General features: G+C 38.8%; 1 protein-coding gene across 1 annotated transcript; it reads right to left on the reverse strand.

The window, feature by feature from the left end:
- Positions 1–35251: 35251 nt before the first annotated feature.
- On the reverse strand, positions 35252–104876 carry Acp3 (acid phosphatase 3). The gene is made up of 13 exons (XM_076867078.2): positions 104527–104876; positions 86183–86253; positions 85621–85811; positions 72492–72587; positions 69573–69659; positions 68721–68873; positions 63938–64036; positions 58965–59057; positions 56182–56314; positions 52039–52121; positions 50095–50198; positions 46004–46173; positions 35252–35465 (listed from the first exon to the last, which is right to left on the reverse strand). The coding sequence occupies exons 1-13, from the start codon at positions 104874–104876 to the stop codon at positions 35347–35349; spliced, it is 1749 nt and encodes a 582-aa protein (XP_076723193.2). The 3' UTR covers positions 35252–35346.
- Positions 104877–144179: the final 39303 nt, after the last annotated feature.

Consider the following 144179-nt stretch of genomic DNA (forward strand, 5'->3'; position numbering starts at 1 on the left):
ACTCCTGAATTTAAATCTCTGCAAACAACCAAATTGGGATTCTTTTCCCCAAGTAATCACATTACCAATTGTTCTAAAAATACCAATAAACTCGGGTTTAGCAAAAATGTCTCTGGTGAATAATACAGTGAGAATCTGTAATAGACAACGCTCCATGGTGCCTTATCTTAACAATGAAACTTGGTCAATCCTTATTATTGAGCACCTTCCAATAAAATAAGTTACTAATTTATTATTAAGGTTTTCTATACTGCCTCATGTAACCAAGGAAAAGATATTAAGAATCCAAAATGCTGGTTAATTTCAGACTCATTTCAAAAGAAATATATGTATATATAATCCTATCACTTAGCAGTTACTTTGTGCCAGGTACTATGAGACGGACTTTAATAAATCACTGTATTTAATTGTTCTAACACAGAGGTAGTACTTTAGTTTTTATAACACATAATTGCTATCCATATTTTTTTATTGGGACCCCAGAGGAGGTATTTCACTTTCTCAATTTCCCACCACTGGAAAGGAGTAGAGAGCCATTTGCAACCAGGTCTCTTGGATCTCAAGGTCCATGCACTACATCACTATGGTCCATTTAATACACAAGTCTGATAGCCGTGATTTCCTCTTTATTGATCATTCAGGAATTATTGCTGGATATTATCTTACTAAAAATTCATGTGAGAGATTTTTAAATGAAGGGAAAAACAATAGTGCATTTCTTTCATTCTTAGCTCATGCCTAGAACTACTTGTATTTTATTCCTATCAACATCAATTTTATAATATTATTTTTATTAAAATTTAGCCTATAGACTTATCCGTATCTTTAGTCTTCCTAGTTCTGGCCCATCTGTAGCCTAAATTAGGAGTAAAAGAAATGGAAAGTAAATTGTCCATTTCTAGTGAAATCAAATAGATGACAAAGGGGAAGTGAAATTGCAAAAATAATCTAAAATCTACTGAAATTAAACCATGTGGAATTGAAGCTGGTGAAGGGTTTTCCTGTTTCTTTCTTACTATTTTTTTAAAGTAAAATGGTTGTGTCTTGGTGATTGAGTTAATTTATTACATTATCAGTTGAGGTGAACCAGGAGCCTGAGTCTGTGTGGCATCATGAAGACTAAAGTATCAGATCCTATAAGCTGCTGACTCTTTCTTTTATTTTCCTTAATTTCACCCTTTCCTCACTTACCTCTTCCTCATTTGGTAAATGATATCTTGGGAAAAAGGAAAACACTAGATCAACATTGGGAACAATCTCCCAACATTTTAAGAAGGGAACAGGTGTATATTTTACTACATGTGCAATTAAAAGTGGTGATAACCTATACAAAGCATGGACAGGTTTTGCTGGGTTTATCTCCAAAAATGTTTAATTGGTATCTTTCTTTTTACTTTTCCTCCAGCTTTAGTTTTTTTTTTTTTTCTTTTAACTTTCTTTTTGCCTCATTGTTATGGACTCCCCATCTCACTCAAAGGAGCTTTGCTTAGAAAATGAACAAGAGCATCCATCCATCAACAGAACTAAAGAGACCTCCTGGACAATCAGTTCATCACTCATTCAATGTTTATTACAAAACACCCTACTTAATGTTGTTCTTAAAAATCTGCTGGCTTTAGTGGCATTTCAGTTACAGAATGTCTGATTATTAGAGTGGTATTCATTGAGAAAGGCCCAGCCATTCCTTGATATCTCTTCATAATTATGCTCTTCAACATCTTTCACTACAGGTTTTTTGGGAAATGGTGAATTCAGCACCACAAATCAGATGGGGAGGGAGTAATAATGACTTGAGTGTCCCAAAAGACAGCCTGACTCCCTCTGCATGGTTCACCACTGGCCAGCTGGGAATACTCTGACCATTATTACAGGTCATACTTGTAGTCCTAGGGTCTTACTTAGACTGTGAAGGCTGAACTTTAGTCCTGTCCGTTGGGCGGTAGGGCAGGGGCAGGCAGAGTGAACTGCATAGCCCCCCAGCCCTTAATGAGGGGGCTATGCAGTTCACCTTCTGAACCAGAAGCTGCTTATCATATTTTGCATCAATACCTGGATTGCACTTATCGATTAGGGTTACTACAATTTTTATAATCAGTAAATCAAAATTTCCAGAAAAATTCTGAAGATTACAGAAGGATTTGTTGAGAACAGTTGAAAGCACTCTGCTGAGTAAGAGGGATGGGGATTTTAGAAAGCATGAATTTTTACTATAACACACGAAATAACTACGAAATATATTTAGCAGGAAGCTAATGATTCCAGTTCTGCCTCCTGGAGGAGCTGATTGAATGCCAGCCTACATAGCCTTCAAAGTGCTAATCTAGTTTCTTCTGTTCCATCTTGCTTTCTGTTAACCCTCTTGCTTCCCTGTGACCCAGTATATGAACAGAAACTGTGTGGCGTCAATAAAGCAAGCTGTTACAGAAGCTGACCTGTCAATTTAGCATTTGGCAGGAGAATAGAAGACTGTTTAGTGAAAGCCTTGATTTCATTTTTGTTAGGCCAGCAAACAATAGCAGCATGCTGGATTTGAGGCTATAAAAGAACAAAACAAATGAATACCTTTTGCTGCCATTTCTATTTCTACTCCAAAAAGGGAGGTGTCTCCTCCTTTCCCCCCTCTTCTCTGGCATCAAGGAGTCTTAAGTAGCCACACTGAAAACTGGTCTATATTTCTGATAATGAAAGCCTAAAACCAATATCCAAACAGACAGATGGATGGATAAGTAAGTAGGTTAGTAGGTGGGTGTGTGGATGAATGGATGACTGATACTTGTCATTCTCCCAGCCATTGATTCCCATTTTTTTTCTGCTCTGACTCTCTTATCTTCCTGTTCTCCTCCACATTGCTATCTGCTCAATACAGTTATTCTCTTTATAAATCAGCCTGTTTAGAGAGGACAAAGACTTACTAGTCTAACCTTCATGTTGCCATCAGCAGTTTCCTGGTTCATAGCAGTTTTCTGTCATGGAGTTGACAATGCTGAGAAAAAGCCTTCCAGAAGCATCTCATTGCTCTTTCACAGTATAGTCTACCATTTTCTTGCTGGGCTAAAGTATAGTGCTACATTTTTCATAAGTCCCCTTTTCTTTTAGAGAATTGGACAAAAATCAAAGGACAAAAGTCTTCCTGTGCTTGTGTACCATTTATGGGCCAGCCTCTAATGCCCTAGCAGGAGGATTGTTCTAGAGGTTAAGGGATTGTCAATTTGATTTCTTGGGGTAAAATTTTCAGAACTATGCCTGTTCTGAGACATTCCAATGTTAAGGAAAATGCTTGTCTGGGATAGATTTTTCTCTATAACGTGTCAGTGAGAGTTCTTATTGTTTGTTTCTTTTGACATCTTTTTCTGTTTCTTCAATTACTCCTTATCATCTCTGATGTCTTCATGTCCTCTATTAGTATCTGTGCTACAATTTTCCTTTGGAAATCTCTTTAGACATCTTTGAAATGGGAATTGGCTTTTCTAAATTTCACAAGATCCATAGGGACTTGTCTTGTACAAAATTATCAGTCAGTTAAATAGTAATATCAGGATTTTAAAGACCTTGTCTACCTTCCTTTTAGAACCACTGAATGTTGTGATTTTTTCTTATTAGATGTTAACACGTTTCACATGTATTCACATCTCATTACTCATTAATACTGTCTGAAGTAGGATAAAGCAGGTATTTTAAGTGCTACATTTAGTCTAAGTGACCAAAGAATTTATCTTGTCAAGGTTCAGCCCGAAATCAGAACAGAACTTTGATGACAAAAATGGTACTGGCTGTCATGCTCCTTTGAAGAGCAAAGAACTCAAGTTACAGTCCACACTTCACTTAAGAGAGAGAGCTAGGCAAGTTATCCTATTTGTGTTTCAATTTCCTCATTTTAAAATGAATAAAAGTATTGCATATTTCATAAGTTTATGATGTAGGTTTTTATGCATATGTGAAGTGTACAAAAAAGCACCCAAATATAGTAAGAACTCAGTAAATGCTGATAATATTTCTAGTACTACTATTCTAATTGTTTGAGGTACCAATGAGATTAAACTTGGTTCCCTAAAAAAAGATGTGACATTGAAAGATATGATATTACTTAAAATTTTCCTTATGTTTTTTTTTAAATCCCAGGTATTCTTGAATGCTGCAAGAATTAGAACTAGAAAGCATCAACTATTTTATGTGTCAATGTATCTTATATGCATTTATAAATACATATGCATGCATAATGGAAATTTGTGTGTTTACACATAGGTGAACGTAATATAGAATTGATGTTTTACACAAATGATAACAAACTACATTCATGCATCATTATTTTCTATTTTCCATGAACATATTTTCAAAATTGGTGTATATAATTTGTTTCACTACTTGTGAAGGCTGAAAATTATTCCATTGTACATATGAACCATAATGTAACTTCTTTTCTACTGATGGGTATGTAGGCTGCCTCCAATTTCTGCTTTTACAAATAAGGCTCTTGAAATGAGCATCCTTAGAGACAGGTTGTTTTAAATACTGTGGAAGAATGTCTTGATTTTTTTATTATTCAACTTGGAAGAGTATCCCTATATTTATTTTAATTTTGTGATGTGTATACAATATATTTAATAAATGTAACATGTCATATATCACATATATCAAGCATACAGCAGAAATAAACATTATTAATGTCTGTAAAAATTTCCTGTAAGCAATGAACCTCAATTTTGGTGTTGTTTTAAGTTTTAATCCTCTGATGTAAGGGTCTTATCCTAGATTTTCAGGTTATCTTGGAGTTAGACTTATGGGCTATATTCCTTGATCATCTCTCATATTTTATTGTTTGTATCTACAGAAATGAAGATTTATTTTTCTTATTAGCTCTCTTTAAATACAAGGAAGTTATTCTAAGCATTTGGAACCAAGGAATTTCTCACAGCAGTAAAGCATTATATTTTTCAAAAATATCCACTTTTGAAAAAGACAAATTTAAACTCATAGGAAAAAAGATTACATTGAATTTCATTGGAAAAAAAAAAAGCATGAAATGGGCTGAGAAACACCGTTCATTTGTTCATGAGTGTGGTAGTCAGCTTTCCAACCTTGTGACAAATACCCAAGATAAAATAAACTTATAAGGAGGAAGGATTTATTTTCTCATGTTTCAGAGGTGTCAGTCCATGGTCAGTTAGCTTTGGGTCTGGGGTGAGGCAGAATGTCACAGTGAAGAACATGTGGTAGACCAAATCCGCTCACTTCAAGGAGGCGAGGAGGGAGGGGGAGTCCTAACATCCCAATAAAAGGCACGTCCCCACCAAAACCTCACCTTCTGCCTCTGGGCCCCATCTCCTAAAAGTTGTACCACCTCTCAACAGCGCCACAGACTGGTGACTTTTGAGGGACGTTTAAGATCCAAACCATAATAGTGAGCATTGAATTGCATTGCTAAGACTGGATTTTATACCTTACTATCAAAAATCTCAAATAAAAATTGTGGCTGATACTTATTAAGTACCAGCTTTTGTCAGCCCTGCTAATAACACTCTGCATGCATTACACTATTTAACACAGTAACTTCATGAGAGAAATAGTATTATTATTTTACAAAAAGGAAACTTGCTTCAAATCATATAGGTTCAAATCATACAGATTTCAAATCATACATATAGATTCATATGGAATACAAATAATAGTCTCTTTCAGTACTTCTAATGACTTCGCTTTACAAAGAAAATACATTCTTTTAAAGTTTATAAATTTGACACTCTGATTTTTTTTTTTTTTACTTCCTTATTTCTTTAATTTTGAATGGACCTGTTTCTGAACTCAACAATCAGAGGTGGTGGGGAACCAACTGAAGCACATGAGGTTCAAAGTGATTTCTAATGCTGAGAGTCCACGCTTTTATGGAAACTCTTCTTATTAGTTTTATTATTTGATAGGCATTTCTAGTTTGGGGTGATTATGAAAAATGCTGTCATGGACATTCATGTACAAATATTTGGTTGGACATTTTTTTTATTGTCTTGGGTAGATAACTGAATGTGGAATTGCTCAGTTTTATGGCAAAGTGTTAAAATTTATGTTAAAATCAATCTTAATTATACTTTACCTGTAATCTACCACATCTTACAGTTGGTAAGAGAAGTTTGAGTACTATCTAGTCAGGATCTAGAAACTTTGGTCCGGCTAGACTGGATTAAGTAGGGAAACAGCCACAGGGGCAATTTATTTCCTTCTCAAACGTATTCCAGTTCCTAAAAGCAAAAGAATCTGCCTCAGCTGAGTACTAGTTAAGTAAAAAGTCTCAGACTTTTTGGTAGATCTACCAAATGAGAGTCTCTGTGGCTGGGGTCCAGCAATCTGTTATAAGAAATTTGCCAGGTGATTCTGATGCACATTTGACTTTGGTAACTAGTACTGAAACATCACAGTTCAGTATAGACTGAACTTTGGAATCAGAATACAGAGATTTGAATCCCATTTCTATAGTTCACTGATTTTTTTAAGAATGCCAAATTTAGGCAAGTCATTACAACTCTGTGCTCAGTTTTCCTCTTTTGTGAAAGAAAGCTAGTAATGATATCTTTTTCGAATGCTTAAGACTAAATCAGTTATTTGTGAAGCACTTAGGACAGTGTCTGGCATATGGCAAGTATTTCCTATTATTATTCTCCTAAGAGTAAAGCAATGTCCTACTAAATGTTTCTCAATCTACAAATACCATGCATCTCATATCAAATAAATATGACATCATTCACCTATACATTTATTCATCAAATATCTATTGAAAATTTAATTTTAAGCCATGTTCTTCACATTTTTAGGTACTAACTCACAACCTTTTTTTTTTTTTTTGGTACTGGAAATTGAACCCAGGGGCATTTAACCACTGAGCTATTGCCCCAGCCCCACTTTTTGTTTTTTATTTACAGACAGGGCCTCTCTATGTTGATGAGGCTGGCTTTAAACTTGCCATTCTCCTGTCTCAGGCTTCTGAGCTGCTGGGATTACAGGTGTGCACCACTGTGCCTGGCTTTTTTGTTTTTTCCATTTCTACCTACTCACATTAATATTCTGATTGACATGTTTGAATTTAGATTGATAATATTGCACTTTCTAGGGTTCTCCTCTAACCTGTTTGCTGCTGTTTATTTTTCAGGGTCTTTAAGTAATCATTGTAGCATCCCATACAAATTTGATGGTTATATTCAGCAGGAGATCAAGTATGAAATAGGCTTTCTCCATCTCACCTGCAACTGGAACTCTGGGCATAATTATATTAGAAGTCTCCTTAATTCTGGGGACAAGAGTCCAAGTTTCTGATTGTAATGTTAATGTTCCTATCAGATCACAGAATTTTAAGTTTATTATTATTTTTCAACATATTTAACAATCATTTTCCTTCAACAATCAAAAAGTACTCTCAAGGTACTTTTTGGTCAGCATAGGCTTCTCGGAAAATTCTTCCCAACTCACTGCCTCAGTTCCCCACAGACCCTCACAGTTCCAAGATGCTTGAGGTCAGTGCTCCTGTTGTAGAATTTTATAACAAAGTAAACCAAATCTCTAGGGTAGGAGATGGCTGATGTCATCAAATAATTTTATCTATTGATTTTTCAGCAAATATTTCTAAAGCCCTTATCAGGGGTTAGGTCCTGTTCTAAGTACTGGGGATGTACCAATGAATAAGAAACATGCCTTCACCTCAGGCTGGGGAGTCGGGGAAGGGAAGAAACAACAATAAACAGGCTGATAAGTGAATTAAATACTTTCAGTTTCTGATAATTGCTATGAATAAATGAAAACAGATGGCATCGGGAAAGGCAGAGTGGCTACCTTACCCAGGTGACTGGGGAAAGTCTTTCCAGCAGGTGATATCTTGAGTAGAGATCTGGATTTCAAAATGGAGGGAATCTGCCCATCTTGGTGGCGCATGCCTGTAATTCCAGGGGCTCAGGAGGCTGAGGCAGGAGGATCGCAAGTTCAAAGCCAGCCTCAGCAAAAGCAAGGTGCTAAGCAACTCAGTGAGATCCTGTCTCTAAGTAAAATTCAAAATAGGGCTGGGCTTGTGCCCCTGAGTTCAATCCCCATTAACCACACCCTTCCCCTACTTCCCCGCCCCGCGCCCCCCCCAAAAAAAGCATTTGGGAAAGATGTGGGGCAGGGGAAGAGAAAATATTACAGGAAAAAAGAAATAAAATTGCAAAGAACTGTTCTACTCCTCTTCTACCTTTCCTTCTGTAGTTCTCACCATAGAATTAAAAACGGGATGAGGAAAAGATTCCCTCCATCATGCCCCAGCAACTGGGCATCTTAACTGAACCTCAAACTATTACAGGTAAGTAGTAAGCTATCCCAGAATTAGACTGATATAACCTACTCCCCCAATAACATTTCTTTTTATTTTAATTAATTAATTAATTTTGGTACTGGGGGGTTGAACCCAGGGGCACTTTACCACTGAGCCGCATCCCTAGCCCTTTTAATTTTATTTGTTTAAAAGTTTGAGACAAAGTCTCACCAAGTTGTTTTGGGACTTGTTAAGTTGTAGAGGCTGGCTTTGAATTTCTTGAAATTGTGTTCCTCCTACCTCAGCCTACCTAGTTGCTGGGATTATACTGTGCCCAGGTCAATAATATTTCTTTCTGGATATCAATGAAAGCCCAAATTCTGGCCCAGTAGTAAGGGAATTTAAAGTGGTAATGGAGGCAGGTCATCTGACTGAATAAGAAATTCAGATTTTTCTGTTCTATTCACTCATAAGAAGCATAAACATACTGAGTAGAAAGGGTGGAGATGGTTAAAAAAAACTACATTAAAAAAGAGTATGTATTTTTATTTAAAAAATACATATTTGTATTTTGAATCATATTTTTAAATAGCCATGAAAGCAAACGTACAAAGGACCATTTATGGACAATAGATGGCAGACTATACCTACAAACTAGTGGTTGAAACTTGGGAGCAGTCTCACAGTCATGGATAGCTTAATGACAGGGATCATTCTGAGAAATGCATCATTAGGTGGTTTAGTCGTTGTGTAAACATCATATAGTGCACTGACATAAACTTGGATGGCAGTCTACTACACACCTAGGTATATGGTGTGGCCTATCATTCCTGGGCTATACACCTGCACAGCAGGTTACCACACTGAATATTGTAAACAACTGTAATATAATGGTAAATATTTGTGTAACCAGACATATCTGAACATGCACATGCTAGAGTAAAAATATAGTATAAAAGGTCATAAATGGTGCACCTGAACAGACAGTATGAATGGAACTTGCAGAACTGGAAATTGTTCTGGGTGAATCAGCAAGTGTATGGTAAGAGAATGTGAAGGCCTAGGACATTGATGGACTTTAGAAATGCTGCATGCTGAGGCCATACTAAATTTACATAAAGTATTTTTCTCTAGTATATATGAGGTCTTGGGTTCAATCCCTAGCACAACCAAAAAAGAAAAAAAAACTGTCAATAATAAATTAACCATAACTTACTGAAGCTTTTTGAGTTTATCAACTTTAAAATTTTTAAAACTTTGACTGTTTTGTGCGCACACACACACACTCACCCACATACACATATATTTTCTCTCTTCACATACTTATTCTATGTGCTTTTTAAGCTTCAAATATTTTTTTACTTATTAATTTTTTGTTGTTGTTAAAACTAAGATACAGCCAGGCACATTGATGCATGCCTGTAATCCCAGCAATTTAGGAAGCTGAGGCAGGAGAATCTCAATTACAATGCCAGCCTCAGCAATTTAGCAAGGCCTAAGGGACTTAAAAAGGTCCTGCCTCAAAATAATAAATAAAAAGGGCTGGAGATGTGGCTCAGTAATTAAATATTCCTGAGTTAAATCCCCATTACCAAATAAAATAAGACACAAACACACACATTAGCCTAGAACTACACAAGTTCAGGATCATCAGTATCATTGTCTTCCACCTCCACATCTTGTCCCACTGGAAAGTCTTAAGGGCAGTAACGTGCATGAAACTGTCTTCTCCTCCAGAAACAGTAAAATCTGGAATCTTTACTGAAGGACCTGCCTGAAGCTCTTCTTGAGGAGGTGTTGCTCTTTTCAGAAGTATCTCCATGTGGTTTGCCTGAAATTTTTCTTTTGTTCTTCATGGATTTGCTTGTAAGCCAATAATACATCATGAACATTCTTCTGCATTAATGTAAATATTTTGGTGACAGGGTCCATGTTTTCAAATGTTTTTAAGGAACTAGGTGAGGTTTGTATGAACTTCTGCTAAACCCTTTTCTGTGAGTTTTCTGGGGGGTCCTTCTACTCCCCTGTAGTTTTTCTCTTGCCTCTTCTTCAGCCACACATTTTTGTTCTAGTTCCAATAACTCAGGAACCACCTCTAGGGGTTCTTCAGTGTCATCCTCCTCATGTACACCCAGGTAAAAGTTGTTTGCCATCCCAACCACAGCCTTATTGAATTTTGCAACCTCCTTATCCATGCCAAATCCTTTCAAGTTAAGGATAAACCTTTTGAGTGTTTTCTTTCAAATGTTATTCATACATTCCTTGGTGACATTATTCTAAGCCTATACTAAGTTCTCGATGCAGACACTAATGTTGTAATCCTTCCAGAATTGCATCAGTGTCATCTCAGAGTCTTTCTTGTTTGCAACAGTCGCCTGGGCAAAGATCCTCCTCTGGTAGTAGGTTAGAGAACTGCTATAATTTCTCAAACCATTGGTTGGAACCCAAACTGTGATATTTGGAGAAAGAAACATCACTTTGACATTGGGATGAAGATCACCATTAAAAGGAAGATCTGTGACAGCATTATCAACAATAAGCAAAATCTTGACAGGTGTGTTGTTCTCCAAGCAGTACTTCTCCAGTCTGACGGCATAGTATTTCAGGGGGACATCTTGGAAGAAGAGCCAGGTTCTCCATGACTTCTCATGGCTCCTGGTGTACACGAGCAGTATGTGTTTATTGATATGCTTGAAAGCCTTGGGGTTCTTATTGTACTAGATCACAAAGGGTGTCAATTTGTAGCCTGCAACATTGCCCAATTCTACCCCTGCTCTAAGCAAGACTGATACCCTGTCCATAAAAGCCTTGAAATCTGTTACTGACTTGGTTTCCTTAGGGATGAAAAGCCCTTTCAGACATCCATTTCCAGAATATGGAGGTTTCATCCATACTGACAATTTGATACAGCAAGTAATTTTCTTCCACAATCAATTTATCTGGAGTTTCCAAAAACCCTTCAACTATCTTAGCACCACTAACTTTCATATTATGTAATGAATGGTGTGACTTGAATTGTTTTAACCACCCAGCACTAAGAAGTAAATTCAACATTGGAGTTGAGTCCACCTTTTTTTTTTTTTTTTCACCTTGTAGACAAACTTTTTGCTTTGGCTATGACCGACACAGTCTGCTGTTCTTCAATCCAGGTCATTAGAAGTTTCTCTACATCTGTAAAGCAGATCTCTTTACAGTTCCTGTCACTTTGTTCTGTTTTCAAGATCATGGCTAGCGGGGAATAGGACACGCCTAACTGAGGTGGTAGGAGGGTCAACCATCACTGATTTTTTTACCTTACTTACCCTTGATCACTTTGAATTTAATTTCTGGGTCAGTCACTCAATGTATCCTCATGGCAATATTAGCAGTGGATTTTGTGTGCTTTTGAAGTCATGAGGAACAAATCAACAGGAGATTAAATCAAGCACAGGAGAAAATGTGCAATCAAGAGATGCAGTAAACATGAGACAGCGAGACTGCTTCCAGGGTAACATGGCAAACAGTTATACAGTATGCTTTTTAAAAAATAAGTAGGAGTGCATGCTAAAATAACAATAAAAAATTTAGAATGGTAAAGACATAAACCAGTTACATCATTGTTTATTATCATTGTTAAGTATCATATATTGGAGAGTATGACATAATCATGTGTGCTCTGTCCTTTTATATGACTGACAGCGCAGTAGGTTTGTTTACATCAGCTTTACCACAAGCAAATGAGTAATGCAGTTTATTGTGATGGGTATGATAGCTTCCATGTCACTAAGTGATGGGAACTTTTCAGCTCTGTTGGAATCTGATGGTCCATTGGAATCTTGTGGGACCACCATTGGGTATATGGTCCATTGTTGACTGAAACATCATTAAGCAACTGATGATTATATTTTAGAAAACAGGTCCATCAATCTTGCATAATAATAATTAGATCATCAAAAGGGTATAATAAAGATATGTTCTTGGAATAATCAGAAGCTTCTATATACTGATATCACTGAAGTTGCCCCTTCATAGTAGCTAGATATTAAAGAGGCTCTCGTCCCTTAGAAATAATATTTTAGTGAGCAACATACCCCAGGCTCAATTCTGTCTGATGAAAGCTATCATATGTGGGTCTTTTAGACATTGACATTTGACTGTTATTGAGATTATTGAAGAAAACTGGGTAGAGTGAGGGTCTTTGATGTCTTTAATATTTTGTAGATTAAGAGACAATATCTGGTGCACTCAAGCAGTATAATAAAAAAGACAGTAAAACCATCAAAATGGCATTTTTATGAATGGAACAATTTTGTAGAATCTGCTATCTGCTAGCCTAGAGACTTGGTTTGGTTAGAAAATCTACAATGTCATGAAAGTTGACCTCAAGAGTCTGAACTGTGGGTAACTTCTGACTTGAGCAGAGAGAGCTAGGAAGAGCTTCTGAGCAGCTTTTCCTGGCAATTTTTGAGACTGTCTTTTTTTTTCTTTTTTAATCACTGAAGAAATATAATTATGTAAGCAAATTGGAATAATAACAAATCTGAGATTCTATGATATGAAAGGAATATTAACATGAATATTAACATAATCTAGTCTGATCCCTAGATTTAAGGAGAGCTTTATTATATTGTACCCAGTGTTCCACTTGAAGGGAGATGGCCTGCTTCACACCTTGTTTCTAACTGAAGATAAGCATCAAACCTGGAGAGAATGCAAGAACAGCTACTCAAAGGCTCTGAAAAGTAAACAGCAACAGACAGATTGGAGAAGAACACCAGAATTCAAAGTAGCATCAACCTAAATTTATCAATCCGGAAGTTTAAACCCCAGCAGGGCAACTAGTGTAGTCAGCAAGATATCATGCGGATAAGAGATGCCTGTCAAGTAGAGTTGGTGGACTTGGGAAAGCAATTTAGACAGAGGCTGTGAGAGCCCCTGTCAACTTTGTTGTTACTCCTGTGAGATTTAGGACGAGATGGCATTATGTGTAGTGGCCAAAATTGGACAGGTTAGCACCTCTCCTTATGGCAGAGGTGGATGCAACCCCTTGACACAGCAGCAGATTGACTACATCAGCCTTCTATTTAGTTACAAGGGCCACATTCACCTTGATGGCAATGGGTACACCCACAGGCTTGTTGTTTGCCTGGCCTAGTGACCAAACAAATCAAGATACTATAATTCATACTCTGACAGTGTTAACAGTCTTGTAAGGTCTGCCCATCACAAGGCCCTCATTTCATGGGTCAGGATGTGTGGCAATGGGCAACTCAGTTACAGATTCAATGGAAGCTGCACATTCCATATAATCCATAGGCTGCAGGCATGATAGAAAGATATAATGGCCTTTGTAAGCAGGGTTTTAAAACTGCAGTCAACCTAACTTCTGTGAAGGGGCAGGCACAGTGTCAGTGGGCAGTTGTGAGAGCTCTGAATGAGCATGCCCAATGAGGGGGTCCAGTTCCTATGGAGGCTTTGCTGCACTGCACAGTGGCCTCAATACAGATCCAGGTGACCACAAAGGATGAGGTACTTGAGCCTGGGTTTGCATAGCAAGGAAATGTTCTCTTGCCTGCTCCCAATGGAGTAGATTGGACACGTCCCTGTTGGCCCCATTGGGGAGAAGTTTGGAATATGATCTCCTTGTGACACCGTAGGTGACCATGAATGCCCCCCGCCATATGTTACTTGGCCAGGTCTCACAGCTGGGATACAGATTTTAAAGGACACTTCTGTCATTTCCCTTTGGCCAATTGTGAATTTCCTGATGCTGGTATGCATGAGCCTGCTGAGGTGTAGGACCAAGCTGTACAAGTGTGATATCACTGCTTAGGGAAGCCACTGCAGGTGGTGACCATGCTTTCCTGGGACTCAAAGCTGAGCATGAATTCTCCTGGATGGATGTCATTTACCTTTACTAGTGCCTGTTACTGCTTTTATACTTTCATCTGTAAGTATGTCCTTACCAACACCATCACGGACTGGGAACACACCTATGCCAGAGTAGCAAACACCTCTACCTGCTGGGTATGCATTACAGTGTCTGTGAGTTCTGCTGCTGAATGACCCTGACAAATACAGCCTATGTCCCTTGACAATTGAACATGACTGGAAAGGACTTTCACTGCCACATCAATACAAGATGAAACTGGCAATGGTTTTTAGTACTCCTAGGTGGTGGGGCTTGTCTTCTTCTTGTATGTTGCTGCAACTGGTACTGCTGTTGTAAACTGTGGATGCATGGTTCTGCCCTCTTTGCTAAGGGATCATTACAGAAGATATCAGTCTCATAGACTGTACAGTGAAGAACCTTAAAAGAGTGGAGTGTGGCTGAGATTGTGGCTCAGTGGTGGAGCGCTTGCCTAGCATGGGCAGAACCTAGGGCCCCCCACACATGCTAAGCGAGCGCTCTACTGCTAAGCCAAAACTCCAGCCCCAATACCCTTATATTTTAAATAATAAATAATGTTGGGTATGCTGACACATGCCTGTACTCCCAGTGAGTTGGGAGACTGAAGCAAGAGGATCACAAGTGCAAAGCCAGCCTCAACAAATTAGCAAGGCCCTGAGCAATTTACTGAGACCCTGTCTCAAAATAAAAAATAAAAAGGGCTGGGGATGTGGCTCAGTGGTAAAGCAACCCTGAGTTCAATTCTCAGTGCCCAATAAATAAAATAATAATGATAAAATCAAAATAAGTGCTGTTTGTTGAGATATGAATCAGTATTTACCCGTTTCATTGTATAATTGGGACCATGAACTAGATCTACCATGTGAAAATGAAAAGCTGTAATTGTGATGCTGCAAAAAACTTAATTAACAAGTTAATTTAATAATGAACAGCTTAATTAATGGACCCAAAATTAGTATTCACATAACTTGTGTTCTCCCAATCCACTTTAATCTGTAACTAAATTTCACTGACATTAGTTGCAATTCAATAGTCTTGCTCTTTATAAGCTTCCATTAGTGCATCATATATCAAGATGATAAGACTGACAAATGTAAAAATTTTGAGTCGAGTCTTCCTATCTTATAGTAGTCATTGAATTTCTCTAAAATTATTCAAATTTTGAAAATTAAAATTACTCATTTTGTTTTATTCATTGTATTTAATATATTTTCTGTTGCCTGCAAACCTGAAAACTAATTTATCTTTGGCCATATTCATTTAGAGAGTTTTTTAAAAATGCAATTTGTATTGTTCAGCATGAACTAAATTAATTGTTGAAAGTAAGGAAACAGTTGCAAAAGGACTTCCTATCACAAAATTGTGACATGATTTAGCAACTCTCTTGGAGTGTTTTCCAGTATCCTGTCTTGCAAATGAAAATACGGAATGTGATTACTTACTTCCTCTCTGCTCTCAAGAGTAAACAACAAGGTGAATTATACTAAATATAATACTAGAGATACTACTGCACTATTCTATTTACATATGTTGTCTTACTAAATAATCACAACATATTTATAAAACAGATATCAAAATTAGAAATGTCAACTACTAGAAACTTGAAATTCTGCAACTAAAGTTCAGTTCTGATAACCTAGACACTGTGACCTTGTAAAACCCAGGATCCTCACCCCTGCTCTGCTCCAAGCAAGTTTGCCTTGCTGATAGCTGCCCTCTCTGTGTCGCCTGTTGACCTCTCTAATGATGTCAATGGTTTGTCTCAGTTCCTGCCATTATCCTGTAGACCTTGGATGGTGTTGTGGATGATTTATCCAAAATATGATTAATTCAACTCCAATGACTTTATTTTAACTCCTATTCAGTTATCCACATATTGGGTCACACTTTGTAATCAGGAGTTTGATCCATATTAGAAATCAAAATCTAACATTCCAGTTACTGAGCAAAACTTCTATTTCTTTAGGTCTTTCATGTCCAAATTCCATTTAATTGTATCAAGACCTCTAATCTCCTTGATCTTCCCATATTCTCCTTTTTGCAGCTCCACATGGCTACCATCATTGTTTTCCTTATGCAGCCTGAAGCTCAAAGTTAATCACTTGACTTTCTTAATATTGACCCCATGTTTTTATATCTTGAATTCTTTCTTGGGTTGGGTTTGTTATTTCTTTACTAGGTGACCACTAGCCTTGTCCAGTTCCCTCCTGCTTGTTCCTCTTTGTCATTACTTTCTTTGGTCATTAGTTCACATATTATTTGGATTTGAAATGTCTCCCAGGGCTGGGGATGTGGCTCAAGTGGTGGCACGCTCACCTGGTGTACATGTGGCCTGGGTTCGATCCTCAGCACCACACAAACAAAGATGTTGGGTCTGCCGAAAACTAAAAAATAAATATTAAAATTCTCTCTCTCTCTCTTAAAAAAAATTATATATATATAAAATAAAAAAAGAAAGAAAAAGAAATGTCTCCCAAAAGTTTGTGTGTTGAAAGCATTGTCCCCAAAAGTTTGTGTGTTGAAAGCATGGTCCCCAATGCAGCAAGGTTCAGAGGTGAAGATTTTAGGCAATGATTGGATCATGAGGTTTATGACCTCCTCAGTAGATTAATAAACTTGAAGGATCAATCCATTGATAGCTGGGTAGATTACTAGGAGATATGACCCAGTTGGAGGAAGGATCTAGTTGGAGGAAATAGGTCACTGGGGGAATGCTCTGGAAGGGTTTATCTTCTCTCTGGCCCCTTCCTTCTCTCTCCCTGCTTACTCTCTGCTTCACTGCCATAAGTTAAGCAGCTTTCTTCCACCTTCTCTTCCGCCATGATGTTCTGCTTCCCCTCAGGCCCGAAACAATGGAACCAGCTGACCATGAACTGAATTCTATGAAACCATGAACCAAAACAAATTTTCCATTCTCAAAATTGTTCTTGTCAGATATTTTAGTCACAGGGACACGAAGCTGATTAACACAGTTCATAATCTCACTGATTCTTGCTTCATCTTTCTAAACCACTAAAAGTTCTTTCAGGAGAATTATCAATGTGATTTCAATGGCCAGCTCTAACACATTCCCAAAATGCTTAACTATACAGATAGTTCTGTATTTCAAATGAGATCATTCAGGAAGGCTTCCAATCAGAAATGATTTGTATTTTCTTTTGTGTACTATTTCCTGTGCTGGTTTTTCTATTGAATTGTTGACTTTTTTCTTCATTCCTAACAGCAAAAGAGCCCACTGTCATATGTGTTGCCATTTTTTCCCTGGTATGTCATTTGTCTGTTAACTTTGTTTATGGTATTTTGTTTCATGCTCCATTTTTTAAAAATACATATTAGTTTCATTTATTAATCTCATCAACTACAAATTTTAAGTTTAAAAAGCTTGGGAAAAGTTTTATCTATTCTAAAATTATACAGATATACAACATAATATATTATTGATTTATATTATTACTAAAATAAGTAAATTTTATACTTCCTTTTCCACTCTCTTACCTGTTATTCTTTCCCTCAGGCATACAACTTTCGGCATCTTTCATCACCTTTCTTTTTTGAAAAAAATTTTATTTGTTCTTTTTAGTTATACATGGCAGTATGCCTATTTTGACATATTTATACAAACATGGAGTATGTCATATTCTAATCAGGATTCTCATCCTCTTTTCTGTAACCATAATTAATCCTTGCATATTTTGCCCATTGGTTGAATCTAACATCAATAATATTTATTCCCACAATTTTGAGCGTGTTAACATTGTTCATTATCCTATGATTTCAAAGTATTTTTATTTTATTTTTACTATGGGACTTCATCAAGTCACTAAGATTGTTTATCTTCTGTACACATATTCCATCCATGGTCGGGATGTGACGTAATCATTGAAGACAGGTTACTCAGAAACATGGGACTTCTTATTGCTTATGGACTACCTGCTCTCTGGGCAAGATGCCAAGCTGTCATCCTGATTTTCTTCTACCCTGCTCCTGGCCTGGAGCCAGTGTTATTGGATCACAAGTCTTCACCTTGCTTGAATTTTATTCTTGTTTTGACTGGAGAACATCTTCAAGTAATTTCTTGAAAGGGTGCATGAGAAATAAACTTTCAGAATTTTTACACATCTGAAATTGGCTTTATTTTCCCCTCTCACTTGACTGACATTTTCATTGAGTAGAGAATGTTAAGTTTATAGTTACTTTGCTCATGAAGTTGAAGTTGTGGTATCAGGGATTCTATTAAGACATTCTATCTTTTTTCCTTTGTAGGACATATTTCCCCCCTCTGAAATCTTTTAGGATGTGCTCCCATTTCTTTTTCTTTTTTTTTTTTTTTAGGATGTGCTCCCATTTCTAATGTGTTCTGAAATTTCTTGAAGATGTTCCGCTGTTTGAGAGTCTGACTTTCTTTCTCTTTCTTTTTTTCTTTCTTTCTTTCTTCCTTCCTTCCTTCCTTCCTTCCTTTCTTTCTTCCTTTCTTTCTTTCTTTTTTTTTGAATTTCCTTTTGTGGCCATGGCTACATGAGTATATACAACTGTCAAAAGTCAGAAAATTGTCACATTGATTCAAATTGAGCCATCAGGAAGAAAAAATCCTGCAGTGCTTAAAGTCTGTGCCATACAGCATTCAACCTTAGATCATAACATTATGTGTGGTTTCTCTATTTTTTTATGTGTCTAAGTGTTTAACATTTTGATTTTCATCCAAAGCAAGAACTATTTTGGGCCATGAAAATATCTGGCTTTTTTATGCTGTCTATAAATCCCCTTTCCAGAGTAGCATTTTTAAATGTTTAAAATAAAATATACAGGAATATAAAGGAAGCCAGTTAAATTGAAATATCATCATCAAAATGTTAAAAAAAATAATTGTAATAGAGTAATACATTGTCTCTTCATTAACATTTTAAAAAATAAGATCCAGTGAAGGGTTTATAGCTACTATAATTTCAAAGTAGTGATGAGTATAAATGATATTTTGAGATATTTGTAACCACCAAATATGCTTTGCAAATACCTGATTTTTACTGGTCACAAAATCACAAGTGTTGTTAAAACCACGGTAGTGGGCTGGGGATGTGGCTCAAGCGGTGGCGTGCTCGCCTGGCAAGCGTGCGGCCCAGGTTCGATCCTCAGCACCACATACAAACAAGGATGTTGTGTCTGCTGAGAACTAAAAAATAAATATTAAAAAAAAATTCTCTCTCTCTCTCTCTCTCTCTCTCTCTTTATCTATCTTAAAAAAAAAAAACCACGGTAGTTTGTGTCCTCATTAAAAATGAACAAATGCTAAAGTTCAATCAAAAATTAGAGAGAATACAAATATATTTTCCTTTTAGGTTCACAGATCTGAATTTTATCCATGAACTCTCATCTGCAAACTCCTGACTTAGAGTAGAAACTGTTTGAGAAGTGGCAGACTAGACGCTGCAAAGATGGAAGCAACCATATCTCCCACCCTTATATGCTCTTTCCCAGTATGACCCTGACCCTCCTCCATCAAGAGATGGAGTCAGTTTCTCTTCCCCCTTGAAGTGGCTGGGCCTGTGATTGCTTTGGCCAAGAGGACATATGTTGGACCAACAGGACCAACAGCCAGTCCTAAGCATAGCCTTTAACTGATTTGTCAACTTCTGATTTGTTCCTCATAGAAACAAAAGCTCACACAAGAAGAGCTGTTACCCTGAGACCACCATGCTTTAAAAAGAATGAGCCAAATAAAAGGCCCTGGGCCCATGTGAAGAGCAAAGGAGCTTAAGGAGCATGGGGCCCCAGTCACCTGAGTGAAGAAGTCATTTTGGAAGTGGATCCTTTAGTCCTGGCTGCCCTAGCTAATGCCATGTAGACCATGTAGATCACAGGTGAGCTGCCCTTCCTACCTCTTCTGAGCCATAAAATTGCAAGCAAGTTGAAATGCTTATTTGAAGCAACTGAATTCTAGGGTAGTTAACAGGATGCTGTAGGTAGGACAGAGGACAATGGCCATGTTCTGCATGTCTTTTGTATCCTTCACATTAATTAGCAATTTGACATAAAAGTCTCAGGAATTGTTGATATTCAGGCTTGGATAGCTTTTTGGTTTCAGTAAAAAACCACAGGGAGTCACCTTACAGGATCAAAGTGTATTTTGTAATAGTTGGCTTATGGTTATAAGGCAGACCTGCCTGCTTTCCAAGACTTGAGATTAGTCCCAGGATCCTCCCCAAATGCTGATTCTTGGAGGGGTTCCCAAAGAGTCTCAGAGGTTACACTCTCCCCAAGAAGGAGTATGAGAAGTTTATGGAAGAAGATGTGGAAATGTGAATTAAAATGCTGTAATTGTACTGAAAGCAATTTTTGTGCTTATGAATTCTTAGACTGAGTCAGGAGACAGACCCAGTGGGACACTGATGTATCATGGTTATGAGCACAGGCTCTGATTGAAATTTAGCTCAGATACAATGTCTGCTGTGTGACTAGGACCTGTGACTTAATATCTTTGTGCCTCAGTTTCCAAATTTGTAAAATGAGAATAAAATGGCAACCTTCTTGAATTACTATAGTGAGGTTTAAATGAGTTAATACCTGTAGAATATTGCCTGTATTGGGAACATGTATTTCCCATTGAAGAAAAAATAAATGGCTCTATTTTGAATTATTTTCATATTATTCCTCTTCCTCCTCCTCGTCCTTCTTTTTTTCTTTTTTCTTTTTTTTTTTTTTTTTTGATACTAGGAACTGAACTCGGGAGCACATTGCCACTGAACTATACCCCCATCCCTTTTTGATTTTTATTTTGAGACAGGGTCTCACTTAGTTGCCCAGGCTGGGCTCCAACTTGTGATCCTCAACCTCCCAAATTGTTGGGGTTATGGGCATGAACCACTGTGCCTGGACTCATTAATTCTTTAATTATTTAGGTGATTCCTGAAATACATGTGTGCCTCACATGATTTCAGATGGTGCACATGTAAACTTTATATAATCATAGTAGTTTTAGTTTAATGTGTATTATAAAACGTATAACCAACATTTCTAAGTTCACACAAAAATAGGGAATAATTTTAAAAGGGGTTATAAGGTATAAATGATATATTAATTATATATTATGGTTAAATTCTAAGAAATACTAAGCCTTAAATAATAGAGCGAGGCTCAAATGATGAAGGTGAAACAAAAAAACTTGAACGTGGCATTTAGGAGTTGCGAATGTAGAGGTTTGCAAAAGAAGAGATGAATAGAGAAATTAATGTCATTTATTCATGTTCACAGAACCAGCATCAAATTCTAGCAGGTCTTCATTGCAATGCATTTTATTTAACATAAGACCATACTTAAATGGATAATACTATTTAAAATCTATGTCTGCCTTCCAAAAGGGCACCGTGTCTTTAATGGGGCAAGCTGTGAATTTTCATTTCAGCATGTTTTGCTGGGAAGGATCATTAACTGTGATGTGCAAAACACTGATCTGAAAACAGTTGTGTTAATTTGGTAAAAGTAAGTTTTCTTTAGATTGAGTGCATTTATTGCCATGTGCTCTGGTTTCTGAAACTTTGTCCTTTTTATTTTATTTTAAGGTTGAAGCATCTTTTGAGGAGCTTATAATGGGTTTTCCATACTGTTTGGTTATGATTATAATATTTGGCAGTGACTTTGCTGCACTCCAGTGAGGGAGGATCTGGCAACACTGTAGGAGGTTCAGTGCTGAGGGAGAACATGAATCTTTAACTGATTACTTTATCAGCATATTAGATTGTTAATTGGGGTAGTTTAGCTGCAAAAATGTCATTCACATTAATTATGGGGGTATCACATTCTTACATTCACATCCTATTACATCTACGTTAAAATCACAATCTTGAGCTTATGTCTATGTAATCATGGCAGCCCTAATTTCATCAAGAGAATTAGATGCTTCATGCATATAGAGTTACTTACTGATCCTTCAGCGACATATGACTTTGGAATGGCCAAAGAGGAATGCTGTTTACCTGGGTGAAGTACAGAAACCAATTCACTTTTGATAAGAGGCATCAAGCTTGAAATTACCAATATAAAATAATACTCCATTGGATGGGAATCCTATCATCTCAGTGGTTGTCTCCTTTCAAGGAATTACCATCATACCAGTGAGAGACATTTCAGATAGAAAAAAAAATCAACAAAATAAAATGAGAATAAGATGTGATTTTCTAACTGTGAGAATCTTTTTCAAAGTCATTTACCTCAAAGGAAGGCAGAGTGGTTTAGTGGTTTAACACTGTAGCCTTTAGAAGACAGCTTCGGGTCAGATTCCATTCCTGTCACATTGTAGCTATGTGGCTGCACCCAAATTACTTAGCCTCAGTCTTCCCATCTGTAAAACAGAAATGTTCTTTCTAACTGGCTAACAGGATTAACACATACTAAAAGTGCCATGTAAGTGTTTGTTAAAAAAAAAAACACCCAAAATATGCAAAATGTATCTGTGAACCATAGGAATTTTTCATTATTTTTCTTAATCAAATAAGGTTGTTCTGAGTTCCTATATTCCTATCCACATGGGTGCTTTTCCACATTTTGATGTGGAGATACTTCTGAGAAATTATGTGTATGCAAAATAATTAAATCATGAAAATAAAAGTTTCTTATTTAGGAAAATAATAGTTTCTTAATATCTCTTTTGCTTTGGAACCCCATTTCATTAAAATCATTATAAATTTGTTTCTTATCTCAGTGTGTCTCTATCGATCTTTCAGAGGACCAAGGGAGATAATTTTGTACATTATGAATGCCCTGAACTGCATGGCACCCTTGGGAGGCCAGATGATTTGTTTAGGAAAGAGAGAGGAGGTAAACAAAGTGACTGTTTTTGGAACTCAAAAAAATTCTTACTGAGAAGTGTCTGTTCAGCTCCTTAGCCCATATAATTGATTGGGTTGTATGTTTTTTGGGTGTTAAGTTTTTTCAGTTCTTTATATATCCCAGAAATTAGTGCTCTATCTGATGTGCATGTGTGTGGCAAAAATTTGCTCCCAAAATGTAGGCTCTTTCTTCACCTCATTGATTGTTTCTTTTGCTAAGAAGAAGCTTTTTAGTTTGAGTCCCTCCCATTTATTAATTCTTGATTTTATTTCTTGTGCTTTACGAGTCTTGTTAAGGAAGTCAGGGTCAAATCCAACGTGATGAAAATTTAGGCCTACTTTTTCCTCTATTAGGTGCAGGGTCTCTGGACTAATTCCTAGGTCCTTGATCTACTTTGCATTGAATTTTGTGCATGGTGAGAGATAGGGGCTTATTTTCATTTTGCTGCATATGGATTTCCAGTTCTCCCAGCACCATTTGTTGAAGAGGCTATTTTTTCTCCAATGTATGTTTTTGGCACCTTTGTCTAGTATGAGATAACGGTATTTACGTGATTTTGTCTCTGTGTCTTCTATTCTGCACCATTGGTCTACAAGTCTATTTCAGTGCCAATACCATGCTGTTTTTTGTTACTATAGCTTTGTAGTAGAGTTTAAGGTCTACTGTTGTGATGCCTCCTGCTTTACTCTTCTTGCTAAGGATTGCTGTGGCTATTCTGGGTCTCTCATTTTTCCAAATGAATTTCATGATTGCTTTTCTATTTATATAAGGAATCATGATGGGATTGTAATTGGAATTGCATTGAATCTGTATAGTGCTTTGGGTAGTATGGCCATTTTGACTGCAATTGTGTACAATGAATCAAAATGCATTCTGATGTCATATACACCTAATTAAAATAAATTATTTAATTAATGAAAAAGATTTATAGCCTACTGTACTCTGGATTCATGTGCTCTGAGAAAGGGCAATTCATGAATAGCTGCTGGCTTGTGGGAGGGAGAATGCATGAGTCCCTTCCTGGAAAAACTGCTATATATTCTGACCTCACATGGATGGCCAGACAGTGTTTAAAATCACCCAGTTACTGAAGGGCACCTCACCAGCACCAGTTCTGTTTTGGAAACAGTGCTATGCCAGCTTCATTGAGACCAGTGAAGCCTAGGCCCAGGGGCAGCAACTTACTTCTATTATTATAAGAAACAAGCTGAGATATAGCAGGAGACTAAAGAAACTGGGAAAGATATCTATCATTTATTTACATTCAATATTTTTCTAATTGATTTTTTTCGTTTTCTCATTAACAAGATAACAAATCTTTATAAAACCAATACTTTGCTTTTTTATTCTTTCTGTAGCATCTATATCCATATTAACAAGGTAATAACTTAAGGCTTTTCCACTGTAGACTCTCAATTTTAGTGATTCATATTTTTAAGCATCCGATGACAGTTGACCTTGTGTTGAAATCCAGTTGCTCTGTTTTTATTTTTAGGAAAATGTCAAGAATATTATGTTCTCTCAGAAACAAATTCTCAGTCAAAGCAACAGCTTTAATAAGATCTCATCTTCCTGTTGCTCCACCAAATGAAACTTCCATCATTTTAATAATAGTTGCCATTTCACGATTTAGTATGAGAACATTGAAAAAAAAAAAAACCTCCACACTTCGCAGAGTATACAGAGAGCCATGAAAAATGACATCTCATGTTTGTTTCTTTTAACAGTAAAATTCAGAATAATAATGCTTTTGGCTAAAAATGATACATTTCTGCCTTTTCTTCACTCAATATTATATTTAACAGATAGTTATATGGTGTTTAGTGTGGGCTAGGCACCACCTCTGACACTTTACAGATATTAATTCATTTATTTCTCATGATAAGATTCTGAGGTAAATATTATTATCCACATTTTTACAGATAACTGGGGAATAAAGAAATTAAGTAACTTGTCAACGGCTATTTGGCTGGTAAGTAGCTAAGCTGGGATTTGAACCTAGGCACTTTGTTCCACCAACTTTTTCTTGTCTGTTCTGCATGTATGACTGTCTTGGTTGACTTTCTGTTGCTGTAACAAAATACCTGAGGTAGAGTAATTTATAAAAGAGTTTATTTAGCCTACATTTCTGAAGGTCTAGGAACAATATCTGTTCTACTTCTGGTGAGGGTCTCATGATAGAGGAAGAGCAGGCACGCATGGAAAAGCCTGTGTGTGTGTGTGTGTGTGTGTGTGTGTGTGTGTGTATGGTGGAGGAGAGAACCAGCTTTATAACAACCCATTGTCATGGTAACCAATCCAGTCCTGCAATAGTGAGAACTCACTCTCAAGAGAAAAAGCATTAATTTCTTTTCACCGATCTAATCATCTCTTACAGGCTCCAATGCCTGTTAGCACAGTTAGTTTGGGAATCAAGCCTCAACATGAGTTTTGGTGAGGGACCAAATCACATTCAAATTATAACAATGACAACAGTTAATGACCCAAACAGAGATAATGGTGTTGAATAAAATTCTCCATCTGTCACTTCATTAAAAAGTTCATGCTAACCCAGAAACACTTAACAAAAATTTACCTTAAAAGATTTGGCCCCTCTTTAAAAATTTTTAAAATTTAACAATAGGTGAACCAGACACAAATGAAAAAAAGCTACTCAAAGTGGGGCGGGATCCCCAAACCACATTTTTAAAGACTAAAGGAGAGATATACAAGCTTTATTCCCCGATTCGTTGTATTTATTTCAAGTATGATTTACTCTGTACAGATTTTGTAAGAGAGAGCGGGGAAATAGAAGAAGTGGTGATAACAATAGTTGGGAAGATGTAACAACAGAGGGTCCCGTATTAAAGTTTGGCTTTAAATTTTCTGTGGCATGACAAAGATACTATTGACCCTAGCTTTTGGGGACAGTTATTGTTTCAAATATTTCATTACATGGCAAGTTAATTTTTCTTATGTTTGGGCTTGGAAAACAGAACCACAGGAAGCATATTTCTATTTGTTGATAATAAAATGAGTTGTTTGGGGAACCAACGTTATGAATGGTTGATCTAGTTGAAAAGTTATTGCTCTTTGTTTTCAAAAACCATTTTACCAGGATTTCATTCTTTTCTTCAAGTAAGATTTATTAAAAGTACAGTGTAGGATTGGAGCTCATTTCCGACTTCTTTGTGAAAAACAAAACCCATCCTAATGCCTACATAATCAAGGTAGCTTTAAACCTCTGAGCTACTTCACAGAATCTTGAGGAAGTGGGCAAACCTGCATGCTCTACTCACCAAGGGTTATCACATGGTTTCTTGCAGGATTTCTCAAAACAAGGTCAGAGATCTGCAGCAGAACCCATGTGATTCCTGTAAGCAAAAATAACCAACACGGTTTCGGCACCATAATGAAAATACAAATAGGATGGAAACAGACCTCAAACAGATCAGCAGGCTCTCCTTTATTCCATCAATCAATCAGGCACGGGAGGGCTCATTTTCTGGGTATGGAAATGGCCCACAGATTATACAGAAGGAGTCTGAGTTTAATAGTTTACAGTGAAGGTGAATTAATCATTGGAGACTGCAGACATGTCATTTGAACAGTCAGGGACTTGGTTGTGCAGATTAAAATTTTGACTCAGCAAGGAAATTGTAAAAAGCTTGGAACTCATTGTCACTGGGAAAGCTCACAACTTGGTGTACACTGCTTGTCTTCCTTCCTCTGGGATCCACTGTTACCTAGAGCTTCACTATTTGCTTTTCTCCTTTCAGGACTCTTCTGAGATGGGAAAGGGTAAAAATCCAGGGCTCAAAGTTTCAGTATTTGCCTCCTCCCTTCAAGATCCACTGGAGTGGGGAAGGGGTGAACATTTGCTTTTGGTGGAGTTGCTTGGGATGAACCCAGGAAGAGATGAAAGTTTGCTTTTTTTTCTCAGGGTCCATTATTACTGGTAAGAAATGTACAGGGAGAGGCTTAATGTTTGGCTAATTTCTCTCCCTCTTTCAAAGCCACAATGTCCCTCTGTTTTCCCCCAGGGGCTGTCTTGTAGAAATATTATTTTCCGTTACCCTTCAAGCCCTGTTAGAAAGGCAAGATCCTTGACCTACTCTAGGCTCACTGAGTTAGGATTTCTGGTATTGAGGCCTGAGAATCTGAATCTGAACTTGAGAATCTCCAGGCATCCCAGGACATTCTTCTGTATACTTGAATTTAGTTACAACTAAACTGCTGACTTAGCTATAACTTCTGGTACAGTCTCTATAACTAATGAATTCAAGGTGGAGCTTCCAAATGAAAACTACCCCAGCTTGATGTGGCTCAAGCGGTAGAGCACTCGCCTGGCATGCGTGCAGCCTGGGTTCGATCCTCAGCACCACATACAGACAAAGATGTTGTGTCCGCCAAATACTAAAAAATAAATATTAAAATTCTCTCTCTCTCTCTCTCTCTCTCTCTCTCTCCTCTCTTTCACTCTTTCTTTAAAAAAAAGGAAAAAAAGAAAAAGAAAACTACCCCAGCTTTAAACTACCCAAAGCTGATATGGTTTACAACAGTTCTATTAGTCAGGTTCACCAACAGGTAACTATTGAGAGCCTATTTGAATTTTCCCAAAGACCACATACTCTTAAGAGTATGTGCAAAATAAACTGGAAAAAGGGATATCATGTGATTTAAAACCAGAAATGTGGTATTGATAAATAAAATTGGGTGATAATTACAGAGAAGAAGGTTCAAATCCTTAAAGATATATACACACACATATATATATATATATATGTGTGTGTGTGTGTGTGTGTGTGTGTGTGTGTGTTTGTGTATGAAAAATGAAGACCTAAGTTAAGGAGATTTAGTTGTGACAACTATAAAGGCAGGGGCTATAAGTAATTCAGTATTGTACTCCCTGTACCAAATAATGGCACTTTTCTTGAATTAATATTCTCTTTGAAAAATATGATAGAATATATAATAGTGGGAATCATGCCATATTTGCAAAGGCACATAATATGATCAATCTCATTCCCCAGTACCTGGCCTGTCCCTCCTTGCTTCTCTTCCATTGGCCTGTCTACACTCCCTCCTATTATTATTATTTTCATTAGTGCTTCATAATTAAATATATGTAAGTGGGATTCATTGTGGTATATTCATACATGACATACATATACATTGTAGATTTCAAGTTTCCTGTGTCCTTCCCTCTTCTCTCCCTCTCTATACCCTTCCTCTCCCTCTCAATCCCCTTCCTCGGCTTTATCAGTTTCCCTTCTATTAAAAATTATTATTGGGACTGGGGTTGTGGCTCAGTGGTAGAGCACTTGCCTAGCATGTGTGAGGCACTGGGTTTGATTCTCAGCACTGCATATAAATAAATAAAATAAAGGTCTATTGACAACTAAAATAAGATAAAAGAATAAAAAAATTATTATTAACAATGCTATAGTGAATGTTTTGTGTGGCCAAGTCCTTTTGTATGTTCATGGTTATATTTAAAGATGCTTTTCTGTAAATGAAACTGCTAACTCAAAGGGGATATGCATTCAAAACTTTGAAATTGCCAAACTTTACTGGAGTGTGTGAGAATTCCCATTTCCTAATGACCCGTGCTCTGTTCATCACTCTTCCTCATCTTTCAGTCTGAGGAAAGAATTTTATCTCCTGATTATTTTCAGCTGTATTTTTAATTACTGATGTAATTATATATATTTTTAAGTTGCCCACTTTTCTTTCTCTTATTGAATAGAAAATAACCCTTAATGTTAAGGGAAAAAAAAAAGATGATAGAAACAGTAGATCCTGCCAAAGGCTAAAGGCAGGAACTAAACTGATGCGTGTGAGAAAAAGTTAAATTGTTTACACAGTATTATGTCTGTTTCTCTCCCTTTGCCAAATAGCTTGGCTGTTTTTCTTAACTTTGACAAATGCAATTACAGACTCAATTGGTAGAAAAATAAATTCTAGGTTTCCAGTTTAGAGGAAAAAGATCTATTGCACTTCACTTCCATTCTTCCCAATGTTTTACTGAAATAATAGGAAAGATGTTCAAAATAAGAATGAAATGGCAATGCTAGAAAAGTAACACATTTTGAGGAATTCTTCAAAAGACAAGCAGATATGATTGAACTCTTGAAAAAGTCACGATAGTGGAATGACAGTCAAACCTACCAAAGATTAATGTGGCTCTTCCTAGCGTGCAGATTGGCTTAGCATACACAGTATTAGGGAACTAGAGAGTATATTTCAGGATAACTAAATAGAGAATGCATCTATTAGTCTGCCATCCCACTCCTATCTCCATATGCAAAGGGGATGACTCTCAGATCAAATGCTCTCTGTGGAAAAGAGGTGTTTTTTGGTGAGGACTCCTAATGTGGTTGTGGTTTCCGAGGGAGAAACGGATGGAGGGAAACAATTTTAAGGCCATTCCACTAACTGTACATACATACAGAGACACTCATACCAGCTGTTTTGGTGAGACAATGCAAGAATGTTCGAAAGCTGCGAAATGATTTGATTATGAGAATTGTAACCTAATCAGAGATTAACCCACTAACGGATTAAGTGGATGGTAACTGCAGGGTGTGATTGGAGGAAGTCGGGCACTGGGGGGTATCACTTTAGGGTTTATATTTTGTTCCAGTGAGTAGCATGCTCTCTCTGGTTTCCTGGATGTCATGAACTGAGTAGCTTTCCTGCACCCCACCCTTCTGATATGATGTTCTCCCTTACCTGGGCCCAGAGCTATACAGATGGCCAATGGTGGACTGAACCTCTGAAACTGTGAGCCAAAATAAACTTTTCTTCCTCTGTGTTGTTCTTGTCAGTTCCTTTGGTCACAGTGACACAAAGTTGACTAAAATGCCAGCCAAGAAAAATTCATTTAATTTTTTAATGTGTCCCCAGCTGACACACTACTCCCTCCTGTCACACTACTGGGCATATGCTGCCATAACTCCAACTCTACACAGAACACCAAAGCTGCCCTTCTTATTCCTGTTAAAGAACCCACTTTTGATAATGGTTTCATACTTTCTTCACAGTAGTTGTTCCATAGATAACAAATATGCCCTCTGGGTAAAATATAAAATACAACTAGTGGAAGGCACTTGGGAGCAATCAAAATTGGATACTGGAGGAAGTCCACGTTTGGAAAAAGGAAATAACACTGTTTTATTTTTTTATGTCCTGAGCATGGGGGCAGGCTCTAGTCTTGGCCATGCAGAGGCAGAGGGTAGGTGGATAGCTAAAATCTAGATAAAATAATTTTATAATATTGCTTGATAGAAATATCAGAGGACAGAGTTTGGGCATCCATAGTCTCTGATAGTGAGAAGGAAATCCTCAACAACAGAAATCCAAAGAAGGAAAACTCCAAACTCTGTATATAAACTCTGCCCCAACATTCTGTGGCTGACTCTAAGGAGAACTAACCAAGAGAATGAAGGCTAAAAAAACACTGAAGTGAGTTTGAACTATTGCTTATCACTGGGGAGAGTTTTCAGACATTTTAACTGGCTTCTTAAACAAAATAATAACTTTGTTGGAGAGACACAATAGAACCCAGTCTCCATACCATATCACCCACAATGTCTAAAACACAACCCAGACTTTCTCTACATAAAAAGAAACAGAAAAATAACCCATCCTGTTCAGAAAAGCTAATCAATGAGGATTGGGCTAAAATGACTAAGATGTTGCAATTGGCACATGAGGGTTTTAAACCAGTTATTGAAGAAGACATTTGTTACAGAAATACACATATATGACTTAAAAGGAAACTAACACCAACCATCTCAATTAATACTTGAAGCTCTTCATTTCACAAGAACTCAAGAAAAATCTAGAGCATGAAAGAGAAAGTCCAAGATTAATAAACTCATGCAAATGTGCCTAGAGGAAAAATAATTTAGGAAGTAGAAGAGAATTTGAAAAATATTTTTAGTGTCCTTAAAGATATTCAAGAGGAGATTGTATTAATAAAATAACATCAAGACACTATTGAAAAGGAATAATTAGTGAATAGTAAGAATTTATTGGAAATAAAAAAATAATAAAGTATTTTTCTAAAGACCAAGTTGATGTTTGGGGAAAGTAAAATTTCCTAGCATGTAGAGAAATAAAATAAAAAGGTAGGAAATATGATAGAAAAGTTGAGATATGGAGGATAGTTCCAGGAAATTGAAGTTTCAGAACATTATCTCCCTGAGTTGAGGTTAAAAGGACACATGTAAGCCATATAAAATTAAACAGAGAACTGACAAACACTCAATACCCATGTATTACGGTTTGGATGTGAGGGGTCCCCCCCAAAACTCACGTGTGAGACAATGCAAGCAATGATTGGGCTGTGAGAGTCTTAACCCAATCAGTGAATTAATCTCCTGGTAGAAGGCAGGTGGGGTGTGTCTGGAGGAGGTGTGGCATTGGGGGCGTGGCTTCAGGGTTTATATTTGCATCTGACAAGTGGACTCTCTCTCTGCTTCCTGATCCTGCAGGAGCTGCTTCCCCAGCTACAGTCTTCCACCATGATGTCCTGCCTCACCTGGAGCCATGAGAAACAGAGCTGGCCTTCTATGGACTAAGACCTCTGAAACGGTGAGTACTCAAATAAACTTTTCCTCTTCTAAAATTGTTCTGGTTAAATTCTTTTAGTCACAGCAGCAAAAAAAAAGCTGATGAAAACACCATGCTTAAATATATTCTGGTGAAATTTCAGAACTCCAAATATAAAAGGCATATCTTAAAAGATTCAGGAGAAGCAAAATAAAACAGATTACTTACATTGGAATGAGAATCAGACTGTTAGGAGTCTTCTCAGAAATCCTGAATGCTACAACCCAACAAAATACTGCTTTAAAGTTTTGGGAGGGAAATGAAAATTTAGGCCTACTTTTTCCTCTATTAGGTGCAGGGTCTCTGGACTAATTCCTAGGTCCTTGATCTACTTTGCATTGAATTTTGTGCATGGTGAGAGATACGGGCTTATTTTCATTTTGCTGCACATGGATTTCCAGTTCTCCCAGCACCATTTGTTGAAGAGGCTATTTTTTCTCCAATGTATGTTTTTGGCACCTTTGTCTAGTATGAGATAACGGTATTTATGTGATTTTGTCTCTGTGTCTTCTATTCTGTACCATTGGTCTACAAGTCTATTTCAGTGCCAATACCATGCTATTTTGTATTTTTATACTTTTTTAATTATGTGAATTCATCTTTCTTTTGATTATAGATTACTCACAATCAAAAATTTAATTAAGCTTTTAAAAGGAATCCCCTCAAAATATAGCAATTTTTATTTACTGATTTCAAATTCTTTCTTAAAATATTTAACAAGAAAAAAAATTAATAAAAAGAAATTAGGTTTAGGATAATTTTGGAAGAGGTTTGGGCTACTACTGTTGTCAGGTTTACTGATAAAATATTTCAGAAAAATCTTTAATCAGTTTAGCCATGCACAAAAATAAGATGACACATAATAAAGATGGTTTTATTTTTTTCACAATAATCTAAAGGTGGATTTTACAAAATAAACAGAGATTACAGTTTATCTTCTTTAAAAATTTCATCATTTAATTGTCTTAAGCAGAACTATTCAATATGGTAGCCACTAGCCACATGTGTCTTGAGGCTTGAAATGTAGCCTAGTCCAAATTGAGATGTGCTCCAAGGGTGAAATGCATATCAGACTTTAAATACTTAGTATAATGGTGGTACATGCTGTAATATTGAGTGACTTGAGAGGTTGAAGCAGGAGGATCACAAGTTGGAGCCCAGCTTGGGCAATTTACTGAGACCCTGTCTCAAAATAAGATGAAAAGATCTGGGAATATAGTTCAGAGGCAAAGCATCGTTGAGTTCAAATCCCCAGTACCAGAAAACAACAACAACAACATTAAATATCCCTTTAAAATTTTTTAAGTACCAATTTCATGTTGAAATGCTATTTTAGAGATATTGAATTAAATAAATTTTATTGCTAGAATTTATTTCATCTTTTTAATTTTACTGATCTTATCTGATCTGTATGAAAGAGTAACTTTTACCAGTTGAAAGAGTTACAACCTCTCTTGAAGTTTCTTGAGAAACTTTTCAGTACATTCGGGTTCTTTATTGCTATAGGTCATCTGTCACTTATGATTTTTCATTCTGACATGAAGTATGGAAAACAAATAGAGTATTTATGAAAAGAGTAGGGGAAACAACTAAGTTGAGCCTGAGAGGTTTCTTTACAGTAATCTAAAGAGATGGTAGAAGGAAAAGAAATGGAGGATGTGGAAAAATCCCTTGGAACCAATGGAAAGTAGAAGCCATGGAAATTTTAATTTTAGCCATGGAAAGTATTATAAGATGATATGTGGAAAAGGTTGTAAAAGCTTTTATGTTCCACCAGTTCTAAATGAAATGGTCATTGGAGCCAAATATCCTAGTAATCCAATCTGAATAGACAATTTATCTAGGTTCGTGAATATGAGTTCCTCCATCAATGTTTGTTGAATGATTGAGAAAAATCTATGACTTGTGTTTTTATTTCTGTTTTTACAGTCTCATTACTTATTAGCATAAGGTATTATGACTTCTTACTGACAGAGCTGGCTGCTCTAGCAAGACAGCAAGTTCTTTGTTCCTGTTGATACAGATGTTTTTCTCTTTCCCAAGCAAAGATGAAGCCAGAATTTATTTTCTTTTTTCCTTTTCTTGGTGGCCTCTGTGTTGCAGCAGGAATCAGAAGTTGTCAGGTAAGAGAAAACAGCTCCTGGGGCTCGGATTGTGGCTCAGTATTAGAGCAGTTGGTCTAGGCAGTCCCAGGATGTGAACTCCAAGAGTGTAGTGATGGGAGCCATGATAAAAATGTCCTCCAACTACCCTCAGAAGACCACTGTCCATGTGGACAGTGAACTTACTGGAGACCAGTGTGGACAGAGTTGTAGTAGACCCTTTGACTTCTCCCATTACTCTCTGGGATCTTTAGTCAAACCTGAAGAGGTGGAGGACCCTACTAAGGAATGAGCTTGGATTTCCCATCAACTGAATGGTTGGGTATTCAGAGCAAAATAAAATTGTTCAGAGTAAATTTTGCTACTCTGCTAAATTTTAAATTTCATCATAGTAACTTAACAGTGATACTATCCATGGAAGTGCTTGTTTTGGCAACGACCCATCCATAGCATAAAATGAAAAAGAAATTGCTCACAGAACACAAGAAGGAGATGCCACTTCTATCATCCTTTGCTCCAGATTTTTCCTTTGAAGATTAAGAAACTGAGGCTTAAGGTATGAAAGAACTTGTTCCTGATTGTTGACCCAAAGCTAGTGCAGAGTTGAGGCAGTTGTTTGTTAACCCTCAGCCCACTTTTCTTTCCACCTCACCACTTGTAAAATTCAGATAGGACTGGGGATGTAGCTTAGAGGTAGAGTGTTTGTCTTGCATGTGTGAGGCCCTGGATTCAATCCCCAACACTGAAAAAAATTATATATATTGTGGCAATTAAAACATATTATCATTTCATCATTGTCATTAGTAACTCTTATCCATGTAAGATCTCATAATTTTAAAGTGAAATAAAGAAATTATAAAAAAAAGAAAGAAATTCAAAACTATAAAATATCCAGCTCTGATATTGGAGGTTAAAAAAAGAATACTGGGGACTGGGGCTGTAGCTCAATGGTAAAGCACTTACCTGGAATGTGTGCAGCCCTGGGTTTAATGTCTAAAACAAACAAACAAACAAAAGCTTGGCCACATGGATTTTCACGTTACTTTGATATTATAGTTTCTGAGAAATAACTCTTCCAAAGACATTTAAAATATAAATATACATATGCATGTATGTTAGGCAAACAGGCAGAAGTCGGTTAGCCATAAAACACTGTATAGGAATTGCTTCTTAGTGGGGTGTGTGTGTGTGTGTGTGTGTGTGCACGTAGCCCACCTTGATAAAGAAAATGTTTATAATTCTTACTGTGTTTTTTTCTTAGGAATCATCTTGTATAACACTATGACTAGTCTAACACTCCCATTATCAAGTCTTGTCTAATCTATGTCTTTGTCTCACTTTGCTCTTGGCAGATGGAAGGCTGATTGGAATTTGACTCCTTGCTTTTCCTCTGGACATCTGTGTCAGAGAATACAACTGTCCCCTACAGAAGAGCCTCTTTTTAGCTACATGAGCAGCCTGCACTGCTGCTCAGAGCTGAGTCCTAAGTAACCTGTCAGTCAAGCAGCTGTCCCTGGGTGGCTGTGAGTTCAGACCATGATCTGGGCAGGTTCAAGAGGAAGGGTGTGGGCAGCACAATGCCCACACGACAAATGCCTATCCTTGGAATGCTGTCAGGGCTGTATCCCAGGAACTGGGATCTGCTTGTCTCCTCTTGTTCCGCAGTCTGTTCAGATGTTCCGATAGGCGTCTCTCTGCCAACAGGGCCCGTGGCGGATGAGCGTGAAGAGTAGCACCACTAGGATGCCAGACACCAGGCAAAAGGCAATGGCAAGGATGACCCTTAGAACTGTGGGAAAATAGGAAGAGCATTAATGTAAAATTGATGTCTTAAGAAAATGTAAAGACTAGGTATCAGTGTTGATTTCTGCCTTTATTGTAAATTTGAAGCAGCACGGAAGTCAGCAGATTGTGGTTACAGAGGGCACAGGACAAGAAGTCTGGAGACCTAGGTTCCAGTTCTAGCATGACCTTTGACCTTTGGGCTTCAGCTCTCTGTTGTAAAGGGAGGGTCATCAACTGAAATATTTCTAAGGTCCTCTTATATTACTAACTTTGGGCATTTTTCTACAGTTAAATGACTAATTGTTCTGGTCACAAAGTCAAAGGAAATTCTGAATACTCAACTGCAACCAATTGAATCTAAAGGAAATGGAATTTTTTAATTTTTCAATTTGATGTTCAGGTAAATATATTTTAAAGAAGAAACTCTGAATATATATTAACTATACAATTGTCCATCTATACATATATATGGCACTAATTTATTATTATGTTCAGACAGTTAGTCTCCTCTAAATACATGCTAGTCCACTATAGTGTACGCATCACAAATCAGTTTGTCTCCTCTCTAAATGTATGTCTTATCGTTGTAAAAATATGGGGTTACTTTGTGACTTAGGCAATGGAGAGCAAACTTCTCAGATCCAGATGAGTCTTCCTTTCTTTCTTTTTTGTCAGTAAGTGATATTTGATGATGATGATGATGATGATGATGATGATGATGATGATTGGTACCAAGGATTGAACCCAGGGATGTTTAACCACTCAGTCATATCCCTATCCTTTTTAAAATTTTTCTTTTATTTTGAGACAAGTTCTTATAAATTTCTTAGGGCCTCACTAAGTTGCTGAGGCTGGCTTTGGACTCCTGCCTTAGCTTTCTGAGTTGCTGGGATTATAGGTGAGTGCCACCATGCCTGGTTGATTATATATATATATTAGTTGTAGACAGACACAATATCTTTAATTAATTAATTAATTAATTAATTAATTTATGTGGTGCTGAGATTGAACCCAGTGCCTCATACATGTGAGGCAAGCGCTCAACCACTGAGCTATAACACCACCCCTGATTATTTTTTAATCTGCTTTCACATCATTAAAAAAATCTTTAAATTAAATTAGATTTAGCAGGGTTTAATTGAGTAAAGAATTCATGAATTGGACAACAGTCAGGATCCAAATGGGTCTTTCTATGGAACCCTAGAGCCCCATGGAACACAGATAAAATCACTGATTTAGTCTATCTTTATACAGAGCAGAAAAATAAGAAACACAGAGATTAGATAATACAGTTAAGGTTAAGCATATAATTTAATTTGGCTTGGATACATGGGATGGTATCAGTCTCATGATTTAAAAAACCATCTGTACACTTGTGACTTCAAAATTTAAATCTGTAGCTCTGACCTCTCTTTCAAACTCAAGACTCTATGTACAATGTATACTTGGCATATAGTAGTTCCCCCTTATCCAGGATTTGACTTTCTGTGCTTTTAGTTTCCCATGGTGGTCAACCATTGTCTGAAAAGATTAAATGGCCAATTTGAGAAGTAAAGAATTCATGAGAAGTAAAAATTACAAGAAGTAAATAATTCATGCCCTGTACTGAGTAGTATGATGAAACCTCATGCCATCCACTCCACACCACCTAAGATGTGAGTCATCCCTTTGTCTAGTTCATCCACGTTGTATATGCTACTTGCCCATTAGTCATGTAATACCCATGTTGGTTGTGAGATTGTCTGTTGAAATATCACAGTGCTTATGCGCAACTAACCCTGATTTTTCTTAATAATGGTCCCCAGAATGCCAGTGTAGTGATGCGGACATGAGAATGAATGTGTGAGTAAACAACAGCACATTCATATAACTTTTATTGTAGTACACTATTATAATTGTCCTATTATTTTATTAGTTATTGTTGTTAATCTTCTATGCCTAATTTATAAATTAAACTTTATCATAGCTAAATACATACAGGAAACACATAGTATACATAGGGCTCTGTACTATCAATGTTTTCACGCATTCACTGGTGATCTGGGAACATACCCCCATGGTTAAAGGGGACTATTGTATTTCTTGGACATCTAATGGACATTTCAATCTCAACAAATCCAAAACTGAACCTCCATTTTCCTTCTTACACCAAAACTGCTCTATCCACAGTCTTCCTCATCTCAGTTGATAGAAACTCCCTTCTTCTATTGCCTCAGGACAAAACTCTTAGAGTCTTCCTTGAATCTTTTCTCTCACTTCTTGTACCTGATCTGCTAGGAAATCCGGTTGCTTCTACTAAAAAATATATCCAGAAACCAGTGACTTCTCCCCTTCTCCCTGTTTTGAACCACTATCATTTGCTGGGATCACTACAGTGGCTTCTGACTTGCTCCATAGCCTCTGTCCTCTCTTCTTCACAGTCTGTTTTAAACATAGCCATCAAATGGTTTCAAGTCATACCATGCCACTCCGAACCTTACAACAAAGTCCACAATGGGTGGTCATCTATATCAGAGGACAAGCTAAGGTCCTGATGGTAACAGTTCATGAGACTACATCATCTGGCCCCTAAGATTTTCTCTCTTGTCATTTTCCCCCCACTTACTCTCTTCTGGCCACACAGACCTTTCTGCTATTCTTCAAACACATATGTGCATTCCCCCTTAGTGTCTCTGCTCTAACTGACACTATTGCTTGAATGCTCTTCCCACAGGTCCCTGGATTGGGCCACTCTTTTACCTTCTTTATTTAAATTTCATCTCATAGAGACCTTCCCATTTACAAGTATAATTTATTCAATCTTCTCTACTCCCTCCGCCAATGTGGCACTTATGATCCACAGCTAACAAAATACTTATTTATTATGTTTATTATTTATTATCTGCCCCTCTCCTAATTGAATATAAACTTCAAGGAGGCAGGAACCTTTGTATTTTTTGTTCACAGATATATGCAGGCACTTAGTGTATAAGAGAGATATAACATAGTCCTTAGTCCATGCTAATACATATTTGTAGAAAAAATTAACAACCTGGCATTCATAGTTTGCCAACTCTCTATCCAGTGTTTTTCTCATGATACCAGGATGCTTTGTAATATCCTTAAAAGGTACATATTAATAAAGTTAGACCCCCAAAGAACAGTGTCATTAGAAATTCAAAAGTTGCTAATATAAAGTTGAAGGGAACTACATGGAACTGAAGAAGGAAAGATGGGACTACATGAAAATAAGGGAGGGAGACAGATACTAGTCATTCTTCAAAATTTATTTTCATGGCTGACTTTATCTACTTAAAATTTTTATTTTTAGTTATTTTTATTGGCTGTAATGGCAGTCCTATGGAATATGCCTCCCTACTCTTTATCCTTCTTTCATTCCTTCCTAGACATGCAGTGAGTACATATCACACACCAGGCAGGCTGTGTTGAGTGCTGTGTTGAGTGCTCCATAACTTTTGCTCTTGAGGAGCTCAATGTGTAGTGAAAGAACCAGATAGACAATTCTAAGATAATGTGACAAATACTGAAATGGAGGTGTAAGAGGTCATTGGAACAGGGAGCAAGTTGCAAACCAAGAGAGTATATTTTATTTGACAGGGAAAGAGTTTGGAAAGTCTTCTGAGATTTAAGCTAGCCTGTGAGATGAATAGGACTTTGCCATGAGGCAGAAGGAGTTGCACACGATATGTCTGGGAAATAATGAACAGTTACTGGAGTTTATTATTAGTGACTGGAGCACGGGCTTCAGGGAGGGTAGACCACACATGTAGGTCAGGGCCCAGTTATAGGTGTCTGGTTTCAGGGGGCAAATGGAAGTGATTGGTGATTATTATACATGGAGGTAACATGGCCCATTCTGTGTTTTTCAAAAATAAATACATAAACTAATGGAAAGGATAGGTTGGAAGAGATATGGTAGGCTTGGCAGGGAGCTACTGAGATATCTTTGATAAGAGAGCAGAGGCTCAGAACTGAAGTGGTGGACCTGGGAACACAGATGAAGGGGTTCAGAGATACTCCTGCAGTAGAATGGGCAGACATTGGTGAAGCCATTGGTGACAAATTAAATATAATGGTAAATGAGAAATTGTGGGTAAGACCATCTCCTAGGTTCTTGCTTGAGTGACTGATCAGATGACGAAGCTGTGAATTGAGACAGAGACCACAAAAAAGGGTTGATTTGGAGTAAAGGAGGTAATAGATTTTGTTTTCATGTCACACTGAGATGGGTAATTATCCTGACAGTGATGATCAGTAGGTAGTTTGCAAAACAAACAAACAAACAACACCAAAAAAACAGAATTCTCCACTTAGAAGTAGAAATAAGGATGGCAAGTATAGAAGACAGAGGTCTGAGCATACTGCCTCTTAGTGAGTGTGGAATGAGGAAATAACATACTGGATCCTGGGACACCATCTCTTAGTGGTTGGTAGAAAGTATCTATCTCAGAGCAACTGGCCAAGGAGCCTGAGAAGAAAGAAAAGACTCAGGAGAGCTGGTGTTCTCTCCTTCTCTGATTTGTTCTTATTCATTTTAAAACTATGTGCTTCTTTCTACTACCAAAGATTTTAGGATTTTGGCAGAGTGATGTTCTAGAAGCTGCAAAAAGAGAGAGTGATCATTTGTCACTTACTGCAAAGCGGTCCAGTGCAAACAGTGACTGAGAAGAAATTCCTTTATACCAGGAAAAACACACACTGCTGAATGCAGTGTGAATTGCTGAAACCTTTTTGAAATGTGTGGAAAGCTTCTTCCTCTTCCATTCATCCTCAAGTCCTGTCTGCCCTACTTCTTTTCACCCTTTGGATAAGTCTGCCTTTCTCTTCAGCTTCCTGTTTCTCCTGACCTCCTCTCCAATCCATTCTCTCCCTGAAACCAGAGTCTTCCTGAAATAAGAATGTAGTCACAGCATCTTTCCTCTGCCTAAAACCTTTCAATGATGAGGACTACTCAAGGTGACCTAGAAAGCACTTAACACCCATCTCTCCAGCCTCAGCTCTCCACGTACTCACCAGACTTTTTCCAGTCCCTAAAATGCCCATGTTATCTTTAGCCTCCTGGTCTTCTCTCTTTTCTCTGTAACATCCTCCTTTTTCCTCACCTCTATTCACCTAGCTATGTCCTTTTCTCTTTCAGGTTTCCATTTAAACATCACCCCTCTGAGAAGCCTTCTCTTAGGTTGGCCAATTTCTCTTAGATAGATACCTTCTACCAACTTAACCCATATACTTAGGTTCACTGCCTCTGCCGTATGTTCTCATGATACCTATATGTTTTTCATCAGAGGGCTCATGGTCCCTTACCTGTAGAGATTTAATTTTTTTTTTATCTCCCTGTCCTTCCTTGTCCTTCCATCCTTGTCTCCAGAGGTCTACCAACCACATGGGGAGAATCTGCTTCTCTACAATCTGTATCCTCAGCAAACTTAATGCCTGGTACCTGGGTACATGTTGATGAATAAGAGGTACTCAATAAATATCTATTGTTTATTAAATATTCATATATCTTGATCCACCATCCAATTTAGGAAATTGCCCTAGAGCAATAGTATATAAGAGAGATAGAAAGGGACATGCTAGAGTAGAAAGAAGGTATCAAAGAATGTTAGGTTTGACTCCTGACCTTACTACTTGTGGCATGTTATTCTCTGAGCTTTCTAGTTTTCTTCTCTGTAAAACAGGCAAGGAAAAGAGACTGCTGAATTGGGCACTGATGGTTTTCAAAAGGGAAGTTTAGAAAAAGAGATGATGGGAGAATAGACATAATTGTACAGAGTAATTAAGAATTGAGGAGATAAGGAATAGCTGGAGAGGGCAAATCATTAGTTTAAGAAAATTAGGACTGAAGAAGAAAATGGAGCAGACACTTGAGGTGTTTGACAAGAAGATACTTGGCCATTTTCATAGTAGGAGAGAAGGAGCCAGGGCAGAGGATGAAAAAGAGGCTGAATAAATAATTCATTGAAGTCCTAAGAAGTCTGTCGAATGGATCCTACACAGAGTGAGAAGTCAAGTCTCTTTAAGGAGGAGCCAGTTTACCTGAGGAACAGCTGAAGAGGAAGCTTAAAGCTATTGACATATTTTAAGGTTATTAGAAGAGAACTTAAAAGGGTTATCCAGAGATTATCTTATTAAGATAAAGAAAAATAATGAAATCTGGAGTTTGGGAAAAATGAAAAGGCTTTCCTAAAGAGAGTAGAGAAGGGTTCAGAAAGGAGGAATACATTTTCCAAGCAGTGTCAAAAGACCAGGGATTGGACTAGAAATTTCAACATTCATAGTTTGAGAGTCACAAGAGACAGCCTTTTGTTTTCTTTAGCTCTCCTGGGGAGATCCCAGTGAAAAAAATCGCATGATGACTTTGATGTGGGTTGGGTATTGGTGTGATGGGCAGGGTATGAGCTGAGTCATGATTATGACTGTCAGAGTGGCCTAGGACGAGAGCAGGAGTGGGAGTGGGGAGTGAATCAATGCAGACCAAGGCAATGTCTTTAATGAGTGATGAAATTTGTCCTGGAAAACAGAAGACAATGGCAACAGGGGTGAGAAAAAGGTTTTTAATAAGATGGCCTCATCTTTAAGGGAGGAATGATGCTAGAAGGAATATCATTGATCAGGGGCTCTTAACAGCAAAGGGGGAACAAGAGAATGTCAAGGGACTCTATTGAAAATAGATGTCCAGTAACACAGACATATTGGCCATTGAGTCTTTACAGATCAGTCACTTTGCAGGCTCATTCATAGCTCTCTTTCCTATTTATTGTTCCAGACTTCTGCGATCTGGACCTAGCCATGAGAAAGTTAGTCTAAGTATGGAGAGATGAATATATATTTCATTAGCAAATCTTGATTTGAAGGTGCCACGTTCTACTGACTAAAGATTTGAAGAGGAAAAAGGTATGGCTCTCCCTTTTAAGAAGCTCACGATGGAATCCTGGGCATGTGAATATGTACTGTAGATTGTCGGTTTTACAAAGATAATGAGGGGGAAACTGGAATTCCTCACCAGTAAATCCCCCTCCTATAAAACAACTGAAGCAGGATACTAAGGTAGGAGGTGGGAGAGTGCTAACACAGAAAGTGGTGATCATTAATAAAACTTTGGAATTAAAAGGCATTTTTAAAAAGAATTTTATTGTATTCAAGTAATGCAGTATGGAACTTACACTTGTCATGGATTTTCTTGCAAAGACTCTGGTTGATTTAACTGGTACAATCTGGTTAACTGGATCTGCTAGAACTACCTAAAACCACTGCTTATCGTTTAGGTAGCACTTCATGGGTAGAAATCCCTTAAGAAGCAGAGTTGCAAGGCATCTCCCATATACAGGATCTGTTCTGTATTGGATGATTTTGTCTTGCCTTCTGCATTGGCTTTCTCAGAACAACCGAAATGTCCTGTATTCTACTTTTTTTTTTTTCAATGAATTACAACAGTTCATCTATTTGTTGTAGCTATGAGAGCTATTTGTCAAATGTATCTGAGACTCCTGTACTTTTATGAAGTTTGTGACCCTACTAGGAAGTTATTTTTTTTAAGAGAGAGAGAGAGAGAGAGAGAGAGAGAGAGAGAGAGAGAGAATTTTTTTAATATTTATTTTTTAGTTTTCGGCGGACACAACATCTTTGTTTGTATGTGGTGCTGAGGATCGAACCCGGGCCACACGCATGCCAGGCGAGCGCGCTACCACTTGAGCCACATTCCCAGCCCACTAGGAAGTTATTCTTTCACCCCTACTACTCTCTACACTTCGGCCTGCTCTGTAGAGCCTATGTCAAGGCAAGCTCATCCAGGCCAATGGTCAGGTCCTCTCTCAGGAATTTCCCAACAGAGAATGACAATCTGTCTTCCTGAAATTTTTACCAGCTGCCCTTATCATCACCTTGGAAGACTGTATTGAACAAATCTATTCCATTTTCCTGAAAGAATTTCAAATATGAAACTCACTTTGTTGGAGACCATCTCAGACCATAGACTTTTCCCAAGCTTTCTGTGAACTATATCTAGTGATGTGCTAGTAATATGAATTAAAAAGCAACAACAAAAAAGCTCTAATGTAGCGCTTGTTGATTTCTATGGTGAAGATGCTTCTGCCATGACCAACTTTAAGATATCCAAGTGAAACTGCTGAACTCAGAGTTAGGAAGAGCTGCACATATATTCTACTCTTGAGACTTGTTAAGATATGACTGCAGTACAATGACACCCATGTTTTCTTTTTGCTAATTAATCATATTTTACTTTACTTGGATAATGAATTGTTAGTATTGGTGTTTTGAGGAAAGGAATTCTACAAACATACTACAGGTAGGTTGACAAGAGGAGGTGAGGAGAGCCTAGGTAATGAAGGAGAGTGTGGGATAAAAATAATTCCTAGGGGGTAGGAATGAATCTTAGGTTGCTAGTATTGCTGTTAATCAAGATAGTGGGTGGAGCTTCAGGGAGGAAAGGTAACTAATTTACACAATAATTGAGCAAATATTTATTGAGTACAAACTGATGCCTGACACAGGAAATTCTAGGTATTGAGAAGACACAGTAGAGCACACAGCAGATAAAATCCGTGTTCTTGTGGAATTGATAGCTTATCAGAAATAGCCTCTTGAATGCAACCTGTGGGAATCTCTTTGAAGCCTGAATCTTCTCCTGAGTACACCCCTATCCTTTTCAGTTTGAAGCTACCAAGACATTTAATAAATACCTTTCTGGTACCTTGTAGCACACCAGTATAAACTTACGTTCAACCTGACTTCATATGGCGCAGTTGATCCCTCTTGCAGAAAGCCTTCCCTAGACTTACATGTCTCCCTTCAATTCTGGGTAACTCTTAGTTCCGTGTAATGTGCACCCCTTTACTTCCTTACTACATTGTGAACTTTCTGAGGTTGTTTTCTTAGCAAGTTCCATCTTAAATAGTTGAAGCAGGACCACAGATTAGCTTTTATGTGAAGTACTAAAGTTTATACTATATTGTCCATGTAAAATATTCTTTTAAGACATTCCAGTCATTCATATTAATCCAGTTCCTTTTGTGACATCAAAACAAAATCCCCAAACAACAACAACAAAGAGCTCCTGAAATCTGCCTGCAGAATTTTATTCTAATTAAATACAACACACAAGCTTTTTGAAGTTCATTATAAAAGTAATGCTTTTGGACTTCCTCATAATGACTTTATTCACTATTGTACATTTGGCTCACTGCTAGAAGAAAGTTACAAGGATAGATGGTGGCCCCAACAACAGATATTTACTTGAGAAAGAAGTTACACAAGGAAACATAGCAACTCGATGTCTTGCGTCAGTTACTTTGTGACCAACCAGGAGAGGGAATGGCTTTGCTCTAGATGCTGGCACCCAGCAGGAACTGTCTCATCTCTATCCATGGTGGAAATACAGCATGGTGTTCTCTAGACGTGTTGCATCTGCTACATGGCAAATCTAAGGGACTCTAAAGAGTATCATTAGAACATAATTTCTTTTTCTAGAGCAAGCAGTCTCAACAGAAACTGTGAGTTTGCTTAGGTTTTCTGAAGATACCAGAATCAAAGCCTTGATCATTTTGTCCCCTGAATGGATTTCATGACCATACTCTTGAATATTTCAACAAGTTTTCAACATGGAGGACTTAGAACATTCTCACATTTCTAATTTGTTCCAGCTTCATATGTGTCATCATTCTCTCTGAAATCAACTTTAGATTCAACATCCCCTGCCATTGGGACTTCCAGAGACCCTCCATGCAGTGTCTCAACTTTGAAATGTTGTGCTGAATAGCTTGCTCTTATCACATGGCTTAACTGCTGTGATGCAGATATTCCAAGGGTTGCTGCATGTATTACACAACTCAAAGGTATTTGGAAAGCTTAATTCCAACTTCTTCAAAGGGAACATGAATGTTCCAGGGCCAAAGGACACAAGTAAACTTTTATTTTTCAGTTCTGCCACCTGGTATTATTTAACATAAATATAAAACCAGACAGGTTCCCTATATAGAAAATTTTTCCAGTTATTGTCCTTGTATCTCATCTCTTTGCCTTTCCTAGAAAGAAGACTGGAATTGATGGGTAAGCTTCCCCATTAGCCTCAGATTAAAGTCTTCCCTTCCTGGTTCTCATATTAAATTGCGGGTTTTATTTGAAATCTGTTCCACTTCAGAAATTTCAAGCACAGTTTCATCTAATCATGATCAAACAAAACCTAGAAGCCTTTAAACAGAAGAAAGTACCGTGTGGCTGATACTGTAGCTCATGGCATCCCTATGAACTATTACCTGAGTTTTATACCTGATTATATTTGGGCACTGATAGCCTTTTATAGTAATACTGAAAAATAAATAAATTAAAGTTTATGGCAGGACTAGATTGAGAGAAAGTTGCATAAAGTTGGGGGTCCCTGAAATGTACAGCTATCACCCAAAGCCCATTTCCCTCTAAGCGGGGTTAATGGCCAAAGTACATTTTCAAAACAACATCTGCTTTGAGAATGAGCGCTCTGCTCTTTCTGCACAACTCTGTGTGCACACTAATTTTTCTCAGTACCTTGGTGGTTGTTTGTTATCATACACTCCGTGGACCAGTCTTGGGGGATCACAGGGGCAACCAGCTCAGCAAACTTCTCCAGAGGACAGCTGGGGGTGCAGCCTGGCAGTATTAGGGTGTAAGCCTCATGCTGGGTCTCGTTCCGATAGTACATCTCCACGAAGTACTCCCTTGGTGGGGAAAGGCAGAGGAGAGAGCTCTGTTAGTTCTGCCATATTGAATTGCAACTGAACCTCTTTCCACCTGGTTGGTAACATGCTAATTGGAGGGCCCATGGAAGAGCTTAAGGGAATGAGATTTTGGCCAATTTTTATGTGGGAATGAGAAGACTGGGGAAGGCAAGACAGATTTGGAGGTGGGATTGGGAGGGCTGGTTTGTTAGGTAAAGAGAAGCATAGGAGGTGGGAACCAGGATGCTTAATCAGAGAACTGAAAGGAGATGGTTGGGGAGATGGTGCCACTTTGATGAGTCTTAGAATGAGAAATGAAGGGCCTGTGGGGGTGATGGGTCACCCCTTTTGTATTCTATTCTTCTCATTTGTGTCTTCCTCTGTTCTTTTTTCCTCTCTTAATGTTTATCTCAGTCTTTACCCTGAATGTATCTTTCCTTTTCCTTAACTAGGCCATAAATATGAACCTGAATAATATGTAACATATGTACTTGAATATATGCAAGTTTTTATAAAATCTCAGAGGTGTTTGATGTAGATTCAACTCCTGTGACATATTAGAGAAGACGCTCTTAAAACTTTATTTTAAAAAACAAAGTGTCTTATGTCCGCAACCAGTCTCAGTAAAACCAATATGAATTGCCTATGAAAGATACTTCCCAACCAAAGAGGCAGGAGAGAAATTTAAATAGGATTTAGTGATCTTTCCTGGTGCAGTGAATTCACAATTTCAACTTTTGCATGTTGTTATAAACAAGCTTTTAAAAACATCACTGAAAAAGTCATATAGGCACAGTAACTGCAAATATCATTTATAGGATATTTATATTTTAAATTTCTCTAATATTATATGAACAAGCATATACATGTTGGGATAACTTTTCCAGTGGCAACATCTTTTATCTCAGAATGATATAGCATAGATGACCAATAGTTCATCCCAAAACCATGATTTTCTGTCCACTGAATAGAGTCACCGATCAGAAATGACTATATTCTCAGGTTCTCTTGCATCTCAGTGGCACCAAGTGATCCATCTTAGCCAGTAGAATGTGGGCAGAAATGATAAGTGCTTCTTTGGGGCTGAGGTAGTTGATAAGCAGGTTGTCTTTCTATCCTCTCTGTCCTTTCTACAAGCTGCTGACAGGTGACACAGCTCTCTTGAAACTGTAGAACCCTAGGTGCCTGACCACCATGTGGGAACACACCACAGAACACCTGCATTGACCTATTGTTATGACTTAGATCTGAGGTGTCCCCCCCAAAGCTAATGTGTGAGGTAATGCGAGAAAGTGTAGAGGTGAAATGATTGGGTTATGAGAGTTTTAACCTAATTAGGGTATTAATCCTCTGATAGGGATTAACTGGGTGGTAACTGTAGGCAGAAAGGGTGTGATTGGAGGAGGTAGGCCATTGAGCATGCGTTTGGGGTATGTATTTTGTCCTCAATTAAAAATGGAGCTGTCTCTCTCTGCTTCCTGGTGGTCACTACCTGAGCTTTTTTCTCTTCCATGCTCTTCCGCCATGAAATTCTGCCTGAGCTCAGGCTCAGTGCAATGAAGTTGGCTTCTATGGATGGAAACCTCTGAAACCATGAGCAACAAATAAACTTTTCCTCCTCTAAATTGTTCTTGTCAGGATTTTTGTTTTCAGCACTGAGAAAGCTGACTAAAACACCTGTTGACCAGCAACACCTGCACTGGGCTTTTGGATAAGGGAGAGATTAATTTCCATTAATTTTCATTAATTTCCACTAATTCTTAGGTTAAGCCCCTAAGAATTTTAGATTTCATTTGTACAGAAGGCAGAATTACCCTTCTTAATTAATATATCTAATATTTCAAAAGCACTCATCAGGGGACTCAAAATTGGAGTCTCTAGTGGAGAAGACACATGCTAAAGACACATAAAAAAGAATTGATAAGAAACTATTCCATAAAAAGTAAAAATGGAAAAAAGTAGTATTTTCAACTTAATGAATAATTTTACATAGCTTATGATTTTAAATGTATGCATTTATTTAAAATTAAATCTTTTAAATATTTATTTAACTACGTTTTCTACAACCTTAACATTTTGTGTATTTAAGATAGCTAGACAAATAAAACACTCTCCCTGTCTCTCTCCTTATCTTATAGGGAAAATGTGAAATGACTTAGTCAAGATGGCTGTATAAGCAGGCATCTATAGTATTTGTTAGCTTAGATTCTCCTTGTTCCTAACTAAAAGGCAATCAAGTCTAATCTTCAATCCTTCTATGGAGTGCCAGTAAGAAAATCCTAGTAAAACAACAACCTTGACCTGTGCATGGCTCTTGGTTAATTTTTTTTTTATTATTCTGTGTCCAGATCGCTCAGTTGAAAAAATAACTCACCCTTGTCTAATAGCACAGGTTTTCTCAAGATGGTGAAAGAAAGTGATTCAGATAAAGAAAGTACTATGGCTCCCTAACAAAGCAAGCTCAGGCCCCTGCGGTGCAGAAACCACAGAAGAGAGAGGCCTGAGAAGAGTCAATAGCTTCTCTTGTCTTATCCCTGAAGAAATAGTGCCTGTGCTTAGAGCTGATCCTGGAATTTTGTCTGGATTTATTAACTATGTGTCCAGAGGTGGTCTTCAAAGGGTCAGATGTGTGCAAGGTTTATTACTAAGACAGATTTTTATGTTTTCAGTCTTCTCTTTCTCATGTTCTACTGTTTGCTAGTCTCCATTACTAGTCTCCATTTGCTTCTCTCTGCTCAGACCCAAGATACTTGAGAGCAAATCAGCTAAGACCACATTATAGTTTGACTTCATCATGGTGTCACCCAATCAAAGGTTCGATAAAGAAAACATCTACCCTTCCCTAACTGTGTGGGACTCACTTTCTTCATAAGGAGTGAAGGTATTGGTTGAGAATTAGGTCTTTATACTGTGACTTTCCTGTTCTACATATTCGGGGGACCAAAAACATGTATCTAAAACTACAAAGTGAGAAGAATTAAGTTCATAGCCTTTTGTTCCAAGATTATGGAGAATTTCAAGATGGCAGCAATAGAATGTCAAGACAAGCATGAGCTTTTCTGAGAGTGGGGCCTGGTGTCAGGCTGGTCCTGCCTGTAGTTGCTGAGAATATCTTGAAAGGAAGGCACAATTCATCTCCCCAACCAACCTTGGAACACAGCTCTGGGGTCACTGCCTTAACTTGGCCCCTTCTTTTCCTTTATTCCTTCAATAATATCCCATGAGTTCTGGTGACTTGCCAAAAAACAACTCCTCTCGCAAATGATACAAAGTTTTGGTGTGACCTTGTCTATGGTAACCAACTCTTCCTGGTTTATCCCAACTTGACCCATTTTAACAATAAAAGTCACCTATTCTGGGAGCTCCCTCAGTTTTGGGTAAAATATGACATTTGGTCTCTCAAAATCTAACCTTCCTACTAGGTTTAAACAAGGGCTTGGTCACCTGGGAAAGGCCACACCAGGTAAACACCAGCCAGAAGAATCTTTACTGGTGAATATGACTCCCCAGGAGCTGCATGGGTGTGTTCAAAGTCTTTTAATTGAAGTACTTTTGTTGTTTAAGCACCAAGCACCTTCATTTTTCTCATGGCGTCTTCTATCAGGCTGTTTTTACCAAGAGAACTATGTAATGTCAGCAAACTTAGAATACCTTAATTTTAAAAAATTTAATTTCTGCTATTTAGGATGGTTCTCTAAAATTTTTCCATCTACTGTGTTATGTACATTATTTTCAAATAAAAGACTTCATGACAACAAAAAAAAAGAGCCCTGACTCACAGATACTATTATCACCATTTTTCCCTTCAAATATAAAAGCAAACCAAAGACAGACACAACCACCCTTATGCCAACAATAGCAATAATAACAAAGCGGGGGGCCAGTGACGCTGAATTTCAAAAGCACTCATCAGGCACTTACCCTTTGTCAAGGTACAATTCCACTAAGTGGCAAGAAGCATAAGGAGGAAGGATTCCGTTGAAAACATCTAGCGCCATCTGTAGGCCACTCACAGTAGTGTCATGCTACAGAAATTCGGAACAAATCATTTTCAATCATTTTACTGCTGGTTCAGATTTGCATTCAATAGATATGCATTTGTAGAGCACCACTAGGATTTCCCATTCAATTCAATTTCCCTTACTCCCAATGTCTTAATAAGTACTAAGGACTAAGTATAATAAGTAATTGGGAAAGAGCTAATTTTACTTTAGCATCTGTTGTGTGCTAGATAGTAAGATTTACATACATATTCCCATTTGAAAAATGAAGAAACTGAGATCCAGAGACATTAAGTAACTTGCTTATCATCAAATAAGCATAGAATAAAGTAAACTTGAATCAAGTCTTCTCAGTTCTGTGCCTTTTTCCAGTAAAGCAAATCTCTGCTTTTGCTTGTTCCATTGATTTTTTCATTAAAATTTAAGATATTTTAGAACATATTAATGCTAAATTATATTTTTCTATAGATTAGTATCATTGTACTTTAAAGTTGTGGAAGAGTATATGAGGCCATAAATGTTTTAGGGAGGTTAAAATATAAGGAAGTTTAAACATAATTGTAGCTTAAACATAATTATAGCAGGGTACAGTGGTGCACATGAGTAATCCCAGTGACTTGGGAGGCTGAGGCAGGAGGATCTCAAGTTTGAAGCCAGCCTCAGTAATTTAGTGAGGTCCTAAGCAAGTCAGCAAGACCCTGTCTCAAAATAAAACAAACTAACTAACAAAAGGGCTGGGGATGTAACTCAATGGTAAAGTGCCCCTGGATTCAATCCCCTTAACCCCTGCCCCCCCCCAAAAAAAAAAATTAAAGTTGAATGTTTGCTCAGAGTGGCTGAAAGGTATACAGGATGATTTCCAATCCTGGCATTGATGAGCTATCTAGTGTTAGGTAATTCTCAACTTCCACATCTATAAAGTGGGGACAACATTTCACTGCCCAAACTGTATGACAGTGTACACATATTCAAAAGCGGTGAAGACCAATCTAAAAAAAAAAAAAAGAAAGAAAGAAAAAGAAACAGAGCAACAGAATTTGATAGAAGTCACACAACAAGTTAGAAAAAGAAACCAGATTAGAAGCGAAAAAAAGCACAGAATCAGCTCATTCCAGGCCCACTTCTCTCCAACTCCCTCTGTGGGCTGTTTCTCTAGCCTATTACGTATGGAGGATAATATAATAATCAAGCTTCCCTGTATCTTCAGCCATGAATGAAAACATGGCTTTCTCCAGTCAAAATCATAGTTTCCCTTATAACCGAGCAAATCCCTTTTCCTGTCCTCTTGCTGCCCTGGTTTTAGACCTCTCCATTTTTCTAGATATTACATAAGCTTTCTAACTAGGTGCTAGTCCCAGATTCCAGTCTTTCTACAAGATAATTAATTTCTGAAATGCTGTCCCCATCCTGTCCTCCCTGCCCTGACCTCCCTGAGCAAACCCCTTCCGGGGTGGAGGGAGTCTCCCCTGCTTCCTTTCTCTCCTTACCCTAAGAAGCATGATCTTCAAGCTGCCTTCCAGCTCAAACATTCTGAGACTCTATCAAAGTTGCCTGAGTCTACCTGCTTATCTACCTGCCTATCTCTCCCATCTCCTGCAACAGAGAGGTGGCCGCCCTTTAGGAGGCCCCAAAGCCCTTGCTTGAATGGTATTTCCACACTGCTTTGGTGTTTGTCTTCTTGTTAGCACTACCATTAAATTGTAAATTCCTCAAGGGCCAGAATGACCCATTTAATCTTCACATCTTTGTGCAGATGCCTACCATTCCCTGGGTAATGGGGAAGTAATCAGGATCCAGATGAGGTTCCTCTAAGAGATCACACACTTAAAACAAATGGGTGTTAAATGAAGACAGTAATACTTACCGCAGAATACATGACAAATTTTTTGTAGTTTTGGGATTGAGTTGCACTCTTCAGGTGATTGAGAATTTCACCGACCAGGACACCTTAAGGAGATAGATCAATAATGGAGCTGAACCAAACAAGGCTTATATTTTAGTTTTCAAACTTATTCATAAATGGGGATGTTCTCTGATGATTTATCAAGAGAGGCAAAGACCTAACTTTGGTTGAGCCTCAGCTATGTGCTGGGTAGCATAACTGACACACATTTTTTTTAAACTGATGTTTCAGTCTTGTCCCTCATTTATAGCTAAGAAAGCTGAAGCTCGGAGACATTAAGGGACTCACCCAGCTGGGAAAGGAGACCTAGACTGGTGCATTCTAGAACTCTCCTGTAATGGGTTCTGTTAAATTTCAGTTTAGGAGGCTGATAACTTGGAAGTTATTTCAGATTTTTTTCTTTCCAGATCTTACAAGACAGTTGTCAGCCAATGACCATCTCCTGAGCAGAACTGAAATGACTGCAGGGTATGTACTTCTGTCTTCACCTCCTTTTTCACTCTCCAACAGTCAGGCTTTTGGGAAGCCTTGGGAGAAAGCAATTCTCCAGATGTGTGCACAGATCATGGGCTGTTTGTGGACCATTTCTTCAGATTATCCTGGGGGTCACTATTGGGGAGCAGCCAGAATCTGTAGCTCTCACTATCTGTCATCAGTAGAGGGGCGCTTTCTGCCCTTCACATCCAAACACCTAACTCTTGTTGCTCCTGAGGTGACAAAAGGCAGATGCACAAAGCACAGTCTCTATGCTGTTTGCAGATGCTGAAAGCTGTGGGGTACCTCCCAGTGCCAGATTCTGCTTGAGGAACACGTTGCTTCAGAGACTTCCATGACCAACTATGTTGGGGAGTCACAAAAGAGACTTCTGTGTTTTGGTTGGTTGCTCTACTGTGTATGTGTTCTCCTGGCTTACGAATGACCAATGGTGTGTGTTTGCTTTTGGCAATGAGCAGGCATTGACATTAATAGACTATAATCCCAGACTCTCTAGTTGGCTCAGCAAGTTAACCCTGAGCAGCTATTCTGGCTCAGACACTGTGCTAGGTGAATCAGAGCAGTGTTATGAAATACTAGGAAGATATAGGCCTGTACACCAATTAGCACAATACAGGGTTAATCAAGGAGGTAGGTGATCAGTTCTTTCTGCAGATGCTGGCATTTACCATGAATGAAAGAAACTGGATGCTGTTTTTCTAACAAGTCTCAATTTCTCTGGAATACTTTAGGGACTTACACTTGATCTTCATGCCACATTGGTACTAAACTCTGTCGCCAAGTTTCTGGAAGTCATGACAATCATCTGCCAAAAGTGGCTTGCCCTTTGTCAACCTGTGCCTTTTTGGGCAGGCTGCAGCCTTGGTCACAAGGTATCAGGTCTTAGTTCTGGTGATTATTCCCTAGTCCCAGGAGTAACTAGGGGTGACTATCAAATTATCTCTGGGCTCTGGCATGCCAATATTCCATTTTATAGGTGGGATGGCAGAGGCTCAGAAAGGCTCAGTAACTTGCCCAAGATTGTGTGACTTGTAAGCAGAAAGCCTGGGTTTTGAACCCAGTATGTCAAAAATCCCTGTTCACATAAAGCAAACTTCTAAATTCCCTGTGGCATCCTTTCTTAAATCTGCATGAACCAGACAAAACATTATTGATCAGAAAACACAAACTTCACTTCTTTTACTCCTGGGCTACAGAAAAAGTTGGCACATTTTTTTCCTGTAAAAGGTCACATGGTAAATGTTTTAGGCTTTGTGGGCCATTAGATCTGTTGCAACTTTTCAACTCTGCAGTGGTAGCATGAAAACTGCCAGAGACATTGCATAAATGAACAAGTGGCTGCTTCAGTAAAACTCTATTTACAAAAACAGGCAGTGAGCTGGATTTAGCTGTATACTCTAGTGTAAGAGTGGATGTTTGAAAAAAAAGAGTGGGTGTGTGTTCCAAAACTAGTCTTAGGAGTTTTGGGGTGTGTGTATGTGTGCACATCACCAGATGTTGTCACCTCTGAAAGCAATTGGTGGAACAAAAGTTCTGGTCAACGTCAGAAGATACTGGTCACAGTACTGATGTTCTTGTATTCTGTGTCAGCAGGGCAATGTATGTTTTCTGTGCATGGCTGTGTTCAGCCGCTTCATCATTCAATGAGCATGTCGTTGACAAATCTTTCATGCTTAGTCAGATAGGAACAATAGGGCGGAGCTCCTGTTTTGGAAGAACCACGCAGGAAACAATTTTCTGGCTTATCAGTGGCACTGAACTTCCTCTAGGAAGTAGGGCAGGAGGGTTCCCACAAGTGCCAACCTATATAATCCATGACCAGAGAATACCTGAGGGAAGGACACTTACAGACAGAGTCTAGTTCGATCCACTTATCAGATGGGGAAACTGACGCCCAGAGAGAGGAAGTGGCTTCCCCCAGTATAACCCTCCAGTAGACAAAGAGGGTGAGGGGGGAGGGAGGAGGAAAGATGAACACGTTGCTAGGGTAAACCCCATTTCATTCATATATACCTGCACAGCATTAGATTACTGTTCATTCCTTTCTGTCATTGGAATTTTACTAAACTGTGGATTCTAATTCAACAGTTTTCAAGTGGGGCCTGAGCTTCTTTATTTCCAGCCAGCTGTTAGGTAAGGGGATATTGCAGGCCAATAGGCTGCACTTGGAGTAGTGAAGGGTCAGATTCTTGAATTCATCACAGTGAGGCTGAGGGGAAATAAAACTTGATTCTGGTGCACCAGAAATGAGGCCTGGTGCTTATGTAGCCAGTGAGACCCTCGGTGTCTTTTGTTGTAAAGGATGAGCTTCTTCCTGGGTTCTGCTCCTACACACAGTCTGTACCTTGCCTGGTAATCTTTCTGACATGCTAGGTTTCATCTAAGACTCCTCTCTGGATGTGCTGTCTTCCTCAAGGGCTGGGCTTGTTACTTGTGCCATTCTTAACGTGGAGCAAAGACCTGAACATTTCCGTTGGGTCTGATTCTGTACCATGCTATGGGCACTTTGTCACAGCAGCTTTGCAACACCCTCATGTCATTAGGGACCACTGTCCGGCATTATTAGCTCCAACCTCACACTCATTTCAGATGAATTTGCTCCTAATCATCCTGGTTTCATGTCTTATTAGCTCTTCTCTTGGTTACAGCTTGTCTCACTCTATACCTAAGGTGTAGCCCTGCTTTTCTAGCTATAATTGACTCCATAACTGACTTCTAGCTCTAATTGTCAGAATTCTCTGCTGCTATGCATTCTCTTGGGATTCTAATGGACCTGTCCTTATCAGGTGAATAGCATTTGGCAGGAATCCTGATGTGATTATACCAGTTTCCTCAAAATGTCTAAAATAGGCATGTCCTCACATTAACCACCTCTGAGCCTGACACCCTACTTGGTGTTTTGGCACGTCCACCTAGCTGCCCTCACAGGCCGCAGCCTCTGTCTCTAACCTACCTGGTCCTGGCTTCTTTCCTCTACTCACCTGTCCTCATCACAGGGGCCCAGAATCTTCCTGCTTGGGTCTACCTTCAGGATGGCAGGGTCTCCTGTGCTGGGAAAAGCCAATTCTATCCAAGAAGAGGCATCACTGACAAATAAGTCTCAATACCTTTCAACACCAGTGAAACAATTCCAGCTGTGTCATAAACTTATCAATTGTAATAAATAAAATCTATAGATCCTGCAAAATATGTTCTATTAATTTCTAACGATGGCTTATAGGCCCCCAGGCACAAGTGATTTTCTTCGGACTCAGATATGAATCCTCGGTTATTTCATCTGGATAAAGAGATCTGGACAGAAAGGACCATTTATTTAGTGTTAGCTCAAAGCTTTCATTTTCCAGATGAGAAAATTAAGGTCCAGAGTGTGTAATATTGATGATTACAGTAACACAATGTTTGCTGACAGTGTATTATGTACCAGCTGCTGTTTGTTCTAAATCCTTTGAATACATACATTCATTTTAACCCTGTCTATGAAGCAGGTGTTATTGTTACAGTTTTAAGAGATCTGTCTGAGGTCACTCTGTGGGTCAGTGATAGGACTGTGACTCAGACTCAGACCACAACCACAAATCCAAAACACATCTCATTTTCAAAAATACTTACCTCCCTGGAGTCTACTTTTCTCTTTCTGCTTATGAATTCCAAAAAGGGAGAGAATGGATAATTCTGATAATTCTTTCAACTTAGCCATGGTGTCCTTAGTGGCCCAGGAGGGTAAAGTGAAATTGTGGACAGCCTGTATTAAAGAAAAAGGAAGAAAACATTTGTGCATTTTGTTTTTATTAATGACTATCCTCTTTGTTGATTTTTTAAAATCTTCTTTGGCCCCACAAGAACCACTGAGGCCGGCCTTTCTTGTCCTACCACTTCTTTTAAAGACTTTATATCACAATAGAGAGTGATATTAATTTTCAGAAGAAAAAAACACAGAAACTCAATGTCTTCTTTCTACCACGTTTATAGTTTTTGACTTAACTCTGGATAAACGTGTGATTCATATTTTGCAGAACAAGAGGGCAGTAGGGCAAGGATGTGGCTCATTCCTTTATGTAAGGGTTGGAAATCTTCTATGAATCTGTGGGGGAAGGTATAAGCTTACAGGGTAAGATGGTATTTTCTCTGAAGCTGAATGAGCTGTCTGAGAGGCCTGTTAGGATAGGAAATGTATTTCTCTGGAGCCTTCAATAATAGACACCCACCCCTGGGAACTTGAAAGTTTGTGCCTGAGGCCCAGTAGAGACTGGGTAGATGTTTGTTAAGCATGAACAAGCTTCAGGTAGTGTAGGTAGAGACCTAGTGTCATTATTTATTACCCATTAGAAAAAAGCTGATTAGGAGTCCCCTAGTTTGAGAGAGAGAAAGAGAGAGAGAGAGAGAGAGAGAGACAGACAGACAGACAGACACTGATCATGAAGGAGCAGAACAAAGTGACACAGAAGTAAGCAAGAGAGACATGAGGAAGATGCCACATAACATGGTCTCATTATGGAATAGATCAGTTAAAAATGAAGTATGGAGTTAGCCTACTTTAGGCCTTGAGTTTAATCCCCAAAACAAGTACCCACCAACAAAAAACAAGAGTGAGGAAGAAAAACAAATGAAGACTAGAACTAAAACAGTGGGTTCTTGTCTCCATTGAAAATGTCTTCGAGGCTAACAAATTTCATTGAAACGGATGCTGATGATAAAGTGAAAATATTGAAAGAGTAGCTTGCAGTTGGGCTAATGAACTACCAAAGAGGAGGCACATGGTGTCATCTGTTACTGAGATGGAACTATAAAAGTAATTGCTGCCCCTAACTCCCCCATCATGAACTCAAAATCAGAAGTGGATGGTCAGGTGAATGGTCAGAACTGTGCTAACTGTGCTGGGAAAACAGGAAAACACTCCTTTTGCTAGCGATGATGAACATTTTTTTCATATATTTGCTGATTGATTGTATATCATCATCTGAGAAGTGTCTGTTCAGGTCCCTGCAATTAGAGAAATGCAAATCAAAACCACTCTAAGATTTCATCTCACTCCAGTCAGAATGGCAGCTACTATGAAGACAAATAACGATAAGTGTTGGCAAGGATGTGGGGAAAAAGGTACACTCATACACTGCTGGTTGGACTGCAAATTGGTGCAGCCAATATGGAAAGAGGTATGGAGATTTCTTGGAAAAATTGGGAATGGAACCACCATTTGACCCAGCTATCCCTCTCCTCTATACCCAAAGGACTTAATAACAGCATACTACAGGGACACAGCCACATCAATGTTTAGAGCAGCACAATTCACAATAGATAAATTGTGGAACCAACCTAGATGCCCTTCAGTAGATGAATTAATTAAAAAATGTGGCATATATACACAATGGAATATTACTCAGCAATAAAAGAGAATAAAATCATGGCATTTGCAGGTAAATGGATAGAGTTAGAGAAGATAATGCTAAGTGAAGTTAGCCAATCCCACCCCCCCCAAAAAATGCTAAATGTTTTCTCTGATATAAGGTGACTGACTCATAGTGAGGTAGGGAGGGGGAACAAGGGAGGAATAGATGAACTCTAGACAGGGGAGAGGGGTGGGAGGGGAAGAGAAGGGGCAGGAGGTTAGCAATGATGGTGGAATGTGATGGACATTATTATCTAAAGTACATGTGTGAAGACATAAATTGGTGTGAATATACTTTGTATATAACCAGAGACATGAAAAATTGTGCTCTATATGTGTAATAAGAATTGTAATGCATTCTGCTGTCATGTATAAATAAAAAGAGAAAACACTCCTTTTGGCCAGAAGGTGGAGCCTGGTGAGTGAAAAATACCGGGAACCTTGAAAAACACAGCCCTAGTTTATCTAGCTACAAAGATTAATTCAAATGCATCACACAGTAAAGAAGTTCTCTCCTGACAAGTCAATTTTGATAGCCTGGCTTACAGTTGGCTTGTGTATTAGAGACGAAGCAAGTTTTCTCCCTTCTTTCTGTGTAACAAACATTTCGTTTTTCATTAAAATGCTTGATGGGAATCCAGCATTCCTCAATGACTGCAAAGTAAATAAGCGTCACTGTACAGAAGAAAAACAATTCTGTTTGCAGTTTTCCAAAGGGTAAAACCATAAAATAATGCAGAGAAAAGAGAAGTCAGAATTTTCAAGCTAATATAAGAAAAACCTGAAATTATGTTTCAATATGAAAGGGAGTAACAAGTAAAAATTTGTAAGAAAAAAATGCAAGGGTACTCGTCTATTTCAAAATAGGCATAAAGCATAAAACTGGATAGCAAATATATTAAAATATATTTATATAAATATATATATTTATATAAATATATATATTTATACATATATATATATATATATATATATGTATGTATATAGATATATTTTTTTCTTTTACCTCACAATATAAAGGGTCGTAGACTTTACTCCAAATTCCAAAAAGGTCCTGGCCATGGAATCCTGAAAGTTCTGGCAAGGTTGCTATAAAATCCTGGAACACAAGCAGAGAGAAAATATTTCTAAATCAGGGTTTCTCATCTTTGGCATAATTTGATACTTTGGGTGGTGGGAGGCTCTCCTGTGCATTCGGAGGCTGGTTAGCAGGATCCTGGCCTCTCCCCACTACATGTCAGCAGCACTCCTCATCTTCCAGTTGTGACAGCCCAAAATGTCTCCAGACATTGCCAAGTGTTCCCTGTGAGGCAAATCTGCTCCCCTGAGAACCTCTGTTCTTCACAGAAGACTGCACCAGTAACACTGGCTATGGTATATGCCAACCAAATAATTTTATACACAGTAATTTACTGTTTCTCATTAACACATTAAAATTGCAGACGAATGCTGGCTTTCTGCCACCTGATGCAGGTTTGTGCTGGGATGGAATTGAAGTGCTCTGCTTCAGATTCTCTTTGGAGGTAGGCCAAGTGCAACTCACATGTAAAGGAATGTCTGAGGTGAGAGTGACAGAAGAAAGTGGATCTCAGGCCAAAGCATCCCAGGAAAGCATGACAGAGGCAAAACCTGGTCTCTGGCTATAACCATGAAATCTGGATGAAATGCAGACATTTCCTTAGGGTCTGTTCTATTCTTGGATTGTCATAATGAGACCCATATTCAGCGACCTGCTGAAATGGGCAGCAGTTTCTAGGAAGTCTTTTGAAAGACATCATTGATTGAACACATTTTCTAGGAAACCATAATTTGCCAATATTAATTCCAACATATTTCCATAAAATAAATAGAAATCATTGTTAAAGACCCCACTACCTCCACTCCGAAAGTAAAAGATCCAGGGTCAGATGATTTCAGGGAGGGATTCTACCAAACTTTTTGAGAATAAATGATTCCAATGCTACTTTAACTGTTCCAAAACAAAGAAAAAGAGAGCTTTCAAAAGGCATTTTATGAGTTAGGGTAACATCAATACTGACAAAGACTGCCCAGAAAATAAAACTCTAATTCAATGTCACTTGTATTTACAATGCAAAAGACCTAAGTAAGATATTAGCAAAGAATTCAATGTCACGTTAAAAGAAAGGAAATATATTTGAGAAATGTAAAGATGGCTCAGCATTAGTAAATCTAGGAATATAATTAATCATAGTAATTGATTCAAGGGAAAATAACTGGATTATATTTAAAATGTTAAAAAGATCGTTCAAAAGATTAAACAATCAAAATAGATTTTTAAAAGACACTCAAGAAAATAAGAAAGATGGATGGATGCTTGCTTAACACGATAAAAATGTGTCTACTGTATTTTGATTCAAAAGTCAGCATACTTAATAGGAGGAAACACAGCCACATCAATGTTTATAGCAGCACAATTCACAATAGCTAAACTGTGGAAGCAACCTAGATGCCCTTCAGTAGGTGAATGAATAAAAAGATGTGGCATATCTTATATATATACACATATACACACAATGGAATATTACTCAGCAATGAAAGAGAATAAAATCATGGAATTTGCAGGTAAATGGATGGAGTTAGAGAAGATAATTCTAAGTGAAGTTAGCCAATCCCAAAAAAACAAATGCTGAATGTTTTCTCTGATATAAGGAGGCTGATTCATAATGGGGTAAGAACAGGGAGCATGGGAGGAATAGACAAACTCTAGATAGGGCAGAGGGATGGGAGGGGAAGGGAGCGAGCATGGGATTAGAAATGATGGTGGAATGTGGTGGACATGATTATCCAAAGTACATGTGTGAAGACATGAATTGGTGTGAATGTACTGTGCTGTATATTGTGAAAACAATGTGCTCTATATTATGTAATAAGAATTGTAATGCATTCTGCTGTCATATATAAATAAAAAAAAATAATAACAAAAAGAAAACTAGAGGCAAGCCATTGTCATTTTTAGATATTGCCAATTTTATGATAAATTTACCAGAAACGTGTAAAGCCATATATTAAGAAAATCCTAAAATAATCTTTAAGATAAGAACAGGAAGAATTATGTATCATATTCTTCTTTTTAATTTTTTTTAAATTCTAGGTGGACACAATGTCTTTATTTTACTTTATGTGGTGCTGGGGATTGAACCCAGTACCTCATACGTGCTAGGTGAGCTGGGTGCCGTGGCACATGCCTGCAATCTCAGCAGCTCGGGAGGCTGAGATGGGAACATGGTGAGTTCAAAGCCAGCCTCGGCTATCTCAAGTTGCTCAACAATTCAGTGAGACCCTCTCTCTAAATAAAATACGAAAGAAGGGCTGAGAATGTGGCTCAGTGTTTGAATACCCCTGAGTTTAATCCCCAGTACCAAAACAAAAAGAAAAAGAAAGACTTAACATTGAAAAGTTGCAAATTCTCCTTAAGTTAACTTATAAAGTTAATATTATGTCAGTAAAAACACTAAAAAGTTAAACAAGCTGATTCTAAAGTTCAGAAAGAAATAAAAAGAGAAAACACTCCTTTTGGACAATTGTCAAGAATACAAGTAACAATAAATGTTGGTGAGGATATGGGGAGAAGCATGCACTCCTACATTGCTGATGAGACTGCAAATTGGTGCAACCACTCGGGAAAGCAGTATGGAGATTTATAAAAAAAAAAAACTAGAAATCGAACCTCCAATTGACCTAGGTATCCTACTCCTCAAAGGATTTAAAATCAGCATACTACAGTGCTGTAGCCACACCAATATTTATAGCTGTATAATTCATAACAGCCAAGCTAGGGAACCAACCTAGGTGCCCTTCAACAGATGAATGAATAAAGAAAATGTGGTATATCACAATGGAATAGTTCCCAGCCATAAAGAAGAATGACTTCATGGCATTTGCCAATAAATGGATGGAATTGGAGGCTATCGGGCTAAGTGAAAGAAGCCAGTCTCCAAAAGTCAAGGGTTGAATATTTTCTCTAATATGTGGAAGCTAAGCCAAAATAAGGTGTGCAGGGGGAAAGAATAGAAGAAAGATCAGTGGAGGAGATAAAGGGGAATGAAAGGAAGGGAGAAGAGATGGGATGGGGAAAGATAGTGAAACGAATCTGCCCTAACATTTCTATGTACATATATGAATATATCACAGTGACCCTCACCATCATGCACACACACAAGACACTAATTAAAAATAAAACTACAAGTAAATTGCAGAAAGACCAATGGAGTAGAGGGAAGGGAACAGGAGAAAGGAGGAAGGAAAGAAAAGGGGAAATACTGGGGACTGAACAAATGATATTTCATGGCTTTATAATTATGTCAAAATAAATTCTATTGTCATGTATGACTAAAAAGAACCAATAAAAATACAACCATGAAAACTCAGAAAACAGATCAATGAGGGTGAGCAGCACTTTAGGTATTAAAGTACATTATAAAGTCTCAGTAATTAAAACCATGTTTTTTTTGGGGGGGGGGCTCATAAGAACAATGGAATAGAATACAAATTCCAGAAATCGTCTCCATGTATACAGGAATTTCAATATATAATATCTCAAATTAGTGGGAAAAGAGAAACCATTCAATAAATAGGGATGGGGAAATTAGATACTCTAACAGAAAAAAAAACTTAGGCAGGATGGATATCTAATACCACTATAAACTGTAAATGGGTGCAATATACAAATGCAGAAATAAAGCTGTAGTGAAATTAGAAGAAAGCATTCTAGACTCGCTTAATAATCCAGAACCGAGGAAGCCTTTCCAAAATATAACTGAAAACGTAGAAGATACGTATGAATACATGGATTCACTTACAATCTACATGGCAAAGACACGAAGAACCAAGTCAGGAGACAAACAACGATATAATAAACACCCGTCATGTCACAGACAGAACTATTAAAACAGAGAGAAAAATCCTAAAACTTTGAAGAAAAAAGGAAAACCACTAGTCCAACAAAAAAAATAGTCAAGTGAAAAGATTAGGAAAGAGAGACACATGGCATTTGACTGGATGGAGATGCTTGAGCTGACTCATAGTAGAAGTTCTCGAGCACAGGCTCATGTAATGTGATGAGGGTGAGCTTCCTTGTCTTGCTCCTCATCGCAGAGAGGATGTGTCTAATGGTTCCATTTTCCCCTCATCAGATTGGATATTGTTATGAAATTATTTAGATGCCCAAGGTGTTCACACAGATGGTAAAAGAAAAAGAGTGGAGATGACCCCCCGATTCCATCAATAGGAAAAGGATTAAAATAAATGCTGGTATGTCCATAGATTCAGACACTGCACATTTGTACACAAAACAAAACCAAAACAAAAAAAAAAAGAAAGAATGAAAAGAATAAGGAAAATTTTATGTGCAGATATAAGGTATTTCCAAGATATTTTATTCAATGAAAAAACAGGAACAAAAAAAACCAAAGTGCCCAGCCCTGTGAATAGTACATACTTTTTGTGGAATCAAAGGAGAAACTACCAGAATATACATGTATTAGTTGGTATAAGGGTAAAAAACCTGAAAGACTACATTATAAAAGAATGCTTTTGATTATTGGAGGGGTTTTTAGAGACTTTCCACTGTATTCCTTTGGAAGATTATTTTTGAAATACAAAGCATTCCATCTTCTACCTTATGTGCCATCCTGAAATGGGGGTGACCTTCATAAAACAAAAAAAGGCCTGTCCCTTGTGTAGGAAGACAGGCCCCAGTCACTTGGCCTTAGAAAGCACATGATTTTAGACTTCAGTTAGTCTCATCCAGCTGCTCATGTGCACCTGGCTCTTGCCAGGGACATGGGTACAGGATTTGGCTTCTCTACTGGTTGTGGCTCCCACATAGGGAAGGGGATCAGGTAGAGATGACTTTCCTCATTAAACATTCTAACCCATTGCTGTCACCAGCCACCTGCAGACACATTCATCCCACCCTTTAAAGAAGTCAAAACTTCATTCAATAACCCCACTGTAAACCTTGTAAGGATGAAGCCTCTTCTGGAATTCCTCAGATTTCAAAGTCTCACGCTCAAGTTCTTGAAAACGAGGGCAGTTCCTGGAAGGCAGGTGGAGCAACTGGGGACAAAAGAAAGAGCACAAAGACCTTGATTGGCCAGAAGCACCTTGCCAAGGGAGCTGCGCCATTATTTTAAGCCTTGTTTGGTTAAAGGCAACCTTAGTAAATTAAGATTCAAATGTGCTAGACATGCGCTCAATGCTAAAATAGGAGAAAACAAAACAAGTGGTCTAAGGTCTGAAAACCACAGCATCTGTAACCAGATCCCCCCACCCCCCCAAAAAAAATTCTTTATGATGATTTTTTTTTCTTCCATGAACTTGCCTAAATAGGAATGTGCTGTTTGTAAATGTTCACGCTTGCTGTGAATTACTGTTATCTTGCTTCTTCCTCCTCCCCTTTCATTTCTAGCACTAGGTGCCCATTGGTTATATACCCTCTCCCCCAGGAATATGGAAAATAAATTAGAGGTCGGGAAAGAATCTTAAAGAGATCAACAAACCATTCATTGACTTCGGTTCTTGCAAATTTGCAGACTGTTAAAATAAGGGTACATATTAAATGTATGGGAAAATATAATTTAAAACCTATTAGGAGGACAAAATGATCATCCTAAAATGAGTTTACATCTGATGATCTCTTGGGGTTTTAACTATGCTCCACAGGTGGGTGACACCCAAGTTCATTTTGTTGCTCTTGCTTTCCTGTATTTGTCCTGTATTTCTGGACAACACTATTTGTATATTTCTCCTTGACTTTTGAAGACCTCTAAGGTAACATGTACAGAGCCAAAGTGGACTTCCTCACTTTAAGCCATTTCTTGATAATTTCTCCACTTTTGCCAGTGGCAAAATGTACAACCCGGCTTCATAGACTAATCACTTTTTGGAGGTCTATTTTCAAAATAGATCTGAAATAGGCCCTTGACCTTTAAACCACTTTTGTTTGTTGGCTTTCAAAATACACCCAACAGACTCCTTTCTTTATCTTCATTGTCCCCTACCAGTCCCTGCCAAGGTCATCTGTGTTTCAAATACTGTGAGTGCCTCCTATTTGGCCAATCAAAATCCTTTTCTTCTGCCTTCACAATTCATTCTCCACACAGTAGCTACACTATTGCTTTTTATTTTTATCTTTTAAAGCATTCATCAGATCAGGTTATTTCGTGGTTCCCAACCTTCCTTAACTTTTCATTTGACCTGGAATAAAATCCACACTCAGCATGTTTTCAAAGAGTGTACAGGAAGGTGGCCCCTAATAAACACTCTGCCAATCCTCTCCTGTCCAGCAACACTGTGGGCCTTCTTGCTGTCTCTAAACACACAGGTTGAGGGTCTCTGCATTAACTCCTCCCTGCCTGGAACACATCCCCCACTGATGCTCACCTGGGCTCCTGAAGCCAGCCTGCACGTTAATGTGTTTACTTCTCTCAAAACACTTATCACCATCTGAAATTATTTTATTTACTTCTGTATTTTCTTATCCTATCAAATATAGACCCCCCAGGTGCTGCGGTTGTGGCTCAGTGGTAGAGCGCTTGCCTAGCATGTGTGAGGAACTGGGTTTGATCCTCAGCACCACATGAAAATAAATAAAATAAAGGTATTGTGTCCATCTACAACTGAAAAAAAATTTAAAACAGAATATAGACCCTCAAAAGACCTAGCATCTTGTTTGACTGGTTCACTGCTATAGTGTTAACTCCTAGAACAGAGCTGGTGTGTTAGTGGCTGCTCAGAAAATGTTTCTAAGTTGCTTCCTGCCTGTCATTTCTGCTCCTGTTGGTGACCTTGTCTGGCTTTCCTTCCTCTGACATCTTTTATCATGTAACTTCAGGCCTTCATTTCCTCTTTGCTGAATTGCATCAATAAGTATTCTCTGAGGCTCCAGTGTCTGTTCCTTCTAAATTATTGTCATATGATACTGAAGAGTGTATGCATGCACCCCTCACCTTTCCTACCTCTGAGGTCTGGTTCAAGTCCTTACTCTAGGCAGATTTGAATCACTTCCCTGTGGGAGTTGCATGCAGGTTTTATTCTCTGAACTCGTCCAGCGTGTATAGCTTGTTTTTGACGTCATGTTCTACCATTTTGTTCTGCATGCTTTACTCATGATCATTTTCTTTCATCAAACAGATCATAAGTTAGGGAAGAAACTTGGCCTCGTGTTTTTCTTATATTTCTCTATAACACCCAGCATAGGTCTGGGAGTAACCTTGTGTTGATTGATGATGGATTTGTTAGACTTCATAACTGACAGGAGAGCTTTGTTTGCTTTAGTGAGCAGGTAGCTGGAAGCCAACAGTAGATAATCTTGCTTGTTTCTCTCTCCCTCTCCCTCTTTTTTCCTCTTCTAATAGTACCTGGATTCTCTTTCTTTCTTTCTTTTTTTAAAAATATTTATTCTCAAGTTTTCGGTGGACACAATATCTTTATTTTACATTTATGTGGCGCTGAGGATTGAACCTAGTGCCTTGTGCATGCTAGGTGAGTGCTCTATCACTGAACCACAACCCCAGCCCCTGGATTCTCTTTCTATGTAATTTAATTACTGTCTTTCTGGATTACAGATTAAATAGCTATCCAAGTTTGTGTTGGCTAAATCTGGTGCTCCTATTCAGTCTTTATCTCTGCAGAAAAGCCTATGGGAAAAATTATTTTTTTTCTCTTTGGAAGAAAATTTCCACAAAATTTTGAGAACATGGATAATATAATACTTCACTCCTGATTCTATAAAGGAAGACGGTATATATAAACCATTCTGACTTTTCAGGACATACCATAGAAGTGGTCAATTTAGAATAGATTTATCTTGAGTGGGGTCAGCAGGGGACAGCTGTTTCTACAAAGCACTTGGGGAAAATTCTTAAGCCACTAGGTGCAGCAATTAAGTCAAATCTCTAGAATTACTGGCAGGACAAAGAGGACAGCAACATATCATGGAAGTCACTGTTAAGTGTGTGTGTGGAAGGGTCCACACTAAGCCTCAGGCATAGAGAGATAAGGTAGTGCTATGATTTGAAAATGTCCCCCAGTATTCCTGTGTTGGAGACACTGTCCCCAAATCAGTGGTGTTGAGAGGTGTGACCTTTGGTAGGTGACTGGTCCAAGAGGGCTCTGCCCTCATAAGTGGATCAATGGGTTATTATTATAGGAGCGGCTTTTTAAATTCCTTTTTGTACAGGGGTTGAACCCAGGGGTGCTTAACCAGTGAGCCACATCCCCAGCCCCCTTTATATATATATATATATATATATATATATATATATATATATATATATATATATATATTTTATTAGAGACAAGGTCTCACTAAGTTGCTTAGGGCCTTGCTAAGTTACTGGGGCTGGCTTTGAACTCATGATTCTCCTGCCTCCATCTCCTGAGCCACTGGGATTACAGATGTGCACCATCGCACCGGGCTAGCTTTTTTTTTTTTTTAATAAAATCAAGTACTTTTTGCTTTATCTTGCCATGTGATACCTTCTGCCATGTCATGACCCAGCAAGGAAGCCCTCTTCAGAAGCTAAGCAGATGCTGGTGCCACATTCCTGGCTTTCAGGCCTCAGAGCTACAAGCTAAATGAGCCTCCTTTTTTTTTTTTTTTTTTTCATAAGTTACCTAGTCTGTGCTGCTCACCTGTAGAAATGGAAAGTGATCTAAGATAGATCCTACCCATGATGTAACTATAGGGAAATCAGGAAAGAACCGCTTGTCCCAAACCATTTCCTACATATACACTGGAAGATTAGTTACATATATTTATTACTGTTTTTTTAAAATATCAAGTGTTCTGAAAAGGCTAGAGTTCTTGGTCAGTCCCACCCTGGGTAAATAAGTTTGAGCGTTTCTCTCAAACAGTCCAAGAGAGGTAGCTTGGTTTACAGTTCTCAAGCCTGGCTGCCAATGGGATCATCTAGGTATACTATTTCTAAAATACTGATGCCTGGAGACTCTGGTTTGTTATGAGGAGTGCCCTGGCCATTAGGAGTTTTGAAAATTCCCCAAGAGATTCGAATAGACAAACTAAGTTTGAGAATCACTATTTTACAGGTAACAAAACTAGACAGGTCTAGTTTGGGTGATAGGAGTACTGTTTACCAGCTTTGTGGCTTTGGACCAATTTTGTTATTTTACCTCTCTGAGCAGTCTTTCTCCTTGCGATCAAAGAACAATAGTATTGTCCATCTCAGGTTGTCATGAAAGGCAAATATGAGGGCATATATATAAAGTGTGGGGAGCAATTATGAACTCAGCTCTTTCTTTTTTTCCCTACCCAGGAATGTAGATTTTCTCTGGGGAAGGAGTGTTTGGTAAGTAGGGAGATCTGTGCCCAAATTGTGTTGGGCACCCAAAGCCTAGAAACTGAAAGCAGCCCACTGGAAGGGAGGGAGACAGAGAGACAGGGAGGAGGTCAAGAGGGACAAACTGGCAGAAGTTGAAATGGTGGCAAAACAAAGTGGATGGTAGAGATCTAAAGAAATATTCAGTTCCTACTCCTTCTGCCTAGGGCTTTCCATGTCCTACTATGACTGTCCCTTGAATTCTTTAATTCCTTCCTTCCTTCCTTCCTTCCTTCCTTCCTTCCTTCCTTCCTTCCTTCCTTCCTTTCTTTCTCTCTTTCTAGAAGTAAAACTCTACAGCCCAAAGTACATTCAGACTCCCAAATCCACAGTTCTGAGAAGCCCACGAAATCCTCCTTCCAGGGCCACGTGATATCTCCTGGACCTCTCCGTATACTGACCCGATCTTCAGAGATAGCAACAGTGTGGACTGGGATGGGCTGCCAGGGTAGGCTGGGGTTCCAGATGCTGGTGCCCTCTGGGGGAAACAGGGCTGCTAGGTTTGTCATAGCACTCATCAAAGTCCGGTCAACATCCGTGCTTCGAACATAAACCTAGAATGGAAAAATCAAAGTAGAAGATTGTTTTTTGTTTTTTTTTGTACTGGGGATTGAACCCAGGGGCGTTTTACCATTGAGCCACATCCTCCCCAGCCCTTTATATTTTTTACTTTGAAACAGGGTATTGCTTAAGTTGTTTAGGGTTTCACTAAGTTGCTGGGGCCGGCCTCAAACTTGTAATCCTCCTGCCTCAGCCTCCTGAGTTGCTGAGATTACAGGTGTATGCCACCATGCCTCAAAACAGAAGCCAATTGAGAAAAAACATGAAGGTCCCCTGCAGCCCTACTGTGGAGCTGGCCGGGTACTAGAGAAAGTGCAGGACAGTCATACTGGACTATTAGCAGACATTGTAGTAACTTCATAAACATAATATGTTACAAAATGAGTAATATTCTGAGCATACCATGGGATAAAGCCACTTAGAAGGACAATAGTTGAATTGACAAATGACACCAATTAAGCAATGTCTACTTGCCAAGCCAAAGTATTTACACAAGCATCCATAAAAATTTGAACTTACTCATATTTATACAGTTTTAGGAAAAAATAATCCTATAAAGACAAGTACATTTGTAAACAAGATCTCTGACTAATATAAGTACCTTGGAAAATAAAACAGGTAAAACACTTATACATATTCATAATTAATTTTTTTCAAGGGTCAAGGTTCCTGCCGTTAGCACCCCAACTTGCCTGTTCATGTTTATAGGACTTATTCAAGAATTTATCATATCTTTTCCTTAAATATTGTCCAAGTTCATAATGCTGTTCCATGCCTCTCTGTGGGAAAAAAATAAAAGCAAAAATTAGTGAAAGAAAGTGAAATTGTCTCTTCTCTTCTAATTGTAACTGTGGAATGAATAAGGTATGATTCAATAGTTGCAAAATAACAACACATAGATACATAAAAATAAAAACAGTTGCAATCTTTAGTCAGAACTCTCGGACCCCCTGAGAAGACTAATTCACCTTTATTAGCACGTAACATAGGAACTTGCACCTCATATGTGTTTAGTTGATAGTTGGTGATTGATCTAATTAAAATAAATGACTCATCTCTGGTTTGGTAGTAGGATCCTTGATGGTAGGGTATTGAAAGGGACTGGTTGACCACTAGGTGGGGATTTTGTGAATGAAATCCAACTATGTGATGAAGGTGGGCTTGATGAATCTGAAGGTGCCTTTCAACCTTCGGATGCAATGAATGACTTATTATCCGTACAGTTTATTTATGACTGATTCATAAAGAACTAAAACTTATTAATCAAAGTGTAATCTGTGAATCAGAAATATTATCATCACTTGAGGTCACATTCGAAATACAATTCTGGAGCCCCACTCTTGACCGCTCAGTGAGAATCTTAGGGGGTTGAGCTTAGGAATATGTTTTCAGCAAGCTCTCTGAGACCTTTTAAGGGACAGCAAATACTGAGATGCATTGCATTAGCTCAGTGGTCCTCAAGTATTACTGAGCATCAGGAATAAAACTACATAGAAGTGCTGTTGAAATACAGATTCCTTAGGAGCTCCCCCCAAATTCTAGCTTATTGTATCCTGGGGGGAGGGGGTCATGGAATTGGCATTTTAACAAGTACTCCAACTGATTCAGATGCAGGAAGTAGAGCACTGTGCTTTGAGAACACTGCTGCAGATTTGTCTTGAATCCAGAGCCTCATCAGATTTCAAGAGCTAGAGAGGATGTGGCCGCCTGGTTGCTGCTTGGCTGCACCTGCTCATTAGCTTGTCACTGTTGAGCACCACTATTATCACCTTCCATGGGGACGAATGTGGGGAAAGAATGACGTGGGGACCACGATTGGGTACCTGATGAAGCAGGGATTTGGGGTCTTGTTGTGTTCTTATGGCTAACTTTTGGGGAAACAGTCATCTCTTGTACAAAGCAATGGTTTTCACATTTTAGCATGGCACATAGAATGACCTGGGGGACTTATTAAAACATAGATTTCTAGGCTTTAGCATTAAAATCTCTATCTCACTGTTTTAGAGCAGGGCCAGGGAATTTACATTAAACAAGGTGCTAGGCAATGGTGAGGCTGCTGGTCCAGGGCCCATACTTGCAGAGCCATTGATCTAGAGATTCATCATCCCATCATTATGCCAATTAGACGTTCCTGGCCAAAAGCAGAAATTGGAGCTCTAAACCTTTACCACTTAAGGAGTGTGCCATATACTAGTACCACTGGCATCATCTGGAAGTCTGCCAGACATGCAGAATCTCAGGCCTCACATCAGACCTGCTGAATTAGAATCTGCATTTTTAACAAAACATTTGCACACAAAAGCTTGAGACTCAATCCCAATGCATCCAGCTGGCTAAACATCAAATTCTAATGTCATCACTTCAGAGGAATCACATGAAACAGCACCCCCACCCCCACCAAAGGCAATGCACCCAGGGACCTTAACTTTGGCTTATTAGCTATTAAGAGCATGATGGTGTCTTCCCCTAGCCTCTCACTCACTCTCAGTCTTACCAACTTCAGAAAACAGCTGCCATCATGAAAGCCAGGATCCCCCCGCCATGATTCTCCAAAAACAAACAACATAAAGGACAATGCTGTTGAGAAGTCACCCAAATAGCAAATTCTCAGGACCCTTAATTTTTTTCTCCCATAATTTGTATTTTTTTCTACCCCCACCTATGAATTTCCCTATAGTTTCAGTGACTCACTCTTATCACAAAGCAAAAGGGTGATACAGGGAGAGATGCAGCCTTTGGCTCCAGACTGCCTGCCTGCCCCAAGGCTGAAGTGCTTGCAAGGGGCCCACAAGGAAAGCACCTTAGAGGATCTCACAAAAACAGAAGAGAGGCCAGCAGAGGAAGGGGATGGAGAGAGAGAGGGAGGAGGGAAGAACTGGGGAACGAAATCTACCAATTTGTTCTATGTCCATGTATGAATATACCACAACGAATCCCGTTTTATAATGTATGTGTATTATATATAACACGCTAATTAAATTAACAACAATAATAATAATTATCAAAGAGAGATCAGAAGAGTAAGTGGATGGAGAGGAAGAAGGGGGGAAGAAGGGAAGGTCCTGGGGAACGAGACTGATCGAGTTATGCTATGTTCATGAATATGCCATAGTGGATTCCATTATTATGTATAATTAATTATAATGCACCAATAAAAATAAATAATAAAAGAAAACATTTCAGAAATTGTTCCCAGAGCCCACTAAAATTCCTAGACTTTAGCCCACCCCTGCGACCCTTACAGACTTAACAACTAGCTCCCTTTTTTTGTTCTGAGAGCCAGCCGGGTCAATGCTGTGTCTCCTTTCTGCTCCAGCAAGAGGTGCCAATAAAAAAATTCTCGTCTCTGACACAGTTGTCCCTTAATCTGATTCTTCTGATGGAGAATATGAGGACACACAGAGCCAAGTACATATTCAGTGTATTGATTAGAAGATTTTTTTTTCCCTCTCTCTCTGTTCAACATTTCTAAATTCACAGATTCTGTAGTTCATATATAGCTCCTGTGTTTGGGTAAAGCCAAAAAGGTAAAAAGCATCAAAACAGTGACAATTCTACACTCATTTACCCTGGAGACTCATCCACAACCTTCAGCTGGGCATCCAACCAACCTGGGTGAGCTGACCAAATCCTTGGGGCCAGGAGGATTCCTTAATGGGGTCGTTAGGAAATGTCTCAATGGGACTTCGGTCTCCATGCCGAAATACCTGAAAAGACACATGAGACAGTAGTTTTACAAACTTTACTTGGTTATTTTGCTTCTGTTTGTCATAATAGTTTCTTCTAAACCTCTGGTTCTCAACCTTGGAGTCCCACTGTAATTGCCTGGGAAGTTCTAGAAAATTCGGAGGACTAATTAAACCAAAAGTATCTCCAGTGATTTTGGTTTAATTAGTCTGGAGTTTTAGCTAGGGCTTCAGAATTTTTTTTTTTTTAAACATCTTTCCAAGTAAACCTCAGGTTAAGAATCACTATTCATCCTGTTAGAATCAGGATGATTAGCCAATGGGAGGTGGATGATACATGCATGGAGACAGTCCTTTCTATATGTCAGATAGGGTAGGAAGGAACACAAAGCTTGCAGAACCACTTTATTGCAGACAGACACTGGTGAGAAATTCTTCCCTTAATTATGATTACTGAAATGGTGGTGTTAAATTTTTACATTTAATAAAAATAGTTATTTTAAGCAACACATTCCATTTGTGGATATTTTGAGTCAATGATTTATTAGCTGTAGGAGGTTAAGGATAAAGGAATTACAGATAGGGAGATGTGGAAGGCTGATTCTCAATACTCTATAATAACACACTTCTGGATTTGTGTGCACATCCTACAATTTTCACTGAACATTTCTTTTTGGAAAGAGTGTGGACTTTTGGAACCTTGGTACTTTGATTATAATATGCTTTCAGAATAGCATATCCCACCAAAACCAAAGCTATTTGATAAGTAAAAAGTAAAAAAAGAAAAAGAAAAATACTCAAGAAGTATAAGAAAAAGTCTACACTGATGTCAGCAAATATTTTTGATATAGAGGAAGCTGTGTCTGCATAATGCTGTGCTTTATCTGAGATCACCTGTACTTGTTGCTTATACTCCCTGGCTAGGATGTTCCATTGAAGAGTAAGCCAAGAGGTTGCTCTTTTGAAACCTTGTAAAACAGCTCAATAGACACAGAATAAGCAGCACTCTCAAACTTTAGTTATCTTTGAGAAGGAATTCCAGGACAGGGCAGGGGGCTTCTTTGAAGACCTGGATTGTCTCTCTGGTATTGAAGAAAGCCATTGGCCCCCTAAACCAGTGAGAATTGAAAACTTCCATGGAATAGACTACAAGAAACAAAGGAACAGTTGTATAGTGGATTGTAACAAACTGTTGGGGTCAGTTAAGGAAATAAGGTCATGAAAGGCCGGTCACCTTCCAGCAGGAGGAAAAGCTGCATTTTGTCTTGTGAGCACCTACTGCTACTTACTGGTTTCTAAGGGTGACTCAGTCACCATCGGGAACTATTAGTGCTTCTCTTTTAACAATCCAAACACACCTTAGACTTTTTAGATCCCAAATAATTGGCCATCGTACATTCCCAGATCTGGGTAATTAAAGTTGTCCTACGGTGTCAATAGATTCTTAGCTGTGTATTGGGCGTTTCCCAGGGTTTCTCAACCTCAGCGCTGTTGATGTTTTAGGCTGGGTAATTCTCTGCTGTGGGGCTGTCTTGCATATTGTAGGAGGTTTAGCAGAACGTGGCCTCTGTCCACTAGATAAAAGCAATGTTCCTCTACTGCGACAATCCAAAAACCGAAATCACCCCCAGCTGAGAGCCCGAGTCAGCTAAGGAGAAGTCAGATGAGACAGCTTGTACTGAAATGATTCAATGCAATTCAATAACACGACAGCAGCTCCTCACCCTTTCACTTGCTTTGTCCCGGAAACATGCCAGGTGCTACCCCTACATTTAATCCTCCCATCAATTCTACAAAGCAGTTGTTATTATTATTATTTCCATTTCATATATGAGGAAATTGGCTTTAAGTAAGGGAGCTGCCCAAGCTTGCTCAGCATGTAAGCGGTAGTGCTCATCTGATGCAGCCCGTGTGCCTCCACACCACAAGCTTTCCCACTGCTGAGGGAGGATCACAGCTCCAGGTTTACTCCTCAGACTTCCCACAGATAACCAGGATGATCTGGGACTTGGAGAATTTTTTATAGACTCTACTAAATGTACGTTTTTTCCTCTAAGACTGGGATGTATACATGTGCATGAGTGTGTGTGTGTGTGTGTGTGTGTTGCGTCAGAAACAAAACAAATCCCAAAGAAACAATCCCAAAGGCACCATGAATTATGCGCATGACTTTGAGAATGAAACCGAGAGTTGGGTACGGTGGCATATGAGTGTCATCCCCACGGCTTGGGAGGCTGAGGCAGGAGGATCATAAGTTCAAAGCCAGCCTCAGCAACTTAGCAAGGCGCTAAGCAACTTCGTGAGATTTGTACCTTAAAATGAACTAAAAGGAATGGGGATGTGGCTCAGTGGTTAAGCACCCCTGGATTCAAATCCCAGTAATAAAAAAAAAAATTTTTTTTTCTTGGAAACTTAAAAAAGGGTTAGGGGTATCTAGCTCAGTGGAAGAGTGCTTGTCTAGCCAGCACCACAATAAATACATAAATCCATCTGAGGTTATGCATCCAAATGGCAGAATGACCTGAGACCAAAAAACGAGTGTGGTTGTCAGAGCAGGGTGTGTGTTGAAAAGCAGAGCACTAGAACGTAATCACGAGACTTGAGCAAGCTTCCTCACTCTGACCTATGTTCAGGATCAAGGGCACTGCCCTCTGATTCAGTGAGATTTGAGAGTTACTGAGGTAGTGGCTCAAATGTGCTGTGAACTCTTTGCAGGGGATTCCTATAGAAATGCTTACTAAACCATCCCCCACCTCTGGGCTGGGAATCAAAAAGCCTGCGTATGTGTGTGTGAGAGAAAGTGTGTGTATGTGCCTGTGTAAATGCTTCCATGTGTGCAGATGGTGTTCTTTGAGCTTCTGGAGTTCCACAAGCCAACTGGAGTTCTTGAAGTATTTCTAGACATCCCTTTTTTTTTTTTTTTTTTTTTTTTTGGTACCAGGGATTGAACCCAGGGGCTTTTAACCACTGAGTCACATCCCAAGCTCTTTTTATCTATTTATTTTTTATTTTGAGACAGGGTCTTGCTAAGTTGGCTAGAGCCTCACTAAATTTCTGAGGCTGGCCTTGAGCTTGTGATCCTCTTACCTCAGCCTCCCCAAACCACTGGGATTACAAGTATGTGCCACTACACCTGGCTGTCTAGGCATTTTTTTTTTTTTTTTTTTTTTTGGTACCAGGGATTGAACTCAGGGGCACTTAAGCACTGAGCGACATCCCCAACCCTTTTTTTTTGTATTTTATTTAGAGGCAGGTTCTCACTGAGTTGCTTAGGGCCTCACTAAGTTGCTGAGGCCAGCTTTGAACTCACAATCTCCTGCCTCAACCTCCGGAGCCACTGGGATTACAGGCATTCTTAAGGTTGTAGTAGGACAGTGTTCTTAACTGCTGCTTTACCAGATTCATTATCTCTGTTTCAGTCTAACAATCCTACTCTGTGAAATCCTTTAGTAATTTAAAAATATATTATTAGGGGCTGGGGATATAGCTCAGCTGGTAGAGTGCTTGCCTTTCATGCACAAAACCCTGGGTTCAAGCCCCAGTACCACAAAAACAAAACAAAACAACAACAACAACCCCTACATTATTAGCAGTCAATTTTTGCAGTATTAGTAGTAATCCCAATAGGAAGCTGTCCAAGATAATAACAACACCTTATATTTGCACAAACCTTCATGCTTTGTAGAATCCTTCCCTTGCTATTTATTAATTCCTGAATAAGGGCAGGAATAAGGGCACTCAGCAAACCAGGAAACTGAGGCTCAAGGCAATTGAATGAGTTGTCCAGATCATGAGTGCTTGGTCATAGTTTTCCCACTGCATTGCATTCATTTTACCTTTGCAAAATTATAGGAAATCTTAAAAAACCAAAAGTTCATCTCCCATGACGGGCCCTGCTGCATGGAATCTGCTAAACAGATTTGTTGTGTGGCTTAGGATATGGGGACACTGGTGAGTATGGTCAAGACAAGTCCAGTTCTTCTGTCCACGAGCAGTCACATGTTCCTTTATAAAATGTCAATCGGAATGCCACTTGACTGATTAGGATGCCCTCACGTTCTCTCATTGTATTAAATGTTCTTTCATGGAGAACTTTAAAGAGGTATATGAAAGTCGAGATTTTCATGATGAGCTCCTGTAAGCCCACCACTGACTCCAACGATTTTCAACTTGTGTGTCCTTAGGCTTGTTTCATTCAGATCCTCATCATCCTAAGACATTGTGTTCTACTTCTCTTTGCATAGGATTTAAAGTTCTTACAAGGACCCACAAAACCCTACCTATGTGGCCTCTTCTAATCTCATGTCCTCACCTCACATTCTTGCTAAGTCTGCTTAGCCACAAGGGTCCTTCTGTCCTTCCAGTCCTAATGGCTTTGCCTCGGATGTTCTGTTGGCTTTGAATGTCCTACTTCTACTTCTGCTGGCACACACACTCACTAAATTCAGGTCTGTCCTGGAAAACATGGTCGCTGGAGAGAGGCCTTCCTGGACTATTCATTATAGAGAAAGTCCTGCTCAATCTCAAGCTCATCTCACTGTTTCGTTTTCATCCTTGACATTTTCTCGGTTTTTTAAAAAAAATTTATTTATTAAAAATTGAAATCATGTATTTAAAAAAATCAATAAAACTAAAACTAAAACAAAACAAAACAAAACAAAAAAACAATTGGCTCCCTTTCTTCCTATGAACTCCTTGAAAGCTGCCAGAAGCTCTCTATATCTCCAAATGGTGCCTGGAACATATTAATACACACACATAGAGACATGCACAGGCCTGTTTGGATCCTAGATTGGCTCTAGTTCCCCAGGCACCTGGCGGCTTTCTTTCTAGCCTTTCCATTTCATAAGGGTTTTTGATTTTCATCCTCACTCATCAGCAAAGTGTGCCATGTATACTCCTCTCTTTCTTTTCCTTCCCTCATCTTTCCCTTTTTTCTTCTTAATTTGTATCTTTGATCCTCAAACAGTGAGTGTGTCCCTAGATTAGCCTGGAGTCTCATAAAACATCTTGCCATCATGTCGGGCTGCGAACTCATGACACTCCACAAACTGGGGGATGACTCTGGAAATCCTGAAAGGGACTTTGGCTCTTGATATCAAATTCTTCTCCCTATTCTTTTTTTTAAGGCACATTCTAAATCTTAAAAAATCTTTTGATGCCCAAAGATTTCCATTCAAAAGAGTCCATTTTATTTTCTTTTCTTCAGGAACCGAGAAATAAATCCATTGGTAAAGAGGATCAGAAAAAATAAAATATTTTGGGCAAAAATGACGATTCATGTAAACGAATGCCACTCCAGAAGACAAGCTGACTGGCTAGGAAAGGAATCAGCATGAGAGACATCCTGCGTTCCCCTTGAGACAGGACTAGCAGGACTTTTATCCAGGACCCAGGAAGAACTAGAGACACGCAAGAAAGGGAAGCGGTGAAATCTGCGGATTACATTGTGTTGCAAGCTTTGTAATAATACAGCAAAGAGTTCGGACTTTCCAGTCATTTAGGCCAGGTGTCAAACCCTTGCTGTTGTGTTTTGAATCTATAATTGTCACGTATTAGGCAACACAGCCATGTTCAGAGGTGAAAAGATTGGATCCTGAGAGCTATAGCCTCATAATCTATTTGATTAATAATTTGAATGGATTATTGGGTTGGAACTGTAGGGAGATGAAGCATGACTGCAGGAAACAGGTCATTAGGAACATACCCTGGGGTACTATATCTTCTTGTCCTTGACTGGTCATATGCTCGTTCTCTCTCTCTCTCTCTCTCTCTCTCTCTCTCTCTCTCTCTCTCTCTCTCTCTCTCTCCCCCAGCTGCTATTCACAGAGTTTCTCCACAACATCTTTCCACCATGATGTTCTACTTCACTTCAAACACAGAGAAAATGCAATTGGCCACCCATGGTCTCAAACCTCTGAGCCCCAAATAAGCTTTGTCTCCTTCAAGTCGTTTTTGACAGTTATTTTGGTCACAGGGACAAAAAGCTGGCTAACATACTTGTCTTGTCAACTAGCTGAGAGACCCTGGGAAAATGATTTAACTTACCGTTCTGTGTGCCTCAATTTCCTTTTCTGTATGACAAGAAAATCATTATCTAACAAGCAGGAACAGCATGAGAATTAAATGTGTATTATATGTGAGGTTATCTGCATAGTACTGAGCACACGGGAGGCATTCAATATATGGGATTTATTATTACATTTGTTGCTATTTTTTGTTATTGTAGTACATATTTAACCTAGTTATCCTGTATATTTTCTTTCCTGCTGGCAATATTTTGTAGCATAGAGGACAAATGAGAAGTACCTATTGAGCAAAGAGAAACAGTCTTCTCCTTTAGGAAATACCTCTGTTGATTTCTAATCCTCTCTCCTCTGCTTGCATTTACCTAAGAGCAGTAGTTAATTATTCCTTTGGATTTAGGACATTTTGAAATCTTAAAGTGCCCACAGTGGCACCCTGGTTGGCTGAAATGTCTTGGGCTAAACACAATTTACCTGATGAATTCACTATCCCGAAAATCTGCAAAACACTTGGGCCTAAAACTTTGCTTACAAATTCCTGTAAGCAAACTGAACTACCTCCTCTCTGGCCCAACCCCAACACTCAGAGCACAGTGGTGTCCTCAGCAATCCTCTCTGAAGAACCTGCAGGGTTCCAAAGACAATGTGCTGTTCCTTGGTTCCAATGACAAGGGAGTCACACGTCAGAAAAAAGACACTGTAGGGTTATTTGTGAAGCAAGATGAAAGTCCTGCTTTCTGTTTCCTGATAGAAAGTTTCACGTGATGACCTTCTTGCCAAGTCTGAAGGTTTAGGTAGGCCATCTGAAGTTACATCTCGAGTCCCCAGGATAGTTTAGATTATGAGATGTCCCCCAATAAGCTCCTGGGTCAGACAACACAGGAATATTTAGAGGTGGGATAATTAGGTTAGGAGAGCTGTAGCCTAATTAGTGTAACCTATTAATCCATCTGATGGATTAATAATTTGAATGGATCGCTGGGTACTAATTTGGGGCAAGTAGGTAGATAATATTATGTGCCTTATCAGTAATTGTAAGGATTCAAAATACAAAATAAATAAATAAATGAAGTGCCTGGCATCTGGTGGAAGCTCACAATCTGTTAGCTATAATTGCAATTCTGCTTTAACAGAAGTGGAAAAGAAAATGTGTGTGGGAAGGACTTACAGATCTTGAAAGTTCATGCCTGTGGCCCAAAGCACTGTTCAAACATGAACAATGGAGATGAAGGCAAATAAAAACACAGTAATAACTGGTCTGTTCCAGCTAAGTTATGAAAGAACTCAATGGGTGAGTCCATCGATGTGTAAAATCTGTTTAACTTTTGGAGCCACATTTTGAATATATTTCTTCAGTTTTTTTAAAAAATATTTTTTTTAGTTGTCAACAGGTCTTTATTTTATTTATTTACACGCAGTGCTGAGAATCAAACCCAGTGCCTCACACATGCTAGGCAAGTGCTCTGCCACTGAACCACAATCCCAGCCCTATTTCTCCAGTTTTTATTGGATCAGAGACCCAATGTTGAGGAAAAAAAAGAATCAAATTTAAAAGATGTGTAAATGCCTCATCCTTTTTAGAATAAAGAGAATAACTTCAGAAAACAACAACAACAACAACAAAAAATCCCCTTGGCATTTTAGCTGGACCTGGAAACTCCCACTTGTAATCCCAGCAACTCAGGAGGCTGAGAAAAGGATCACAAGTTCAAAGCCAGCCTCAGCAACTTAGCAAGACCCTAAGCAACTTAGTGAGACCCTGTCTCAAAACAAAATATAAAAAAAACTGGGGATGTGACTCAGTGGTTGAGACCCCTTGGACTCAATCTCCAATACCAAATAAATAATTAAATAACCCCCATCATTTTAATTAACTGGTCACATGAATATCATAAAGCATACACACAGGGAAATCATGTGGATATATGCATATTAATTTTAGTGACAATATTTGGAGCATTTACTAATGGGGCTGATATGTACATTTTGTACTTATCACAGCTCCACAACAACTCCTCCAGGTGCTTTTATCTCTATTCAATCGATGATGAAACTGAAGCACATATAGTTCAAGTTACTTATCTAAAATCACATAGCTTGTAAGGGGTTGCGCAGACATTCAAACCCAGGTAGTATGATTCTTAGGCCTGCTGTATTGTGTATATAGTCAAGAGTACCATAAATTTCTTTGGTATTTATTCCTCATATTCCTTAGGTTTTCCCGATATTTAATATCTTTTATGCTTTCTATCTCCTGGGCATCACTATCTTTCCAGTAACCCGAGTTAGAAAAAACACAGAATCCTTTTGGTTTCTCCCTTTTCCTTACTACTCACATTCAACCCACAGGGATTCTGCTTTCACAATTCAAAACAATTATCCATTCTTTTCCAATTCTCCTTTTTCCTGATCTAACTTAGGTCTCCCCCATGCTTTGTTTGAACTATGGTCATAGCCCCTCTCTGTTCTCCCCTCCCGCCTCTCCCTTCCTCAAGCCATACTGGACCCCCAGAACTGAGCCTCCATCATGAAAAAAATAAGTTAGAATTCATAGAGGGGAAGGCTGGAGTGCAGAGAAGCTAAGTAGTCTGTCCAAGGTTCTAGGAGAGATGGTAAACATTCAACACTTCCATTCTATTCTCCTTTCATTGCTTCCTTTAAGTCACATGTGTTCTTATTCAAGTTGCAAGTTCTGTAATAATGAAGGATCATCTAGAACCTTAAGACACTATGCTAAGTAAATAAGCAGGTCAAACAAAGACAACTACTGAGACTAACCCAACTCACAGAGACAGAACATGGAATGGCATTTGCCAGGGGCTAGAAGGAGGAAGAAAGGGGATCTATTTTTCAATGGATACGGAGTTTCAGTTTTACAAGATGGAAGGAGTTCTGGAGATGCAGGTGATGGCAGTACAACTCACAGATGTACTTAATGCCACTGAACTGTACACTTAAAAATGGTTACGATAGTAAATTTTATGTTTTCTAACACCATTTTAATAAAAGAATAATTAAGGATCCAAAAGTTGGAAAGGTTCCATTTTAGACTGAGGACATCCAGTGAACCTTACATAGTCACATGTCTATCAGGTCACTTGATCCTCTTTCAAATAGGAAGCATAGTTATGATTGTTATTTCTAACTTTAAGTTGGGGAAATTAAGTTTGGGGACATTGAAGCTCAGTTGTTTCATTAAGTGACCCGTCTGTGGTTCCAAACCTGATAAATGATGGTGGAACGTGAGTTAATGGAAGTTGAATATTTTCCTCAGTGTGGCTTTTAACTTCTGGCAAATAGCATCAGAAAATTAATAGCAGGATTGGGCTGCCCGCCTGGGGAGGAGGAGTGAGGAAGAACCTTGAAATGTGTAGTGTGTGGCATGGTTTGAATTTGTCCAACCATGACTTGGAAGTTACTCATCCTGGTAAAGGGACAACGTGCTTAGGATCTGAAGGCTGTTTCTGTCAAGGATGTCCTGTGAAATCATATAATAATTCTGCATGAATGTCAACCATGGAGAATGAAAAGAGCTTATACCTCGTGACTCATCATCCCTTTCTTTGGAAAACCCCAGTGGAATGGGGATGGAATTTTTCTCTCTGTCTGAAATAACCAAACTTGTGGTTTTTCCTGTTTCAAGGAGAGATTACGCTTTTAAATGACATTTTCCCGTTTGTGGTGGAATGATATGACGTTCAAGATTACTTAAAAAAAGGCAACAGGTGTGTGTGGGAAATGAGTGGGCATATAGATGAAACAAGATTGGCCCTGAGTGATAATTATCGAAGCTGGCTAATGAGAACATAGGAACTCACAGTACTTACTATAAAGTTAAAAATAGCAATTCTGTAAGGATATTCTGGGGAAAAGAGAGGGGAGGTCACTTTAGGAAACAATTTTCTAGATCCTTTCCTTGAAAGCCACAGTGCATATTGAAGATTTTGAGAAGTACTGCATTAAAGAGACCTTTTCACACAGTGTAGCCTGCATTCTGACTTACTTTGGAAAGCTGTCTTTTTTTTCTCCTGCGATATCTGTTAATAAGTGGTCCAACTAGCCATCGATGGGATGCGCTTTGGTGAATCTGTTTTAAAAGATCGCGTTGTGACTTTTCACGGGTGAGAACAAGAATCAAGGACAGTTTCCTGATTTTTCTGCTGAGAGCAGCTTTTCAGAGTAGAAGAACTTATTATTATTATTATTATTATTATTTGGATTACAGAGGAAAAACAAGGAAATCATCTACTTATTCTGAGTCAGGCAAATAGAGTAAACTTAATGTGTATCTCATACCAGCTCTCTTGCTGGATTATATAGCCACAGCAGAGACAGACTACATCTCATGATTAGGGAGGGGCATGGCCTCAGCCTGGGTTCAAAGCCTGTCTTCACCACTCTGGCTGGGTGACCATGAACAAGGTATGTAGCTTCTTTGTGCTTCATTTCTTTTTTTGTGTATGGTAGGGGAAGGTATCAGGGATTGAACTTGACCCCTGAGCCACATCCTCAGCCCTATTTTGTATTTTATTTAGAGATAGGATCTCACTGAGTTGCTTAGCGCCTTGCCATTGCTGAGGCTGGATTTGAACTCGTGATCCTCCTGTCTCAGCCTCCCAAGCGGCTGGAATTCCCAAGCCACCGCACCCAGCTTAATTTCTTTATCTATAAAATAGGAATATGTTTTTTAAAAGAATTTTTTTTAGTTGTAGATGGACACAATATCTTTATTTTATTTATTCATTTTTTTTATGTGGTGCTGAGGATCGAACCCAGTGCCTCACAGGTACAAGGCAAGCGCTCTACCACTGAGCCACAACCCCAGCCCAGGAATATGTTTTTAAAAACTCCTTATGGAATGGTTGCCAGATTTAACAAGTAGAAACACAAGATGCTCAAATATTAAGTGGGGCATACTTATGTTTAAAAAAAGAGTCTCAGTTTATCTGAAATTAAAATTTAACTGGTCTTCCTATGTTCTAAGTAGCAATCCTACTTTGTAGAATTGTTGAAGGAATTATGTGACATTACACACGTTGATGTCTCAGAATAGTGCCTGGAATGCAGTTAAGTACTCAGTTAAATATTGTTTATTAACATAGCCACTTTAGTCACTGGCACTTTTCTTTTATTCTGCTCCTGTTAATAATTTTTTCTTTCTTTTTTAGTATTGGGAATTGAAACCAGGGGCGCTTAACCACTGAGCCACATTCCCGGCTAAGTTGTTTAGAACCTTGCTAAGTTGCCGAGGCAGGTCTTGGATTCTCCTGCCTCAGCCTCCTGAGTTGCTGAGATTATAGGGATATAGATGTATGTCACCATGCCTGACTTCTTAACAATTTTCTAAGGATTTTTTTTTTATCAGTAAACGATTTAAACATTTATAGTCACAATTCCCTATAGTCAATGAAAAGAAGAAATGACATCGTCTGGTTTAAACCATTAGAGAGTTGTTTTGTTAAGGGCCACAGAAGATGCATTAAACTGCAATTTATTTAACATTAACAGAAGGAAGCCATCGTAGGAAAAATAGTGAACATTAGCTTCGTGGGAAATTTGGTAATTTTTTTTAGTTCCAAGAGAGCTACCTCTTTATTTATTTTTTTCTTAGAAAAGAATTAACTTGTAGTTCCTGAATGCACTTTAACCAAGAGTGGAGGGGAAATGGAGAGAAGTTATCCTGAGCTGTTGGTAAAACATGGAGGAGAGAATCTACCATGAAGGGTTCACTGTAATATCTCAACAAAGACTGCCGTTCAACCAGCTTGTCCCAGGTTTATAGAGCGGCAGAAATGACAGAATGTAGTGCATTTTCCAGAGTCCCTATACTTTTCTAATGCACACGTTGGCAAGGAAACCAGGAATATAAACAAAAGTCTAGCTCTAAAGGGTTTCCTTACAGAAGGTGCCTGATGGGCTGGTTTTCAGCGCTGAAGTCTGACAGCTGGCCATTGTTTGTACACAAACCCGCGATGGGTCTCTCTGGTTTTTCTATCACTTTTATGTTGGTGATTCAGTAAAGATTTACTGGACTAAGAATCATGATTTACATAAACATGTGATATTCAGATTTCCTATAGAAAGCAAAGCAGAAAGTTCTGAATATACTCTCCTGAGAGAATGGGAACTTCAAATTTAAGTTTTAAGTTTTGAAAGGTGGCTTTTTTCTACATTATAAAAAAAAAATGATTTTGAAGCATTCTTATTAAAAAATGCTAATTCATCATTCCACACTCACTATATCCAAAAAAAAAAAAAAAAAAAATGCAGGGGTGAGAAAGAGCAAGAGAGACCTAGAGACAGAGTAAAACTCAAGTGGGGGAAAGAAACAGAAAATCCAAGACTTCTACATACCGAGGTGAACCCCCTTTCCTCTGCAAACCCTCTTTCCATACACTTTCTAAACAATGCCTGTAGTCTGCTCTCTTTTGCTGACACCATGCATCGGCCACCCACTCTCCCGCTTTGGCTAACACAGCACACAGGCCACGGCTAGGGAAAAGCACCATTTAAAGGACCAACTCAATCGATGTATCAGGAAGTCATTCCAAACAAAGTCCATTTCTAAACGTGATAACATAAGGGGAAGGGGCTGCTAAGTTCAGATAATGACAGTTTTTTTTTTTTTTTTTTTTTCTGTTTGCCAACAAATAATCATCACATTGAACAAAGCTAGGTTAGCTGCTGGTATATAAACAGTGCCAACTGCTGCTTCTGCTTCTCAGGGCTGTCAAAAGCAATCCGAATTCAGGGCAGTTCTAAAGCAAGTGAGTCAATAAATAACACCAACAAAGGCAAACGAAAAAAAAAAAAAGTCAGCACACCTTTTTGTTGTTGTTAGGGCACGTTGTTGTTATGTCTTCATTAAGAGGAACTTGCTAAACTCGATTCTCAATTATTTGCTTTCTGAGTTTAGACAGACCCTGGTCTCCCAGAGACAACAGAAAAGTGAAACTTGATCCTTGACTTTTGGAGACCCTGCTGGTAACTCAGGCTCGAAGAGAAAGCAATGACAAAAGCCTACTCACCAATGTCACAAACTTCAACTCCTTGGCTAGCACACCTCGGTCCAGCAGGAGAGAAAGCAGAAGCAGAGAGCCAAGGCTGAGGCTCGCCAACCTGGCCATGTGGACAGGGGCAACGCTCACGTCAGACAGAGTTTGCTTCTGGCAGGAGTCCGAAGGTGCTGCTCCCACTTCAAAACCCTTTAGGAGGGAAGCTATTTAATCAAAGGATTGAAAGAGGAGGAGGAGCCAAACTCATAAATAGTAAAATTTCCAGGAAGTTTTGGGCGGGGTTTGGCATGTAAGTAATGTCATATAAATTTTGAATTGGAGATCAAAGTCTCCTCCATTTAAGTTAGAACCCCACGAGGTTCAGTGGAGGAAACGCTCTTGCTCAAGGTCACACAGTACTTATCAGTTCTTTCTTTTCTTGTTTGCAGTTTATCTTTATTTTTTCTGTAGATGGTCTGATGTCCCAGCTCTTGCTTTAAAAAGGGTCTGTTCTGACTTTGGAAGCCTGAGAACAGCAATTCTTAATTTTTGGGGAATCCACAAGCATAGGAAGAGAAATCTGGAGGGAACTGACGCATCTGGACATGTTTGGGGTCTGTTCCCGTGCCAAACATGATGTCTGGTTTTCTTAAACTCTCCTGTAGCCTAGAGGTGTTTTAAAATTGAAGAAAAGAAGTTTATGTGGATAAATTTTAGTTCTACCTGAAGTCATCGGAGGATCACCTGTGGCATCTCAAAATTAGGATTGGATTCTGAATCTGACTCGGCTTTTAAAAAGAAACACTGAAAACCAAACAAACCTACAACTCTGATGGATGCTGGCCAAAAGCCTGTCCTTGGGAGAGCCACACCCTTACCTCTCCAGCCGAGATCTCACTGGGGGATGCTACAAAAGAAGATGATCCGGATTAATGGATCTCAGCTCTCCATTTTTCTCAGACTGTCCACCCCTTCCTAGGTTCAAACAAGACTGACCCTGTACACGGATGAGATTTTGCTGGAGTTGTGGGCAGCACTGCCTGCTGTGATGTTTCCATACCAAGGGGCAGAGGGAGAAAAATGGTTTTCCCACAACCTATTCCCTCGGTACACTACACTTGACCCGTGACTGGAAGTTTCTGTTGTTATGTGATCATAGGATGCTCTAGAATGTGGTGTGTGGGAGACCATGGTTCTTCAGGTATGGGGAAATAAAAGCACAGAATTAGTGTGGTAGAATTAGACCTTTAAGGGTTACATCCCTCACCTGTCAGTATCCACTGTCGATTTCTTTCTTTCTTTCTTTCTTTTTTTTTTTTATTTTGGTTTCAGGGATTGAACCAGGGGCACTTGACCACCGAGCCACATCCCCAGTCCTGATTTGAATTTTATTTAGAGACAGGGTCTCACTGAACTGCTTAGGGCCTTGCTTTTGCTGAGGCTGGTTTTGAACTCGCGATCCTCCTGCCTCAGCCTCCGGAGACACTGGGATTACAGTCTCCCACTGTCATTTTCAATAGGTGAGATTTTGAGGAGATGGGTGCAAGAAAAAGGAAAGAAGATTGGAGATTGTCCAGTTCAGAGTAGATAGGCAGCTGCCACACCATTCAGGCAACCTGAGAAAAGCTTCAGCACCTCAGTTCCCATGTATATTCCTTAAAAGGCATCAGCTGCCTGATTCGGTTGAATGGCCTATTTCTTCATTTTCAGCCTGGCTCTTCCTTCTCTTTGCTTGGCTCGCCCTTGGACAGATGCCTGGAACTATTTTAGCTCTATTCTTTGCCCTTGCTGATAATGACTGTTTCTCTAACCTACCTGTGCTATGCTGCATGTGTTAGAGAATCCTTTCTGACCTGGCCCGGATTTCCTCAGTGGTACCTCCTCTAGGCACTTCTAGCCCCTCAATGAGAACAATAACAACAGTGACAAGATGTTTTCTTAAACAGAGAACCAGAAAAACATGGTTTGAATTGAACACCATTCAACTCAAATTTAATTTCAGTTGAACTAAGTGGGTGGTTTATATTTCTCTTCTATCTGAGCATCATCCTGGCTTTTACTTTGATCATCAAGTTATAAGATCATAAAGGCAGAGTTCTGAAAAACCCAAACACCATGACCTTGAAAGATCCTCTACTCAGATAAATCCAGTTTAGAATCTTCTGTGGCCTCTTGAGCCTTGAACTCAGAAGTCTTTGCAAAGAATCAAGTGTCATTTGGGATAAACCTATGGAAATCATAATATCGAAAGTGACATTGAGCCAGGCATGGTGGGGCTCACCAGTAATTCCAGTGACTTGGGGAGGCGAAGGCAGGAGGACTACAAGTTCAAAGCCAGCTTCAATAATCTAGTGAGGCCCTAAGCAACTCAGCAAGACCTTGTCTCAAAATAAAAAGGGCTGGAGATGTGGCTGAGTGGTTAAATGCCCCTGGTATCAAAACCCCAACAAAAAAGTGACATTGAAAAACACTAGAATGTCTTCATATGACAGTAATTTTCCACTAGTAGAACTTACTGGCTGAATCACCTGGTTTCTTGTAGTGCTTCTTTCTTCATAGGTCAAGTGTTCAAACCCTAATTAATGCAATGCTTTATGAAAATTCCATATTTGGAGCAGGTTGGGTTTTTTGGAGAGCAGACTCAGGCTGGAGCAAAGGAAGATGAACTGCAATGAAATGCTAATGACAACATCTAGCTGATCCTGCTGGGGGTTCAGGAGATGGGGGGACTCTTTGATTGTCCTGAATTGGGGTGGGGGAGCCAGGCTGTTTCCTCCCAGCATTAGCCAATCACTGGATTCAATCTGCCTGTGGTAGGGAGCACAAGTAGGGTAGGGAGAAGGTGGCTATCTTCTGAAGGCAGATCTCCAAGCGTTTGCCAGCTGAGGGATGTCAAACAACAACTCTCCAAATCTGGGGACAGTCAATACTTCAGCACCTGAGAGGGCACTGGGGTGGTGTAACAGAATTTTGCCCATGAAAAAAATATTTATAGGAAAAAAATTTATGATCCATGGTAAAGAAAGAGCTCTGAAAGTTCTAAGTGTGCTCAGACAGGGAGAGTCTGGGCTATGTGAGATCCATCAGTGGGTATATGGCTGCTCACCAGGCAAGAAGGCTGTTTCCCTGTGTGGATTTCTATGGTTTGCGCAATTGTATTATTGGACTCTCAGTGCTTTGTGACTACTGGGCACTCAGTAGTGCTGATTGGCCAACCCTGGATATAAAGGCAAATTACTGTATCAGAGCCTTGTTATAATAAGAGCTACTCTTAGGCAAAATTTAATAAGATGGGTTTAAAATAAGGGTTCTTCTCTCTTTTTCCTTTTTTTTTTTTTTTTTTTTGGTGTGTGTGTGTGTGTGTGTGTGGTACTGGGGATTGAACCCAGGGCCTTGGCAAGCACTCTACCAGCTGAGCTATATCCTCAGCCCCAAAAGTTCTTCTCTTAATCCATCATTTTGTGTGTGTGTGTGTGTGTGTGTGTGTGTGTGTGTTTTCCTTTGTCTATGGCATAAAATAACCACTTTATTAATTAATATTTAGACAAATATTCCTCCACACATAATAAATTACTGTACCATTTAAAATAAGATGTGTAGCTGGGTGTGGTAGACAAGACTTTAATTCCAGCAACTCAGGAGGCTGAGGCAGGAGGACTGCAAGTTCAGATCAGCCTCAGCAACTGAGTGAGACCCTGTCTCATAATAAAAAATTAAAAGGGCTAGGGATGTAGTTCAGTGGTAAAGTGCCCTTGAGTTCCTCCAAAATTATGTATACCTTAAGGGGTTCCTGAAATGGGAGAACACTTGCAAAGGTAAAGAAAGTGTTAGAATATTTATTTCTATCTTTTTAACCTAAGAAGTGAGGATAAAAGCTTTACAATGGAATTTTATGTTACAAGGAACTATTTTAAAGTTAAATATTATTTGGTTATAAAATGGAGCAAAGTACTAATACATGAGTAAACCTTGAAAATTTATGTCAGGTAAAGAAAACCAGTCACAAAATATGACACATAGATTTTATTTATATTAAATGTTTAGAATAGAAAATTCTTGGGAGACAGAAAGTAGATTAGTCTTTGCCTAGAGCAGGGGGCAGAAGAATGCGGGGGGCGGGTGGTGGCTAAAAGATACAGGGTCTATTTTTGTGCTGCTAAATATTCCCTAAAATTGTGGTGATACATAACTCTGAACATACTAAAACTCATGAAACTGTGCACTTTAAATGGATTTAACTATACAGCATATTCATTATATTTCAAAAATACTGTTATGAAAATAATTTAATACACAATCAATATTCTAATATTTAATATAAAGATGACAAAAGGAACATATCCTTAACCAAAAACACTTATTATATATATGTAGCATTGATAGAGATCATGATTGAACAAGTTTGGAAACCATCATCTATTAATATATAAAAACATAGAATATTAAAGTTACCTATTAGCCGGGTGCTGTGGTGCATGCCTGTAATCTCAACAGCTTAGGAGACTGAGGCAGGAGGATTGTGAGTTCAAAACCAGCCTCAGCAATGGCAAGGTGCTAAGCAACTCAGTGAGATCCTGTCTCTAAGTAAAATTCAAAACAGGGCTGGGGATGTGGCTCACTGGTCGAATGTCCCTGAGTTCAATCCCCAGTACCAAAAAAAAAAAAAAAAAAAAAAAAAAAAAAAAAAAAAAAAAAAAAAAGTTACCCATTGCTACGAAACAATGGAACACAAACTCTATGACCCAAAAGAAGGTGCATTTATTATCTCACCTCCTGCTCAAGGTCTCTGACAAGGCCACAGTGTTGGCTAGGACTAGGTCACTTTCCAATTCATGTGGTCCTTGTCAGAATTCAGTTCCTTGAAGGCTGTTGAATAGAGGGCATCAGTTCCTGAGTTGCTAGGTGGCCCCTGCAGGCTGCCTTCAAATCCTGTGTCCTATGTCCCTCCAGTATGGCTGCCTGATTCATCAAAGTGTGCAAAGAGAAAAGGCAGTAGAGAAATATCAGTGATCATTTTTTAGTTGTTGTTGAACTTTATTCTGTATTAAAAATAAAAATCCTGGAAAGCTTCATAAAATACAGATTCCTATTTGGCATATTAGATTACAATGTTAGTGTGTGATTCCAGTTTAAAATATATGATTAAAGAATTGACACAGGCCAGTGCACCTCTCCTGTAATACTGGCAGCTCTGGAGTCTCATGCAAGAGCATTGTGAGTTCAAAGTGAACCTCAGCAACTTAGTAAGGCCCTAAGCAACTCAGGGAGACCCTGACTCAAAAGGACTGGGGATGTGGCTCAGTGGTTAAGTGCCCCTGGGTTCAATCCCTAGTGCCGAAAAGATTTGATACAAATATTTTAAATTGAAACTGTTATCATCCTTAAACAGTTTGGAGATTTTTAATTCATCATGTATAGAAATTTAATTTGAGTATTGAAATTTATTTTATTGATTAGGAAGATAGTTTATTAATCCAACATTTATTGTAATCAAATGTAGTTATTCACTTTAATTTTATAAAATTCTTTTTAATATGCTAATTAACATTTGCTAGAAACAAAATAAAATTCACATGTTGATCTTAAAAGAAGAAAATAAATATACCAATTCCTGGGCTTCCCTGTTTAGAAACAAAATAAAATTTACATGTTGATATTAAAAGATGAAAAAAAAAAAAACCCAATTCCTGGGCTTCCCTCTCAGAAATTCTGATTCAGTAGATTTAGGTAAGTAAAGTGTCCTACCAAGATTTAATGGTACCTGAGGCAAAAGGAGAAAAATCAACAATATCAATTCTGTCTTAACATTTTGGTATTTCATTAATAATGAATTGTCTAACATTGATTTTTTTAAAGAAAAACATTGCATTAAAATATCACTTATCTTGATTGTGGATTTTTGTTTTGTTTTGTTTTTTTGGTCACCCCTTAAATTTTGAACCCAAAGTGATTACCTCACCCACCTAACTTTTCATTTCTAGCTGTGACTCTAAGTGGGAAGAATGAACAGAATTACTTCTTTTTTCTTTTATTTATTTATTTGTGGTTTTAATTGTAGTTAGACACAATGCCTTTATTTTCTTGTTGTTTTTATGTGGTGCCAAGGATCGAACCCAGCCCCCTGCACATGCTAGGCAAGCGCTCTACCGCTGAGCCACAATCCCAGCCCTTTCTTTTTTCTTTTGATATGAAATGATCCAACTTTCTCTGGTTTTTCTCTACCAGGGAATGCAGGCTGGGTAAGGTGAGGCCAGCTTTGGCTGATGGTACTGAAAGAAACCAAGAAGGAGATGGAGAACAGGGATGTATAGCGTTCTGTATTTCTGAAATTATCAGATAGGATATGTAAGGTCCTTATGTTTTGCTACAATCCACCTTGCATGTCATTCTAGAATATTCCATTACCTAAACATCCAGGCTGTTTAGTGTAGCCTTACAAAATAAATTGGTCACAACAAACAGATATTTTCATCAAAATCATAAATTTAAAAATGCCTAGAATTAGCTCCATACTAACTCTGGCATGGGGTTACCTGATTGTGGGGTACCAATCCATTATCAGAGTTTTTGAAAATGGAAGCTAATTCATTTTATGGCATTACTTATGTGTCTTTTTGGGGGGGGGTTAATTCAAAAGCTGCTCAACAGAGAACTTTTTCTTTTTTCTCTGGTCTCTGCACACCTCTTGTTTTAGTATATCTTGTATTAGAGAGATTCCATAATTTCTTGGAGTGAAAAATGCCCAGGCAATTCAAAACCCTTTAAAAAGTTATCTTGAAGAATTTCCTGAATCATGGGACTCACCTCACACCCCTTTCTCCTTATTTTTCTCTAGCTTCAATAAATGAGAGGAAACATTTGACCCTTCACTTTCTGAGTCCGGCATATTTCACTTAGTATGATGGTCTCCAGTTCCATTCATTTACCAGCAAGTGCAATAATTTCATTCTTCTTTATGACTGAGTAAAACTCCATTGTGTATATGGACCACATTTTCTTTATCCATTCATCTGTTGAAGAGCACCTACGTTGGATTCATAGCTTAGTTATTGTGCGTTGCAATGCTATACACATTGATGTGTCTATATCATGAGAGTATGCCGATTGTAGTTCTTTAGGATAAATACGGAGGAGTGGGATAGCTGGGTCATGTGGTGGTGCCATACCTAGTCTTTTGAGGAATTTCCGTACTGTTTTCCAAAGTGGTTGTACTCATTTGCATTCCCACCAACAATATATGAATGCATCTTTCCCCCCACATCCTCACCAGCATTTATTATTTGTATCCTAATTGCCATTCTAAATGGAGAGAAATGAAATATCAATGTAGTTTTGATATACCTTTTCCTGATTGCTAGGGATGTTGGACATTTTTTCACATATTTTTTTCTGGCCATTAGCATTTATTCTTTTGAGAAATGTCAATTTAGTTCTTTTGCTCATTTATTAAGTTATTATTTTTTGGTGTTAAGTTTTTGGGGAGAGGGAAGAGGAATAAATAAAGGGAAGAAATGCCCAATGAAACTGACCAAATTATACTATGTACACACATGAATATATCACACTAAATTTCACCTGTATGTGTATCTGTAAAACATTTATTTATTTATTTTTATTATCTTAAAGAGACAGTTGAGATGGGGTGGGGGTCTTGATGTTAAGGTGGAGCAGGTTAATAAGGGCCAACCATCAGCAAACTCATTCTATCTGACTTGATGGTGCATGCTGTAAAACACTAATTTAAAAAGCAATAAATAAATAGAAGGAAGACCAGTAAAATAGAGGAAGTGAAACGGGAGGTGGGAGGAGGTGAGGGAAAGAGGAAGTACTGGGAACTGATATGAAGCAAATTATATTCCAAGCATGTATGACTATGTCCGATGAACCCTGCTATTATGTATAATAATAATGCACTAATAAAAACACTGTAAAAAGAATTTCCTGAATTAAATCAGGTCTGCAAAGAAGGAATTCATTGGCTTCCCACCACATTTAGAATAAAATCCAAATTTCCCCATAGTCTGCAAGACCCTGCTTGATCTGACTCCTATATCATCTTCAATTTATATCATATCACTCTTGCCTTGGTCACTCTATTCCAGCCACACTGACCTCCTTATTCCTCAGAAGCCACATCGGTTGCTACTTTCTGTACTTTGCATTGACTGTGCCCTCTATCTGGAACACTCTTCCCTCAGATGAACTGATTCTCTAAGGCCTTCCTAGATCCATCTAGCAGCTTCCCCTGCCATCTCTATTATATGAACTTGTTTTATTTCTGAGGTAGCATTTTCTATCCTTGACATTATTTCATATGTTTCTTTGTTTACTGATTATGTATCTCTTCCACTAGAATGTAAACCGCATAGAGAAAGGGCTGTTTTACTTACTGCTGTTGCCATCACATAGACCAGAACATACCACATGGTGGGGTCTCAGTAAGTATTTGTTAATGAATGAATAAATTTTCAGTTTGGGCACCCTTACTAATCAATTACTTATCTAATATATAATATAAAATGTGAATGTATGGAATATACATCTACAATATAAAATACATACATAATAATACTTTATATAAAATGTTATATATATATATATATCCCACCATGTTTTGAGGTTTTCTTGTAATATCCCTAATCTGTTTTTCTGCTTATCCATTACCAGAAAGATGATGGGCCATCTTACCATGGGATGATTTGTTTTGGTTAAAGAAAATCATGCCAAACTTTATCTTTTGGTTTTGAGACTTCAAAGCTTTGTGATTTTTCTAAGTCCTTTTCTCTGACAATTTGACTACTGGCCTTAGGCTCCCCTAATAATTCCTGTCATTTATTGTATGTTCTGGGGAAATCGGTCTGCTGAAGTGGAGAAATTTTAAATCCCATATTTAATCTGAAAAATTCATAGAACTTCTTCATTTTATGTGATCATATGCCTATGTTTATTTTAATAAAAATTATGTTTTAAGTTACTTATGGGAGTGACACAGTCCATGAAGATCTGAACCCCCAGCACATGTGTGCATGCGCGTATGCACATGGACACACACACACCACAAACACACACACACACACACACTGCTAAATGCATGCCTCAAGATGATATGCCCTCGTTTGGAACTGTGATATATCATCCTCAAAGGGCGATTACAGGAAGAAAAATGGGACTCTTTGTGAGGCTTGGAGGGGAAAACTTTGTGATAAGAAAGTAGAGATGCCTCTGTTATAACATAGTAAAGTTGAGACCTGGCTTCCTAACCCATTCAAATATAGCTATTTCATCCCATTTCATGCTCCTTTATTTTTCTTTTTCTTTTTTTTTTTTTTTGATACTGGGGATTGAACTCAGGGCACTTAACCACAGAGCCACGTCCCCAGCCTTTTTACTTATTCATTTTGAGACAGGGTCTCACTAAGTTGCTGAGGCTGGCTTTGAACTTGCTCCTCCTGCCTCAGCCTCCAGAGCTGCTGGGATTACAGGTATGTACCACTGCTCTGGCTCATTTTTTTTTTTTTACTTCTCCATAAATTTATTAGAGTCTGATAACAAGAATTGAAAAAATACTTTGTATCTACATGGCTTATTGGAAATGTTGAACACAGGAATATCATTCTTAGCAAGAGAAAAACTAAAATACTTTTAAAATATGACCTGACTTTTAGATATCATGTAGATAAAGGAAAGAAAGGGATTTTTATAGTCTCATTTTGGACAATGAAGTAATAGCTTTCTTTTCCCACCTGCATGAAATTAAACTTCAGGGAAATTACTGTGCTAATGTATACATATTAATGGATTGGATCAGTTTATAGGCTACAAGGTTGTTTCCATCCAAAAAGTATTTTATTCAAATGAAATAATATTTCTTAGTCCAGAGAACCTAACAGAAGACTAAGGCTTTGTAGCTGCAGGATTTTATAGTTATTTGTTATTAGCACTATGAAAAAATAAGGTAAAGATTCATAAGATATATTCCAAAATATCAGTTGCTCACAAATGCCAATTACTTGTATTAAAAAGCTTAGTCTAGAGAAATCCTATAAAAATATCTACATTTGATTAATGTGCTAAGCACCACTGTATCACTTAACAAAAAATCTCATTTTTAAATCCACACCAAATGGTTGTCACTCCATCTTTCTCAAAGATCCCTCTGAGCGGCACTTGCTATAATATGATCAATCCTAAATTGTCATCCTTCTGTCAAATCCACTGTACTTAACCCAGGTGAGTTGTTTTTTTTTTTTTTTTTTTTTTTTTTTTGAGTCAGTCCATTCCAATGCAGAATTCCTGCAGGGCAGTGTTTCCCAGCATGTGCTTTGGAGGCCCCCATTCTCTCATGAGTATTCATTGGAGTTTCTTTTTTGGTAACAGGGATTGAAGCCAGGGGTGCTTAACTACTGAGCCACATCTCCAGGCGTTTTTATATTTTATTTTGAGACAGGATCTCACTGAGTTGCTTGAGCCTCCATAAGTTGCCGAGGCTGAATTTGAACTTGCGATCCTCCTGCCTCGGCCTCCTGAGCTGCTGGGATTATAGGCATGGGCCACCATGCCCAGTTATATAGTTTAATTCTTAACGACTTTATTTAACAACCAGTCAGCATAATTCCTGAAAATTTAAGAATTGATTCTTGCAAGTCAGTGTGAGTAGAATGTAGCACACCATTGGATCCATTATGTAATTGGTCGTACATCGTTAATTATGGTGTTACTCTAGTGTCCTCATTTTGGAGGGGGGAAGAACATGGAGCATCCTGGCTGAGAGACAGGTGGGGGAGTTGTAGGACTCCAGTTGTGGGTGTGGTGGGAGTGTGTGTGGGTGGAAGGTGGTGGTGTGGGCTGGGAGGAGTGGCATTGTACGAGGGCTCATTCAAGGGCAAAGAATGGTGATTGTGACGATAAGGTCAGGGAGTGACCACCAGGTATTTCCCTTTAGAGGGGAAAGAGGAAAAAAAAAAAAAAAAAAACAAGGTACTGAGATTTAAGGAATGCCTCCCAGTATGCTATGAATGTGTTGGTCACGTGACCCATTGCATTTCACGGAATCCCCTCAACAGACTTGGAAGGCAGATAGCCAAGTAGCTCAGTGCAAGAACACAAGCTCAGGTCTATCCAGCCCCCAAATCATAACCTCTTCACTTTGTCAAGCAAGACTCGAGAGTTTACAAGTGGGTGGAGTAGGGACGTCAGTCAATAAGGGACAAACAATGAGGTGAGTGTCACAGTGAAACAAGAGCAGAAGGTGTTGGATCTGGGAGGCTGGCCGCTGGAACAGATGGTCTCACAGTAGACTCAGTCTCTGGTGTAACCCTGAAAGTGTCCGCCATCAGAGTGGGGACTCCAGGGTAATAGAGGGATTCTGAGTCGGGCAGAAATGTCCAGGTTTCCTTGCCATGACGTCATTGTGTGGAGCTGCTTGAGATGGATGTGGCCTCAGCTCAAATACTAGAGTAGACCCCAGAGGGGATACAAAGGACTCTATGGGCTCACTGCTCTCCTTGGAATTTTCTGGCAGATCTGAGCATCCATGGTTGCTATTTCCCATCTCCTGACATTGAAAGGCATTTTCCCCACCACTTGACTTGGTGCTAATGGGAGAATGGGGGCAGGGACTGAGTCCAGAATCTGGTTCCCATCTGAAATTTCAGTGTTGGAACTTTCTTCGGAGTCTATTACGGTCTATAGTATTCAGCATTCTTTGAGTGACAAGTGAGAGAACTCTAATTTGATTTATTTCAGGAAAGCAAGAGATTGGTTTTTTTTTTTTTTCTCTCATGTAACTGAATGAACAAAAGGAAGGGAAAAGATCAATGGAATTTGGAACAAAATTGCTGCGGGGATTCATCTATTCCATCTTCGCTTCCCTTTCTCCAGTTTGACCTTAACTTTTCAAATCACCTGTCCTTCAGAGTGAAACTAGAGTTGAGGCTACCCTTCCCTTCACTCAAGAAGAAAGGATTTTCCCTCAATGGATAATGGATAACAGAAAATAGAGATCAGGTTCAGCCAGGAAGCTACTGCAGCGGCCCAGGAGAAGGATGGTAGTAGCTTGGATCAGGGTGGGCATTGGAGAGAGAGAGAAAAAAGTAGGTGGAATTGAAAAATGCAAATTTGGGAGAAGGGATTGACCAGTATTCTGTGTGAGATGAAAGAGAGGGGAGTGGTCAGGACCAATTTAAGGCTGTAGGCTTGAGAAATGGCTGTGCTATGGCTTAGGACATACGTTAGGATGTTTTTGATCTTGAGTTGTTGAGAAACACCTTGGATTTCCAGATAAAAAGTAGTCCAGGGATGGAATATTCCAGGGTTATTTAATTTACACACACTCAAAGATGTCATCAAGAACTTGAGCTATTTTTTTTCACCTTTCTTTCCTTTAAATTAGCTCTATATATTGTCTCAAGATGGTTTTTCACTCTTCTAGACATCATATTATTATGATATTATTATATTACATTATGGCTGCTCTATCTGTAATACAGTCATAATACTATAGCATGTAGGCGACATCCATGAAATGAAAAATGAGGAGAATGTTTTCTTCTGGGTGGCTCATTTAATCAGTAAAGAAAACCTTTAAACTGAAAGAGATAGGAAAAAACAAGCTGTTTTTCCTTCTCTGATATATAATACAGAACAATTCATTTCTTTTTTTTTGGTCCACATTTTTTTATTGGTGCATTATAGTTGTACAAATTGGTGGGATTTGTTGTTACATATTTGTACATGCGCACAATATAACAGTTTAATTTGGCCAATAACGCTCCCCACTCCCTCCCTGATTCCCACCCATTGGTCCCTTTGATTTTTAGGAGATCCACCCCTACCTTTCTTTTCCTTTTTTATCTCTAGTTTCTGCAAATGAGAGAAAATATAGGATGCTTAACCTTCTGAGTTTGACTTATTTTGCTTAACATAATGGTCTCTAGTTCCCTCCATTCAACCATAATTTCATTTTTTTATGGCTGAATAAAACTCCATTGTGTATATCCCACATTTTCTTTATCCATTCATCCATTGATGGACATCTGGGTTTGGGGATTTCTCCCTACCAACAACCCATTCTCTGGGGACACCAACTGGGTGTCCTCTGTTCAATTCAACACTGACGCTCTCTGTGATATCACTTTGTCCCAATAATAATAGTAATGTCACGTACATGACAGACATATGTCAATAATAATTATAATAATATATCTTGGTTTTCCTTCATAGTTCTTAGCTCATAAACTCCTTCCCCAAGACAGGGATTTCCCCTAGAATTTCTCCTCTATGAAGTGGGTTATAGAAGCACTAACTGTAAGAAATTATTTGACATACTTTGTCTCATCATAGATCACAAGACCCCCATTCCTTGCCTGGGAGGACAGAATTCTGCACAGAGACGCCAAGAAGAATCTAAACAGTCAGATCTTACTGGGTTCCCCCAACCAGTCTGCTAGCATTTTAGATGTGCACTGGAGACTCCATTGAAAGCCCAAGGACAGGCTTCCGGGTAGCTGGACGCATGGTACTTCCTGGAGTGGTGCAACTCGAAAGGGCACACAAGATTCATGTTCCTTACCCCATTCTTCACCCTATGCAACTCTTCATCTGATTGTTTGTAATATTCTTCATAATAAATCAGTAAACTAAGCCAGTGTGCCCCTGAATTCTGTGAGCTGCTTATACCACGTCATTGAAGTTGAAGCAGAAGTTGTGGGATCCCTGGTTGATATCTAGTGGGTCAGAAGCACAGATAAAACAACTTGGGGTTGTGAATGGGATCCGAGATGAGGGGAAGTCTTGGGAGATTACAAGTTTGCTACTGGAGAGAAATCTTCACAATTTCTTGAGGTCACAGAAAACTTCTGTGCTGTTTGCTGTGGTGTGAGAACAGAGAAAAGAAGTTTTTTTTTTTTTTTTTCCTACTCCCTGTCAACCTATAGATAGTGTCAGACTCCCACGGGTTAAGGGTTCAGTCCCACCAGACCACTCCCTTCTTCAGATGTCAATCACAAACCACAAGTTGTGACCTATGCTTCTGACCATCCGGCTATAAACCAAGGGATCCCACAACCCCTTCCCTGGGTTAAATCAATTGGCTAGAGTGGCTAAGAGAACTCAAGAAAATATTTTACTTACGCTTACCCATTTATTATAGAGAATATTAAAGGAGATGCAGATGAGCAGCCAGATGGAAGAGATATATACAGTGAGATGTGTGGGAATGGGTACAGAACTTCCATGTCCTCTGGGTATACCACCTCTAAGCACCTGTGCGTGTTCTGCAGCTCAGAATCTCTCCAAACCCTGTACCCCCCTTCCTTTTTAAAGGAGGCTTCATATGAAAAGCATGATTGATAACAGGATTGGCCATTGGTGACCAACTCAGTCTTCAGCCTTTTCTCTTCAAAGCTGATTCTAATCACTTCAGTTTCACAGGCAACCAGCCCCCATCCTGGAGCTACCGAGGGACTTGCCAAGAGTTGTCTCTTTAAAACGAAAGGTGCTCCTAGCACCCAGAAAATTCCAAGGGATGTAGGAGTTCTGTGTCAGACACTCCTATCACTCAGGAAATCACACAGGTCTTTAGGAGGTCTGTGGGAGAAACTGGGGTTAAAGACCAAACAGTAAAACAAAGTGTTCTCCTAGTACTCATATCTATAAGGTGTTAGGAGCTCTGGCTCAGGAACTGGGGTCAGAGGTCAAAACCACATTGCTTACCATCTCCTGATGTCATAGCTGCTATGCCGATGATATAGCTGTAACTCCAGAGCATGCAGGTGGCAACCACTAGGTGCCAAAAAAGAAGAGTGTTTCCTTCTGTTTGCTTCTTGAGTCAAAAAAAGAAAACCTTTCCAGAAGCCTCCACTGTCTTTCACTCATATTTCATTGACCCAGATCAGCACACCTAAACAAATCCCTGTAGGAGGGAGGACCGCTGTGACGGACATAGACCCATGAGTCATCCTCAAAATCTGACACGTGATTGTCTGGTACCAGAACAAAGGTTCTTAGCAAGGAAAAAATGTGGAATGATTCAGTGAGTTACTTATTCAGACACAGATGGTGAAGCTTCAGAGAGATACAGATTAATCTGACATATATATATATAATACAGATATATATGCAGTTCTTGCTGCCCTGGTTTTCAACTAGAAAAAAAAAACTTTTATTGAAATTACCAAAGACTGTACATGTATGTGTAATTCAGTAGGAATTACAGATCCTCAGTTAATTGCAATTGGGTATAGGCTCGGCACATTTTAAAATGTTGCCCCAAGGAATTCTACAGTGCTTCCAAAGGTTGAGAACCAACCACTTACTATATGGCTGACACTATTTTAAATGCTTTACAGATGTTAAGACTGGCCTGATTTTCATAACAATCCTATGAGAGAGGTCTCAATTTATGATGCTTCCATTGTGGACTTTTTGGCTCTGCTATGGTGTGAAAGCAATGTGCTCTTAGTAGAACTTAGAGTTGTGATACCTGATCTTTCCCAAGCCAGTGAGATGGGGTACAGATTCTCCTTCTCCATAAGGGACAGGTAGCACATGTGATCACAAGGGTGGACCACTGATTCCCGACAGAGTGCTGTGTTGCGGGCATTTATTTATTTATTGGATACAGGTATTCAATAAATTTCATGAGGTATCGAATGATTAATTATAAAATAACATTTGTGCTAGCTTATTTTGCCTAACTCCAGGCCAGTGTGAGTGTTCTGAGCATGTTTAACATAGATGAGAATAAGCTATGATGTTCCATACGATGGGATAGGCACTTCAACTTTAAATATTTTTAACTTAACAATGGGTTTTTCAGGACATAACCCCATTGAAAGTTGAGAAGCAATTGTATTCCTAAATTCCATTTTATAGTTGAGGAAATTAGGGCCCAGAAAGATTAACCTGTCTAAAGTCAAGTCAAGATTCAAGCCCTAAAATCTAGTTGAAAGTCATGGTCTTAATGAGGTTCCAGGGAACAGACCAGCAACAGGTTTGAGATCCTACTAGAAATCCAAGTAGGGATGCCAACTGGCCACTGGATATATGTTTCTGGAGTTTAGGAGATTGGAACTGACATAAATTCGGTCATCCTGGACATACATTTAACAGAGCCACATCCCCATCCCTTTATTATATTGTATTTAAATACAGGGCCTTACTGAGTTGCTTAGTGCTTCATTGAGTTTCTGAGGCTGGCTTTGAACTTGTAATCTTCTTGCCTCAGCCTCCTGAGCCTGGGATTACAGTGTGCACCACCGCACCCAGTTCCCTATCCCTTTTTATTTTGAGACAGGTTCTCACTAAGTTGGTGAAACCTCCAATTTGCAATCCTCCTGCCTCAGCCTCCATAGTTGCTGGGATTATAGATGTGTGTCACTGTGCCCAGCTTAAATAAGGTTTTAAAAATTTTAAAAGAAAAGAACTGTGGCACTCCAGTATTTAATAGAGCTGAGAGGAGGAGGAACCTGGAAAGATGTAATGAGGAGATTGAAAGGAAATAAGAGACTGTGGTGTTACAGAAGTTGGGGGTGGAGAGGAAGAGGAAGTGGTCAACTGTTTTGAAAGTGCTGAGTGTTTGCAGAAGAAAGGACAGAGAAGTGATCACTGGATTTTGCAAGATGAGGTCGTGTGGAGACCTGTGTTTATGGAGTGGTGGAGGTGGAAGTAAAATCACAATTCACTGAGAAGGGAGTGGGAGGTGAGGGTAGAGAAGCAGCCACCACCAAGAACTTGAAAAATATAGCCATAAAGGGAGTTGAAAATGGGGAGGCAGATGGAGGTGTGAAATTCTGTGTTTCAGTATGGAGTTTATATGATAATGCAATACAGGGTACAGAGGAAAGTCCTCCAATAAGGAGAGGGAATGGGATCCAGAATGCAGTGAAATGGTTGGCCTTGGAGAAGAGGTCATTTCAATCCATTTTAATGAAAGGGAGGGGCAAGGTAAAGGAGAAGCATCGAGTACTATTCTGAGGTCCTTCATACTCTCAGTAAAAAAATAAGAAACAATGCCATTTGAGGAAGTGGTATCAAAGAGGGTGGAGAATATTTAAACATTTCAGGACCAAGGAGTTGGAAAACACATGTCCTAGCTAATAGGGAGATGAACTTTCAATGAATATGTAGTACCAGTTCCCAGGCAGTTCTGGGGGCCCCCTTGAGGTCTGTACTATCTTACTGCAGAATTCCTTCATTCAGATTGCTTTATCTATTGATCTTTTTTCCCCTCTTTCCACATTTTTAATTCATGCATTATAGTTATATGAAATGGGATTTGCTGTTAGATGTTCATACATGTCCACAATATAACACACACACTCACACACACACACACACACACACACACACACACAGGTCATTGTTGTTTACTTTTGATATTTAGCTTGACTTGATTTCTCCTTTGGTTGGCTTTTCCTTTATTGTAGTTCTTCCCTTTGCAGATTTTCATTATTTTTTTTTAATTTCCTCCTCATGGAATATTTTGCCAAGAATATTCTTTAGTGCAGGCTTTCTTGTTGTAAATTCTTTTAGCTTTTATTAATCATGGAAGGGTTTTATTTCATCATCAAATTTGAAGCTTAATTTTGTTGGATATAGGATTCCTGGTTGTCATTCATTATCTTTTAGAGCTTGGTGCATGTTGTTCCAGGATCTCCTGGCTTTGAAAGTCTGGGTTGAAAAATCTCCTGAGATCTGAATTGGTCTTCCTTTATAGGTAATTTGATTTTTCTCTTTTGTGGCCTTTAAAATTCTATCCTTATTCTGTTTGCTAGGCATTTTCATTATAATGTGTCTTGATGTAAATCTGTTGTAATTTTGTACATTTGGTGTCCTATAGGCCTCTTGTATTTGATTTTCCAGTTCATTCCTCATGCTTGGGAAAATTTCTCCTATTATTTCATTGAAGAGATTGTGCATTCCTTTGGTTTGAATTTCTATATCTTCCTCTATTCCAAATCTTAAATTTGGTCTTTTGATGGTATCCCATAATTCTTGGATATTCTGTTCATGATTTCTTACCGTCTTCACTGTGAGGTCAACTTTATTTTCAAGATTGTGTACTTTGTCTTCATTGTCTGAGGTTCTGACTTCCAAGTGATCTGGTCTGTTCGTGATGCTATCTATTGAGGTTTTTTAAATTGGCTTATTGTTTGTTTCATTTTGAGGATTTCTGGTTTTTTTTTTCCAGTATCTATATCTCTTTGTTGAAGTAATCTCTTGCAACTTGTATTTGCTCTCTTATCTCTGTTGGAGTGATTGATTTTTGCCTGTAACTACTCACTTAGGTTGTTCTTTAATTCTCAAATTATTTTAGTTATGTATATTCTGAACTCCTTCTCTGATGTTTCACCTACTTTGCTATCTATGGATTCTATTGTTTTAGTATCTTGGTTTGTTTGGGGCACTTTCCTCCCTTGTTTTTTCATGATGTCTATGAATCTTCCTCTCTTGCAGTGTATATCTGAGGAATGACAGCTTCTGCCCTATTATCTTATAGTGTCCCTATAGGTTACCAAAACCTCACTTTTAAGGGAGAGATCAATATTACAGCACTCAATGTACCCAACATGCAGCCCTATATCAGTTAGCTTCTATTTTTACATTTACAGTTTTGTCACTATAATAAGAAATGATGAGTTCGGTTATCTTCTACCCTACAGTTAATAGGTTTGCATAATGGTTTACAGTTTCTAATGGTAAAAAGGGGGTCTGAGGGGTTGGCAGAGATGTTTATGAGGTAGGATGTTAGAATGGAGGTATTAGATTATATGACTAGTGAGAGGGTAATCATAAGAAGTTAGGTGTTAGTAGGAGAAACAAGAGATAGGCAACCCCATGCAAGACTCCCTGTTACCTCAACAGGATAACTGTTAGCACCCCTAGTACAGAAACCCCTTTGTTGCAGCCAGGCCCACAGGGACCTTGATGATATCTTACCAGGTCCTTATTGTTGTCCCTTGATACAAGCGGTGATATCCCAGGTTTGTGGTGGTGGCAGCCTCAAGTCTATATGGACCCTGATGTTGGGCTCTGGAGCCACGCTTTGGTGAATAAGGAACCCCAGTGTGGGGTGGCTCTCCACGTGTCTCTGGTTCCAGGTCAGGCCTCTCCTCCAGATCTTGGGCCGTGGGGTGGTGAGTGAGCCTCTCCTCTAGATCTCTAGGTATTAGAATTTTTGCAAATTCTGTTTTAACATCTCTGGCAAGAATTACATGGTTTTGCTCCTGTGGTCTTCCCATATGTTGAATTTTAAATTTAAATTTCTTTAGCAGCTTCTTCTTGATCATGTTGCCCTTGTCTTCCAATGCATGGCTGGGTTCTATTTCTATCCTTTTCTTAAAATTCAGATAGGATTTATAAAGCATTGGTCTGTAGTTTTCTGGATTGCTGTTTTTAGGTTTTTGTTATGTTGGCTTTGTAAACACTGTTTGGATATTCTCTTTTTTTCTTCATGCTTTGGAACTATTTCAGTAGCACTGGAAATCTTTGTTCCTTGTAGGTTTGGCAGAAGTTGAAGTTCCCTATGAAATTGTCCACATCTGATATTTTCTAAAGTGTGGCTCTTCAATAACTTTCTCAGTTTCTTAGTGGTATTTAGTTTTCTTGATTATCCCCCACCTTTTTTCTGACAGTTTTGATAATTTATATTAATATATAGCTTATATATAATATAAATTTAGTAATTTATATTAGTGTAATTTACTCTATCCAGATGTCTCATAATATTTTTAAATTCCCCTTATATTTCTGCACTTGTGTATTTTTGTGCTCCCCTTTAAAAACTTGTACTAGGCAGTGAAGCTACCTATTTAATTTTTGTTTGTCCAAGATTTTGTTCTTAACTAGATACATTAGTTCTGTTTTTTTTAAAAAATTTTATCCATTGCTTTCTGCTTTTCTTTATTATTTTGCTTTTCTTTTGGATTACTTTTGCTTTTTTTTTCCTTCTTAAAATACCTTGATTTGAAAGCTGAACTCTTTTTTGGTTCATAATAAAGTTGTGAATTTTCCTTATGGCTTTGAGCATTTCCCACAGTTTCTGAAGAATTGAGATTTTATTATTGTTATTTTCTAAATTAATTACAATTTTTAATTTGAATTTCTTTTCTTGGTAAGATTGAGAATTTCAACTTTTTTTTCTTCTTTTGGTAGTAGAGCACTTTGTTTTTCATTTCTTTAATTTCGGTAAGCTGAGGTCTCTTAATAATATATAATTACTTATATAATATAAGTAATTATATTTCTCCCTATTTCTCTTTGATGTTTTTGAAGTTGTAACTTTGGATTTGGATCCTATGTTATTTGCTATATAAAAATTTATAATCATTAGGTCTTTTTTTTTAAAGAGAGAGAGAGAGAGAATATTTTAATATTTATTTTTTAGTTTTCGGTGGACACAACATCTTTGTTTGTATGTGGTGCTGAGGATCGAACCCGGGCTGCACGCATGCCAGGCGAGCGCGCTACAGCTTGAGCCACATCCCCAGCCCATAATCATTAGGTCTTTATTGTGAACTCTATTTATCTTGATATAACAACCATGTTCATGTATTTTTTTCTATGAAAGAATTGCCCCAGTTATTGCATGGCTAAGACTTTTCTTCCTATTATAATACCTGTTCTAGGGGCTGGGACTGTGGCTCAGTGGTAGCGCACTTGCCTGGCATGTGTGCGGCACTGGGTTCCATTCTTAGCACTGCATATAAATAAATAAAATAAAGGTCTATTAACAACTAAGGTATATATATATATATATATATATATATATATATATATAGGGGGGGAGTTTCAAAAATGTTTTAAAAAAATAATACCTCTTCTATTTTTCTTCCCATTTGAAATCCGCCTATCATCAAAACTCTGCACATTCCATAATAAACAACCTTATGAATTCATAACTTCTACAATTTGACTTCAATTATAACATTAGAGTTCCAGATGTTTCTAGATACTTTATTAGCACAAATAAAACAATGTAGAATGTGGATGAATGTTTTTCCCATAAAACCAACCAATCGATCAAACACACAAACTTATGACTCAAACAACAAGAGGGAGTAGGAGGCAGCAGCTGGGCCCTAGAGCGGTTCATAAAGAGTCACCTGTGAGGCTGGTTAAAAAGAAATTAGGTTCTTGACTCTCCTCCTGGTGATATTAAATCTCAAGATCTGAAGGGGAAGATGGGGACAGAAATGAAAATTTCAAATAAATACTTCAAGTGGTTTCATTGAAGATAGTCTGTGAAGCCCCTTTAAAAGCACATTCACAGGAAAAGGGTTATAGCTAAGATTTCAATGCAGATATCCTGAAGAATCATAACAGTCATTGGTCTTACACTGTTTGCCTACATTGAGGTCCTGGACTCCCTTGGGAGCATGAGCTAAAATGCCAGGATCATTTTCCCATGGGGTTCCATAGCTGCACAGGACATCTCTGTGTGGAGCTACCAAGAGAACAATGCTATTGTGACTCATGCCTTGATTTCAGATCTTCTCTTGCCCTCTGCAAATGCTTAGGATTTTTCTTTGCTCAAATCACTTATCTCACCCTGTATCTTGCCATCCAAGTACATCTCTGATGCATAGGAAGGAAACACAGTGTTTTTCCATGGAGTCTATACCAATCCATTCCCTCCTCAGGAATTAAATGCTTACATCAGCAACATATATTAACTAACACAACATCTTAACTTTAAGAGGATATTTTTCTTTTGCCCCTTTCGGACATTCTTCATTCACTCTGCTGACAAAAGTAGCTATCTTTTTCCTCTTCCTTTATCCTCCTTCTGGCCTTGCCCCTTGTATTAGTGTTCTGCAGCTGCTGTAACAAAATACCACAAACTGGGTGGCTCAGACAACAGAATTTTAGTGTCTCATAGTTATGGAGACTACAAATCCTAGGATAAAATGTTGGTGGATTTGATTTCTTTTGGAGGCTGTGAGGAAGAATCTGTTCCATGTCCTTCTCCTAGTTTCTGGTAGTCTGGCATTCCTTAGCCTGCAGATGCATCACCTAATCTCTGCCTTCATCTTCACATGGCATTCTCCCAGTGTGTGCCTCTCTGTCTAAATTCCCCCCTTTTATAAGGACACGGTCACATTGGATTAGAGCCTACCCTAGTGACTTAATATTAACTTGATAATCTACAAAAACCCTATTTTCAAATAAGGTCACACTCATAAGTATTGGTGTCAGAATTCGTACATCTTTGGGGAGAATACAGACCAACCCATAAACACACCCCTTTTCTAGGAAAACAACCAATGCTTTCAACAGCTACTGTTACTAACACTACTTTAGCTTTTTTTTCTCTCTTTTTTTTTTTGACTTTTTGTTTGATTTTGGTTTTTACACCCTAGCACTCTTATAGGTTGATCAATCAGGCAGTTAATTATATTTATTTATTTGTTTATTTTTTGGTACCAGGGATTGAACTCAGGAACAGTCAACCCACTGAGCCACATCCTCAGCCCTATTTTATATTTTTATTTAGAGACAGGGTCTCACTGAGTTCTTAGTGCCTCACCATTCCCGATGCTGGCTCTGAACTCTCGACTCTCCTGCTTCAGCCTCCCAAGCTACTGGGATTACAGGGGTGTGCCATCGCCCCAAACATTTATTTATTTTCTAATATTTTTATAGCAGTAAAATCATTGTGGATTTATAAAAAGTAAAACTATAAAGAAGAAGATAAAACCTACTTATAATACCACCAAGTGGGTCAGAGATAATGATATCATAAATGAGCTGTATTTCATTGAGTTTAAGATATTGTTGATTTTAGAAGAGACCTAATTTAAAAATGTGAGAAATGCATACTTTAGAATCAATGAAACACAATGAAAACACACACACACACACACACACACACACACACACACGGGGGGGAAGATATATATAACTGGAATCACAAAGTTCCATAAAAATATTCCAAATTCCAAATGTATTTTTAAATACTTTTTAGTTGTAGATGGACATAATACTTTTATTTTATTTTATTTTTTTATGTGGTGCTGAGGATTGAACCCAGTGCCTCACACATGCTAGGCAAGTGCTCTGCTACTGAGCTACAGCCCCAGTGCCTCCAAATGTATTTTTGTAATCTATTTTTCCCAAGCACTGGATGAAATATCTTCTTAAGATATTGCATATGTTTAAAAACTATGTTTGGTGATTGCATTTCTTACAGTGTAGCACTTGAACATTTGTGCATTTTTCCATTTTTTTTTCCTGTTTTAAATTACATTGAAATGAACATCATGATATAGAAATCCTATGTAATTGGATTGTTTCCTTAGGATAGATTCTAGAACTGAAGTTAGTGAATCAAAGAACAGATTTTTTTAAATTGCTCTTCTTAGTATTGCCAATTTTTTTAAAGAATTATATTTCATTTTAAAAATTTTAGTTGTTGATAGACTTTTATTTAATTTATTTATACGCAGTGTTGAGAGTCAAACTCAGTGCCTCACCCATGCCAGGCTTAGTGCACTACTATTGAGCCCTAGCCCCAGCCCCAACCCCAAGAAATTTATTTCATTTTATATTACCATTGATCATACTGTATATAAAATCCCAATTGAAAGCATATGATTTCCATGCTCATTTTTTCTTTCTCCTTTCCTTCTTTTTTTCTTCCTACCATATCTCTTTTCTCCATCTCATTCATATAATTAAAAAAAATTTAGTTGTAGGTGGATACAATATCTTTTATCTATTTATTTATTTAATGCGGTGCTGAGCATCGAACCCGGGGCCTCACATGTGTGAGGCAAGCGCTCTACTACTGAGCCATAACCCCAGCTCACGTTCATATAATTTGATATACGAAAAAAGATCCATTGCTTTGTTCGGTATTTCTTCAATTACTTACATATATGAAAGCTTTATTTTTAATTTCTGGCTTTTCAGACATTTAGATTTCTTTTTTAGTGAATTGTGTATTAATATTATTTACCTGTTTTTACCAGGTCCAAACAATTTTCAGATCAATTACTTGATTTCTTCAAATATTAATTTTTAAAAATTTTCTTATTGTAATGCTTTTTATAGCTTGTTATGTTTTTAATTTGTTGATATTCTTTTTGACATGCAAAACTGTACCAAATGTTGCATAGTTTCTGTATCAATATTTAAGTTTACATTTATTTAAACTTGGAAAATAGTTAATTATTTACTAGAGCTTCAACAAGGCTCAGTGGAAGGAGGTTAAATTCAGAAGATTAAATGAAAACATTTTCTAAAAGTTGCACATAGCATTCATTGAAAGCTTTCTATTATCAGACTCTGTGGTGAGGACTTTCTACTCTCCTTAAAACAACCCTAAAAGGTTCTTTCCAACGTTTGTTGAAATCTGAAATATACTAAATACTGTGATAGGTGCTGGTGAAATAGAGGAAAACAAAGCACAATCACTGTTGGGAAATATTTCAGAAGGAGGCAAGTAAAATCAGATCAACCAATAATTATCTAACAAGTGTTATAGGGCTAGGAAAAGAGGAATCGATTATGCCTATGTTTTGCTCTAAACTTGTATTCTGCCCTTATTCTCTGAATCCTTACTTTAATTCTAACAAACCTTCCCCAGAACTGGAGAGTGCCCTCCTCACATGACTACAGAGCTTTGTGCCTATGATTTATTTCCTGCTTTTACCTTCTCTGCTCAAAGTATGAACTGATTTTCTTCTGCGCAGTAATCTTCTGTGTATCTTTTGGACAGGAAAAGAAAAGGTAGTCTGAAGGAGAGGGTGTCTCTCAGGTACCCAAAGAGACTCTGATAAGGTTGGTTTATGATAACTCCAGCGTGTTTGCTCTTTGTCCCTTTACATGAGTTATATAGCCACTTCTTTCTGAGTCTCTATCAATGGGACTAGAAAACTTACTTCCTAAGAGTTAAAATGCTTTACTTTTAAACTTGTATGATTATAAAGTGCTTTCATGTCACTTGATGGCACCACAAATTGCAGGTGACCTTAAAGTCCCTTTGGTCTGATCACTTGTCTACTCAACTCTTGAGGGAGAGGTGTGGTATGGTCAATATGACACAAGTGTAAGTTGACTCCTGATCTCACCATTTGCAACCTGCGTGTCCTGGACAAGCTCCTTGAGTTTGTGAAACCTTTGTTTCCTCAAAATGGGAATAATTATAATAGTGCTTAACGCTTAGAATTTTGAGGGCATCTGATTCAATAGATAATATAAAAAATATGGGGCTGGGGATGTGGCTCAAGTGGTAGAGCGCTCGCCTGGCATGCATGGGGCGCTGGGTTCGATCCTCAGCACCACATAAAAATAAAATAAAGATGTTGTGTCCACCAAAAACTAAAAATAAATATTTAAAAAAATATATAAAAAATATGTATTGTTGCCCCAGAAAAAACTGATCCTTTGATGTTCAGTTAACCAAATTTATTGAGCATCTGCCATGTACCCCAGACTAGTTTTAAGTGTGAGGTAGACAGTAGTGAATTGTGACCATAACAGCTATAATAAATAAGGTCCTCTTCTTCCTAGAGTTTTATGAGATTATAAGAAATAGATAATACTCAAATAAATATAAACCTATGCTACAGTTTCAGGTATCAATATGTTTAATAAAGTCAAACAGGATAAAGGGAAAGGAATAGGAGATGCTACTAAATGAAGACATTGGGGAGGCTTCTTTGGGCAGGGGACACTTGAACAGAGACCCGAATAAAGGAAGGCATAAAACATGGATTTCTGAGAGAAGAGCAAAGCTTGTGAGAAGCTGTGAAGAAAAGATGATCCAGAAATAGAGGAAAATATCTGATTTCTCCATTTTGTGCTCCTGGATGAACTTTATTTTAGTACAACTCTGGTTGGAGACTGGGCTTTTTGGGTGCTTGTCATTACATGGGTTACACTCATCGATGAACTGCCTGGGTTAAGTGACCTTCGAAGAGCAGAGGAAATTTGATTCCATTTTGGCTTGTGTAAGTCAAGCTATCATTCATACAGGCTCTGCAGAGCTTGAGAGCCTGGAATTTGAACCTGAGTAGTAAACTAGCTGAGCTATGTGGTAGATATCAGAGATCTCCAGTTTATCTGGCAAGTAGCTGCCAAGACTGAGTCACATCAGAAGTGGTAAAGTGTACCATGCAAAAGTGACTGCCCAAAACAGGAAACGATATATTTTAGGCAGATTGGTTTCCTTTCCTTTTTTTTTTTTTTAATCTTAGATTTGCTGTTTTACAAGTTAAAGAAGCCGGGTGGGGCTGTGCATGCCTGTAATCCCAGTGGCTTGGGAGGCTGAGGCAGGAGAATTGTGAGTTCAAAGCCAGTCTGAGCAAAACTGAGGTGCTAAATAACTCAGTGAGACCCTGTCTCTAAATAGAATACAAAACAGGGCTGGGGATGTGGCTCAGTGGTCCAGTGACCCTGAGTTCAATCCCTGGTAACCGCCCAACATGTTAAAGGAAATGTTGATTAAGTGCCTTTCATATTTCATATTAAGTGTCTTGCATATTTAGATGTGTCTCATTTAATTCTTATAATAACCCCAAGAGATAGGTAGTATATCTTTATTATTCAAGTGAGGAAAAGAAGGCTCAGAGAAGTTAAATAATTTGCCCAAAATCACACAGATAGTATCCAGCATAATCAGATCATGGTTACTCCAAAGCCCATGAATTTCTGCTCAATAACATTGCTTTCCTCTGGCAGGAATTTTTTTTTTTTTGCCTTATTTATCAATAGGACATTTTCTTTTGAACTTAAACAATGTCTCCCAAAGGAGACTCCTCAAGTCTTCGTGTAGTATTGTGGGTTGAAGAAGAGGGAATTAGGAATGTTTGAAGTGCCAATCCAATAATTTTCACACCACCAGAAGTCCTCTTTCAAGACATAAAGGCTGACTCTATTTGAGAAACTTTCTTTCTTTTTTTTCCTTTTTTTTTTAATTGTTGGTTGTTCAAAACATTACATAGTTCTTGATATATCATATTTCACACTTTGATTCAAGTGAGATATGAACTCCCATTTTTACCTCGTATACAATTGCAGAATCACATCAGTTACACTTCCATTGATTTATATATTGCATACTAGTGTCTGTTGTATTCTGCTGCCTTTCCTATCCTTTCCTATCCCCCCTCCCCTCCCCTCCCCTCCCCTCTTCTCTCTCTACCCCCTCTACTGCAGTTCATATCTCCCCCTTGTATTATTTTTCCCTTTCCCCTCGCTTCCTCTTGTATGTAATTTTGTATACCCCTGAGGGTCTCCTTCCATTTCCATTCAATTTCCCTCTCCCTCCCTTTCCCTCACACCTCTCATCCCTGTTTAATGTTAATCTTCTTCTCATGCTCTTCGTCCCTACTCTGTTCTTAGTTACTCTCCTTATATCAAAGAAGACATTTGGCATTTGTTTTTTAGGGATTGGCTGGCTTCACTTAGCATAATCTGCTCTAATGTCATCCATTTCCCTCCAAATTCTATGATTTTTGTCATTTTTTAATGCAGAGTAATACTCCATTGTGTATAAATGCCACATTTTTTTTTATCCATTCGTCTATTGAAGGGCATCTAGGTTGGTTCCACAGTCTTGCTATTGTGAATTGTGCTGCTATGAACATCGATGTAGCAGTGTCCCTGTAGCATGCTCTATTTAGGTCTTTAGGGAATAGACCAAGAAGGGGAATAGCTGGGTCAAATGGTGGTTCCATTCCCAGCTTTCCAATAAATCTCCATACTGCTTTCCAGATTGGCTGCACCAATTTGCAGTCCCACCAACAATGAACAAGTGTACCCTTTTCCCCACATCCTCGCCAGCACTTGTTGTTGTTTGACTTCATAATGGCTGCCAATCTTACTGGAGTGAGATGGTATCTTAGGGTGGTTTTGATTTGCATTTCTCTGACTGCTAGAAATGGTGAGCATTTTTTCATGTACTTGTTGATTGATTGTATGTCCTCCTCTGAGAAGTGTCTGTTCAGGTCCTTGGCCCATTTGTTGATTGGGTTATTTGTTATCTTATTGTCTAATTTTTTGAGTTCTTTGTATACTCTGGATATTAGGGCTCTATCTGAAGTGTGAGGAGTAAAGATTTGTTCCCAGGATGTAGGCTCCCTATTTACCTCTCTTATTGTTTCTTTTGCTGAGAAAAAACTTTTTAGTTTGAGTAAGTCCCATTTGTTGATTCTAGTTATTAACTCTTGTGCTATGGGTGTCCTATTGAGGAATTTGGAGCCCGACCCCACAGTATGTAGATTGTAGCCAACTTTTTCTTCTAGCAGACGCCGTGTCTCTGATTTGATATCAAGCTCCTTGATCCATTTTGAGTTAACTTTTGTGCATGGCAAGAGAAAGGGATTCAGTTTCATTTTGTTGCATATGGATTTCCAGTTTTCCCAGCACCATTTGTTGAAGATGCTATCCTTCCTCCATTGCATGCTTTTAGCCCCTTTATCAAATATAAGATAGTTGTAGTTTTGTGGATTGGTTTCTGTGTCCTCTATTCTGTACCATTGGTCCACCTGCCTGTTTTGGTACCAGTACCATGCTGTTTTTGTTACTATTGCTCTGTAGTATAGTTTGAAGTCTGGTATCGCTATACCGCCTGATTCACCCTTCCTGCTTAGCATTGTTTTTGCTATTCTGGGTCTTTAATTTTTCCATATGAATTTCATGATTGCTTTCTCTATTTCTATAAGAAATGCCATTGGGATTTTGATTGGCATTGCATTAAACCTATAGAGAACTTTTGGTAATATCGCCATTTTGATGATGTTAGTTCTGCCTATCCATGAACAGGGTATATTTTTCCATCTTCTAAGATCTTCTTCTATTTCTCTCTTTAGGGTTCTGTAGTTTTCATTGTATAAGTCTTTCACCTCTTTTGTTAGGTTGATTCCTAAGTATTTTATTTTTTGGGGGGATATTGTGAATGGAGTGGTTGTCCTCATTTCCATTTCAGAGGGTTTGTCGCTGATATACAGGAATGCCTTTGATTTATACGTGTTGATTTTATATCCTGCCACTTTGCTGAATTCATTTATTAGCTCTAATAGTTTCTTTGTAGACCCTTTTGGGTCTGCTAGGTATAGAATCATGTCATCTGCAAATAGTGATAATTTAAGTTCTTCTTTTCCTATTTTTATGCCTTTAATTTCTTTCATCTGTCTAATTGCTCTGGCCAGTGTTTCGAGAACTATGTTGAACAGAAGTGGTGAGAGAGGGCATCCCTGTCTTGTTCCAGATTTTAGAGGGAATGCCTTCAATTTTTCTCCATTCAGAATGATGCTAGCCTGAGGCTTAGCATAGATTGCTTTTATAATGTTGAGGTAAGTTCCTGTTATCCCTAGTTTTTCTAGCGTTTTGAACATAAAGGGATGCTGTACTTTGTCGAATGTTTTTTCTGCATCTATCGAGATGATCATATGGTTCTTATTTTTAAGTCTATTGATGTGGTGAATAACATTAATTGATTTCCGTATATTGAACCAGCCTTGCATCCCAGGGATGAATCCTACTTGATCATGGTGCACAATTTTTTTGATATGTTTTTGAATCCGATTCGCCAGAATTTTATTGAGGATTTTTGCATCTAGGTTCATTAGAGATATTGGTCTGTAGTTTTCTTTCTTTGAAGTGTCTTCGTCTGGTTTAGGAATCAGGGTGATGTTGGCCTCGTAGAATGAATTTGGAAGTTCTCCCTCTTTTTCTATTTCCTCAAATAGCTTGAAAATTATTGGTATTAGTTCCTCTTTAAAGGTTTTGTAAAACTCTGCTGTATACCCATCCAGTCCTTGGCTTTTCTTAGTTGGTAGTCTTCTGATGGTTTCTTCTATTACCTCAATTGATGTTGGTCTGTTTAGGTTGTCTATATCCTCCTGCCTCAATCTGGGCAGGTCATATGACTTAAGAAATTTATCGATGCCTTCACTATCTTCTATTTTATTGGAGTATAAGGATTCAAAATAGTTTCTGATTATCTTCTGTATTTCTGAAGTGTCTGTTGTGATATTGCCTTTTTTCATCCCGTATGCTAGTAATTTGATTTCTCTCTCTTCTTCTCTTCGTTAGCATGGCTAAGGGTCTGTCGATTTTATTTATTTTTTCAAAGAACCAACTTTTAGTTTTGTCAATCTTTTCAATTGTTTCTTTTGTTTCTATTTCATTAATTTCAGCTCTGATTTTAATTATTTCTTGCCTTCTACTTCTTTTGCTGTTGTTTTGCTCTTCTTTTTCTAGGATTTTGAGATGAAGTATGAGATCATTTATTTGTTGGTTTTTTCTTTTTTTAAGGAATGAACTCCAAGCAATGAATTTTCCTCTTAGTACTGCTTTCAATGTGTCCCATAGATTCCGATATGTTGTGTCTGTGTTTTCATTTATCTCTAAGAATTTTTTAATTTCCTCCTTGATGTCTTCTATAACCCATTGATCATTTAGTAACCTATTGTTCATTCTCCAAGTGATGCATGTTTTTTCCTTCCTTCTTTTATCGTTGATTTTCAGTTTCATTCCATTATGATCAGATAAGATGCATGGTATTATCTCTACTCCTTTATATTGCCTAAGAGTTGCCCTGTGACATAATATATGATCTATTTTTGAGAAGGATCCATGTGCTGCTGAGAAAAAAGTGTAACTGCTTGATGTTGGGTGGTATATTCTATATATATCAATTAAGTCTAGGTTATTAATTGTGTTATTGAGTTCTATTGTTTCCTTATTCAACTTTTGTTTGGAAGATCTGTCCAGTGGTGAGAGAGGTGTGTTGAAGTCTCCCATGATTATTGTATGGTGGTTTATTAGACTCTTAAACTTGAGAAGAGTTTGCTTGATGAACATAGCTGCACCATTGTTTGGGGCATATATATTTGTGATTGTTATGTCTTGTTGGTGTATGCTTCCCTTGAGCAGTATGTAGTGTCCCTCTTTATCCCTTTTGATTAACTTTGGCTTGAAATCTATTTTATTTGATATGAGTATGGACACTCCTGCTTGTTTCCGAAGTCCGTATGAGTGATATGATTTTTCCCAACCTTTCACCTTCAGTATATGTATGTCTTTTCCTATCAAATGCGTCTCCTGTAGGCAGCATATTGTTGGGTCTTGTTTTGTGATCCATTCTACTAGCCTGTGTCTCTTAATTGGTGAGTTTAAGCCATTAACATTTAGGGTTATTGTTGAGATATGGGTTGTTCTTCCAGCCATATTTGTTTATTTATGTTACTAAACATGGTTTGTTTTTTTTTTTGATTATTTTTCCCCCCCTTTACTGTCCTACCTCCCACTGTTGGTTTTCATTGTTATTTTCCATTTCCTCTTCCTGTAATGTTTTGCCGAGGATGTTTTGAAGACATGGTTTTCTAGCTGCAAATTCCTTTAACTTTTGTTTATTGTGGAAGGTTTTAATTTCATCTTCCATCCTGAAGCTTAATTTCACTGGATACATGATTCTTGGTTGGAACCCATTTTCTTTCAGTGTTTGAAATATGTTATTCCAGGATCTTCTAGCTTTCAGAGTCTGTGTTGAAAGATCAGCTGTTATCCTGATTGGTTTACCCCTAAATGTAATCTGCTTCCTTTCTCTTGCAGCTTTTAAAATTCTCTCCTTATTCTGTATGTTGGGCATCTTCATTATAATGTGTCTAGGTGTGGATCTCTTATGATTTTGCACATTCGGTGTCCTGTAGGCTTCTAGGATTTGGGATTCTGTCTCATTCTTCAAGTCTGGGAAGTTTTCTCGTATTATTTCATTGAATAGGTTGCTCATTCCTTTGGTTTGGACCTCTATACCTTCCTGTATCCCAATGACTCTTAAGTTTGGTCTCTTTATATTATCCCATATTTCTTGGATGTTTTGCTCATGGTTTCTTAACAGTCTTGCTGAGCTATCTATGTTCTTTTCACGTTGAAATACTTTGTCTTCATTGTCTGATGTTCTATCTTCTAAGTGTTCTACTCTGCTGGTAGTATTCTCAATTGAGTTTTTAAGTTGGTTTATTGCTTCTTGCATTTCTAGGATTTCTGTTTGTTTGTTTTTTATTGCCTCTATCTCCCTGTATAATTGATCTTTTGCTTCTTGGATTTGTTTATGTAATTCATTGTCGAAGTGGTCGAAGTGGTCTTTCATTGTCTGATTTTGCTGTCTAATGTCTTCCTTGAGACTCCAGATCATCTGAAGCATGTATATCCTGAATTCTTTATCTGACATTCCATCTGCTGCAGCTATTACCTCTTCTAAAGTTGAGTTGACCTGCATTGCTTGTGGTCCTTTCTTTCCTTGTCTTTTCATACTGCTCGCGTTTCTTTCTGCTTGGTGAAACTGTTGTGTTTTTGAAATTTTCCCCCTATATATTTATATTGCTCTTGTATAGTTGCAAAGTCTCCCTTGCAGGGGCGGGCGGCGGCTCTGCTCCTCCTCCCATTGGGGTGATCTGTCTACCACGCTAGCGGGCCGCTGAGATTGTTCTGCCGGTCGGTCGCAGGTCTACCTACCTTGGAGGCGCGGGCAGCGGCTCTGCTCTGCCCCTCCTCCAATTGGTGTGACGTGTCTACCATGTCCGCGAACCCCTGGGCCTGTTCTGCCGGTCAGTTGCAGATCTGCCTACCTTGCATGCGTGGGCGGCGGCTCTGCTCTGCCCCTACTCCAATTGGGGTGTCGTGACTACCAGGCCTGCGGGTCGCTGGGCCTGTTCCGGGCGCAGGATGCGGCTCTGCTCTGCCCCTTCTCCAATTGGGGTGACGTGATACCACGCTGGCAGGCCGCTGGGCCTGTTCCACCAGTCTGTCACAGGCCTGCCTACCTTGCGGGTACGGGTGGCGGCTCTGCTCTGCCCCTACTCCAATTGGGGTGTCGTGACTACCACGCCGGCAGGCCACTGGGCCTGTTCCGCCAGTCTGTCACAGGCCTGCCTACCTTGCGGGTGCAGGTGGAGGATCTGCTCTGCCCCTACTCCAAATGGGGTGACGTGATCTGAGTATAATAGTTTTGGGGGACTGGGGGTTGAACCCCATGAAGTGGATTTGAAGTAGAATGGGGTAAGGGAATAATGCCGGCAGGTCGCTGGACCTGTTCCGGGCGCGGGCGGCGGCTCTGTTCGGCCCCCGCTCTAGCCGGGGCGACGCGACACCACGCCGGCGGGTCGCTGGGCCTGTTCCGGGCTCTGGCTGCAGCTCTGCTCCGCCCCTCTGGCCTCCACAGTATTCAGCAGGACCCAGACTGAGAAGCAGTTTCCGCGGATTCTTTATCCCTGGGTCAGAGCAGTTCCGGGAGCCAGAATTCGGCCTCTCCGGGCTTGGTGCATGCTCCGACAGGAGCAGGCTCCAAGAAGCAGTTTCCGCGGGTTCTGTAGCCCTGGGTCAGAGCAGCTCCGGGAGCCAGAACTCGGCCACTCCAGGCTCAGTGTGTGTTCTGATAGGAGCAGGCTCCAAGAAGCAGTTTCCACGGGTTATTTAGCACTAAGTCTGAGCAATTTGTCTGCAAGACGCAGACAATTGTCAGCCTGAAATTACCTGTTCAATAGCTGAAAGAGCTGCGATCAGTCGAAAACAAGGATGGTGACGTCAGCTCTCCAAGATGGTGGCCGCTGGCTTCCTCCGTGGTCTGACCGGTGTGGAGAACCGAACTGGACCGTTTCCTTCCCCCGTCTCAAACCCAGAATTCAGCTCCGAGCTCAGCAAATGCATAGCCCGCAGAATCAGCAGCGCTGTATCTCTGTGCCGCCAGCCCGTTGTTTCCCAGCGTGCTCCGCAGACTCCAGCCGCGGGGCGCTGAGAAACTTTCTTGTGTATCAGTTGTCTCTCTCCCCATCCCAACTCTTTATCCCTTGAACTCAAATGAGGAGACATAGAGAAGGTCATCTTAAAGGTATGGTTCCTTTGGGGAAACTGTGATAGTTTAGTTTGACTATTGACCTATCCTGGATTCAAGTATGCAAATCACATACAAATCTGTTTTCAGCCTCTACTATAATTGCCTATTGTACATTTACTTCATATTTACCCATCTATGAATGGTATAGCTTCTTCAACAGTGGCTTAAACTGGAAACTAGTGTCATTCTAGATTCAGCTCCTGAATCCTTCCATATTAAATTGTCCCCAAGTCCTGTCAAATCCTACTTTTTTTTCCTTAATGATTTTATTAGGCATCTTTATTCCCTTACCCCATTCTACTTCAAATCCACTTCATGGGGTTCAACCCCCAGTCCCCCAAAACTATTATACTCAGATCTTTGCAGAAACTTAAAATGATGACATGTTCAATCTTCTGTCCCAAGAGCATCCCTCCAGTGACCTTTCTAAGGGCTAAGTGATGTGCCTGCAGCTTCTACAAGCCCTTAAAGTTCTCAGGATGTAACACACACATGCACTTCTCCGATCATGAATTAATTTTGAAGAGTTCTCATTGCTGCTTAGGCTGGCCATTAACTTCTGGGATCAGGCGATGATCCTGCCTCAGGCTAGTGTACTAATACACTAGCTGAGTTATGTGGTAGATATCAGAGATCACTCCTTTGCTTAAAATTTCTTGCATGTTCCTTCATGCCCAAGCTGATTCTTTGTACTTTTATTTAAAAGGTCTCCAATCTGGACCCAATTATGCTATCCAGATAAAAATGTCCATCCAGTAAAAGAGAAATGAAGCAGATCCAAGCAAATCAGACTTCACTATTTCTACTTCTGGTTTTCTATATAGGGACTTGTGCCCATGGCTAGAGAGGCTTGCTGTTTAGAACCTCAGTACTCATTCCTTTGGCATGTGACTGTCCACAAGACGCCATCTGGAGCCACACTGCAGCTACTCTGGGAAGCTGAAGCAAGTGGATTCAAAGTTTGAGCAGACATCCTCGTACAGGGCAGACTTGCAACCCCGTAAACAAATGCTCCTTCTTTGCGTGTGTGTGTGTGTGTGTGTGTGTGTGTGTGTGTGTATGTGTGGTGCTGGGGATTGAACCCAGGGCCTTGTGCACTCTACCAACTGAACTATATCCCCAGCCCAAATCCTACTTCTTAACTCCACAATTTAACCATGTAATGTTAACTCCATTGTTAACTAATGGTGACATTGTTTAATAGTGTTAACTATATCTCCAGAATTGACAGCCAATTAGCCACTTACTATGAAGTCAATGAGCATCCATGTCCTTATCTCTAAAGGATAGTGTATTAGTTTGCTATGGCTGCTGTAACAAATTTTCACAATCTTGGTGACTTAAACAACAATAAAAATGTATTTTCATGATTCTGGAAGTGGGTAAGTGTGTAATAGGTGTCAGTGGGCTAAAACTAAGATGTTGATAAGCCTGCATTTCTTCTGGAGGCTCCAGGGGAAACTGCACATCTTTCTTCTCCATTCCTAGAGGCTTCCTGCACACCTTCATTTGTGGCTTGCTTCTGTCTTTAAAGCAAGCCATGGCTGGTTGAGTCTTTCTTGTATAACGTCACTCTTATATTGACTCTTCTTTTGTTTCCTTCTTCCACTTTAAGGAGTCTCATAATTACATTGAACCTATTTAGATAATCCAAGATACTCCCTCTAGCTTAGGGTCAGATGATAAGCAAATTTAATTTTATCTGCAACTGTAATTGTCCTTTGCCATATTCACATGTTCCAGGGATGAGGACATGAACTTCTTTGGGTCACACTCTTCCTGCTACAGGAAACTACCTCATGGGTTATTGAGAGGATTCAATAGATGTACCTATAAAGTGCATTACAGTGTTAATCATGATGTAAGTACTCAGTAAATGCTAACTTATTGGTGTGATTATTAACTTGTATTTTCAGTCTCTCCTTTGCTACCTCCCAGACTACCTGTCTTACTGGATTCACCATTATATTTTCAAAAGACCAATGTCATCACACTCTCCGCAATCTTAGTTCTTACTCTGGTTCCCCCTCTGTCCTTCTATCCCATGTTTTCTATGTATCAACTCATTGTTTTCTACTTGTTGATTTGCCTACCTTCCATAAGAATAGAAGTGGTTCCATGGACCATAACTTTGGGAGCCTGTTAGAAAGGTAGAATCTAAGCCCCTCCCCCATCAAATGATACAGAATGCACATTTTGTCAAGATCCCCAAGTGATTCATAATGTTTGTTAAAGTTTGAGAAGAACTGTTCTCAAATACAAATAAATGCCTTGTAAACAGTAGGCACTCCATAAATGTTTATTTAATAAAGTCACAAATACCAGGCACTTGTGTTAGGTGCAAGAAGTATATAAATAGCAGATGTGATTTTCCATAGCTCCTTGATTATCACCTGTTCTTATGTTTCTTTGCAGCTCTGTGTAGCCTACATGATGGTCATTTCAGATTGGTTTAAAGGTAGGAACTTAAACTCTTCCAAAATTACACATGGGGCACATTGGAGTCCAGTTAGGCAAGGGATTCTGTTTTCCTTATCATCATATTTCAGCACATGGCACCATAAATATCTTTGAATGAGCGAATCCATATTTTCTTTCCACACTAAGAGATTCCACCTTAATGAAAGATCTGTATTCAGCTCAAATCCGCTCAGGAAAGTACTCTTTCCACCCAAAGAAACAGGATATGTGTCCCCTGTCGCACAATAGGAGACTGCTTATCTGGAATAACACGCATGCAGCGGTTCTGCAAATGGAATAGTCAAAATGAGAGAGAGGGAGGGAAAGAAGCCTGGCTGTGTCACCAAGGAGAGAAGCCATTTGTGGGCCAGTAACTCAGGGGGAGCAGGAAGGTTCTTGATGGAAAAGCATTGGCATGGTCATCTCTGTCATGAAAATGAAAATACCCTTTGAACATGTGCAGAAACAGACCCTGAGGGGACGGGTTCTGGTCCAAGAAAACATGGCAGACTGAACTGGAATGGAAAGAGCATGAGACGGAGAAAAGTGGACCAGGAGATTTGAACAATGGAGGAAGCCCCCCAACCCGGGAGCCGTGGAGTCCCAGTGGCTAAGGACTTTTATCAGTTCCTTTGCAAAGAGAAATTGGAAATCGATACCCTTCTTCACAGGATTGGAGCTATGTAGTAACCAGTGCTCCTCCTGCCCTTTGATGTGTTGTCCTGGAGTCCTGGGTTAAACAGTACCTACCACTACTGCTATAAATAGCCATTGGCTCCAGGTGGACAGAGGAGACAGGTGCTCCACGCTGGCACACCAGCTCACCCTCTTCCCCTCACTGGTTTGACAACATTTGTTTTTCTGTAAGAGTGCTCTTTGTGGTACATTTGCACACGCTGTTCTCCACCTTGAAGGTTCTGGGTCCTGCGTTTTGGCTCACTATTGCATTTCCTTTTAGAGACCCCATAAACATCACCCTTTCTTTAAAGTCTTTCCTGACTTTCCCAAAGTGTGATTTTTGTCATTACTCCCTCTGTCCCATAGCCTTTGTGCGCACCTCTGTTATAACATAAAGTCACTTATTTACTTTCTTTGTTCTTCAGGTAAATGGTGAACTACGGCAGGTATAAATCGCATCTAATTCTCGCATCTCCCCCCTTGACTCCCAGAAATCACCAGTGTGTGGTAGGCATCTATAAATGTTGGCAGACATGGGTCTCATTGCCAGGACAGGCAGGCATGCCTCACCAGTTTTGGGGGGAAGGGAGAGTTGACTTGCTGAGGACAAGTTTGCCCTTTGGACATGAGTAATGGGTATTGGACTGCAAGTGGTTGGTAGCTGCTGTTTTTTTTTTGTACAGGAGAGATTGCTCTGCTAAAATAATCCAGTGTGATTAGAAGAAAAGACAAAGTTCTCGGTTTCCTGATGAATCGACAATAGTTATGCCGTCCCCAGTGACCTAGTTGCCAAGTGGTTTGTGTAAGCCAATAATATTATAACACTGACTTTAAAAATTTTTGATCATTAAATTTTTGTTTTTAGGCGCTGGGGATGTGGCTCAAGCGGTAGCGCGCTCGCCTGGCATGCGTGCGGCCCGGGTTTGATCCTCAGCACCACATACAAACCAAGATGTTGTGTCCACCGAGAACTAAAAAAAATTAAATATTAAAAAAAATAAATAAATAATTGCCTTTAGGGCAAGATTAAAAAAATTTTTTTTGTTTTTAAAAAATCATTTGAATTTTTACTCATAGATGAACTTTGCCTGGAATATGGGCCCAACTAAAAGTAAATTAAAATTCTGCCCTTAGAAAAGTATTCAGTATAGTCATTTTGAAGACATTGCAAATAGCATGCTACACATTGATCTAAGCATGTAAGTTCCCTCCCTCCCTTCCTTCTTTGCTTCCTTTGTCTTCCTCAAATATTTATCAAGCATTTATATTCTGGCAGATCCTGTTTTAGACATGGGGATACCAAGCGAAGAAACCATAGCTCCCTGCTTGCCCCTCCTCCCCAAGTTGCTTTCTTTCCAGGGCTTTTCCCTTGAAAAAAAAGGAAAAGACAGAGAGGGTGTTTGAAATATGTAAAAACGAATAGATAGTAAGAGTTAGCGACTGGTGATTAGCTTGTGTCAGTTGAGCTAGAAAGCACTTAGGAAGGTAAATGTTTCCATCAGATAGCAAAGTTTATTATTTAATTGCCATCAATTCAGAGTGTATTAATTGCTCTGACCATACTCATAATGAATCAAAGGAATATGAGATTTTGGCCCCTGCCCTTGAGAATTTCATCATTAGACCTCTATCTTCTTGGGAATTTAAGTTCTTTGCCAATATGATGAAAGATAGCATTATTGTGGTCTGAAGGTAGGCTGGGAGAAAGGTTCTAAAGCTCTGATTTGCTAGTCTATATCAGTAACTCCCAAAGTGTGATGCCCAGACTAGCTTTTTTTATCGTCACTAGGGAACTTGTTAAGAAGGTAGATTTTAAGGCCTTAATTCAGGGCTACTGAATCTGAACCCCTGGGTGGATTCTGATGCATGCCCAAGTGTGACTGAGAACCGTGGCTCCTGTAGACACCCTTGATATTTGCAGTATGATCCTTGGACTAGTAGCAGCTGCATCCCATGGGAACTTGTTAGAAATGCAGTCTCAGGCCCCACTCCAAAGCTACGGAACCAGTATTCCCAGGTGATTCATGTGCATGATACATTTTGTGAAGCACTGCTTCAGATTGGGCTATGTCATGAAGAATCTTGAGCCAGGGTCTGTGACTCCTCCCACCTCCCTCATCAGAGCACTGAGGCATGCTGACAGGCACCTCCTCTGTGCTGGTGTGATGCTGTCATGAAGAGGCATTTTGCAAACTCAGAGAACACCGAGTTTTCTTGCAGAGCAGGCTCTTCTCTTGTCCCTGAAGGCTGGGGGTGGTATTATTTAAAACATAATCAGTTTGCCAGCAGGTAATAGATTGCTATTAAAATTGTTTAAGTGTCAGGGAACTCCCCGCTTCTAAAGTTATGATTAACTTTTCTATCTGATGGAAGGTATTAAAAATTTCCGACATCAGTGAGTCAACCAGATTTCTAAAACAATATGTAATGGGAGAAATTTGGGATTTCTCTGCCTAATGTTACCTCGGCATCAGGAAATGTGGGCACAGTCAAATTGATTAATAAAAACTTTATTTCTTCCCCCATTGGGTTAGGAAATAGCTGTTCTCCCGCCATCCTAGCTGCCTAGCTCTTCTTTGAGCTCTCGCTAGAGCTCATGACTCAGCATGAGCAATCAGAGTGCTCCTATCTGGCACATCAGGAGCCCCCATTTTAACTAATGTGGTTTGCATCTCTTTTGATTGGCTAGTCACTTATTAGATATGATCAGTCCTCACCGAGCACAGATTTTTACATTTGTGAATATGCTTAGTTCATAAAATATACCTGTAATCCTCAAATCAATACCTGTGGTGCTCTCCTGGTCATTCATGGGCATGTGCAGAGTAGAGAAAAATTTGAGTCATTCAATATAACATGGTCACAGGTTCTGAGTTTAACCAGCAAGCGCTACCTAATATTCATGAAATAATTCCTGCCTGACACAAACTCTTTCAGGCAAGCAGAGAATCATGTCATGAGTTGAGCACAACCTTGATGTCCAATTGGATAAAGTGTGAATAACAACATCACAGAATGATGCCAGCCATTGCTATAGAAGCAAAATGTTAGACAAGCAAATCCAGTTATGTGTTTAGAATATAACAGGAAAAAAAATGGATTTTTCCCAGAAACATAAGAATGACTTCATATTAGAAAAGGTTTTAGTGTAATTCTCTACCTTAATAAATTTAGGTCATCATCTCTGTAGATGCAAAAGAAATTTGGGGGCTGGGGATGTGGCTTAAGTGGTAGCGTGCTTGCCTAGCATGCGTGAGGCACTGGGTTCGATTCTCAGCACCACATTAAAAAAAATAAAAATAAAAGATATTGTGTACACCTAAAACTAAATAAATAAATAAATAAATAAATAAATAAATAAATAAATAAATAAATAAAAGAAATGTTGATGACCTTCAATAATATTCATAATTTTAAAAAAGAAGAAAAACTCCTAACATATGAAGACTAGAAAGGAATTTCTTTAGCCTAGTGCAGAGTACGTCCTCCAACTCCCCCAATGTTGAAAATGTGACCTGAGGCTTGCAGCAATGGAACCCCAAATTTCCCTGGGGAACCTAGTTACCGTAATAGTGAGAATTGATGATTTAGAATCTGCTCCAGGGGTATGGTTTATAAATATTTTAATCGAATTCTTTACTCTTGAAAGTTTCTCTGAAAATGTAGAGTGCATTACCCAGCATTCCTTTGGATGGTACTTACTGGGTGGGAATGGAGGAGAGAATCGTCAAGTGCTGTAGAGATACATTTACGGTGCCTGTGTCTTCACCTTTGCATCCCCAAGGCAGCATTTATTAAGTGTTTCCTGAATACGTTGGATTGATTTGCATCTTTGTCTCATGGATATCTTCACCATGAGCCAGAGATGAAGCTGCGTGTGTGTGTGTGTGGGGGGGGGGGACTGGGATCTAGTTAGGGCTCTGGCTGACAGACTTGAAAAATCCAGGAATTCTTTTGATGTCAAATGCTAGAAGTCTAGGATGATAAAAAAGGACACGGTCCCTGCCTTTAAGAGCACAGAGACGTGAGCAAGACAGACATATAAACAATAATTCCCACTCTGTAATCACAGCTATATTTGAACTCTCATAGGAGGAGCTGGGGGACTTTGTGGAGAGGAAATGCCTGGCTTCTCCAGGAGGGGTCATGGTGGAGATAGGAACCGAGTTGACATAGGGAAAGGAGTTTGTTGTTATTGTTGTTGTTGTTTAGAGTTTTTAGTTATTCATAGTAGTTGGGTTCATCCTGACAAACTCCTACATGCATGGAGATAGATTTCAGTTCATGATTCCTCCCTTTTTCCTTCCATCCTCCCTCTCCTCTCCTACTCTACTAGACTTCCTTTTGCTCATGTACTAAATTTATATTTGGTGCATTATGTTATCCTATCCTTCTCTTTCCTTTCCCTTTATTTTACTCTAACTTCCACATATGAGAGAAAACATTTGACCTTTGAGTTTCTGAGTTTGGCTTCTTTCACTTAGCATGATATTCTTCCATATCCACCAGTTTTCCAGCAAATGCCATCATTTCATTCTTTTTTTTTTTTCATGGCTGAGTAGAACTCCATTGTATGTATATATGTACCACAATTTCTCAATACATTTGTCTATTGATGTGCATCTTGTTTGATTCCATAATTTAGCTTTTGTGAATTATGCTGCTATAAACAATGAGGTGGTTGTGTCTGTGTAGTACGCTGATTTTAGAGCATTTGGTAAAATATCAAGGAGTAGGACAGCTGGGTCATTTGGTGGTTCCATGCCTAGTTTTTTTTGAGTCCCAGAATGGTTGTACTAACTAGTCTACAACCCCACCAACAACGTACAAGTGTACATTTTCCCTTACAACCTCACTAGCCTTTATCGTTGTTCATATTCTTGATCATTGCCATTCTGACTGGAGTGAGATGAAATCTTGTAGTTTTGGTTTGCATGGAATAGGAGTCTTTTAGGTAGCTCTTTAGGCAAGAGTGTGAGGTTAACGTCTGAGCTGAGTGACAGAATTCCTGGCAGAGGGAGGAATTAGCAGAAACATTCAGGTGTACCCAACATGTGTGTGTAGTGTTTGGGTAGTGTGGTGGGTGGTTTGCATGTTATGTGTTTGTGCAGTATGGTGTGTGTATGTGGTGTGTAATTTGTGTGCTGAGTGTGTATGTGATGTGACATCTATGTACTATGGCATGTGATTTTGTGTGTGTGTGTGTGTGTGTGTGTGTGTGTGTGTGTGTGTGTTGGAGGCCTGTAAGGTGGTTGGGCAGGTATGAAGGGGGCAAAATGTTGCAGATTGGGGAGAGGATGGTGCATGACCTCACGACCAAGGGGTTGCACTTCACCTTGTAGACTCTCATGGAGTGGGTTTAGGAAAGTTACTATGACAACAGAGAGAAGGGTGAATGGGTAGGGATCCTTGTGGGAACATTAATGCTAGTGATAACTCAGCTTCACCTGACTCTCCAGAAAAGTCTATGTGCCCTGGGATCTCAACAGGTAAACCAATATCTAAAGTCTGTTTCCCTAAATTCAACCTTTATAGACTTGACTAGGCTCATGCATCTCCTTGCTGAAATGCAAAAGATGATTTCAAGGTCTAGGGGTTGTCTAGTCTCTGTAGTTAAAAAACATTCCTAGGGATGCCGATGCCCTTGTCCACAGGCACAATTTGAGGAGCAAGTCTCCAACTTATCTGCACACTAGAACAGTCATATATATATATGACACTAGAGATTCTGGTGTCATATGTGCAGCTATAGGGTGTGACCTGGGCATTGGAAATTTAAAAAGCGTACCAGATGAAGGACCAGATTTTTTTTAAACATTCCAAATTTCTTGATGCTTTAAAAACATATAAAAATACATCAGTAGAAAAATAAACTTGAGGGAAATAAATACTTGCAAGTATAAGCCCTAATTTAAAAATATTATTAGATTCAACAAACACGAAATGTCTTGTGTCAGGTTACTGTATGGGTTCTGTTTGCTTACTCTTCTTTTCTGGACTATTCTTTTTGGTGATCAGTAACCCACAGCAGACCTGTGGATCCAGCCCAAGGATCACAAGTCAAGCAGCACCAGGGGACACTCACATTGAAGACCACCCGAGGTGTAAGGTGGACAGGGTGGGGGCTTCAGTGTCCAGCGAGAGAAGAAGCAAGTGCCTCACCCTGAGCTGGCTACCAGTGGCTGGAGCAGACTGATGGAATGAGATTTCCTGTCCATGTGCTTCTAGATGCCACGGTACCTAGGGAGATCCAGGGGATGCCAACGGATTGCTGCTGGTGGTGGTGGCTTTGCCTGGCCGAATCATTGTGGAAGAGCAAGGAGGGAAACTGCCTGGCTTCATGGATCTTTTCCTGTAAATTTTCTCTTTCTGCCTTCCAGGCTTATCGTAATATAGGTACTGGCTTTAAATTACCCCCTTGAGAACGGCGCCAGCTGCCTCTCCCACGCTATATTTTGCAACAAGCCTTGTTATTTCATACATGTTATTTTCTTTTCCATGCCTTAAAATGCTAGCTAAAACCCCCACACGATGTCTCATAGAAGTACTGAAAGTAATTGAATGTCTTTGAATTGTTTCTGATTTTAAGAAATACATTCAATGTATTACCATTTGCTCTTATTTGGGGGAGGTGGGGTGGTTGGGGAATACTCTTTGTTAGGTAAGGAAATTCCTTTCTCATCTTGATATGTTAGTTTTTCATCTTTTTTTTTTAAACACTGTGAATGTCATTAAAAATTTCTTTTTTCTATTGAGATGGTCAAATAGTGATCATATAGGTTTAATGAGGTGAAAAATTACACTAAAAAATTCTCTAATGTTAAACCATTATTACATTACTGGGAAAAACAGTTTGCTCCTGTTTTATTTTATGTATATTACTGAATTTTCTTTTCTAACTTTTTTAATTAGCAGTGTTTTTTTTTTTCCTTAGCAGATTTGCTTCTGTAGTAATGAGTGCAATTGTCCTGGGATTTTTCTGACATGTATTTTATCCGATTGGACCTCAAAGTTATGCTAAATGATTCAGTTAACCTGAAAGTTTGAGTGAGACTGAAATTATTTGTTTCATGAATATTTGATAGAGCTTGCTGGTTGAACCCTTGAAGTCTGAGGTTTAGATTGTTGGAACTTCATTAGTTAATTCAAATTTCCCTAATGATGGTAGTGTTTACTGACATCAGGAAGGTACATGCTTCCACTGCGGCCCAATATTAAGCTACCCACAGTTTCACAATCAGCTCACACAATTCCTTTCTATTTAGTGATTGATTCTTGGATCGACTCTAGTCTGAGATAGCTTCAGGGCAAGAATTTAGAGCTTCTATGTCTGCCGTGATTTTGTTTTTTAATGGAAATAAGTGTTACTTTTTTCCCCCTTGAAATTGGTCCATTTCTTCTTTTCTAATTTATTGTTATAAAATTGTTCATATTATACTCTCAAGTCCATAAATGTCTTTTTCATTCTAAGCATTATGTGGGGGAGGGCTGTTTATTTTCTTGATCCATTATTCTAATGGTTTGTCAACTTCTGTTTTTGTTGGCCCTCTCTCTGTCTTTTACACTGTATTGACATTTACTCATCTTTATTTTTTTTTTCTTCCATCTCTACTTTCCCTGGGTTTATGCTATGCCTTCTAAACTTAAGCTGGGTGCTTTGTCAGCCAGGATTTTGGCAAGAAATAGCATATTCAAAGGCTGAAGAGAATTTAGTAAAAGGGAATTTACATAGATGCCTGGGCTAAGGAGACCCCCCCCCCCAAAGAGACAAATTGGCTGGAAGTAGCAACAGTAGAAAGCCATCGCCACACCTACCTTGGGAGGGGGAGGTGGATCCTTTTCAGACCCCTGGTAAGAGTGGAGGCTGCTCCAGCAAACCCATCACCTTAGGTAAAGTCTCTAACCAAACCATGGCTTGGTAAGCAGGGAACAGTGGATAGAATCCTTGTGTCTTCCAAGCCTCCGTTGTGGTGTCAGTGTTGCTCATAGAGTAAGCCCAACCAAAAGTCAACTGGCAGGTAGCTGGGAGAATGCAGCCCTCACAAGTCAGTCTTTTGGGGTCACAGAACAAGGGAGAAAAGGGCAACCAATGGATCTAGAGGGGCAAAATGAAAGGAATGTCAGAGGGATGTGGCTCATTTATTTACATCTCCTCACCCCAGTCTATGAGTTTAGGGCTATATGCTTTCCTCTAAGTACCACTTTGGCTGCATCTCAAAAATTGTAAAATGTGATGGTAATTCATTATCGTTATTATCATTGCTAAATGTTTTGTAAACTCTGTTAGGATTTCTTCTACAACCTTGTGAATTATTTAGATGCATGTCTATTTCAAACCCAAGGGCTTTGTGACTCTCTTTTTGGTATGGATTTTTAACTTCATCACTCTGTGACCTGAATTGGTCTGTTTGACACTAGTTCTTGGAAATGTTTTGAGACCTGATTTCTGCTCTAGTATGTAATGTTCTCTATGTGGCTGAGATGATTGTTTTGTAGTGTTTGGTTGCAGTATTCTGAATATATCTACTAGATTTCCATTAAATTACCTCCTTGTTTATTCAAATCCTCTAATTACTGATTTTTGACTTATTGATTTATGAATTACTGGGAAAAATGTACTAAAATCTGTCATTAAAATATGATTTTTTTCTATTTCTCTTGCTTTCTGTCAGAATTTGCTAACACATTTGAAAAAACATTGTTTTTTGAATTTTGAAAAATATTTTATTAGGAAGGATTTAGAGTTGATATTTGTTTCGGGAGTATTCAAGTTGTCATAATATGTTCTGACCATATCAAGTTTTGTTTTTCTTTTTGTATAAAAGTCTGTTCTGATGAACAATAATGAAGTTCTGGTTTTATTTTGGTTAATATACACTGACTTTTCTCAATTCTTTTCTCTGTAATCATTTGCCTTCTGTAGGATGAATATCCTATATGATTTTTTTTAAAAAAACTGGGAATTGAACCTAGGAGTGCTTTACCACTAAGGTACACTACATCCATGTCCTTTTTATTTTTTTTATTTTGAGACAGGGTCTTCTTGAGTTGCTGAGGCTGGCCTTGACCTTGTGATCCTCTTGTCTCAGCCTCCAAAGTTGCTGAGATTACAGGCATGCACCACTACACCTGACCATCCTTTATAATTTAGTTCTATTGGTACATCTGTTGTATGTTTGAGGATGTCTTTATTTGTTCATGTTCTTCAAGAATATTTTCCCTAAGTATATAATTCTAGGTGAACATCTATTCCCTAAAGGAATTATTTCCCCCTCTGCTCAATACTAAGTTTTAAGGTACAATTTTCCTTGCAGTTTCCAAGGGGTTAGATAGGGCTATTGATGAGTGTTAAATCTGTACATGGAAACATGGAATTGCTTTTATTATAAAGTCGAAAATAGTCAAGTATTAATGATTTCTCATGGTTCAACCTGATTGTTAACCATTATGCTCAAATTACTTTTGGGGGTGCTTTTGAGAGAATCCCAGCACTAGGTAGGATGAGTCACCTTGGCTGGGCCATGGGCTTTTGTCACCTGTCCTTCATTCCTTGTGATGCTATGAGAATAGAAATAAATAATTTGGCTAGAAAAATGACTTCCAAGTAAGAACAAACCTTAATATTCAGTTTACTTCCTTTTTTTTCCTCTGGATATTCCTTGGTTTCTTGTAAGCCACTCAAACTTTTCAATGGGACTGTTAGTGCATTCACTCTGACATACTGCCAGGAACAGGAATATCTCATTGTTCTTCTCTTACATGTTTTTATTGAGATATAGTTCATCTAACATAAAATCCACTCTTTTTAAAGTATACAACCCAGTGTTTTTTTTTAGTACAGACACAAGGTTGTATAACCATCAACATTATCTAAATCCAAAATACTTTCATCATCTCTGAAAAAAACACTATGCCCTTCAGCAACCACTCTCTAACGCTCTCCTCTACTCAGTAGGCCAATGTTGGTCTACTTTTCTGTTTTTGTAGATTTTCTGGATATTTCATGTAAAAGAAATAACATAATAGATCATCTTTTTTTTTTGACTGGCTTCATTTAGCATAGTGTTTCCATAACATCCGTGTTGTAGTATATGTCAGTACTTTATTCATTTTCATGGCCAAATAATATTCCTTTATATGTATACACCACTTTTTGTTTATCCGTTCATCTATTGATGGCCATTGGGGTTTTTTTCTACTTTTTGGCCATCATGAATAATGTTGCCGTGAACATTGCATACATGTTTTGGGGTGGTCATCCATCTTCAGTTCTCTTGGGTATATTCCTAGGAGTGGAATCTTCCACTCAGACGAGGTCATCAGCTGAACTGGGTCCAAGCACCTATTTGAGTGCGGATCTGGTCTTGACCCCCTCAGTCTCTGTGGCCTCCTTTCACCCACTTGAACTTCCTCTATCATTCTTGAGCATGCTGCTCCCTCTGGTGGGAAGACCACTTTCACATCCTCCTGTCACTTGACCAGTCCTGCTGATCTCAAGTTCTCTTCCCCAAGGAAGCTTTCTTGACACCCCCACGAGGCCAGGCTCCAGGTTTAGGTGGGTGATTCAGCCTTTTCCTTATCTCTTCAGTTTCTTCCAGAGTCATTTTTATAATTTTTATAATCATTCTTATAATCTTATAATTTTTCTTTTTATAATCTTGCATGTAGAGAGAGGATTTGATTGTACACGTTCCCTCGCCCCCTAGACTGTAAGATCTATAATGGCAGAGAGGATGCCTGCGGTTGTTCACCCCTGGGTTCTAAGCACCGAGGATGGTCTTGGACATTAGTAACCCCTGAGAAGGAAGTGGATGAATAACTAGGTAGAATGAAATCTAGTTGTAAAGTCAGCACATTAGTTGGCTAAGGCTCCGGCATTGTGGGTCAGGAACTTAACACGTGAATTTGGGAGCACACAATTCCACTCACATAGATGGTGATAAACTAACTCCTTTAATGACAGCTGGAGTTGGGGTCTGGGTGGGGTGGTAAGTTGGAGGCCAGTTCATAATGTTGTGCTTTTTTTTTTTTTTTTTTTTGGTTCCAGTGTTACGGCGAGATTGCAATAAATCACCCAGTTGATCTTAAAGCAGGAGATGGAAACTTTATTCACCAGTTGGTGGTCTGGATCCACCATCTGGCAGGCCAAGGGGCAGGCTGCAACTCTACACCCTTCGACCCCCTTCCGGGGCTTAAGTACACCTTTTAGAGTTCAAAACCATGTTAATCATAAGTGGCTGTCGCTATGATTCAAAACCATAAACAAACGTCATGAGATCTAAATTCATAAGCAGAAGAGGGAGTGGGATAAAACGTCCCTAGTTACAGAATGGTTATAATTGTCTAGACAAACAGTCTCTGACAGGGTACATTGTCCAAGAAAAATAGGAACCAAAGAGAGAACAATTTTGCACTGTGTAAGAGTTGTCATTTTATGTTGCCAAACGTGATATGCTAAGCAGCTGCTGATGGGTACAGAGGTGGGGCTTTCCCATGGCAGAAGCAGTTTTTGTATGACGTGGAGTCTCAGGGCAAAATGGAGTCTGTTTGGTCATTGTCCATATAACCTGGCCCACAACACCAGGGATCAAACCAAGGGGAACTGAAACACAGAGCCACAACCCCAGCCCTTTTTAAAAAAAAAAAAAAAATATTTTTATATTTTAAGACAGGGTCTTGCCAAGTTGCTTAGAGCTTCACTAAGTTGCTGAAGCTGGCTTTGAACTCTTGATCCTCCTTCCTCAGCCTCCTGAATCACTGGGACTACAGGCCTGCACCATCACATCCGGCTCATGTATGTTTTTTTAAAGGGCCAAGAGCAGGGGAGGCACCCGACTAGTGGAAGATTGATTTGCAAACTTTTTCACATAAAGAAGGTTGCTCCTTTCTCTGTCTGAATATTTGCCTTTTGCCTTTGTAGAAGAGCGTAACACTTTGGACCAATGGGATTTAAAAAATAGAATAAAGATCTAGAGAAGTTGTCTTGGTTTCTTAATTAATCTGTGAAGAAAATGTTTTGTGGAAATATATTTGAGAAGCACTTCAGACTCTCGTTCCTTTTTTGGGGTATTATAAAGCACAACCACGTATTAAAGCCTTTGAGAAATTTTGCAGTAAGTGGCTAATTTGATTTAATCTGGTATTTCTTGAATTTCTTCTTCTTATCATTATTATCATCATTTTTTTTTACCAAGGAATCCCCTTGTTTTGCACAATAACTATTGACATACTGTATCGCTTAACATCCATTTTATGATTTATTAGCTTATTGCATCATCGGGTTGGATGGGTTTGGGAAATGCCAGGGTTCTGTGACTGGGAAAGCAACGTCATTCCTGATGATCACATTTCTGTCTTTCTCTCTTTACAGCAGGGGAGTTCTTTCTCTCTCGTCTGTCTGTCTGTCTGTCTGTCTCTCTCTCTCTCTCTTCCCATTTATGCTGTGCATTTAATCAATGCTTAGACCTGTCACCTTTAGGTTCTCTATGAATGACAACAGCCCTGGCAGCGACTGCTGTCACAAAACAGAAGTTGGCTGATAAGTATTGGGGTAAATTTGTTTATAGGGAGTCCTCCTCCTCCCCCTCCTCCTCCCCCTCCTCCTCCTCCTCCCCTCCCCTCCCCCTCCCCCTCCCCTCCCCTCCCCCTCCCCCTCCCCCTCCCCTTCCCCCTCCCCCTCCTCCTCTCCACTGCTCTCAAAAATACTACAAGCCAAACACAAGACTTTTTCTGGGCCTTCCAGTGACTCAGCGATGATTTGAACACTAGTCCTGCATCCGTTGCGAGCTTTTCTTGGTTAAGATCCCAGTTTTAAGAGCCTAGATGGTGTAAAACATCACTCCTGAGAGGGAGGTTGATTTTAAAACGACAGAGGAGAGAGCAGATCAGTTCCACGTCAAGTCCCTGGCTGCTAACCCCACAGAATTGTCTGAGAATTGCATCCAGATTTACTCTAAGGCATCTGTTCCTTCCCACGTGCCTCCCACTTGAGAGTGGGGAGGCAGACTGCCGGGGGAACCCCCATTCAGGCAGCTGTGGATGGAGCCACAAGTAGGTGAGCGCCATTAGGCGCGGGTGAGTCACAGAATTTGGCGTCTGAACGCATTCCTGCCAGTGACAGCAGCCATCGTTATTTTCTTTAAGCTACACCTGGACGTGACTGCTTGCTGTTGCCCATCAGATAGCAAGATGGCTCAGGAAGGACTAGGCTTCTCAGACCTTCAGCTCAGGAGCTCATGTCCCTTTCCTTGGGGTCTGGAGGTACAGTTCTGACTAGGACATCTCTCAAGGAGGTGGGGCCTTGCTCTGAGGACCCTGGGAAAATTGCCCTGAGGGGTTTAAAGAAGCTCTGGGAGGATCTTGGTGTCAGGATAGAGAAGTGAATTTGTAGAAACAGGTAGTTCTCTGGGGAAGGCATCTCCAGGGTCCTTTTGGCTTCTGTGAACCTGAAACACGTTGCTAAGTTCAGTGTATCTTTTCATCTGCAAAATAATCCTCAGAGATGGGGGTTTATAGTTATCTTTATCCTATGGGTGTTGAAACTGAGGTTTGGAAAGCTAAAGGCACCTGCCCGAGATGGAGATCACATTGTGAGGATTCATGCCGACACCTGCACACCCCTGCTCTGGGCCACCCTGCTATGCGGCCTAACTTCAGGAGTATGTGCAGCATCTTCTGGATCTCCCTTCATCTCTGCTGCTGTCGTGTTGACAGGCTGAGGGAGGATGCTTAGTCTCCTAGTGAGAGGAGACAGGCACACAGCAGTTGGGTGACTCTCCAGAGTCTTGCAGGAATGAAGGCCCCAGTCCCTGTCTTCTCCTCGTCCAGTTTCTTCCCACCCTCACGCTGTTCTTCAAAGGCTATTTTCTAGCCCCTGCATCTTCTCCAGCCTGGCTGTGTGGTCAGGGATTGAGGTGGGTGTGCATTTGAGTCTGAACCTGATTAATTATGGAGAGTGCCTCATAAAGCCCTCGGGATGGAAAAACCATTATGGCCCTTGTATTAAAACAGAAGACTCAGACCTAAGAGCTTCCCACAACTTACACTTAAGACTTTAATCCAACTTCCCATAAACAAAACCTGTAGTTTTAGTTTGAGATATATTGTTCAACCTGATTTGTTTCTTAATGTTTTCTTCACTATGAATAATAAAATTGTCATGAAAGTTGGACAAAACCCTAAGTTACCTGAACAAGATCAGTCTCAGTCGTAACTTTGTGATTCCTTGTTGCACCTGGGTATATACAAAGGTAGAGGTAAGAGAATCAAGAGTTTCTTTCTTTTTTTTTCGTGTGTGTGTGTGTGTGTGTGTGTGTGTGTGGTGGTTCAATGAGGAAAAGAAAGCAAAGAATTTCTCTGTTTTAAGTTAAAAGCCACTGAAATAAAGCAGTAGTATAGATTGCCTCATTTTAAAAAAAAATTTGTGAATGAAGCTTTGGAGGTTTAGAGAAAAAAAGTAAAAATAAATATAAAACAGTCCAATTAAAGTTTTAGCATGCCCTTAACTTTTATCCATACATACCAGAATATTTACAAATGACGTGATATGATGCCTGATATTTGATTCAAAAATAATCCATAGGGGTCTCTGTTCATGGATTGGAAGAACTGATATTGTTAAAAGGTCTATATTACCCAAAGCATCTATAGATTCAATGTAATCCCTATCAAAATTCCAATGTCATCCTTCATAGGAATGGGAAAAAAAGAAAAGAAATCTAAAATTTGTTTGGAAGCACAAAAGACCCTGGATGGCCAAAGTAATTTTAAACAAAAAGAACAAAACTGGAGGCCTCTTTCCACCTGACTTCAAAATATATTACAAAGCTATAGTAACCCAAACAACATGGCATGGGCATAAAAACAGACACAGAGGTGAATGGAACAGAGCAGAGAATCCAGAAATAAACCCACACATTCACGCCCAACTTATTTTTGACAAAGGCACCAAGAACACACACTGGGAAGAAGAAAGTGTCTGCAATAAAGGGTGCTAGGAAAACCAGGTATCCACATGTAAAAGAAGGAGGCTTGACTCCTGGTCACAGGTTACAAAAGTCATCTCAAAATGGATTAAAGACTTAAGTGTAAGAACTCAAACTATGAAAATACTAGAAGAAAACATAGGGGAAATGAAACATGATATCTGTCTGGTCAAGGATTTTTTAAACAAGACCCCGAAAACAAAAAGCATGAGCAACAAGAACAAAAATAAATAAATGGAATTCCATCAAACTAAAGAGCTTCTACATGGAGAACCCATTAACAGAGTTAATAGCCTCCAGGTAGGAGAAGATATAAGGGATTAAAATCCAGAATATATAAGGAACTTAAGTAACTCAGTGGCAAGAATCAAATGATCCAATTAAAAAATGGCAGACCTGGAATGAACTCAGTGGTAGAGTGCTTGCCTAGCATGTGTGAGGCCCTGGGTTTGATCCCCAGCACTGCAGGGTGGGTTGAGGGGAGGAGCTAACGACTTGAATAGACTCAAAAGAAAAGATATAAATGTCCAACAAGTATATTAAAAAAAACATGCTTGATATCATTATTCATTAGGGAATGCAAATCAAAACCACAATGAGATATAACCTCACTCCAGTTAGAATGGCTATTATCAAAAAGACTAAAGATAGTGCTGGAGACAAGGCTGGGGTTGTGGCTCAGTGGTAGAGTGCTTGCCTAGCATGTGTGAGGCACTGGGTTTGATTCTCATGCACCACATACAAAATATACGGGGGAAAAAAAAGGTTCATCAACCACAAAAAGAAAAAGAGTGCTGGGGAGGATGTAGAGAAAAGAGTGCTTGCACAATATCAACGTAAATCAATGCAAATCAATGCAGTCATTGTGGAAAACTGTATGGAGATTCCTTAAAAATTTAAAAATAAAACTAGCATGTGATCCAGCAATCCTACTCCGGTGTAAATTTGATGGAAATAAAATCCATACGTTGAAGAGACATCTGCCCTTCTATGTTTATTGCAGAGCTATTCACAACAGCCAAGAAATGAAATCAACCTAAATGTCCATAAACCGATGAATGGATAAAGAACACGTGGTATATGTTATGTACATATTATGAATACTGTTCAGTCAGGAAATGGATAAAATCATTTGTCACAACTTGGATGAAACTGAAGAACATTGTGTCAAGTGTGAAATAAGCCAGGCATAGAAAGATAAATACTGCCTGCTTTTGCTCACATGTAGAATCTAAAAAAGTTCATCATATGGAGGTTGAGAATATAATAGTGGTTGCCAGAGGCTGGAGAAAAAGGGGCACTGGGAGATAGAGATTGGTCAACAGGTAGAATATCACAGTTAAATAATAGGAATAAATCTGGTGCTCTGTTGCATAGTAAAGTAACTTGTATTACAATACAATACAATAGTGCATCATATGCTTCAAATAACTAAGAGAAATGATTTGAATGCTCTCACAACCAAGGAGTGATAAATGTTTAAGCTCATGGATATATTAATTATTTTTATTTGACCATTATATAATGTGTACATGGATTGAAACATTTAGTTGTATCCCATATATACAAATTTTATGTGTCAATATAATACATTCAGTAGGTGAAATAAATGGTAGGGTGGGTAAATAAGACTGGCTACCGGGTAGCCAGGGTGTGAGGACACACAGCTGTAATTCTAGCTACTTGGGAGGCCAAGGCAGGAGAATATCAAATTTGAGGACAGCCTCAGTAACTTAGAGAGTCCCTGTCTCAAAATAATGTTTTTAAAAGGAGTGGGGTTAGGGGATAGAAAGATCTCCCATGCTCTTGGATAGGCAGAATAAACATTGTCAAAATGGCTATAATACCAAAAGTGTTATATAGATTTAATGTAATTCCTATTAAAATTCTAATGACATTCTTCATAGAAATAGAAAAAGTAATCATGAAATTCATTTGAAAAATAAGAGACCCAGAAAAGCCAAAGCAATCCTCAGCAAGAAAAGTGAAGCAGGAGGCATCACAATACAGACCTTAAACTATGATACAGAGCCATGGTAATAAAAATGGCATGGTATTGGCACCAAAACAGACATGTAGACTAATGTTACAGAATGGAAGACACAGAGACAAACCTACATAAATACAGTTATCTCATACAAGACAAAGGTGCCAAAAACATATATTGGAGAAAAGATAGCCTATTCAACAAATGGTGCTGGGAAAACTGGAAATCTATATGTAGTAAAATGAAATTAAACCTCTATCTCACTCTTCACAAAAATCAACTCAAAGTGGATCAAGGACTTAACACAAAGACCCTGTGTCTAACAGAAGAAAAAGTAGGCCCAAATCTCCATCATGTCTGCTTAGGTACTGATTGTCTTAACAAGACTCCTAAAACACAAGAAGTAAAATAAAAAAATTAATAAATGAGATGGAATCAAACTAAAGGAAACAATCATGGAGAGAGAGCCTACAAAATGGGAGAAAATCTTTACCATGTGCACCTCAGAGCATTAATCTCCAGGATATATAAAGAACTCAAAAAACTTAACAACAACAACAAAAAAACAAATAATCCAATAAATAAATGGGTTAAGGAAATGAACAGACACTTCATAGAAAAATAAATACAATCGATCAACAAATATATGAAAAAAATGTTCAACATCTCTAGCAATTAGAGAAGTGCAAAGTAAAACTGTACTGAGATTTAATCTCACTTCAGAATGGCAATTGTCAAGAATACAAGCAACAATAAATGTTGGCAAGGATGTGGGGGAAAAAGGTACACTCCCATATGCTGGTGGGACTGCAAATTAGTGCAACCACTCTGGAAAACCGTATGGAGATTCCTCAGAAAACTTGGAATGGAACCACCATTTGACCTAGTTATCCCACTCCTTGGTCTATACCCAAATGACTTAAAATCAGCATACTATGGTGATGCAGCCACATCAATGTTTATAGCAGTTAAATTCGCAATAGCTAAGCTATGGAACCAAACTTGGTACCCTTCAACAGATGAATGGATAAAGAAACCATGTTATACATACACAATGAATGTAATATTACTCAGCCATAAAGAAGAATAAAATTATGGCATTTGCAGGTAAATGGATGGAACTGGAAGCTATTATTCCAAGTGGAATAAGCCAGTCCCAAAGAACCAAAGGCCAAATGTTTTGATATGCAGATACTAATTCACAGTAAGGGAGGTAGAGAGAATAGAGGTATTTTGGACTAGACAGAGGGGAGTGAAGAGAGGGGAGGGGACATGTGAATGGGACATTATTACCCTATGTGCATGTATGATTACTTGACCTGTGTAACTCCACATCATGTACAACCAGATGAATGAGAAGTCATACTTCATTTATGTATGATGTATAAAAATGCATTCTATTGTCATATACAACTAATTAGAACAAATAAAAGGGGTGGGGTTGTAGCTCAGTGGTAGAACACAAAGGGGAGGCCCTGGGTTTGGGTTTGAGCCCCAGGACTGGGGGTGGTTTGCGGGGGAACTTACTGATAACTGTTGACTCTGGGTGGTGGTACTTGGAGGTTTTGTATTTGCTTGAAATTTTCCTTAGTACAAAGTTTATTTTTATTTTAAAAGAAATTTCTTATAGCCAACGAGTGCCATCTATGGGTTATTCCTGGGAACTGTCCTTTTTAAAGAATTAATTTTTTTTTTTTTAGTTGTAGTTGTACACAATATATTCATTTTATTTATTTATTTTTATATGTGCTGAGGGTTGAATCCAGCACTTCGCATATGCTAGGCGAGTGCTCTACCACTGAGCCACAGCCACAGCCCCGGGAATTGTCCTTTAAGAGAGAATAATTGCTTGACTGCTAAAATGCATCCTGTATAATGTCTAAGAAGTGAGACTCTTGTCTACTCAGTTACTTTGAAGGACTAAACTTTGGGCAGTTATGAGCCTGCTTCCGCTTTTGGATCCAGAGGGCTCGGAATAGCATGAAATATGAACTTTCCATGTTTCATTAATAGACACAGAGCTCAGCACTAGATCTGGTCTGCTGTTGGTACTCACTAAATGCTCATGGATGAAAACATGAATGATTCCCTGGATAACAAAGCAGTCTTTGCAGAAATGAGTTACATTGCAAATTTCATGGAGTCTTGGTTACAAAATGCTAATTTTGCCACACAAGTTAGTATAGTTCAAAAATTATGATTTATTCATTTGTAGAAACACAAATAAGATACACAGCTTTTTTAATTTTAGAGGTCTTAGCAAATCAGCAATTTAGAGGATCAAAAAAATTTATAGTATAAATTATGACACTAGAAGATAATACCCTTTGTGAAATCTCTCCATATTATTGTGCTGATGTTTGCTTGGATACTGAGAATCTATAGCACCAATAGTTTCCCAAAGCTCAGAGGCTCCTGATTTGAATTTTTGTTGAAATACTCCCTCTCATTTATTAGATTCTCTTCTGACCAAATAGCCAATTTTCAGATTAAGCACCATTTTAACCAGGAAAGGGAAGGGAAGATAACTGTCTTATGTCTATTTTCTCCTGTTTTTTTTTTAAACTTTTCTAGTTTAATCCCTATAAACACTCTGTGAGGTTGATATTTATATTAGTTTTCTAGGGCTGCCATAACAGAGTACCACAGGATAGGTGGCTTAAACAACAGAAATGAATTTCCTCACAGTTCCAGAGGCTGGAAGCCCAAGAGCAAAGCATTCATGAGGTTGGTTTTTTTCCAAAAACCCTTTCTCCTCAGCTTGTAAGTGACTGTACTTTCCATGTGCCTTCTGTGTCTTAATCTCTTCTTATAACACATGTTCTATTGATTTAGAGTTGAGTGTCCTCACACTCCTTTCTGCCCACCCTGCACGGTGCTTACCATCTCTTCAGGACACACCTCCTGAATCTGACCTCTTTTTGGCAGAGTCGAATGGCATCCCCTTATCTCACCTGCTCTTTGAGAACAACCAAGATACTCATTGTTTTCATTCTAACATGAGATAAGGGCGTTTTAAACATATGACATTTTAATTTAGTAGTACTTATTTCATTATAACTAGAGGTTTTGTTAGTTCTTTTCTCCAGAGACATGGACATAGTCAATCATACACAGGAAATGATGAATACATGCTCATCCTGTCTGTTGTCCTGATTGCCTTTCTTAGCTGGTTCACCTGAATCCTCCAGGCTTCTTATTTTCTATTTTCATCCTGCAGATAAGTCATTCATCAGTTCCCGTTTCCTCCATTTGCACTTCCTATCATGCCCTCTTCCCGTGACATCAGGAAGATGTCTAGAGTCAATTCCTTCCTTAGCTCTGAAGGTTTACTTTGAGCAGAACAGCAGTTAATTCAAAAGACGCCCAAAGGTGATTTACATCTTAGAGGGGTCCTAAGTAGGTAGCTCTCACCTCATTATCAGTCTATTTGTTACAGGAAATATTTTCTTACCTGTCAGTACTAATGATGAAAACTGTCAGTGATGAAGATGAATGACAGCACACCTGTTTACTTGTTCTCCCTTCCAAGAAAAAATATAAATAATCAAATATTATTTTTTAATAGCAATCACTTGTATTTCTATTTTCACATACACCCATTTCATATTCAGAACAAGTCTGGGGGGTTGGCAGCGAGGTCTACATTTTAGATGAGGAAGGGGAGTCTCCAGGAGCTCAGCGAGCTCACCCAAGGCTCTAGAGTTGGGGAGAGCGTACTTCAACCCAGGTGTCCAGAATTGCCTCATTCAGAGCCTTTGTCAAGGTTATTTTGTTGTGCTCGTCTGACTATCCAATCAGGCAACCTCGGTTTCTAATTGCCTTAGAATCACTTATATGATGAAACCACTTTATATCTGATTAAAATACAGAGGTCTGTCTTTATTTGCATTAGATCTCAATCTGCAATGTAGAATGTGTCTGATCTCAGCGTCCCATCCCGCAATAGAGGTTCTCTCCCAAAGGGACATGTCAGTCTGGATGATCCCTGAAGCCATTTGAGCTGACTATCACAGGCAGTTCTCTATTTCATTTAGTATTATAAAGTATCTGTGTTTTGATTTGGAGGCTAAAACAGTAATCTAATTAAATACTAAATTTAAAAAAAAAGTTTCACTTTACTGGTAGGTGGAGGCAATGCCCAATGTTCAGTTTCTAAAAGTGACAAGCATAAATAGGCAAGGTAGGTGTCTACAGACACTTTGCCTGCGTTCCTGAGTTCAAAAAAGGATTGAGATCCATGGTTCCAGATGATTCTAAATTAAATGCAAGATTGAATAGCAGTTGTGTAAAGACGAAATACATCCAATCCATGACTTTACTGACACCTTTAAACAAGTGTTCAATGACCAAAAACTGCTTAGGAGAAAACTGAGCATGAATCCTTTTGTTGGCTAATTCAAACTACTTATATCTGTATGGCAAAGACAGAAGAGGATTCTGACAAAACCAAACTAAGCAAACAAAAAAACCCCCAATATCTTAATCTGAGAATTTGAAAACTGTCAGATAAGGTGGAGCCTACAAGATAATCCTGATACCTGAAAGATTTGAATATGCTGACATTTAAAAATGATAATAATGTTTTTTCTTATTTTCCCCAAGCTTTTTGTGAACCATTCCTTGCTTACATTTACTA

Source organism: Callospermophilus lateralis, chromosome 10 (genome assembly GCF_048772815.1).
Source record: "Callospermophilus lateralis isolate mCalLat2 chromosome 10, mCalLat2.hap1, whole genome shotgun sequence".
NCBI classification, from domain to species: Eukaryota; Metazoa; Chordata; class Mammalia; order Rodentia; family Sciuridae; genus Callospermophilus; species Callospermophilus lateralis.

What these genes read in the sequence shown, in the direction of transcription:
- Acp3 (XM_076867078.2), bottom strand. Translation starts at nt 104,876, where the DNA reads ATGATCAAGAAGAAGCTGCTAAAGAAATTTAAATTTAAAATTCAACAT. An exon ending in GGGACAACAATAAGGACCTG is followed by an intron (nt 86,254 to 104,526) that starts GTAAGATATCAT and finishes AAACACCTCTAG; the next exon opens with GCTACAGGAGAGTTTAAGAA. An exon ending in AGTCCTATAAACATGAACAG is followed by an intron (nt 68,874 to 69,572) that starts GCAAGTTGGGGT and finishes TTTCCATTCTAG; the next exon opens with GTTTATGTTCGAAGCACGGA.